This window comes from Capricornis sumatraensis, chromosome 2 (genome assembly GCF_032405125.1).
Source record: "Capricornis sumatraensis isolate serow.1 chromosome 2, serow.2, whole genome shotgun sequence".
In the NCBI taxonomy this organism is placed as follows: Eukaryota; Metazoa; Chordata; class Mammalia; order Artiodactyla; family Bovidae; genus Capricornis; species Capricornis sumatraensis.
Window position 1 is genome coordinate 198,676,983 of NC_091070.1, and position 144,179 is coordinate 198,821,161.

Here is a 144,179-nt window from a genome sequence, read left to right on the forward strand (position 1 = left end):
CAGGTCTCATCACTTTATGGCAAATAGATGGGGAAACAGTGGAAACTGTGACAGGCTTAATTTTCTTGGACTCCAAAATCACTGCAGTTCGTGACTGCAGCCATGAAATTAAAAGACACTTGCTCCTTGGAAGAAAAGCTATGACCAATGTAGACAGCATATTTAAAAGCAGAGACATTACTTTACTGACAATGGTCCATCTAGTCAAAGTTATGGTTTTTCAAATAGTCATGTATGGATGTGAGAATTGGACCATAAAGAAAGCTCAGTGGCAAAGAATTGATGCTTTTGAACTGTTTTGTTGCAGAAGACTTTTGAGAGTCCTTTGGACTGCAAGGAGATCAACCAGTCAATTCTAAAGGAAATCAGTCCTGAATATTCATTGGAAGGACAGATGCTGAAGCTGAAACTCCAATACTTTGGCCACCTGATGAGATGAACTGACTCATTTGAAAAGATCCTGATTATGGGAAAGATTGGAGACAGAAAGAGAAGGGGATGACAGAGGATGAGATGGTTGTATGGCATCACCAACTCAATGGACATGAGTTTGAGAAAGCTCCAGGAGTTGGTAATGGACAGGAAAGCCTGGTGTGCTGCAGTCCATTGGGTCAAAAAGAGTTGGACGTGACTGAGAGTTTGAACTGACTAAAGGATTGTGAAATGATTACCACAATCAAGCTAATTAACATACCTATTACTTCATGTATTTACAATTGTGTTGACAACACTTAAGATCAACTCTCTTGGAAAATGTCAAATATACAATACAATATCATTAAGTTCTCTCAAGACTCAGTGGTAAAGAATCTGCCAACAATGCAGGAGACAATGGGTTTGATCCCTGGGGCAAGAGGATCTCCTGGAGAAAGAAATAGCAACCCACTCCGGTATTCTTACCTGGGAAATTCCATGGACAGAGGAGCCTGGCAGGCTGCAGTGCAGTCCGTGGGGTTGAAAAGAGTCAGAGATAACTTAGCGGCTAAACAGCAACAACAATCATTAACTGTACTCAGCATTCTGTGCATTAGGGCTCTAGGATTTTTTTATCCTGCATTTCTGAACCTCTGTACCCTTTAACTGACATCGCTCCACTTTCCCCGCACTGCTGGCCCCTAGCAACAACCATTCTACTCTCTGCTTTTATGAGTTTGACTTTTTTTTTGATTCCACATAAATGTGAGATAATACAGTTTTTATCTTTTTGTATCTGATTTATTTCATTTAGAGTAATGTCCCCCAGGTTACCCATGTTGTAAATTTTAGGATTTTGCTGGTAGTATTGTTTGTGTAAATTGCTAGAATTTGAAAAGCTATGACCCCATGGACTAGTAGCCTACCAGGCTCCTCCCTCCGTGGGATTCTTCAGGCAAGGGTACTGGAGTAGATTGCCATTTCCTTCTCCAGGGGATCTTCCTGACCCAGGGATCGAACTCAGTCTCCTGCATTCCAGGCAGATGCTTTAACCGCTGAGCCACCGGGGAAGCCCCATTCAAAGTGAACATATGTATACCATATGAGCCAGTAATTTATTTCTAGGTCCTTGAACAGCAAAGAGATCAGTCAATCCTAAAGGCAATCAACCCTAAATATTCATTGGAAGGACTGATGCTGAAGCTAAAGCTCCAATACTTTGGCCACCTGATGCGAAGGGCCAACTCATTGGAAAAGAACCTGATGCTGGGCAAGATTGAGTGCAAGAGGAGAAGGGGATAAGAGAGGATGAGATGGTTGATGGCATCACTAATTCACTGGACATGAGTTTGAGCAAACTCAGGGAGATGTTGAATGACAGGGAAGCCTGACATGCTGCAATCCTTGGGGTCACAAAGAGTCGGACATGGCTTAGTGATTGAATAACAACAGGTATTAGCGATCTTTTCTACCGAAAGACACATACAAGAATAAGAATATATAGGTATATCAGATGTATCATATATTGGGATATATGATAATGTGTTCCTGCATGTTCAGTTGTGTCTGACTCTTTGCGACCCCATGGACCATGGAGTTTTCCAGGCAAGAATAATGGATTGGGTTGCCATTTCCTACTCCAGGGGATCTTCCCAAGCCAGGGATAGAATCCATGTTTCATGCACTGGCAGGCAGATTCTTTACCGCAGCGCCACCCAGGAAGCCCATGATAATGTATACATATATTTACATATGTATGTTATGTAAGATATGTATATATGTATGTAGGTGTATATGTATATATTCAATTTCATGGACAGAAAATCTTGGCGAGCTACAGTCCACAGGGGCGCAAAGAATCAGACACCACTGAGGAACTAAGCATAGTCAGATACCTATATTAGATTATATCATCTTAACTTTTCTTTGTCATTCTTGATCTTGATGTTCTTTTACTTGGGAGTGGGGGGCTGGTTTGTTAGAGGTGTTTTCTCAACGTTATTGTCCTACCCCAAGTGTTAGTCACTCAGTTGTGTCTGATTCTTTGTGATCCCATGTTCTGTCTATGGGATTCTCCAGGCAAGAATACTGGAGTGGGTTGCCATTTCCTTCTCCAGGGGAATCTTCCTGACCCAGGCATTGAACCCAGGTCTCCTGGATTACAGGCAGATTCTTTACCATCTGAGCTACCACAGAAGCCAGCAGTAGGCTTTCCTTGTGAGCCTGTGTATCAGAAGTCTGTGCTCCTGTCCTTCCCTTCATAGGAAGCTACTAATGCGTGCCACTCCGTGCTTGCTACCCTTGTGTAGGGCTTTGGGGGTGTGTTCTCTGCTGTCCTAGTTTAGCTCTAATTTAGGCAGGTCTCACGTGCCTGGGTCTTGGATAGGAGGCTTTCTCAGTCATCCTGGTTTCCTCCATTGGGAGTTGTCTCAATAGTCTAATCACAGCAAAGTTTCTTGCCCCTCCTTCAAGGCTAGAGAAATTTTTCTGTTTTATTTTGATGTAACAACAGGTCTGCACCTATGCCCTGCAGGTGATAGAGTTTGCTGTCCTTCTGCCAACATCTTTTTTTCTTTTTAGCAAAAGAGACACAGGTGTATAGAACAGGATTTTGGACTCTGTGGGAGAGGGAAAGGGTGGGATGATTTGGGAGAATGGCACTGAAACATGTATAATATCATATATGAAATGGATCACCAGTCTGGGTTCGATGCATGATACTGGATGCTTGGGGCTGGTGCACTGGGACCACCCAGAGGGATGGTACGGGGAGGGAGGAGGGAGGGCAGTTCAGGATGGGAACACGTGTATACCTGTGGCGGATTCATGTTGATGTATGGCAAAACCAATACAATATTGTAAAGCAACAAAATTAAAATAAATTTTTTAAAAGAATTTTTTATGTAGATCATCTTAAAATTCTTTATTGAATTTGTTACAATATTGCTTCTGCTTTATGTTTGATTTTTTGGCCATGAGGCATGAGATCTTAGCTCCTCAACCAAGGATCGAACCCATACCCCCCTCAATGGAAGGATAAGTCTTAACCACTGGACTTCTAGGGAAATCCCTCTGGTTGCACTTAATGCTATTGTTCCAGTGAAGGTGATCTGGGTGTAGCCTCTTCCTTTCCCAGAGTAGGCGGCTGCCCTCTCCTGTTTGCATCATAGGACGGCTTTCTCTAGTCTCTAAACCTGCCTCCAGGAACATTCTCAGGAACACCCAGGCAGGTGCAAACTTTTTTCATGTTTGCCTCTCCTAGGGATTTGTACTCTCATAAAAGCCCTCACTTGGCGTTTATCTATTTACTACCATTTTAGTCAAGTTTAGGTGAGTCTGAGTGAACTTCAGGGGTTGGTGATGGACAGGGAGGCCTGGCATGCTGCGATTCATGCGGTCGCAAAGAGTCAGAGACGACTAAGCGACTGAACTGAACTGAACTGAACTAGTCAAATTTTCACACCAGTTTCTACAGTGGTTCATCTTTTTTCCATGCTCTGCTCAGCCAAGTCAGTGCTTGTGTCTCTTCCATTCATGGAAATTTCAGGTTCACTCTAAATTCCATTGAGGTTTTCCCTGCAAATTCAGCAGAAATCAAGAAAATTTTATGATTTTGCTGATTATCCAGCCTTTCTTTGTTGTTAGGATTCCAGCTTTGTGACTAACAAGTAGAAGTCAGAAATCCTTCATGTTGTATTTGTCTGTGAGAAAATTTTAAATTTTGATGAGATTTTGCTCCTTGTTTTCTTCTTTTATGACGATTACCTGTGTGACCAATGGAAGAAAAAATTTAAGATCATATAAACCGTCCTCCTTGGTTTAGAGCAGAGTTTTCCCATCAACTACCTTGAAACTTGAACTCTATAAACAGAGTCAAAACAAGCGTTCTTATTATGTTATACAATAGATGGAAAAAGAGTGAAATCTCTTCCCAGTTACAAGTAATCCCACCCTCAGCAAAGAGAATAAAAATAGTCACTCAACATCAGAGCTAACAGGACTTGGGATTCACGTCCAATACCTTTGACTGAGAAAACTCCATTATCCTACCTCTCAGAAAGGTCTTTTTGTCACAGCCCTCCAAAATTTTAAAGCCAAGTCAGAAATCTCCTTTAGCTGTAGAGGCATAGTTTTCAACCTGGGTAGCATACTGTAATCATCTGGGGAACTTAAAAATGCCAATGACATCTAAAAAACCAAACTTAGAAACAGAGAGAATGGTGGTTACTAGGGGCTGGGGGTTGAGGGAATTGGGGAGAGGTTGTTTAATGGTACAAACTTGCCATCAGTAGATAAGTAAGTTCTGAAGATCAAATGTATTTCATTGCAATTATAGGCAACATTACTGTGTCATAAACTTCAAAGCTTATAAGAGATTATCTGAATTGTTCTCACCACAAAAAAAGAAACGATAAAATTATTTGACATGTTAAAGGTGTTAGCTAATGCTATGGTGATAATCACATTTCACCATATCAAATCAATACATCATATACCTTAAACTTAAATGTTAATTATATGTTGGTTTTTAGAAAAGTAGTTTACTATCATGAGGAAGGCAGAGTTAAAGAAAATAAAAATGATTAAAACTGAATAGTCTATAAATTAGTTTTCCTTGGTTATGAAAAAAGTGTATATCCGTAATTAAAGTACTATCAACCCATGAAAAGGAATATCTGCTACAATATGGATGAACTTGAAAGTGTTTTGCTGAGTGAAAAAGCAGCCAGTCGCAAAAGGACCCATATCATGTAATTCCACTTATGTGAATTGACCGGAATAATAAAATCCATAGAGACAGATAGTAGATCAGTGATTGCCAAGGGATTAAGGGAGGGGAAATTGGGAGGCACAGAGGTCCTTTTTGTTGTGATGAAAATATTCTGGAATTTGATGATGATAATGGTTATACAACATTGTGAATAAACTGAAAATCATTGAATTGTATACTTCTATATGGGGTAAATTTTATGTTATGTGAATTAATTTTCAATTAAAATAAACAAAATCATAGTTAATTGAATAATTAAACCAATGGGATTCCCCACCACAAAGTAGGTCTAAAATATTCCCCAGATGATTCAAATGTGTAGGCTGGCTGGATGGGTGGAATCTGATAAAGAGGGCTATTGATAGTGTGGGGTGGATGCTTGGGTGAGGTAGGGAAAGAGTTAGAGGGCAGAAGAATTTCACAAGGAAAATAATCTTGTTAATGCTAACACATGTTTTTATTGGGGTTAATTTCACTCCAGGAATTATATCACCTGAACAACAGAAAACTTTGGAATTCTGTCTCCAGATATTTCACTGCGTATTTGTTATAATCACAGATGATGGAGTTTCACATTGTTTGTGCTTCACAATCTCTCTTCAGATTCTCTTCACATGTCTTAGCACCCGTTCTGCTCAGCTCTGTGTTGGAAGCTAGCTTAGATACAATCACAAGCCCAGGGCTTCACCAAAAGGATCTGGAGAAGAGAACACCAGATCCGGGCACATGAGAGAGTGGTCAGATTTAACAGTTTGCCTTGGCTAGAACCCCATCCTATAGCACGGTCGCCAGGAGAGGGGGCCAAGGAGGGGTCCTGGGTGAGTGTGTATAGCTTTCCTTGGGTTTTTTCTCAGGTCTCTCTTTCCTATTCAAGTATCTAGTCCTATGAGGCTCTCAGACTGATTTCTGAGAGGTCCCAACAGAGGTTATAATCACCTAGGTAGATACTTCTGCTTTGCATACAGAGGATAACCATAGAGGAAGGGACCAGGAAAAAGAAGGCTAATGGTCTTCTGCTCACCCCATGTGTAAAGATGAAATGGCAGATTTCCACCGTGGACCCCATACTCTTCTTGGAGTATATCAAGCTATATAGGCCAGGGATCTGGTTTTCAAGCATCTTTTAATATTTTAGAATTATTTGCATCTACATGTCAGTCCTACATTACTTCATTAACCTTCTAAGTTTTCTAAATGGATGATACCACTCTAATGGCAGGAAGCAAAGAGGAACTAAAGAGCCTCTTGATGAAGGTGAAAAAGGAGAGTGAATATGCCGACTTTAAATATTAAAGAAACCAAAATCCAGCCCCATTACTTCATGGCAAATAGAATGGGAAACTGTGGAAGCAGTGACAGATTTCCTCTTCTTGGGCTCTAAAAACACTGCAGCTGGTGACTGCAGCCGTGAAATCAGACGATTCCCTCTTGGCAGGAAAGCGATGGCAAATCTAAACAGAGTGTTGACAAGCAGAGACATCACCCTGCTGACAAAAGTCCATACAGTTGAGGCCATGGTTTTCCCAGTGGTCATGTATGGTTGCGAGAGCCAGTCCATAAAGAAGGCAGAGCACCAAAGAATGATGCCTTTAAACTGTGGTGCTGGAGAAGACTTCCGAGAGTCCTTTGGACAGCAAAGAGATCAAACTAGTCAATCCTAAAGGAAATCAGTCCTGAAATATTCATTGCAAGGACTGATGCTGAAGCAGAAGCGGCAGCAATTTGGTCACCTGATGTGAACAGCCATCTCACTGGAAAAGTCCCTGATGCTGGAAAGATTGAGGGCAGAAGGAGAAGAGGGCATCAGAGGATGAGACGGCTGGATTGCATCATCAATGCAATGGACATGGACCTGGGAAATTCTGGGAAATGGTAAGAGACAGGGAGGTCTGGCGTGCTGCAGTCCTTGGGGTCACAAAGAGTCAGACACAACTGGGCGACTGAACAACAACAAAAGTTGCTCTTAAAGAACTGACAGCAACATGCTTAAAAGAAAGAGGTCAGTCGCCTTATTTGGAATGCATCAAGGAGGAAGGGCTCTGAGGGTCGGACAACAATGCAGAGTGTGGACAGGGACAGCGAAAGGGAACAGCAGGGCAGCCTTCGGCCTTGGGGCCTGCAGGAAAGCAGAAGGCCTTGAGGAGGCTTCCCGAGGACTCTACAGTGAGAAGGCCAGTAGCTCCTATCACTGCAGCTCTCAAAGACGAGAACAAAGACAAATCATGAGCTCTAGACCCAAAAAAAAACAAGTGCTTCTTGAACATAACCTTAAGACTCCAAAAGTGGAGTGAAAGTCTCTCAGCCGTGTCCAGCTCTTTGCGACCCTGTGGAGTACACAGTCCGTGGAATTCTCCAGGCCAAAACACTGGAGTGGGTAGCCTATCCTTTCTCCAGTGGATCTTCCTGACCCAGGAGTCAAACCGGGGTCTCCTGAATTGCAGGCAGATTCCTTACCAACTGAGCTAAAAGGGACATTAAAATCCATCTATCCCAAATCAAACTCACTCATCCCAATCACCATATTTTGCCCTTTTGTGTTAAAAATGTTCTTTCCCTCAGCTACACCTCAAATAATATTCTCTCCATTCATCTGGTCAGTGGAATGCTGAAATCTGGGAGACATCCTGAAAGTCTTCAATTTTCCCAGTTTCGATCAATTCACCCCATCAATTCTACATGCTAAATAGATCTCAAATGTTCCCAATTATGCATTGTCTCCTCAGATACTACTTTCAGGTCTCATTGCCCTCTTCCTGACTTCATGTTCACATCATTTATATTTTTATATTAATATATATACATAAGTCTATGTGTTTGTGCATAAATATAGTCGCATAGACTTACTCATATGTGCATATATCATCACTCACACATACACGTGTACAGATATGCATCATTAGGATATGCATGCATATGTAAGTGTATTTATATGTCTATAAGCATATATTCCCAAATATGTGTAATAAAGAATAAATATATCCATATTTTTGTGCACAAATGTATGTGTTAAGTCATTTTTTGGTCATGTCTGACTTTTTGTGACCCCATGGACTGTAGCCCACCAGGCTCCTCTGTCCATAGGATTCTCCAGGCAAGAATAGTGGAGTGGGTAGCCATTTCCTTCTTCAGGGGATCTTTCCAGCCCAGGGATTGAACCTATGTCTCCCACATTTCAGGCAGAGTCTTTACCATCTGAGTCACTAGGGAAGCACACATGTATATGTTTATGTATATAGCTATGCATTATAATACCTAAGTCAGAGAAGGCAATGGCACCCCACTCCAGTACTCTTGCCTGGAGAGTCCCATGGACAGAGGAGCCTGGTGGGCTGCAGTCCATGGGGTCGCAAAGAGTCAGACACGACTGAGTGACTTCACTTTCACTTTTTATTTTCATGCATTGGAGAAGGAAATGGCAACCCACTCCAGTGTTCTTGCCTGGAGAATCCCAGGGATGGGGGAGCCTAGTGGGCTGCCGTCTATGGGGTCGCACAGAGTCGGACACGACTGAAGCGACTTAGCAGTAGCAGCAGCATAATACCTAAATATGTGTGTTTCCTATATTCTGAGATTTAATTATATATATATGTGTGTGTGTGTATACAGTTAAGTATGTATTACAGATATTTCTTAAAATGACAAACTTTATAATTTTACCTTTGTTTCTCTCTACAGTTCATTTCCCATCGTTTTCACATCATATCTCCCATTATGGCCACAGCAAACTACTTCAAGTTTTCTGAATTTACCATTTCTGCTGCTCCCTCAGCCTGGAAAACCTGCTCTGCTCCTTTTTTCCACGTGTCCAACTGTCCGTTTTGTTTCAAGAATCTTCTCTGAACCTTTGTTAGCTCGTTGAAGCTTCCTCGATGCCTAATCGGAATTTAGTGTCTCTTACTCTTCCACAGCTCCTTTCCTTTCCCCTCTGGGTGCAGGTACAGCATTCAGAATAAATGTCTTTATCATGGCCATTTTACTCAGCACGAGTTACTGGGAATGTCTAAATCAGAGCAGGTGTTGCCTCCTTTCAGAGCGAGGCAGGTCATGTTAGTACTTGCAATGCTAGCACAGCGATGCCACATGCAGTCACGGACTGTGAACAAAGACTTCTTCCCACAGAGGCAGGCAGCCAGGCTCCTTGGAATCTCCCCTGGAAAGGATCTTGAGGGTCAGGCTGACAGCATCAGGTGCTGGGAGTGGGCGGGCACAGCGAGAGGGGACTTCGGTCGGCGGTTCGCCGGGTGCCCATCAGCCTCCACACTAGGGGAAACCCAGGTGACCCAGCAGGAGCTTTTTCTAAGAACAACAAAGGGCTGACTCAGGGTCTCCAGGCTCAAGTAAGTGGAAAATTCAGGGACAAGGTCCTCTCTTTACAGAGGGTTATCACTTCTTCCATCTCTTCTTCTTCCTTGTGCTTTTTGGGAAGTCTCCGGTCCCTGCATTTCTAGAGTCTTGACAGACCCATGTTTGAAGACTATGAGATTTGGGAGTTCTAAGGCATGAGGTGAACTGAGAAGTCTCAGTCACCTCTAGGGAATATCTTTTTTCAGTTTTTAAAAGTCATCATAAATATTCCACAGTGAGGTATTTTTGTTTGTCTCTATTTTCCCTTAGTTGTGTGTGTGTGTGTGTGTGTGTGTGTGTGCACGCGCGCACGTGCGCACGCGCGACAACAAATGCTGGGCTCAACTGCTAGAGTCTGTTTTGATCAGGACCAAAAATATTATTCTTATGCATGTCATTTCTTAGTCATACAGTAGTAGTGTGAGCAATCCCTATTGCATAGTAGTCTCTGCAACTAGGATTCCTCTTCTCTAATGTTACTAGTTAGGATGAAGAAAAATAAAGATAAACAGAAATACCTCAGTGTGGAATATCTATGGTGACTTTAGAAAAATTATATCTGCAGAATTATTGGCTTACAAAATGTAACATGAATGACCTTCATAAAAATATTTTCACTCAGTCACCCTAAACAGGTAAGGAACATATATCAGAAACAATTGATTTAGCTTAAAAAAAATTTAGCAGAACAGGGGTGGATTTAACTGCTTCTATATTATAGGAAATTTTCCTATGATTCCCCCTGACTTAAAGATCTCTTTTTCTGTGATCTGATTCACTTTCCTGGCAGGTTAAATATGATTTGTGTTAGATTTTATAGTCTTCTGTTGGCCTATTTGTTTTTTGTTTGAACATTTAAAAATATTTTTATGTTAGTAAACTATTACATAACATAAAATTTACCATTTTAGTCATTTTTAAGTGCACATTCAGTGTGCATTTAAAGAATTGATTATCTTGGCAAGGTATCTCCAATCTGGCAGATGGAGCAACAAGCTCTCCCAGTTGACCATTCAAATGTATTAAAGCCTGAGACAGTACTTTAGTGCACGTGGCTGAAGTGGTTTTACCTGCTAGACACTTAATCTGTTACTCTAATATTCCATTTTTCCTTCTCACTAGCCCTACTGTTTGTGGGGTTTAGGGAAGGTGGAATCTCTATTCAGTGTTATGGACTTTTGCCTAGTCTTGCACATCATGACATTTGAAAAATGATCCCTGATCACTGTTTGTTCAGTTTGTTCACTATTTTCATAATGCCCTAATGGTGACAGCCTGGCTTGCACGGGGACAGAGGAAAGCTTGGGTTAGGCCAAATACAGTAGCTGCACATACCAGGGCAAACCTAGAACCCTCATCTGGAGGGTGGGAGCCAATATAATCAATTTAAGTCTGCTGGAAAACCCCAGACTCCTTTGGCAGTTGCATTGGATATTATTTAGAACATACAGGATATAAAATTACTACATTAACAATGTCTCTGTATTTCAAGGGAAATCCACCATTTTTGGCAATGTGCCATCCCACCTGACCACTGCTTCTGTGCACCCAATCTGCTATATCTGCTGAAAGATCAGTTGCCAGGTCACATACCCAAGCTGGGGCATCAGCTGCTTATTGTCAAGGGGGGTCAGCATATTATAGGCAGGGACATGGAAGATAGTGAGGACCACCTCAGGCTCTGGAAAGTAAATCCAAATATCTTTCTACCAATCCTGACCCCACAAGGGCTTATTCATGACCATCAACTCCTTGGCTTCTCGTTGTCCCAGCCAAGGGGTTCATCCCTTCAGAGCAGTCCAGCTGTCAGTGCAAAGGGTGAACAGCCCAGGGTCATCATGAGTGATCACCAACCAAACTGCTCTGAATTCAGCCTACTGGCTTCTGTGGCTCATTTCTATTTCCAGGCACATAGCATGGCATTTCACATTGTTATAGCACTTAACAAACCTTTTTCTTTTTTAGGGCATAAAAGATGACTATCACATTTGTGTGCTGAGTCAAAAGCCAAGTCATTATAGAACTGGCAAAAAGCTTTCATGATAGGCTAAGAAACACCATTTCATTCTTCCCTTGCTTTTCCAGGCCATATAGGTCCACAAATCTGTCTCTAATTGTGAGTCCTCCAGGAGCAGAAAATTCAGAGGGATTGTGCCAACTAAAGGGAAGAAAGTCAGATTCCCTTCTAAAATGGGCCACTTGGTTCATTCCTCCTGCTGCTGCTGCTGCTAAGTCCCTTCAGTCATGTCCGACTCTGTGCGACCCCATAGACGGCAGCCCACCAGGCTCCCCCGTCCCTGGGATTCTCCAGGCAAGAGCACTGGAGGGGGTTGCCATTTCCTTCTCCAATGCATGAAAGTGAAAAGTGAAAGTGAAGTCACTCAGTCGTGTCCGACTCTTTGCGACCCCATGGACTGCAGCCCACCAGGCTCCTCCGTCCATGGGATTTTCCAAGCAAGAGTACTGGAGTGGGGTGCCATCGCCTTCTCCGGTTCATCCCTCCAGATAGGCTAAATCTCTTGTCTCTAGAGTTTCCCTTGTAACTAAATGTAACTGACTGTGTCTATGTTTAGAACACTGGGACCTTCAAGATTAGGACCTATTCCCTAAACAGGCAGCACTTTCCCTGCTTTCTTGGTGGCTCAGACAGTAAAGAATCCACTTGCATTTCAGGAGACCTGGGTTCGATCCCTGGGTCAGGAAGATCCTCCGGAGAAGGGAATGGCTACCCACTCCAGTATTCTTTCCTGGAAAATCCCATGGACAGAGGAGGCTGGTGGGCTACAGTCCATGGGGTCACAAAGAGTCAGTCATGACTGAGGGGCTAACACACTTTCCCTGGGGAAGTAGTTCACCAAATGGGGTTTACACACCAGAAGACAAACGGCATCTAACCTGAGTGGAAGCGATCTTTTAATGGGAAAGGAGCCAGTGGCTAGACTTGGTGATTACAATGGCCATTCTTAAGAGCAAGGTTGCCAGATTTAGTAAATCAAAATTACAGGATGCAAAATGTTGTACTTGAAAGTATGTATACTAAAAAGCTGTCACGGTTTTATTTGATATTAAAATATAACTGGAAGTCTTACATTTTATCTGGCAACACTATTTGGCAGTCCATTACTGCAGAAAAAAAGATGTGGAGATATGTGATTTCTGCAAATTCTTGCTTCTGTTAACACTGTCTCTAAACTGGCCTCATTTTTTATCACAGGCTAATGGAAAAGACAGGACAGTCTTTCTCTAGATACTTTGTTGCCATGCTCCTCCTGCAAATGATAACACCAAGTTCAGGTATGAAGCTTTCTCCTACTCTTCTGAGCCACACCAATATCAAGTAGGTCAGGGAAAACAAGAACCAAACAAAAGGGACCATTGTTTTTAGATTTAACATGTAGTTATGCTATGATGATGTGTACTATAAGATCCAGTTTATGGTTAGAAAAACTAAATATTTCTAATCAGCGAGTCTTCTTTTTCATGTACCCAGATTTTTGTTAGGTTCCATGGAGAAGAGGCAAATAAAGACCTAATACTTGCCCTTGAGAACCAATATTCATATTTAGGAGACAGATTTAAATACTATTTATACCACGAGGAAGTGGTTTAAGTCACAGATCCATACTGGAATCCATGTGAATTATTAGTAAAATAAGGATGGGATAGGCTGGTGGAAAGTGGACAGGTGATGAAAATTCACATTTGTAAAGGGATCTATGCAAAGCAGAAATAATAGTATATTTAGATGTAGGTAACAGAAACCTGTCTATTCTTTGGCAGAATGCCAAAGAATTGATGCCTTTGAACTGTGGTGCTGAGAAGACTCCTGAAAGTTCCCTGGACATCAAGGAGATCAAACCAGCCAATCATAAGGGAAATCAGCCCTGAATATTCACTGGAAGGACTGATTCTGAAGCTGAAGCTCCAGAATTTTGGTCATCTGATATGAATAGATGACTCATTGAAAGTCTCTGATGCTGGAAAAGATTGAGGGTAGAAGGAGAAGAGAGTGTCAGAGGATGAGATGGCTGGGCGGCATCACCAATGCCATGAGCATGAACTTGGGCAAACTCCGGGAGATGGTGAGGGACAGGGAGGCCTGGCCCGCTGCAGTCAGTGGAATCACAAAGAGCTGGACACAACTGGGGGACTGAACAACAACAACAACAATAGAAAGCCTGAGACATCAAATGGAGTATAAGATTTAAGCATTTCTAGCAAAAAGCTAAGTGATGCACATTTAGGTGGGATCCAGCCTTTGGCTAATAAAATAGTGCTGCTACCAATGCCTTTATACGTATGTTTTTGAGCATACCTAATAGACCTGCTGGTCAAAGGTTATGTGTTTTTTTATTATGGTATTGAATATGTCATTCTGATATCGTTCCGTTCAGTTCAGTTACTCAGTCATGGCTGACTCTTTGTGACCCCATGAATCGCAGCACGCCAGGCCTCCCTGTCCATCACCAACTCCCGGGGTTCACTCAAACTCACGTCCACTGAGTTGGTGATGCCATCCAGCCATCTCATCCTCTGACGTCCCGTTCTCCTCCTGTCCCCAATCCCTCCCAGCATCAGAGTCTTTTCCAATGAGTCAACTCTTTGCATGAGGTGGCCAAAGTATTGGAGTTTCAGCTTCAGCATCAGTCCTTCCAATGAACACCCAGGACTGATCTCCTTTAGGATGGACTGGTTGAATCTCCTTGCAGTCCAAGGGATTCGCAAGAGTCTTCTCCAACACCACAGTTCAAAAGCATCAATTCTTCGGCACTCAGCTTTCTTCACAGTCCAATTTTCACATCCATACATGACCACTGGAAAAACCATAGCCTTGACTAGACGGACCTGAGTCGGCAAAGTAATGTCTCTGCTTTTGAATATGCTATCTAGGTTGGTCATAACTTTTCTTCCAAGGAGTAAGCGTCTTTTAATTTCATGGCTGCAATCACCATCTGCAGTGATTTTGGAGTCCAAAAAAATAAAGTCTAACACTGTTTCCACTGTTTTCCCATCTATTTCCCATGAAGTGATGAGACCAGATGCCATGATCTTCGTTTTCTGAGTGTTGAACTTTAAGCCAACTTTTTCACTCTCCTCTTTCACTTTCATCAAGAGGCTTTTGAGTTCCTCTTCACTTTCTGCCATAAGGGTGGTGTCATCTGCATATCTGAGGTTATTGATATTACTCCTGGCAATCTTGATTCCAGCTTGTGCTTCATCCAGCCCAGTGTTTCTCATGATGTACTCTGCATATAAGTTAAAAAAGCAGGGTGACAATATACAGCCTTGAGGTACTCCTTTTCCTATATGGAACCAGTCTGCTGTTCCATGTCCAGTTCTAACTGTTGCTTCCTGACCTGCATATAAGTTTCTCAAGAGGCAGGTCAGGTGATCTGGTATTCCTATCTCTTTCAGAATTTTCCACAGTTTATATTGATCCACACAGTCAAAGGCTTTGGCATAGTCAATAAAGCAGAAATAGATGTTTTTCTGGAACTCTCTTGCTTTTTCTTAAATTTAATTTTATTTTTTAAAATTTTTTAAAATATAAATTTATTTATTTTAATTGGAGGTTAGTTACTTTACAATATTGTATTGGTTTTGATCCAGCGGATGTTGGCAATTTGATCTCTGGTTCTTCTACCTTTTCTAAAACCAGCTTGAACATCTGGAAGTTCATGGTTCACATATTGCTGAAGCCTGGCTTACATATTGCTGAAGCCTGGCTTGGAGAATTTTGAGCATTACTTTACTAGTGTGTGAGATGAGTGCAATTGTGTGGTAGTTTGGGTATTTTTTGGCATTGCCTTTCTTTGGGATTGGAATGAAAACTGACCTTTTCCAGTCCTGTGGCCACAGCAGAGTTTTCCAAATTTGCTGGCATATTGAGTGCGGCACTTTCACAGCATCATCTTTCAGGATTTGAAACAGCTCAACTGGAATGCCATCACCTCCACTAGCTTTGTTCATAGTGATGCTTTCTAAGGCCTACTTGACTTCACATTCCAGGATGTCTGGCTCTAGGTGAGTGATCACATCATCATGATTATCCGGGTTGTGAAGCTCTTTTTTGTACAGTTCTTCTGTGTATTCTTGCCACCTCTTCTTAATATCTTCTGCTTCTGTCAGGTCCATACCATTTCTGTCCTTTATCGAGCCCATCTTTGCATGAAATATTCCCTTGGTATCTCTAATTTTCTTAAAGAGATCTCTAGTCTTTCCTATTCTGTTGTTTTCCTCTATTTCTTTGCATTGATCTCTGAGGAAGGCTGTCTTATCTCTCCTTGCTATTCTTTGGAATTCTGCATTCAGATGCTTATATCTTTCCTTTTCTCCTTTACTTTTCACTTCTCTTCTTTTCACAGCTATTTGTAAGGCCTCCTCAGACAGCCATTTTGCTTTTTTGCATTTCTTTTCCATAGGGATGGTCTTGATCCCTGTCGCCTGAACAATGTCACAAACCTCCGTCCATAGCTCATCAGGCACTCTGTCTATCAGATCTAGTCCTTTAAATCTATTTCTCACTTCCACTGTATAATCATCAGGAATTTGATTTAGGTCATACCTGAATGGTCTAGTGGTTTCCCCCACTTTCTTCACTTTAAGTCTGAATTTGGCAATGAGTTCATGATCTGAGTCACAGTCAGCTCCCAGCCTTGTTTTCGCTGACTGTATAGAGCTTCTCCATCTTTGGCTGCAAAGAATATAATCAATCTGATTTTGGTGTTGACAAAGAGAGTGTCTGTTATGACCAGTGCGTTCTCTTTAGAACCCCATGGACAGTATGAAAAGGCGAAATGGTAGGACACTGAAATCGTTACTAGTCTACATTTCCACCAACAGGTAATATCGCTATTTCAGATATTGCAGATACCAAAGCTTTTTATCTTTTCCAAACTTACAGATGCAAAATAAATTCTCATAGTGATTGTATTTTACCTTTTTGTTAATGAGTGAGACTTAATATCTTTCAGACAAAAATCGTATTTTTTCTTCTGTGAACTGCCTGCATAGGTCTTTATTCCACATCTTCTTTGTACTCTTAGTTTTCCCTCATTGCTGTTTAAAAACTCTTAAATATTGAGAATTTTTTATCTGTTGTACCTATCCCACTTATTTCTTACCAGTTTATAATTGTCTATTGACTTATTAATTATATTTCGAATATGCAGAGAGGTTTTTGCTTTGGACTTTTATTTTATTTTGTAAATTATGATGTTTCTGAAGTCTCCCTTCATCTTGTCCTTTTTATCCTCACTGACTTATTAAATTTTACTACTTTTTTTTCTAAAGCAGTTTTATCTTTACAGAAAAATTGTGTAGGAACCACACAGAGGGATTTTCCTTGTGGTCCATCGGTAGGACTCCATGCTCCCAATGAAGGAGACCCAGGTTTGATCCCTGATCAGGGAACTAGAACCCATATGTTGCAACTAAGAGCGTGCATGCTGCAACTAAGACCTGGCACAGTCAAATGAATAAATGTTTGTTAAAAAGAAATTACATAGCATTTCTATAAAACCCCATTCTCCCTTCCTCTCCCCGCCCTTCCAAAGTTTCCCGTACTACGAACATCTTCTATAGTGCAGTATCAATTCATTTACTACAATTGACCCACCAATATTGATTATTAATATTATTAAATCAAATTCACATTAGGGTTTGTACTTCGTGTTATAAAATTCTCTGGGTGTTAACAAATTATTATATAAATGAATGCAACTGGCCTCTGCATACTGGCCCTACATTGCTTATTTCTTTAAGGCTGAGACCGTCTCACTCAAAAGCTTGCCATTGTCAAACTCAAATTTTTACATATGCAGTTGTTTAAAATATATTAAAAATGAGCATACTTTTAACTATGTAATGCCTTTCTGCTTTGTATGTCCCTTGGAATTGCACCCAACATCTGCTAGCCATAGGTAAGATAAGCCCTGTAGCTAGAGAGACCCCAAGCCACTATTGTCCTGCAGAGCCCTTGACTCTTCACCGTGCTGTGGGGTGACATTGCTAGACACGTAAAACTTCTCCCTGACTTTTCTCTCCCCTGTGAGTTCCCTTGCCCTTCGCCCCTTTTGCACGGTGTTCCCTGTGCCTCTAAATGGTCTCTCATACTGTGGGGACTGTCACCTATGCAAGTCTGTCAAACTGCTTCTCAAATACCGGTGCTACTGCCACCTTGTGGTCATATCTTTTTCGCTGCTCAACCCTTAATTCCTCAAATGTACTATGTTAATATATGCATAATGCCATGTGTCTACCATTGCAGTATCATACAGAACCATTTTACCCCATATTATAAATATCCTATGCTCCTTGTGTTCATCACTCCCTCCTGCTGAAGTCCTAGTAACCACTGCTGTTTCCACTGTTCCCCTAGTTGTGCCTTTTACCAGAATGTCGTGTACTTGGGATCATACAATACATACATAGCCTTTCATAAAGACCCCCTTACTTAGCAATATGCATTTAAGTTTTCTCCATGTGTCTTCATGATTTGATGGCTCAGTTCTTTTACCACTGAATAATATTACATTGTCTGGATGTACCAGAGTTTGTTTATTCATTCACTTATTGAAAGTTATATTGTTTGCTTCTAATTTGATGGCAGTTATGAATAAAAATTCTAGGAACATTGAAGTGAAAGTTCTTGTGTGGATGTAGTTTTGTGTGGAGGCAGCCCCATTTGGATTGCATACCTAGAAGGCTGATAGCTAGAACATATGGTGATTACATATTGAGCTTTGTAAGGAATTGCCAAACTCTTCTGTTAAGTGGCTATAATATTTGCATTCCTACGAACAATGAATGAGAGTTTCTTTTACTCCACATCTTTGTCGGCATTTGATATTGTCAGTGTTTGAATTTCAGCCATTTTAATAGGTTTTTGGTAGTATCTGATTGCTTTAATTTATAGTTACTAATGATACATGATATTAAGCTTCTTTTCATATGTTTCTTTCAGTTCAGTTCAGTTCAGTTCAGTTGCTCAGTCATGTCCGACTCTTTGCAACTCCACTGCAGCATGCCAGGCCTCCTTGTCCATCACCAGCTCTCGGAGTTTACCAAACTCATGTCCATTGAGTCGGTGATGCCGTCCAACCATCTCATCCTCTGTCGTCCCCTTCTCCTCCTGCCTTCGATCTTTCCCAGTATCAGGGTCTTTTCAAATGAGTCAGTTCTTCACATCAGGTGGCCAAAGTGTTGGAGTTTCAGCTTCAGCATCAGTCCTTCCAATGATTATTCAGGACTGATTTCCTTTAGGATGGACTGGTTGGATCTCCTTGCCATCCAAGGGACTCTCAGGAGTCTTCTCCAACACCACAGTTCAAAAGCATCAATTCTTTGGCCCTCAGCTCTCTTTATAGTCCAACTCTCACATCCATACATGACTACTGGAAAAACCATAGCTTTGACTAGACAGACCTTTGTTGGCAAAGTAATGTCTCTGCTTTTTAATATACTGTCTAGGTTGGTCGTAACTTTTCTTCAAAGGACTAAGCATCTTTTAATTACATGGCTGCAGTCATCATCTGCAGTCATTTTGGAGTCCAAAGAAATAAAGCCTGTCACTGTTTCCACTGTTTCCCTATCTATTTGCCATGAAGTGATGGGACCAGATGCCATGATCTTCGTTTTCTGAATGTTGAGTTTTAAGCCAACTTTTTCACTCTCCTCTTTCACTTTCATCAAGAGGCTCTTTAGTTTTTCTTCACTTTCTGCCATAAGGGTGGTGTCATCTGCATATCTGAAGGTGAAGGTGAAGTCGCTCAGTCGTGTCCGACTCTTTGCGACCCCATGGACTGTAACCTACTAGACTTCTTCATCCGTGGGATTCTCCATTCTCCAGGAGTGGATTGCCATTTCCTTCTCCAGGGGATCTTCCCGACCCAGGGATCGAACCCAGGTCTCCCGCATTGGAGGCAGACGCTTTAACTTCTGAGCCACCAAGGTTATTGATATTTCTCCCAGCAATCTTGACTCCAACTTGTGCTTCATCCAGCCCAGCATTTCTCATGATATACTCTGCGTATAAGTTAAATAAGCAGGGTGACAATATACAGCCTTGATGTACTCCTTTGCTTATTTGGAAACAGTCTGTTTTTCCATGTCTGGTTCTAACTGTTGCTTCCTGACCTGTATACAGATTTCTCAAAAGGCAGGTCAGATGGTCTAGTATTCCTATCTCTTTCAGAATTTTCCACAGTTTGTGGTGATCCACACAGTCAAAGGCTTTGGCATAGTCAATAAAGCAGAAATAGATGTTTTTCTGGAACTCTCTTGCTTTTTCAATGATCCAATGGATACTGGCAATTTGATCTCTAGTTTTTCTGCCTTTTCTAAATCCAGCTTGAAGGTCTGAAAGTTCATAGTTCATGTACTGTTGAAGCCTGGCTTGGAGAATTTTGAGCATTACTTTGGTAATGTGTGAGATGAGTGCAGTTGTGTGGTAGTCTGAGCATTCTTTGGCATTGCCTTTCTTTGGGATTGGAATGAAAACTGACGTTTTCCAGTCCTGTGGCCACTGCTGAGTTTTCCAAATTTGCTGACATATTGAGTGCAGCACTTTCACAGCATCATCTTTCAGGATTTGAAATAACTCCTTGGAAGAGAAGTTATGACCAACCTAGACAGCATATTAAAAAGCAGAGACATTATTTGTCAGCAAAGGTCTGTCTAGTCAAGGCTATTGTTTTTCCAGTAGTTATATTGGATGTGAGAGTTGGACTATAAAGAAAGCTGAGCACAGAAGAATTGATGATTTTGAACTGTGGTGTTGGAGAAGACTCTCGAGAGTCCCTTGGACTACAAGGAGATCCAACCAGTCCATCCTAAAGGAGATCAGTCCTGGGTGTTCATTGGAAGGACTGATACTGAAGCTGAAACTCCAACACTTTGGCCACCTGATGTGAAGAGCTGACTCATTTGAAAAGACCTTCATGCTGGGAAAGATTGAGGGCAGGAAGAGAAAGGGATTACAGAGGATGAGATGGTTGGATGGTATCACCGACTCAATGGACATGAGTTTGGGTAAACTCTGGGAGTTGGTGATGGACAGGGAGGCCTGGTGTGCTGCAGCTCATGGGGTCACAAAGAGTCGGACACAACTAAGCGACTGAACTGAATGGAACTGAATTGGAACTCCATAACCTCCACTAGCTTTGTTCGTAGTGATGCTTCCTAAGGCCAACTTGACTTCACATTCCAGATGTCTAGCTCTAGGTGAATGATCGTACCATCATGATTATCTGGATTGTGAAGATCTTTTTTGTACAGTTCTTCTGTGTATTCTTGTCACCTCTTCTTAATATCTTCTGTTTCTGTTAGGTCCATACCATTTCTGTCCTTTATTGAACCCATCTTTGCATGAAATGTTCCCTTGGTATCTCTAATTTTCTTGAAGAGATCTCTAGTCTTTCCCATTCTGTTGTTTTCCTCTGTTTCCTTGCATTGATCATGAGGAAGGCTTTCTTATCTCTCCTTGCTATTCTTTGGAACTCTGCATTCAAATGGGTATATCTTTCCTTTCCTCCTTTGCTTTTTGCTTCTCCTTTTTTTCACAGCTATTTGTAAGGCCTCCTCAGACAGCCATTTTGCTTTTTTGCATTTCTTTTTCTTGGGGTTGGATTTGATCTCTGTTTCCTGTACAATGTCATGAACCTCTGTCCATAGTTCATCAGGCACTCTATCTATCAGATCTAGTCCCTTGAATCTATTTCTCACTTACACTGTATAATTGTAAGGGATGTGATTTAGGTCATACCTGAATGGTCTGGTGGTTTCCCTACTTTCTTCAATTTAAGTCTGAATTTGGCAATGAGGAGTTCATGATCTGAGCCACAGTCAGCTCCTGGTCTTGTTTTTGATGACTGCATAAAACTTCTCCTTTGGCTGCAAAGAATATGATCAATCTGATTTCAGTATCGACCAGCTGGTGATGTCCGTGTGTAGGGTCTTCACTTGTGTTGTTAGAAATGGGTGTTTGCTATGACCTGTGCATTCTCTTGGTAAAACTCTGTTAGCCTTTGCCCTACTTCATTCTGTACTCCAAGGCCAAATTTGCCTGTTACTCCAGGTGTTTCTTGACTTCCTGCTTTTGCATTCCAGTCCTCTGTAATGAAAAGGATATCTTTTTTGGGTGTTAGTTCTAGAAGGTCTTGTAGGTTTTCAAAGAACCGTTCAACTTCAGCTTCTTCAGCATTACTGGTTGAGGCAGACTTGGATTACTGTGATACTGAATGGTTTTCCTTGGAAATGAACAGAGATCATTCTGTTGTTTTTGAGATTACATCCAAGTACTGCATTTCAGACTCTACTGTTGACTATGATGGCTACTCCATTTCTTGTAAGGAATTCTTGTCCACGGTAGTAGATATAATGGTCATCTGAGTTAAATTCACCCATTCTAGTCCACTTTAGTTCACTGATTCCTAAAATGTCAATGTTCATTCTTGCTATCTCCTGTTTGACCACGTCTAATTTGCCTTGATTCATGGACCTGACATTCCAGGTTCCTATACAATATTGCTCTTTACAGCATTGGACTTTGCTTCTATCACCAGTCACATCCACAACTGAGTGTTGTTTTTGCTTTGGCTCCATCTCTTCATTCTTTCTGGAGTTCTTTCTCCACTCTTCTCCAGTAGCATATTGGGCACCTACCAACCTAAAGATAGGGAGTTTATCTTTCAGTGTCCTATCTTTTTGCCTTTTCATAGTGTTTATGGGGTTCTCAAGGCAAGAATAATGAAGTGTTTTGCCATTCCCTTCTCCAGTGGACCACATTTTGTCAGAACTCTCCACAATGACCTGTCCGTCTTGGGTGGCCCTACACGGCATGGCTCATAGTTTCACTGAGTTAGACAAGGCTGTGGTCCATGTGATCAGATTGGTTAGTTTTCTGTGACTGTGGTTTTCAGTCTGTTTGCCCTCTGACAGAGAAGAATAAGAGGCTTATGGAAGCTTCCTGATGGGATAGCACTAACATATGTTCCCGCAATCCCACTCCTGGATACATATCCAGAGAAACCATTATTCAAAAAAATACATTCACCCAATGTTCATTGCAGCACTATTTACAATAGTCAAGACATGGAAACAAACTAAATAGCCATTGACAATGAATGGATAAAGAAGATATGGTACATAAATACAAGGGACTATTACTCAGCCATAAAAGTTGAAATAATGCCATTTGCACCAACATAAAAGTACCTGGAGATTGTTGTACTGAGTGAAGTAAGTCAGGCATAAAGACAAATATCAAATGATGTTGCTTATTGTGGACTCTAAAAAATGGTAAAACTTATTTTTTAATCTAAAACTTATTTACAAAACAGTCACAGATGTAGAAAACAAGCTTATGGTTACCAGGGAGGAGAGGATGTGGGGGATAAACTGGAAGATTAGGATTGACATATACACACTGCTGCTGCTGCTGCTGCTGCTAAGTCGCTTCAGTCATGTCCGACTCTGTGTGACCCCATAGACAGCAGCCCACCAGGCTCCTCCATCCCTGGGATTCTCCAGGCAAGAATACTGGAGTGGGTTGCCATTTCCTTCTCCAGTGCATGAAAGTGAAAAGTGAAAGTGAAGTTGCTCAGTTGTGCCCAACTCTTAGCGACCCCATGGACTGCAGCCTACCAGGCTCCTCCGTCCACAGGATTTTCCAGGCAAGAGTACTGGAGTGGGGTGCCATTGCCTTCTCCATATACACACTACTATATATGAAATAGGGGCTTCTCTGCTGGTTCAGGTGGTAAAGAATCCACCTGCAATTCAGGAGACTCAGGTTTGATTTCTGGGTCAGAAAGATCCCCTGCAGAAGGAAATGGCAACCCATTCCAGTATGCTTGCTTCAGAAATCCCATGGACAGAGGCTACAGTCCATGGAGTCACAAGTGTCTGACATGACTAGTGACTAAACCACCACCACATGTATGAAATAGATCAATAGTAAGGACCTGCTGTACAGCACAGGGAACTCTTCTCAACACTGTACCATTATTAAGTACCCAGCCTGGTGGACTTTTAGCTGGTCTCTGCTTTTCTATTTCCATGAAATTTATGTCTTGATCCTATTCAAAGGGAAAATTTGGGAGTATCTAGAAAGATACTAAAACAGTAAGGCGGTCCTATAGGTGGTATTTAGAGAGAATGTTAGAAGCCCACTGACACCTAGAAAACTAGGAACTCAGCAGGTACAAACATGAATGAAGTACATGGCATGTCCTGGCTCATACTCTCACCTTTTGGTTGCTATCTCCCCTCCCAGAGCAGTTCACAGCGAATGGCATAGAGGGGCCAGTCTTGGCTCCACTGGGTGGAAAAGTTGAGCTCAGCTGCCAGCTGTCCCCACCACAGAGTGCAGAGCACATGGAGATACGCTGGTTCCGGAACCACTACAAAAAACCTGTTCACCTGTACAAGGATGGTAAAGACTTGTATGGAGAAACCATCTCTAATTACGTGGAGCGGACAGAGCTCCTCACAGACGCCATTGGAGAGGGTAAGGTGACCCTCAGAATCTTTAGTGTGAATGCTGATGATGACGGGACATACCACTGTTTCTTCAAAGATGGTGATTTCTATGAGGAGGCCATCACAGAGGTAAAGGTCACAGGTAAGGATGGATCCCTCTGAGACGTCTATGCATCCATGATTCTCAGTCCACCTGAGGCTGAGTATTAAGAATATCCTCAATATGTCTGACCATTTCATAGTCAGGGTTTAGTTAGCAAGTCCAGATTCATATATTTAGTCATTAAATGGGGGAAAGTGGAGGATTAAGATTGCAAATTCTGTCTCTGCACACATTACCTTTATCAGCAAGAACTGTCAGTTTTTCCATGTTCATATGCACTGTTAGATCTGTAAAGTATCAACAGAATCCTTTCAGGATTTATTACTATTTTTTTTCAATTATTTTTTGGCAACACTTTAGTAAAACCTGACTCTAGAAGTGACTTAAATCTTTACAATTGTCTTTTTAATAATCATTCTTATTCCCATTTCTCCTTGACTCAATTTACTGACTACTTAGTTCTAAATCAAACAAAGGAAAAGGAAAGACAAAGAGGAAAGATATACCCATCTGAATGCAGAGTTCCAAAGAATAACAAGGAGAGATAAGAAAGCCTCCCTCAGCGATCAATGCAAAGAAATAGAGGAAAACAACAGAATGGGAAAGACTAGAGATCTCTGCAAGGAAATTAGAGATACCAAGGGAACATTTCATGCAAAGATGGGCTCAGTAATGGACAGAAATAGTATGGACCTAACAGAAGCAGAAGATGTTAAGAAGAGGTGGCAAGAATACACAGAAGAACTGTATGAAAAAGATCTTCATGACCCAGATAATCACAATGGTGTGATCACTCACCTAGAGCTAGACATCTTGGAATGTGAAGTCAAGTGGACCTTAGAAAGCATCATATGAACAAAGCTAGTGGAGGTGATGAAATTCCAGTTGAGCTACTTCAAATCCTAAAACATGATGCTATAAAAGTGCTACACACTCAATATGTCAGCAAATTTGGAAAACTCAGCAGTGGCCACAGGACTGGAAGAGGTCAGTTTTCATTCCAATCCCAAAGGAAGGCAATGCCAAAGAATGTTCAAACTACCACACAATTGCACTTATCTCACATGCTAATAAAGTAATGCTCAAAATCCTGCAATTCAGCAATATGTGAACCATGAACTTCCAGATGTTCAAGCTGGATTTAGAAAAGGCAGAAAAACCAGAGATCAAGTTGCCAATATCCACTGGATCATCGATCCAAGAGAGTTCAGAAAAGCATCTATTTCTGCTTTATTGACTACACCAAAGCCTTTGACTGTGTGGATCAATATAAACTGTGGAAAATTCTGAAAGAGATGGGAATACCAGACCACCTGACCTGCCTCTTGAGAAATCTATATGCAGGTCAGGAAGCAACAGTTAGAACTGGACATGAAACAACAGACTGGTTCCAGATAGGAAAAGGAGCGCGTCGAGGCTGTATATTGTCACCCTGCTTATTTAACTTATATGCAGAGTACATCATGAGAAACACTGGCCTGGACGAAGCACAAACTGGAATCAAGATTTCTCGGAGATATATCAATAACCTCAGATACGCAGATGACACCATCGTTATGGCAGACAGTGAAGACAAACTAAAGAGCCTCTTGATGAAAGTAAAAGAGGAGAGTGAAAAAGTTGGCTTAAAGCTCAACATTCAGAAAACGAAGATCATGGCATCTGGTTCCATCACTTCATGGGAAATAGATGGGGAAACAGTGGAAACAGTGGCTGACTTTATTTTGGGGGGCTCCAAAATCACTGAAGATGGTGACTGCAGCCATGAAATTAAAAGACGCTTACTCCTTGGAAGGAAAGTTATGACCAGCCTAGACAGCATATTAAAAAGCAGAGATATTATTTTGTCAACAAAGGTCCATCTAGTCAAGGCTATGGTTTTTCCAGTGGTCCTGTATGGATGTGAGAGTTGGACCATAAAGAAAGCTGAGTGCTGAAGAATGGATGCTTTTGAACTGTGGTGTTGGAGAAGACTCTTGAGAGTCCCTTGGACTGCAAAGAGATCCAATCAGTCCATCCTAAAGAAAATCAGTCCTGAGTATTCATTGGAAGGACTAATACTGAAGCTGAAACTCCAACACTTTGGCCACCTTATGTGAAAAACTGACTCATTTGAAAAGACCCTGATGCTGGGAAAGATTGAAGGCAGGAGGAGAAGGGGACAACAGAGTATGAGATGGTTGGACGGCATCGCTGACTCAATGGAGATGAGTTTCAGTGGACTCTGGGAGTTGGTGATTGACAGGGAGGCCTGGTGTGCTATGATCCATGGGGTCACAAAGAGTTGGACAGGACTGAGCAACTGAATTGAACTGAACTGAACTGAACTAGTTCTAAATCTAGTTCAAAAAGCCTTAATAACAATCTTCCATGTCCTCCAAAATTGCCTCAGTCTTCAAGTTTTCTGAATAGCACAGAAATGGTGGGAAAATGGAAGACTCAAAGTTAATTGAAGGGGTTCCCAAATATGAGGGCATAAGTGTAGGGTCCAAGGCCCATTCACACATAACATTTTCATTGGCTATTGTGACACTCATCTGTATGGCCTAGAACTAACCTATCCAATGTGATAGCCACTAGCCACATGTGGCTACTTCAACATTTATTTAATAAAATTAAAAGTAAAAATTAAATAAAATTGAAAATTTAGTTCTTTAATCTCATTGATTGATTACATTTTAGGTGCTAAAGTCTCATGTAGCAAACACTACAAATTGGATCACAGATATATGGAATATTTCCATCACTGCAGAAATTTTCACAGACATTAATTTAAAGTAACTTTAATATAAAGTAAAATGGAGTAATTTTTTAAATCTCTGCTCATTCTTTATTTACAGTTTAGGCAAGTCTTACATCCCCAGCAACATACTGAAATTTTTCAAAAACTTGTTTATTTTCTCTAAACCAATACATAGTAATTTTTTTTATAATATTGGGTTAGCCAAAAAGTTTGTTCTGGTTGGCCAAAGGAACTTTCTGGCCAACCCAATAGTAATATGTTACCTATTTTATGCAAAGAGCACATAAATTAAAGTTTCAATTAAAGCTGCAAATTAGACTTTATGCTATTTACTATTTAATAATAAATTACAGTAACCTCATGCGAAGAGTTGACTCATTGGAAAAAAACCCTAATGCTGGGAAGGATTGGGGGCAGGAGGAAAAGGGGATGACAAAAGATGAGATGGCTGGATGGCACCACCGACTCGATGGACATGAATTTGAGTGAATTCCGCGAGATGGTGATGGACAGGGAGGCCTGGCGTGCTGCGATTCATGGGGTCACAAAGAGTCGGACATGACTGAGCGACTGAACTGATGAGACTAATGATGAAAATATAAGAAAAATGTTAACTATAAATTCTATGAGGACTGAGATCTTAATTGTTTCTGTTCATCCATGACCTAACTCAGTCTCCTAGGTTTAGAAAATAATCAATAAATATTTTTGACTGACTAAAAGAATAGATCACACAAATGCACTGTCCTGATTTTTCAGGACTGGGGTGTTAAGTTTGTGTAGCATAACACTTCAGTCTGGCTTAGCCTGTTTCCCTTTTGATTAGCTCGCAGAAACAATCAGAACCTTTCAGTGCTTAGCTGTCAGTATATATACAGGCATTAGATTTATAGTGGAAAGGGGCTTTTCCTACTCTCTTATTTCTCCAACCCATCACCTGAATCTTGTTTTTCCTTTTCTTTCCAACAGCTACAAGCCTAGAAACGCAGATTCTGGTGCATCCTCCTAATGCCAAAGGTCTTTTAGTGGAGTGTAATTCAGGAGGTTGGTTTCCACAGCCTCAAATGGAATGGAGAGACAGCAGAGAAGAGATCATCCCACCTTCCTCAAAACCCCATTCACAGGATACAGACACATTATTCAACATGAAGATGACCCTTCTAATACAGAGCACCCATGGGAATGTCACCTGCTACCTTCGAAACCCTGTAACTGGTCAAGAGGAGAAGACAAGCTTTGTCCTATCAAGTGAGATCTGTGTGTTTGTTCTCCAGATGGTGGCCATTGTCATCAAATTTATAAACTAAAGAGAAAAATAAATATACTCTCTTCACTTGGTTTTTAGGGTACTGTATTCTCTTGGCTTTGTTCACCGACTTGCTTGTTTTCTTCCTTATTCTCTTCTGCTACATCATCTGTTTCACTCTGACTTCTTGATAATACAAGTTTCCCAAGGCATAGTCTTTGAGTCTTTTTTTTTTTCCTCTACTGTGGACTTCCCTGATAGCTCAGTTGGTAAAGAATCCGCCTGCAATGCAGGAGCTGCTGCTGCTGCTGCTAAGTCGCTTCAGTCGTATCCGACTCTTAGTGACCCCATGGACTGCAGCCCACCAGGCTCCGCCGTCCCTGGGATTCTCCAGGCCGGAATACTGGAGTGGGTTGCCATTTCCTTCTCCAATGCATGAAAATGAAAAGTGAAAGTGAAGTCGCTCAGTCGTATCCGACTCTTAGCGACCCCATGGATTGCAGCCCACCAGGCTCCTCCATCCATGGGATTGTCCAGGCAAGAGTACTGGAGTGCGGTGCCATTGCCTTCTCCCACAATACAAGAGACACCAGTTCAACTCCTGGGTCGGGAAGATCTGCTGGAGAAGGGATAGGCTACCCACTCCAATATTCTTGGGCTTCCTTTGTGGCTCAGCGGGTAAATAATCCACCTGTAACACAGGAGATCTGGGCCCAATCCCTGGGTTGGGAAGATCCCCTGGAGAAAGGAAAGGCTACCCACTCCAGTATTCTGGCCTGGAGAATTCCATGGACTATATAGACCATGGGGTCACAAAGAGTCAGACATGACTGAGCGACTTTCACTTTTCTCTAGTGTGACTTAATTCCATCTCATAGTTTAACATGAAATCATAATAACTCCTCAAATGATATCTTTTATCCAGACCTCTCTCCCAAACCCTAGCTTCATCTTTAAACCTAACATCTCAATACTGACATCTAGTAAATATTGCGAATGAAACAGATCTATAATTAAACTCTTAATTACCTGTTAACTTGTGTGATTTATTGCCTTTCCAGTCACATTTCATATTTTTAGTTTCTTAGAAAAAATCCCTGAAGTCATCCTTGACTCCCATTTTTCTCTTATATTCGATATCACATGTGTCAAGAGATAATACTAGTTTTACTTATAAAATATACCCAGAGTCTCACCACTTCTTACCACTTTGCTGCTGTCCAAGTCAAAGACACTATTGTCCGTGGTCTGAATACTGGCAATAGCATCTATAAAGTTCTCCCTACTTCTTCTCCTGTCCACAATAGTGTAGTCTCATCACATGGATATCAGGACCCATTTAAAACGTGAAACATATGTCACCCTTTGTTTAAAACCCTGCGATGATCCCCCATTTTATTCTGAGTAGAATGACCCACAGGGGCCTGCACTACCTGTGCTCCTGATCCCTGCCTGGCCTACCCTTCATGTCCTCTCGTGTCTCCTCTAGTCTAATTACACAGGCCTCCTTGCTGTTCCCCAACTAAGCCAGAACTGCTCCTGCTTTGGGGTCTCTGCTCCAGTTGTTCCCTCTTGCCAGAATGCTATAATTCCAATAAATTACCTATCTCCTTCAAGTCTATACTCGTCGCACCTTTGAAATAAAGACCACTTTGACAAACCAATTTTTCAAAAAAACACAACTTGTACCCCTCTCTTTACCTGGGATTTCCTATCACCTTACCCTCTTTTCATTTTTCTTTTTTATATAGTAGTATCACCTTTTAACCTACTATATAGATTATTTATTATGTTTTTTTTGTCACTTATCTATCTCCTTTTCTAAAACAGAGGTAGAGATCTTGGTTGTATTTGATATACCCCAGCCTCTTCAAATATTTCATGGCACATAGTTGATAAGCAAAAAATAATAGATACTTGAAAGATTGAAATAAAACAAAATGAGTGCCTTGGAAACTTCTAAGTAACTGTATATGTATTAGTATTTGTATATGTCTGTGAAACTAATATTGGAGCCACATACTGAGAGGGATAATCTCAATTCAAGAGAATTGAGATTGAATAATTGAATAATCCTAATTCAAGATTATTATAATAGGAATAAGTTCCCAACAGGTTTAGCAATTTACTACTTTTAGAATACTTTTGTGTTTATTTCTCTGGGGTGAAAAATATCAGATTTCCAGTGAAATGACAGGTATCTATGTACAGTATGTGCAAATCAGCAAACAAAAGCAGATGTTTGTTCATGTGAATAGGAGAGAAGGAAAGTTTACATAATCTCTAAATGTATTCAAGAAGAATAATGCCAGACCCAGGAACGCATTGGAGAACTCAGGACTACATATATACTGATTGCTTAAACAAAAGGACTAAAGAACTGAGTTGGCCTGAGGCTTAGTGGGAAGAAACCAGCCCTACTTCAAGGGGAACATGAGATAGAATGGATGGGAAGGATTGGAATGAGCAGTCTTCACTCCCCTTTGCTCCAGTCTCAAACTAAATCAAGTTTGGCTTAGCCCCACTTCAGACTCTTGGTCGCTTTTCACTCACCCAATTATAACTGGCTCCCCAAACTAGCTTAGGTGTAATATCTCAGCATTGTGGGGTCTTGAATGGTTTGGATGAATCTATTGCAGATAAACTGTTTCTATGGAATACAGTTTGGAAGTTGATTCTGGGCTTAACTCTGGCTCTATTGCTGACCTTTACCCTGGTATCCAGTGTTGCTCTACATCGTAGGTAGATTGCAAAGTAAGTGGGTTTGAAGGGTGGGAGGTGTAAGGGCGAAGGGGGAGCTAAAGCTGCATGATCCTGTGTGCCTCAGAAAGTTCTGAATTCTTAGGTCATTGCTAGATGCCCTGCACCATTCCTTGACCTTCTGACAATGCTCTGTGTCTGAAAGCCTGGGCTTTCTTGTACCTCAATCAAATTCAAATTATTATTTTTTTCCTATGGTGATAGCTTTCCCAACAAACTGGGAGAATTTTTAAACATTTAGCATTTAACACGTAACACAGTTTACACATATCTCTCACTTGACTGTTTAAATAGTACAATGACTTTGTCAGGGCAGGAAATAAAGTCCTGACTGCACAGGGCAGAAACAGCTGCATAGAGGTCACTTAAATAGTACAGAGCATCAGAAAAGTAGAGCATTCAGGGAGAGTTAATCTGGGTAGCTTACCTTTCCCAAGGGGAAAGTTTTCATCCATCTCAACCAAGCTGCTTCGGGGGAAATGGACTTGGGGGATTTAGGGGGAAATTTTAAGACACACAAAAAAATAGCTGTTCGTGACTCGAAGGTGTACTCAGTTTTAAAACCTTCAAATTCAACATATCCATTATCATAGGTAAAATAGATGACCAGTGCAAGTTTGATGCATGAAGCTGGGTACCCAAAGCCAGTGCTCTGGGACAACCCAGAGGGATAGGGTGGGACGGGAGGTGGGCAGGGGGTTCAGGATGGGAGGGACACATGTATACCTGTGGCCCATTCATGCTGATGTATGGCAAAAACCATCACACTATTGTAATTAACATCCAATTAAAACAAATAAATTAATAAACCTTCAAATTCACAGATCCTTTCTGGTATAGCTCTATCTTTCAAGATTATATTCTTCTGAGGTCTCTTTCTAGCTGAAAACTCGGACTTCCACAAAGCCTCTCTCTTTAGTAACTCAATGTTCTGCATGTTCTCTAGGAGCACAGATAAGAAGAGCCAGAAACAATTTACAATCTCCACTACGTTTGAGAGCCTGTACTGGATAATGTCTTCCTATTACCCGACACACAGGTGAGCAGAACTCTTCCCAGGTCCCTTGGTGTATGATTCTGTGTCCTATAGAGGTACTTCTCTTTATGGATAGGTGCCACATTTTTGATGTTGATGGGGAGACAAAAATGAGAGCCATCTATGCCACCATGGTGCTCATGAATCTTGGTATCCCAGATTTTAAACATTAAGTTAGACTGTGCATGTATGTCTGCTAAGCTGCTTCAGTCATGTCCAGTGCTTTGTGACCCTATGGACTGTCTTCACCAGTCTTATCTATCCATGGGATTCTCCAGGCAAGAACACTGGAGTGGGTTGCCTTGCCCTCCTCCAGGGGACCTTCCCAACCCAGGGATCAAACCTGCATCTCCTGCAGTGGCAGGCAGGTTCTTTACCCAGGGAGCCATTTGGGAAACCCTGGACTATGCATAATACCCCACAATGGAGGAATGGGCATCACTTGTGTTGTTGAGCTCCTATGTAATAGAATATTTTCATGGGAAGACTAGGGAGCCGAATGACACCACAGTGATGTGTGCCGAATAAGATTTTAAGCAGTATGTTGTCTACCAACCCTTTCATGAGATTCTTACTTTCAGAGCTCTTATGATCTCTTAGGCAGTTCAGAAGTCTCCAGACCTGTCCTACTCTGGCCTATTTTGAATCTAGATATTATAAGGACTAGTGCGTAGCTCTGTCTCACTCTCCCTAATGCGGCACACTGATTGATGGGCTAGAGGAAGAAAAAGAAAAATGAGTTACTTTCCTCTGGGTCTGTTTAGCCTCAGCCCCAAACCACTCCCATTCTAGAAGCAGCTCTGCTTTTGTCCCAGTGACCAACAGCTTTAGACCTGAGCCTTTAGATACTTGGGATCTGTTAGTCCTAAACCTTAGCCCTATATTTCCTCTCCCCACCTCCCCCCGCCACCCGCCCCTGAGCGACTGAACTCTGAACTCCCCACCCTTAGTCCTGTTCTAAATACATACAAAGGGATGGCATTAAACTATAAGTCTTGTTTTTCTGGTGCATTTCCCCCAATCTGAAGTATCTCCACACCAATAACTCATGGTGATCACCTTCTATTTTTTTTTTTTTTTTCAGGTTGCTCCTGCAATGCAGTATCTCCTTGGTTAGTGGGCATACTAATAGTCTTGACTTCATTCAGTATGATTGTCTCCCTCATTTTCTATTTGCATTACAAAAAAAAGAGGTATGTGGGACCAAAAAGATGAAAACTTTGTGAAAATATCTCCAAGTGCTCAGTATCTGGTAAAACATTTAGCCAAAGAAGAGTAACAATGCTGTTTATCTGAAAGCTTGGGTTTCTTCTTGTACCTCAAATATTTGTTTGAATTCCATGAACAATAAATTTTTGGACCTCATATCACTGGATTTGGATTCCAGCCTTCAGAATTTTGTGAGTTTAATGGTACAAACTGCTGATACCTCTTCTCCCTAGCAAAAGAAAATATTTTCTTCAGTAAAATAGCTATATTCTGCCAAAAATCCAGCCAATTCTCCCTGTACTTTTAGCTTAGCTTAGACGAGATAATAATTCAGTATATCTTAAACGCTGGGCGCTATAGATTACTTTAAGAGACTGATACAAAGAGAAAAGTCTTCTTCTCAAAATGATTTATATGTCCACAGATATTTTGCTTAAGTTTATGACCTGTTCTCAGGCTTCCCTGGTGGCTCAGGCGGTAAAGAATCTCCCTGCAATGCAGGAAACATGGGTTTGATCCCTGGGTCAGGAAAATCCCCTGGAGAAAGGAATGGCTACCCACTCCAGTATTCTTCCCTGGTGAATTCCATGGACAAAGGAGCCTGGCAGGCTACGGTCCACTGGGTCGCCAAGAGCCAGATTAACACTACTACTACTCATGGTCTGTATGGACAACTGAAACTGATTCTTCCCTTTGACTCTCTTTGAAGGTGAAGTGGAAAGGGCAATTGTAAAAGTCTGGGGATAGCTAAACCCAGCATATTTTAAAATGGGTCCTCAGCTCTATCTTTGAGGTCCCCAGGCGCAAAGTGGGGCTAAACTATTCAGAGGATTTTATTTATTAATTTTCTCCTATGCAATAAAGACCAAATAGTTTTAAATAATACTAGACTGGAAATTGCTTTTATATTTCACTTTAAGAAAAGCCATACCTGAATCTTGCTTTGCATGTTAGCAAACTAAATACTCTCTCTATTTGTGCTAGAGGAAAGGAGCAAGATACTATGGTAAGAGCTGCTGCTGCTGCTAAGTCGCATCAGTCATGTTCGACTCCGTGCAACGCCATAGATGGCAGCCCACCAGGCTCCCCTGTCCCTGGGATTCTCCTGGCAAGAACACTGGAGTGGGTTGTCATTTCCTTCTCCAATGCATGAAAGTGAAAAGTGAAAGGGAAGTCACTCAGTCATGTCTGACTCCTCGCAACCCCATGGACTGCAGCCCACCAGGCTCCTCTGCCCATGGGATTTTCCAGGCAAGTGTACTGGAGTGGGGTGCGGAGCTAGTACATATTAAACATCTATTATGTGCTGTATGAATTTTATAATATTAATACATTTACTCTTCAGTGAACTAGATTTTATATGTTATAAAATCTGGAATACAAAGAAGTTGAATAGCTATTCACACAGCTAAGTAATGGCAATGCCCGGACCCCAACCAGGCACTTAGGCCTCTGTTTCAATAACTGTAGTGTACTGTTCCTCTATGGAAAGACTAAAAATAAAATTAAAAAGAAAGAGATATTTAGTCAGCAGTCTTGTGAAAAGGAATTGATCATTACAGGGAAATATTGCCTGGGTACTTGATTTATGAGGCTTCCATTGGATATAACAGAAAACCCCAAGAATAGGTTGCAGGTCACTGTCGTTGTCGAAGCAGACTTGGAATCCTTAACAGTGAATCTGGGAATTAAAATTTTATTTTTGCTTACTCTAACTTGAAGACCTAAAACTAAGTCATTGATCACAGAGGCCTCCACCCACAGTGCTCACAACTCCTGGTAATTAGGCAAGGAACACCCATCCACTAGTCTCTTTTCTAATTGTTACTGAACTTTCTTCTCCTTACTTAAAATGGACTTTCCTCCATGGATATTGCTTCCTCTATAACTATCTCATTCAGCAGCCTCATTCCTTATTTAGGCAACTTTCTGTTAGTTGTGACTTTCTGGGCTGATTTTCCTTCTTGATGTTTATCAATTCAGAAAGCACTTGTCAATTCATTTAACAAATATGAATTTCCAGGAAATTCCACAAACATTGTATATTTTAATTCTTAACATCTTTATGTAGTGTTTATTATTATCTTCACTTTGGAGCTGCAGATACAGAAGAATGCAAAATTTGATCAATTTACATCAGTTGACCCAGCTAATAATAAAGTTATTACTGGGGTTCGAATCATGTGTCCCTTATTCTGACTATTTTACAATAAATCAGATTGCCTTGAGTCTCCAACAGACATATTCTGCTCTTCCTGCTTTCTGTGGAGGTCATGCACAGAGAAACCTGCAAGACATGTATACTATTTATTTCCGAGAATCACTGCCAGACTAGAGTCAGGCTTTCTTGGCTATACTACGAACTGTGTGAACTTGAGGAACTTATTTAAAGTCTCTGAACTGTAGTTTCTTCATCCTTAAAATATCAATGATAATGCTTGTTTCATAAGGTTATTTTAGGTGAAATTAGTCAATATATTGAAGTCATTTAGTCTGGGTTCACACATAGTGCAAACCACACTAATGTTTGATACTGTTATTACTATCATTATTATTAGCATTATCTATGGATTCTGTCACAATTCCCTGTCTGGTGTCTCAGCTGGTGGGAAGATTGGGTTACATGTGTTTGCATCATCCTTCTTCCCTTTTCTCCTAAGCTCATGGCATGTCTTTCTTCACTGGCACCTCGCCATGACCTTAACTTTCCTTCTAAGTACGGACATCCCTAGCCATGTAGAAGGGAAAGAAAACTAAGAAGTCAGCATAGATTTACACACACACACACACACACACACACACACACACACACACACAAACACACACAATCTTCCGGCACTCTTAGCATCCTAGAGCTATTTTATTTCCGAGCTTTTCCTTCAATTGTATTTTAAATTTTGTTCTACCCCTTAGGAGAAGAGCTTTGAAGTTCTCCTTAATGTTAATCTGAGAAAAATAGAGGTGTGTGACCAAGAGGGAGACATGTAGACTCTTCACTCTTTGATCATTTTGCACAAGCTCCCAGAGCAATTTTTCTATTTAAAAAAAATTTCAAGCTATCACTCTTATAAAAGGGGCCTCCGATCTAGTCAAGGGCTGAGAATTTATATCAAATTATAGGGTAAAGTACATATTTATTAGGGAAACAGTTTACCCTCCATTTGTGCAGTCTACGACCATATGGAATATATGGTGAGGGCAACAATTTTGGTGACTTTTGAGTTTTCTCTTCTCCAAGAAGAATATTGTCAGTTATTTCAACCGTTATTTAAGAACATGGATTTAAGACTCCTGACCCCTGTTTCCCCATCCTTACTGTCTTGGTTGTCCTTCTCTACAAGATAGTATGAATCAGTGAACAGTCACGTCAGTGAAGCAAACTAGAGTTAGTATAGGAGAGTTATTTTGAATAGGCATAGCTGACCAGTAATGAAACAGATACCCTAACTGTTGGTAATGGTGCTCCCATCACAAGACATATTAATCAGTATTATGAGGTGGGGATATTCTCCACTTTTAGAATCACCCAGAAAACATACTTTGCAGAAGATGTCTGCTATAGATAAGAGGGTAACTTTTGAGAGTTATAATATCTTTTTCATCTCAGAGATTCTGCTCATTCCAGATGATTCTATTTCACCATATTTCTCAAGAGGTCTAGAGTTCTTGAGGGCCTGCAGCATCTCATGAAGTAGACAAAGGTATCATGTGTCTATCCATCCTTCAGACTCTGGCCAACCAGAGCAAGTGTCGTGATGCTTGGGTGGAAGAAACAATATCTGCCTCTTCACAGCCTTCTTCCACACTTCGCCCAAATGTGCTTGTCTCCAGGATCGTCTACGCAACCCAGCCTGCCTTTCCTTCACCCTCATACAAGGTGAAGTTTGGAGAAGTATGGAGCAATAGGAATGTGAAAAGTGAACCTATTCTTAGTCTGTAATCCAGTCCTCCTTTCCCTGCTGTGACTCTTCTAATGCTTGCATCTCTCTGCAGTCCCCGTTTCAGATCCACATTTCGAGTTGGATGGCATGTGGCTGGAGGATATGACTGTGATCCTGTGTGTTCTGATGGTCTTCATCACTGTGATCAGTTCCTCTGCTTACTTTAGACTCAGAGGTAAATGGAATGGGAACGGTGGTAACTCAGAAGGCAGCATTCTTCTAACTGATCTCCAGATACAGTCTCTGATTGTAGCTTCTTGAGTCTCCTGGGGTTTCTACAAAAGTGACCTTTCCAGTCCTTGCGCATTAATAGCTGGTGGGGGGGGGGGTGCTGGAAACAAAGACCTGTGCATTTTCTTTTGATCTGTTAGCGTATGAAGCTCTCAGTGAATTTGATGTAAGAATAATACTTTAGAGATTTTCTTGCCAGAATTTATACTTTTCTAACATGATATGTTTGGTACATCTAGTGAAACTACACGTGCAATGAAGCTGCCCAAGCAAGATAATAATAATCTCAGGATAACTCTAAATTCAACTAAATAGAATTTGGAATAAAGAAAAAAGAGGTGAGAGGAGTACCCTGTTTAATAAACAAGTGGCGGGGAGGGGGGCAGAAAGAAGGTAATTTTGAGACAAGGTTATACTCACGCTAGAAAAGGATGGTTGCTTAATGAAAAGAACACAGTTTTTGAATCCAATAAGCTTGGGTTTTATCCTGGCTTAACCATGCTGAGTGACCTTGGGTAAATGGCTTTTCTCTTCTGATCTAATTTTATTTCCTCCACAAAATGGGGAAGATAAGTCATGCCTTATGAGATTATTCAGCTGGGGGATTTTGATGTAAAGATCTAACATTGTATACTCAAATAAATATCACACGCATACACGTGGGCATATACCTGCTCATGCACACACATCAGAGAGGCAACCAGAAGGGAGGAAGACCAGAAGCGGTCAGATTCTACCCCAGTGAAGTCTGTCTTCTCCTCTCTGCTTCCGCATTTCTTGAAACATCCACCTCTACTACCTCTCACCGTCTCTGCCTGGTCCTCAAATTCCTGCTGAAGTATCAGCTGATATCACTGAAAAGAAATGAACACAATATAGTCTCTTCACAAAAAAAGGGAAGAAAGAAGGAAGAGAGGAAAGAAAGAAGGAAGGAATGTCAGAGGGAAGGAGGAAGACTTATGTCCTGTATGCTCTCTGATTGTAGCCATCCTGAGGGGTTTCTACAAGGGCAATGCTAGTGCCTCAGATTCCAATGACAGTCTCAGTTCTGACTTCACACTTGTGATAATTCTAGTAGAACCGGAAGGTCCAAGTGTTTCATCCAGAAACATTCAATGCTGTGCATTTTCTTCTATTTTGATCTCAAAGACAGAATTAAAAATTTAATATTATAGTTGATGATTGAACATTATAGAAACTTGTAGCCATCTACAAAGGCTGAACCAGGAACATTTCTGAAGCTATGTTCACACCAGAGTATATATTTTTGAAATTCCCTAACACCCAACATTGAAAGTCCTGGCTGTATGTGCAAAATATAATCTGCTTATGAAATCAATGGAAGGAAATATAAAACTAGTCATGAGAGAAGAAACATTTTAATACTTGATTCTTGTGTTCCACCAGTAACCTACAATCCTAAAATGTTCCATTAAAAAATGTATGCAGGGTTATGAAAATATATACTCTTAATTACTAGTAGGCTCTTTCCCCCTAAATACAGCGCAAATCTATGATGAGTTATTATGGACAATACATACAAGCTTTTTACTTAAGCTTAAAAAGGCCTAGAACCACAAAGAATGGGTACTTTGCTCTCTCATCTTTGCCTCCATTGACTCTTGGGTCTCTCTGGACTACCTGTCGAGAGCTGCTAGGTACTGAGGTGGCCAATTAGGATGACAAGAGAAACTAAAGGCAACAGTCATGCATTTATCCCCTTATTGTGGGTGTGTAAGAGGCCAAAAAGGAAAATAGTGCTGGCTCCTTATAGTTCCAGCACTGGACAAGGGTCAGGTGACCTGCAGCACAGGTTGGGGAAATAGTGTCTCACTATAAAGAGCACTAGGGCTTCCCTTGTAGCTCTGGAGGTAAAGAAACCGCCTGCAATGCAGGAGACCCCAGTTTAATTCTTGGGTCAGAAAGATGCCCTGGAGAAGGGGTAGGCTACCCATCCAGTATTCTTGGGCTTCCCTTGTTGCTCAGTCAGTAAAGAACACACCTGCAATGCAGAAGGCCTGGGTTGGAAATAGTGTCTCACTATAAAAAACACTGCACAAAAGACTCCTGCTATTTTAAACTCAGGGGGAGAATGGATGGGAAGGAGAAACAGAGAACTAGAATGGATCAATCCTGAGTCAAAGTGGAGAAGAATAATTTAATCAAGATGCCCTCCCCCAGTAAAAGGTCTCAGCAGAGGGTACTAAAAATAAAAAAAAGCATTTTAGCTGAGGACCCTAGTAAGAAAGCCTCCAAATAGAGGTACCTGGGCTAGGAATGCAGGTATGCATACAAACATGGCTGCTGGGAGTGAAGGACCTAGTCCTGGACTGCACCTCCCTCCAGAAACTGCAAGGTGCTGCCTGTGCACCAAGTCTGGTGTGAGGAGCCTGCTAGGCAAATCCTTTGTCATTTCCTATGGTCTGACATAAGGAATCACATGTAGTAACCTGGACTGGAGTCAGACCCTTCATTACCTCTCCAGTGTTGAGAAACATTCCACCTTTTGAGATTAAACAATTGCAAGGACAAATATGTGCTTCCCACACATTTATGCTTCGCAGGCCTAGTTTCTACCACTGAGGAAAACAACTCAATCACTATCCTTGCATCCTATGAGGGACAGATTAGTGATAGCGGAGAGCAGGAAGGAGCCTGTAGCCAATATTCATCCACTCAAAAGCCAGGCTTACCTGCTGACTGAGTGGGATTAAAAGAAGAGTTAGAATCAAGGAGAGGTTTTATTGTCTTTCACACTGAAGACCAGAGCTATTAAAAAATGAATCCTGTTTTCAAACACGTGGTATCATAAGGCCATTTCTCAGCACTGCTCTTCTTTGTCCCATGGAGACCAATGAAGGAGTTGCTTTAGCCACTCAAAGATTTTGTCAGTTACCTTTTTTGCTTTCCCAGATGTTTATGAATGAATCAAGAAAATGTATTTATTGATTTGAAAGAAAGATTGTGCAATGTAGTTGACTGAAAAGACCCAATTCATTCTACTTATCACCATTTACAGTCTATTAATACTAATATATCTCACATTGCTAATATTATAGAATCTATAGCAGCAACTTCACAATAGGCCAAAATTGGAAAAGATCAAACTTGACCATAAATTGAAATGCTCTACATTAGCTACCAGATTTTTAAATTTTTAAAAATTGGGAATTCTAGTGGTTAGGACTCCATACTTCCACTGCAGGGTGGCTGAAGTTCTATCCCTGCTCTGAGGAACTAAGATCCTGCATCCCATGGGGTGTGGCCAAAAAATAGAAAAGAAAATCAGCCATTTCTCATAATCAAGTCAATTTTGTTTTACAAAGAAAAAATAATTGCCCCAAATACTTTTCCAGCAATTTTTCTTAATGTTTTCTCCAGTTCTACCAAGTTTGTATTAGGGTTTAGGATGAATCTCATTGCTTTTTCAGTAACAACTTTCTCTGCACCCTTTCACTGAATGAGTTAGCTCTTCTCTTATTTGAAATGTTAATTATTCCAATTCTGTCTCTTATGTTTCACAACTTTTCAAGTTCCAGAAGGTTAAAGGGATACATAAAATATATTTAGAATAATTTAAAAAGCAAGTCCACAGATTCACTGTAGTTTCTGATGTGCCTTGTGATATTAAGCATCGGATAACATTGTGCAATGATAGCCTTTTCCAAGCAAATGCCCACAACATAGAGTGATTTACTGTTGTTTGAGTTATGAGAGTGAAGCAGAAAAGAGAAAAAGAGAAAAAAGACAGGAAGAGATAATGTATGTGTGTGAATATATATTATTGATTATAGTTTCACCAGGGCATCCATTTACCTCAGTTGCAAAGAGATACTGTGCAAATTAAATCAGACTCCTTTCTAGAATACCTTTATTCCTTACACACATCCTCCCAGCAGAGATTTTCCTCTTGTTGATTTAAGCCAGAGAAGTCAAGTTAATGACTTCTAAATAAAAGTTGTTTCCTCATGGCTTTTCCAAAGATGACTTTGGCATCTTGGAAGAGATCAATATGTTCTCAAACGAGTTTTTATTTCAACTAGTTGCCTTTAGTAAAATGTGAATTTACAATAGCTTGAGTACATTTTATTTCCTCAACAGGTTTCCTACAAAATTAAGGGATTAAGCAAGCACCGAACATTTCATCTGGGACAATGGATAGACTACGGAGGATCAGTAGGCTAAGATCTCCAAGAAAAGTAGCTATGCCCTCACAATTTAATTTTTCCTACAATTTTATATAAAGTCAAATAATTGCCAGGTGGAGAGCAAATAAAATATACACTCAAATTTGCATTTCATTTGTAGCTCTTGTACAAACTATGATAAAGTTAAAATGGATAGAAAAGTAATCAGAAGACAGAAAATAACAAATTAGGGTAATGACTGAAATAAAGTCAATAATCTACATGGGAAAATGAAAGTAACTCTGAAAGTAGAAATAAATCTATACTTATCAGAATTAAATGTCATATCTATCAGCAATTAAACATATCTGGGATATCAATCAGGGAAATGCATCAGAAGGCTCTTAGCGTGAGAGTCCATAATAAAAATTAAATAAACAGATAACACATCTTCTATACATTGAGCTAAAAGAATGATTTTGTACATTAAATTAAATGTAAGAGGGATAAAGTTTTCAAGTAAAGCCAGAATACTTACTCTGATAAGGGACACAAGGAAAATTTTAGTATATAAATTTATTTCAGGATCGGCTTTCATCATGACTGAAGTAACAAAGGCCATGGGGTAGAAACAAGTTCAAGTTGTAATCTAGAAGAAACTTGGAACAAATTTCCATTCAGTGGGTAACCCACATGGTAGTCACTTCAGTCATGTCCAGCACTTTGTGACCCTATGGACTGCAGCCCACCAGGGTCCTCTGTCCATGGGACTCTCCAGGCAAAGTAGTGGAGTAGGAACCTGTGTCTAACCTCTCCTGCATTGGTAGGTGGGTTCTTTACCACCAGTGCTACCTGGGGAGCTCATCAGTGTAATAACCTTTCTGAAAAACTAGAAACCTTCAAGTAAAGACACTGCCTTACAGAAATGCAGGCACTGACTGTGGTTTTATGACAGGATATAATGCTTTCCTGGTGGCTCAGTGGTAAGGAATTCACCTGCCAAAGCAGGAGACTCAGATTTGATCCCTGGGTCAGGAAGATCCCCTGAAGAAGGAAATGGCAACCCACTTCAGTTTTCTTACCTGGGAAATCCCATGGATAGAGGAACCTGGCGGGCTATGGTCCATGTGGTTGCACAGGGTGGGACATGACTGAGCAACTAAACAACAAAAAAAATAGACATATGATCTTGTTTAATTTGATTTAAGAACCAAGAGATTTGGTTGCTGTAAATTTCTCCTTAAACAGGAAGAATAATTCTCCAAGGCCTCTATGGAATCATCTTTATTTAACTTACATTTTTAAAGGATAGTGTCATCTGGAACAAAATCCTGGTTGAAACTTATTTCCTTCCAACGTGTCAAGGAGATTATTCCATTATTTTCTGCCTTTTGTATTACCTGTTGAAAAGTCAACTATTTGTCTTATTGTTGCTTCTTTGAAGATAATATGTCTTTTCTTCTCAGGTTGCTTTAAACAGATTTGCTTCAATTTGGTTTTCATAACTTGACTACAGTGTGTTTGATATGGTTTAATTTATATTGATACTGCTTGAGGTTAATGTACCTCCATTAATACATGGGTTTAAAAATAACATTCCAAAAAAATGATAATGTTTCGGTCATTGTTTCTTCAAATACGTCTTCTGCTTTTGGGGTGTCTAGTTATATGCCTGTTAGATCCTTCCCTGTGTCTCCCATCTCCCTATGCTCTTTTCTTTATTTTATATTCTTTTCTCTCTCTGTTCCCCAGTTTGGATATTTACAATTAAATAGTCTCCCAATTCACTAATCCCATGTTATTTCAGCTGAATAAGCTGCTAAACTCCTTTTAATGAGTTTTTATTTCAGAAGTTATATTTCTCCTTCTGGGAAGCCCAGGTATTTTTCGACTATAGATTCCACTTCTGTGGTAATGCTATCTATTAAATATCTTTTCCTCGACATGCCAGGACAAATCAATTAAAGTTATTTTAAACTTATCAGCTAATTTCACCGTCTCAGTCAGCTTTGGTCTATTAGGTCTGTTTCCACTGTCCATTTCTCCAATTGGTTTATGTTCAGATGATTCTGTCCTTTCTCATATGTAAAAATAAATATTGATTTAAGGACATTGTGATGGTATCATTAAATGTGTGTCAACTTGACTATACTTTTCAGAAAGTCCTTTCTTTTGTGTTTCCTGTTAGGGTAGGCCATAAGGAAAATTCTTGGGGGATGGAGAGTGAAAAGGAAGAAGCAGCCATTTTGCAGCTTGTATTATATATGTTGCTGCTGATCTGCTGATTCCTTTCATTGGCATGATGCAGAAGCTAGATCTGAAACCGCTCTCAGTTCAGTTCAGTTCAGTCACTCAGTTGTGTCTGACTCTTTGCAACCCCATGAATCGCAGCACGCCAGGCCTCCCTGTCCATCACCATCTCCTGGAGTTCACTCAGACTCACGTCCATCGAGTCCGTGATGCCATCCAGCCATCTCATCCTCTGTTGTCCCCTTCTCCTCCTGCCCTCAATCCCTCCCAGCATCAGAGTCTTTTCCAATGAGTCAACTCTTCGCATGAGGTGACCAAAGTACTGGAGTTTCAGCTTTAGCATTAGTCCTTCCAAAGAACACCCAGGACTGATCTCCTTTAGAATAGACTGGTGGGATCTCCTTGCAGTCCAAGGGACTCTCAAGAGTCTTCTCCAACACCACAGTTCAAAAGCATCAATTCTTCAGTGCTCAGGTTTCTTCATAGTCCAACTCTCACATCCATACATGACCACTGGAAAAACAACAGCCTTGACTAGACGGACCTTTGTTGGCAAAGTAATGTCTCTACTTTTCAATATGCTATCTAGGTTGGTCATAATTTTTCTTCCTAGGAGTAAGCATCTTTTAATTTCATGGCTGCAGTCACCATCTGCAGTGATTTTGGAGCCCCCCAAAATAAAGTCTGACACTGTTTCCACTATTTCCCCATCTATTTCCTTTCCCATGAATCCTCCTTTAATTTCTCTGAGTCCTAAATCAAATGTGTATGTCAACTCTGATGAAGGGCTCTAGCTTCTGCAATTTATTTTCTTCAACAAGTTGTTGTTGTTCAGTTGCTAAGTCATGTCTGACTCTTTGTGACCCCACAGACTACAGGACACCAGACTCCCTTGTTGTTCACTATCTTTTGGAGTTTGCTCAAATTCATGTCCATTGAGTCAATGATGCTATCTAACCATCTCAACCTCTGCCACCCCCTTCTCCTTTGGCCTTCAATCCTTCCTAGCATCAGGGTCATTTCAAAGGAGTCAGCTCTGTATCACCTGGCCAAAATAGTCTGTCTATGGGATTCTCCAAGCAAGAATACTGGGAGTAGGTTGCCCTTTCCTCCTCCAGGGGATCTTCCTAACTCAGAGATCAACCCATGTCTCCTGAATCTCCTGCATCGGCAGACAGATTCTTTAACACTGAGCCACCTGGGGGGCCCTCTTCAACAAGATCAGAAATAATAATACACATTTCTGCTTCACTGACTATGCTAAAGGCTTTTACTATGTGTATCACAACAAACTGTAAAAAATTCTTAAGAGATGGAAATATCAGACCACCTTACCTGCCTCCTAAGAAACATGTTTGCTGGTCAAGAAGCAACAGTTAGAACCAGATATGGAACAATGGACTCGTTTAAAATTGGGAAAGGAGAACAGCAAGGCTGTATTTTGTCATCCTGCTTATCTAACTTCTATGCAGAGTACATCATGTGAAACGCCAGGCTGGGTGAATCACAAACTGGAATCAAGATGTCAAGAGAAATATCAATAATCTCAGACATGCAGATGACACCACCCTTATGGAAGAAAGTGAAGAAAAACTAAATAGTCTCTTGATGAAGATGAAAGAAGAGAGTGAAAAAGCTGGCTTAAAATACAACATTCGAGGAGAACAAGATGGCAGAGGCGTAGGTGGATGTGGAGCGCATCTCTCCAAGTGCATGAAGAAGACCAGCTGAGAGCAGACAGGAGTACCTGACCAGCAGAAAAGAATACATAGAGCCACGCAAAACTTGGTAGAACAGAGGAACTAGAGGGGAAAACAGGAGTGTCAGTAGGACTGCACCTGCCCTCGGCGGGTGGAGGAACTGAAGCAGGGGTCTTTCTGATCCCCACGCTGGGGCAAGTGTCTGAGTCAGAGGAGATGTATTTAAGGCTGAGAGTGAAACAGCTGGTCTGTGGCAGCCTAAATGGAATAAGAATCAGACAGTCCTTGCCACAGCCATATATACCCTGGACAGTGATGCAGGTTCCCTAGAAGGCCCAGCAGCTGGGAGCTGTTTAGTGATTGTGGAGCAATCCCAGGTCAAGGGCTGCTGTTGACTGCAAAGAGATGGATCTAGGGATGTGAGGGAGGAGACTGTGGTGGGAAATGCTTGTGGAGGAAAGCCAGGCAGCCATGGAAGCAAGGCGATACTGCTGAGTCACGTGCAGGGGGTGGAGCCATCACCACAGCCCCTCTCTCCTCACATGCCAGCATCGGCTGCTGAACTGTAGAGAAGCTGGCACATCAAACGCCTGACGCACTGAACTACAGAGTAAGACCTCACCCAGCATGCCCCTTTTAAGTGCCTGACATGCTGATCTACAGAGAAAGACCCCAGCCGGGGGCCCCTCTGTGTGCCTGATGCACCAAACAACAGAGAAGGGCCCTAGGCAAGGGAGCCCTCTAAGTGCCTGAATGGGTGGAGCTACAGAGAAAGACTGGCCAAAGAGGCCTTCTGATCACCAGCTATAAGAGGCTCAGAAAAAGACTCTGATAGGGCCATAACACCTGTGGCAGAGGCAGTCAGTGTCCCTGCACATTTGGCACTTCCAAGGTCCCTGCAAGCCAAGCAGCTGCACCACCTTTATGCTCAAACCTCACTGGGGCAGAGCTGCCACAGGAAAAAAAAGTCTTCAGTTGTGTCCAGCACTTTGCGATCCTGTGGACTGTGGCCCGCCAAGCTTCTCTGTCAAGCAGGGTTCTCCAGGCAAGATACTGGAATGTATTGGCCAATACTAGTTGCCATACACTTCTCAGTTTAGTTTAGTTCAGTCGCTCAGTCATGTCCAACTCTTTGCGACCCCATGATACCGCAGCACGCGAGGCCTCCCTGTCCATCACCAACTCCCAGAGTTTACCCAAACTCATATCCATCGAGTTGGTGATGCCATCCAGCCATCTCATCCTCTGTTGCCCCTTCTCCACCTGCCCTCAATCTTTCCCAGCATCAGGGTCTTTTCAAATGAGTCAGCTCTTTGCATCAGGTGGCCAAAATATTGGAGTCTCAGCTTCAGCATCAGTTCTTCCAGTTAATACCCAGGACTGATCTCCTTTAGGATGGACTGGTTGGATCTTCCTGCAGTCCAAGGGACTCTCAAGAGTCTTCTCCAACACCACAGTTCAAAAGTATCAATTCTTCTGTGCTCAGCTTTCTTTATAGTCCAACTCTCACATCAGTACATGACTACTTGAAAAACATAGCCTTGACTAGACAGACCTTTGTTGGCAAAGTAATGTCTCTGCTTTTTAATATGCTGTCTAGGTTGGTCATAAATTTCCTTCCAAGGAGCAACCGTCTTTTAATTTCATGGCTGCAGTCACCATCCACAGTGATTTTGGAGCCCAGAAAAATAAGGTCAGCCATTGTTTCCATTGTTTCCCCATCTGTTTGCCATGAAGTGATAGCATTAGAGAAATGCAAATCAAAACTACAATGAGATATCACTTCACACCTGTCAGAATGGGCATCATCAAAAAGTCTACAAACAAGTGATGGAGAGGGTGTGGAGAAAAGTCCCACCCTTGTACTGTTGGTGGGAATGTAAATTGATACAACCACTATGGAAGATGGTATGGAGATTCCTTTAAAAACTAAGAATAAAACCACCATGTGACCCAGCAATCCCACTCCTAGGCATATACCCTGAGGAAACCAAAATTGAAAAAGACACATGTATCCCATTGTTCATTGCAGCACTATTGACAATAGCTAGAACATGGAAGCAACCTAGATGTCCATCAACAGATAAATGGATAAAGAAGTTGTGGTACATAGACACAATGGAATATTACTCAGCCATAGAAAGGAATGCATCTGAATCAGTTCTAATGAGGTGGATGAACCTAGAGCCTATTATACAGAGTGAAGTAAGTCAGAAAGAGAAAGATAAATATAGTATTCTAATGCATATATACAAAATCTAGAAAAATGGTTCTGAAGAATTTATTTAGAGGGCAGTAATGGAGAAACAGACATAGAGAACAGACTTATGGACATGGGGAGAGGGGAGGAGAGGGTGAGATGTATGGAGAGAGTAACATGGAAACTTACCATATGTAAAATAGCCAACAGGAATTTGCTGTATGGCTCAGAAAATGCAAACAGGGGCTCTGAATCAACCCAGAGGGGTGGGATGGGGAGGGAGACAGGAGGGAGGTTCAAAAGGAAGGGTGTATATGTATACCTATGGCTGATTCATGTTGAGGTTTGACAGAAAACAACAAAAATTTTGTAATGCAATTATCCTTCAATTAAAAAATAAATAAATTTTTAAAATCTCAAGATTCAAAACACTAAGATTGTGGTATCCAGTCCCATCACTTCATGACAAATAGATGGGGAAAATATGGAAAGTGAGAGACTTTATTTTCTTGAGTTCCAAAATCACTGTGGACAGTGACTGCAGCCATGAAATTAAAAGACACTTGCTCCTAGGAAGAAAAGCTATGACCAACCTAGACAGCATATTAAAAGTCAGAGACATCACTTTGCCAACAAAGGTCCATATAGTCAAAGCTATGGTTTTTCCAGTAGTTATATACTGATGTGAGAGTTGGACCATAAAGAAGGTTGAGCACCAAAGAATGGATGCTTTTGAACTGTGGTGCTGGAGCAGACTCCTGAGAGTCCCTTGAACAGCAAGGAGATCAAACCAGTCAATCCCAAAGGAAATCAACCCTGAATATTCATTGGAAGGACTGATGCTGAAGCTGAAGCTCCAATACTTTGAGCATCTGATGCAAAGAGCCTTCTTGTTGCAAAATACCCTGATACTGGGAAAGACTAAGTGCAACAGGAGAAGGGGGCGACAAAAGATGAGATGGTTTGATGGTGTCATCAATTCAGTGGGCATGAGTTTGAGCAAACTCAGGGAGATGGTGAAGGACAGGGAAGACTGGTGCACTACAGTCCATGGGCTCTCAAAGAACCAGACAAGCCCGAGGGACTGAATAACAGCCACAAATGAGGGTCTGGTCCATGCATGTGGGTTCCATCCTGTCCGTATCTTTGCTACTGAACTCCATTCTACCACCTCTTCCAATACTAGTAGGTGAATTAAGGCTATTCTTTGCAAGGTGACCATTGAGATGGGAAGCAGGTGATAAGAACAGGTTAAGTTAGAATGCCACAAAGCTCACTATTCTTAGTGAAATTCAGCTATTTTTTCTAATTGTTCCCCTGACTGCAAATTTGTGGTTACTTTCTAGAATTCTAAAAAAGTTGATTTCTGGCATTTTTTTTTCCTAGTGTACTTACTGTCTCATAAAGGAAAATCATCAACCTGCTCAGGCAACCATAACAAAATACCATAAACTGGGTGGCTGAAACAACAGATGTGCATTTTCTCCTAGTCCTGGGGACTTGCAGTCCAAGATCAGGGCGCCAGTCTCATGTCTGGTGAGGCTTCTCTCCCTGACTTGTAGGTGACCACCTCCTTGCTGTGTGCTCACGTGACCTCTTTGTGTACAAGTGGAGAGAGAGCGCACACTAGTTCTCATGTTCCTTCTTACACAGAAACTAATCCTACTGGGTCATGGCCCTATCTTTATGACCTCATTTAATCTTAATTACTTCTGTAAAGGTCCTATCTCCGAGTAAATTAGGCTAGGGTGTGAACCCATGAATTTTGGGTGTGAGGGTGGACCACAAACAGTCTGTATCAGAGGAGGATTTTTGAAGTTTCTTACTTCACCATCCTCACTGACATGCTCAAGCACTTTATAAACACATGTTTTACTCATCTTTTTAAACAGTTCACAAAGAAGAGTTTAGGAACATCTTGTTTCATCATGGCTTGAGGCAGAACTATCTACTCCTTCTTGTTATAGTTTTACATACGACCTGTCCCTTTTCTTCATAAAAAATTTTAACAGTAGTATATGTCTATTTTACTAGAGGAAAAAATCAAGGTTTTTTTTTTTTGGTAATCTGAACATTTTTTAATTTATGCTTTTATGTTATTTGATTCTATGTTTTACTTTCTGAAATTTATTTTCTAGCTTTTTGGTTTATATCTAACTTCTTGATTTGGTAAAGGTTTACTTTCAAATGAAACATGGTCCCTGTCATGGGTGTAGAGAATCCAAGCTCTTCATTTCAGGCTGCACTAGAAGTGTAGTACCAGTTAAGCCACAGGATACTCAGATCTTCCAAAATTTTTACCAGTGGTATAAACAACACCTCAAAAATACAGGGACTTTTAACTCTTTGATCTTGAGGTACTTTTAAAACTCTGTATCTCAGCCCATCACCTAAATAAGCTAATGCAAGATACAAGGAGCATTCTCTCCAGCTTTTGTTGTTTTCAGTTGCCAAGTTGTGTCTGACTCCTTGCGAACTCACGGACTGCAGCACACTAAGCCTCCTTGTCCCTCACCATCTCCCGGAGTTTGCCCAAGTCCATATCCAACTACTTAATAATAATACTTGATATTTCCAATACTCTGTTTTTGAAGGTTAATATATACTAGAGATCTCTTCAAGAAAATTAGAGATACCAAGGGAACATTTCATGCAAAGATGGGCTCGATAAAGGACAGAAATGGTATAGACCTAGCAGAAGCAGAAGATATTAAGAAGAGGTGGCAAGAATACACAGAAGAACTGTACAAAAAAGATCTTCACAACCCGGATAATCACGATGGTGTGATCACTCACCTAGAGCCAGACATCCTGGAATGTGAAGTCAAGTGGGCCTTAGGAAGCATCACTACGAACAAAGCTAGTGGAGGTGATGGAATTCCAGTTGAGCTATTTCAAATCCTGAAAGATGATGCTGTGAAAGTGCTGCACTCAATATGCCAGCAAATTTGGAAAACTCAGCAGTGGCCACAGGACTGGAAAAAGTCAGTTTTCATTCCAATCCCAAAGAAAGGCAATGCCAAAGAATGCTCAAACTACTGCACAACAGCACTCATCTCACATGCTAGCAAAGTAATGCTCGAAATTCTCCAAGCCAGGCTTCAGCAATACGTGAACCATTAACTTCCTGATGTTCAAGCTGGTTTTAGAAAAGGCAGAGGAACCAGAGATCAAATTGCCAAAATCCGCTGGATCTTGGAAAAAGCAAGAGAGTTCCAGAAAAACATCTATTTCTGCTTTATTGACTATGCCAAAGCCTTTGACTGTGTGGATCACAGTAAACTGTGGAAAATTCTGAGAGAGATGGGAATACCAGACCACCTGACTTGCCTCCTGAGAAAACTATATGCAGGTCAGGGAGCAACACTTAGAACTGGACGTGGAACAACAGACTGGTTCCAAATAGGAAAAGGAGTACGTCAAAGCTGTATATTGTCACCCTGCTTATTTAACTTCTATGCAGAGTACATCATGAGAAATGCTGGACTGGAAGAAACATAAGCTGGATTCAAGATTGCCAGGAGAAATATCAATAACTTCAGATATGCAGGTGACACCACCCTTATGGCAGAAAGTGAAGAGGAACTCAAAAGCCTCTTGATGAAAGTGAAAGAGGAGAGCGAAAAAGTTGGCTTAAAGCTCAACATTCAGGAAACGAAGATCATGGCATCCGGTCCCATCATTTCATGGCAAATAGATGGGGAAACAGTGGAAACAGTGTTTATTTTTTGGGGGCTCCAAAATCACTGCAGATGGTGATGCAGCCATGAAATTAAAAGACGCTTACTCCTTGGAAGAAAAGTTATGACCAACCTAGATAGCATATTGAAAAGCAGAGACATTACTTTGCCAACTAAGTTCCATCTAGTCAAGGCTATGATTTTTCCAGTAGTCATGTATGGATGTGAGAGTTGGACTGTGAAGAAGGCTGGGCACTTAAGAATTGATGCTTTGGAACTGTGGTGTTGGAGAAGACTCTTGAGAGTCCTTTGGACTGCAAGGAGATCCAACCAGTCCATCCTGAAGGAGATCAACCCTGGGATTTCTTTGGAAGGAATGATGCTAAAGCTGAAATTCCAGTACTTTGGCCACCTCATGCGAAGAGTTGACTTGTTGGAAAAGACTCTGATGCTGGGAGGGATTGGGGGCAGGAGGAAAAGGGGACCACCAAGGATGAGATGGCTGGATGGCATCACTGACTGGATGGACGCGAGTCTGAGTGAACTCTGGGAGTTGGTGATGTACAGGGAGGCCTGGCGTGCTGCGGTTCATGGAATCGCAAAGAGTCGGACACGACTGAGTGACTGAACTGACTGAACTGATATATAATGTTAAAATAGGCATTTTCTTTTGATTAGCTTGAGTTAGAAACTATTTCAAAATGTAATAACTCTAATGACATCAACTGTATTATCATATTTCTCATTGGAATAATTGATGCATTATATTATGCTAATAAATTTCTTAATAGTAAAGGATCCTTTTGATCCTCTTCTTGGTTGAGTTAGAGTTAGTTTTCCTGTAATGTGTAATTTCACTTACAAGAATTATGTGTATGATTCTTGCATAAATTCAAAGGATATATGAGGTTTTTGTGTTCTTTTACAGTGTGCCTATCAATATTCACTAACTTTGTCAAATAATCAGGAAAATTTTCTCCTTTTTTCCTACTTCCCTTCAAAAATAAAAAGTGCACCAATGAAAATATGTTGTGAAAGATTTGGAAAAATGGTTATTTAAAAATAGTTCATCTCTAACCCACTCTGTTTTTAAATAAACTTGAGTTATCAAGAGATATATTTGTTTTAGTCTGTGACTCAGAATATACTGTCACTGATATTTAATGCCTACCCTACCCCAAACTCCAGGAATAGGATTTTGGCAACAATCTGCATCCCTTACTTTTCTAAAAATTATCCGTGATACAGTGTGATTGATATTATTTTCAGTATTTTTGTCCATAAAACAGTCCCTATCATCAGAATAAAGGTTTGTAATAATACATCATTTATCATTTTCTTCTATTTTGTCTTCTTCATGTAATTTACTCCATTTTTAAACACAAGTAGGGCTATCATCTGCAGATTTTTCATATAGATGGTATCAATTCCTATACTTTCCCCGTTCCAAAATTTCTAATATACTTGCCGTCCTCAGAGTTCCCAATGTGATTTTCCAATTCCTCATTAGTGAGAAGTACTTCTAAAAGGCATATTTTAAAGGAGAAGTGAACAGTATTGATGAAACAAGAGGATGTGTTGGGCAGGAAAAGAGTCTGAAAAGAATAAAGAAGTTAATAACCATGCCCAGAAGTGTTTTTTGAGAGATCATAAAAATGGAGATACTGATACTCAACATGGAAATACAGGAGGTGGGAAAACAGAATTAAGAGCACTGAAGGGAAAGGTGTATCAATTCTGAGTACTGATTTTGATACGTTTTATGACCAACCTAGATAACATGTTCAAAAGCAGAGACATTACTTTGCCAACTAAGGTCCGTCTAGTCAAGGCTATGGTTTTTCCTGTGGTCATGTATGGATGTGAGAGTTGGACTGTGAAGAAGGCTGAGCACTGAAGAATTGATGCTTTTGAACTGTGGTGTTGGAGAAGACTTTTGAGAGTCCCTTGGACTGCAAGGAGATCCAACCAGTCCATTCTAAAGGAGATCAGCCCTGGGTGTTCTTTGGAAGGAATGATGCTTAAGATGAAACTCCAGTACTCTGACCCCTTCATGCGAAGAGTTGACTCACTGGAAAAGACTCTGATGCTGGGAGGGATTAGGGGCAGGAGGAAAAGGGGACGACAGAGGATGAGATGGCTGGATGGCATCACGGACTCGATGGACGTGAGTCTGAGTGAATTCCGGGAGTTGGTGATGGATAGGGAGGCCTGGCGTGCTGCGGTTCACGGGGTTGCAGAGAGTCGGACACGACTGAGCGACTGGACTGACTGACTGGCTGAAGGTGAAGACAGCCAGCTGGCAAGTGTATCGGGATCTGGTCTCAGGTCATGACTAGTGAGACAATGAAATTATCAACTTAACAGAAATGTATGAAAGCATAAAATTAGATGATACAAGAAAATGAAACTATGGGGTAGTAAAGGTAAGAGAGCTCTCTGTAATATAAATATTTTGGAGAACCATCAAAACAGAGGCTTATGGGGATAAATATCTGACAGATACGGGTTAGTGAAGACATTACCGCTTTTGTCAGAAACTTTGCTAGCTAAATCTCATGTTGCTTCTTTGCTAACTGCTAAAGAGTGAAAAAATCCGCTCCTTGTGACTAGTTGTGCTGGCCATAATACTTGAAAGTTCAGTTCACTAAATTTTATACTAGTGCTTTATCTAACCTGAGGCTACTACTAAAATGTAACGGGGCATTATGGTAGAATGTCATATTTCAAGGATGACAAATAAAATACTGACACTTCAATACAAATTAGTTGGAGAAGGAAATGGCAACCCACTCCAGTATTCTTGCCTGGAAAATCCCATGGACAAAGGAGCCTGGTGGGCTGCAGTCCATGGGGTCACAAAGAGTCAGGACTGAGTGACTGAGTACGTGTGCGTGCACGCACATGCGTGCGCACACACACACACACACCTGGACATTAGCTGATCTCACACACACACACACACACACACACACACACACACACACACACATCTGGACATTAGCTGATCTGACCTCCAGGAGACTAAGAGCCTGAGGTTGAAACTTGCAAGGCAACCCCCTCAGTGAACTCTGAACTTGACTAGCTAGCTCCTCTCTGTAGGCAGAGTGTGGTGAAATAGACATTGTAAGAGAGAACTGTGCTGTGATTCTTGTCTGAGGTTGTACTCCAAATCCTCTTTCATAAGAAAGACCCGATTTTGATGAACTTCTTAAACGTGGTCATGTTGAGTTCATTGATGGTAGTGTCCTCTTTGTTGTGATCAGTAGACTGACTTGAGAATCGTATCCTCACTGTGTAATAAGACTGGACACCATTGTTTGCCATCTTTTCCTCTTGTCATCATGCGTGTAGGGGTTGGAGGAGAGGGAATCCATTCCAGATTCATGAATAAATGATTTTTAAAATTCTGCCCTGAATAAACTGCAGCTGATAGTGAAAAAAAAAAAAAACAAATTAGTTTATCAAAACCCAGTAATGACCAATGAGGAATAGAAGCCCAAGACAATGTGACTTTAATGAGCTCGTTTACTTTCTTGTCACACATCTTGATTGTGAAAAACAACATTGCATTTCAATCAAGTGAAGTTCTTTTCTCCAAGAAGCAACAGTGATGTTTACTTAAAAGTTGGAAATATTTATAGATCTGATCAAGGAAGAGGCAGTAAAAAACATTCTCCTAGGTCATTTTAAGTATTTTCCTTAGCTTACATATAGTGTTTGTGACTCTAAAATTTAGGTATAACAACTTAAAATAGTATAATAATATGAATATTTTAAAATTAATATATGAATTGCAATACAGGCCGTGATGGTTTCAGGCTTAGAGAAAAAGAAGTGAATAATCTGTATACCTGTACAACCCTAGGAAAAAATGTCCTTTTCAATTTACTCTTCAGACCTAACTATATTGAACAAAATATTCCTATTACAAAAATTCAGTCCTGCAGGAAAGTGAAGGATTTCCAGATACAACATATTCTCAGAAAGATGCTGAACTCAGACTCTATGACTCATTTAGTTCTGTCGTCAGAGAAGTATATTAACATGTTCCTAATTCTCATCCACCATGCTGATCTCACAGAGGAACGTTTCAAATCACCGGGGACCTAAGAGAGAAGCAAGACTGCTTAAAAACAAGTCATTCTTAAAACAGTCCTATTCGTTAGCATCACTAATTGTCTTCTCCTTTTGCTTTATTTCTCTTAATTTCTGAGCCCAAAACATTAATAACCTTAAAAGTCCAATTCAAACTCCACCTCTAGAAATCTTTCTTTGAGGTGTTAGGTCCCCATCAAACTTTTCCTTCTGTTAATCTAGCATTTTGGATTACAGTATAACAGTTCACTCTCTTAAAGTCTCATGTAGACACTTATGCATTGCCTTGGATTGATTTTTGTGCTGTGAAAGACAAGTATATCATGTCTAAATGTGTTCCTTTTCCCAGTACATTTCACTAAGTGACATTTGTAGTTATCACATAAATATAAACTAAGACCCAGTGAGATAGCACCAACCAAAATGGCTAGTTTAAAATGCTGTGTATTAAGCCTGGAGATCACAACAGTCAATCCTAAAGGAAATCAACCCTGAATATTCATTGGAATGACTGATGCTGAAGCTGAAGCTCCAATACTTCAGCCACTTGATGTGAAGTCGACTCATTGGGAAAGACCTTGATGCTGGGAAAGATTGAAGGCAGGAGAAGAAGGGGAGAACAGAGGATGAGAAGGTTGGATGGCATCACCAACTCAGTGGATGTGGGTTTGAGCAAGTTCCAAAGGTTGGTGGAGGACAGGGAAGCCTGACGTGCTGCAGTCCATGGGGTTGCAAAGAGTCAGATACGACTGAGCAACTGAACAACAATAGTAATCCTCTATATCTATATGATTTATATTTTATTTATAATTACAAGTATTAACATCAGTATGCATGCATGTGCACGCTAAGTTACTACTGTCATGTCTGGATCTTTATAACCCTATGTACTGTAGCCTGCCAGGCTCCTCCAGCCATGGAATTTTCCAGGCAAGAAAGCTGGAGTGGGTTGCCATGCTCTCCTCCAAGGGATCTTCCTGACCCAGGGATCAAACTCACATCTCTCAAGTCTCCTGCATCAGCAGGGGATTCTTTCACTTGTGCTACCTAGGAAGCCCTAATATCAGTATACAGCTATTATGTTCCAGGTTTTTTTAATCCCTTTACGCTGAAACTGCTTTCATCATTACGTTTTAAGCATATATACTAGTCATTATTCTCCAGAGAAACAGAACCTATAACAGGACATATGTAATAGGAATTGGATCACATGGTTGCAGATACCAGTAGAAGTACCACCGTCTTCCAACTGCAAGCTGGAGAACCAGGAAAGCTCGTGGTATAATTCAGCCCAAATTCAAGACCTGAGAACCAGGGGAACTGAAGGTGTAACTCCCAATCTAAGGCCTAAGAATCGAGGGTCATTGGTGTTAAGTTCTGGAGTCTGAAGGCCTGAGAACCAGGATCTCTGATGTCCGAGGTCAGGAAATGTGGATCTCAGCTTAAGAAGAGGCAGAATTTGCCCTTCCTCCACCTCTTTGATTTATTCAGACCTTCAACACATTGGATGATGTCTTTCCATCTTGGAGAGACCTAACTGCTTTATTCAGTCTACTGATTAAGATCCTAAACTCTTTGGACAACACACTCACAGACATACCCAGAAGTGTTTTGTCACTTATCTGGGGGTCCCTTAGCCCAGTCAAGTTGACACATAAAATTAACCATCAAAGCATATGTCCTGAAGACCAACCATCTTCTATTTTGTAACTTCATCCAATTTGAGTCTCAGTTTGCAAGTCAAAGATTTTAGTCCTTTTATATTTCTGACGATGGTATGTTTGGATTATTTAAGGGAAACATTTAGATTTTATGATACATTTAGCTGTTTCTCAGCATACCACTTTTCCTGTATATGAGATAGTCTCCTAGCTTGAGATCTTAATTATGGTACAATTGCACTTGCCTTAGGTAATTTGTCACATAAATTTGCAAGGAAGATACACAGGTGATATATTTTAGGACTTCTTAGACTATATATAGAAATTATAATTTGCTCTCATACATTGGCAATTATTTGGGTTTGCACAAAAGTATAGGCTCTTGGTCCAAAATGCTTTTTCCTCAAGGTTTTATACTGCTGGTTCTACCGTCTTCAAGTACCCTACGTTTTGTATGAGAAGTTGAATGTCCGTCATTGTAGAAAAGTTGTTACAGAAGCAGTGAGTAACACTGAAGGTGTATGAGTTCAGGTCTAATTAGTTAGATGTGGGCGGAGTGGACACCAGAGGCCATGTCGGTACTCCATGACATCCACAAAACAGTGGAGGTCGAGGGCAAGGCCTACACTTTCCAGATAAAACAAAATTGGAGAAAGAAGAACCCCTTTGATTGTAACGTTCTATACAGTTAAGTTCTAGTGCATAAAGCAATATTAGCAATCATTTTTAAATTACAGGGGTCATTCAAGAAGGCTTGAAAGATAGAGAGATACACAGAGACAAACAAAGAGAATGTTTTAAATATCATGCAAGCCACAAAATTTGAGAACTGCCTACAATAAACTTGGAATATACAATTCTGAAAAGAGAATAGAGTCTCTCCCAAGACAGATATAGTTCTAATTCCATGATGGAATATTTGGAATATATTTTTCAGGGAAAACATTAAGTGGTATTATTTGGAAGTAGAACATTAACTCAAATATCATAGCTATCACCCATTTCTTTGGCAATTGCAGTCCGGGTAAAGGAAGCCTGATACTTCTGAAACTGCTTGACTGACTTAGGAACAAGTCAGGACAAGACACACTCTGACACCTCTCAGAAAAGGAAATTCCTGATTCGCAAGCTTAGGGTACTGACGGGTATTTTGGACATCAGCAAATTAGGACCAATTTGGAATCTCTCTGATCCTCTTTTGACAGAAGGGAAAACCCTTGAACAGTAGCAAGAAAGGGACAAAAGGAGCTGATGTTAGAGTGAGCACAGCCCTCTTCTGGCTCTCACGCTCTTCCTTTGCTCTGTCTTTGGGCGGCATGCTATTCCTTTGGAGACATTGTTTAGTGCGTGGATGCTGTGCTGCCTCTTCTCCATGTGGACCTTCATTTTCATCTCTGGCAGGAAGCAGAGCCTTCATATAAGTCTCCACTGGGACAAACCTGCCTTTTTTTTTTTTTTTTTTTTGTCATTTCTAAAAGTTTTATTTTGTTCTTCTTCTAATATACCTGGTCAATTAGAGAGTCACTTTTTAAAATATCATCAAATTTATAATCCCCTGCTTTATTTCTTTTTAAAATTAATTTATTTTTTATTGAAGCATAATTGCTTTACAGAATTTTACTGTTTTCTGTGAAACCTCAACATGAATCAGGCATAGGTCCCCTCCCTTTTCAAACTCCCTCCATACTGAAGAATTTATTTACAGGGCAACAACGGAGAAACAGAGGTAAGAGAATACACTTATGGACATGGGGAGAGGGGAGGAGAGGGTGAGATGTATGGAAAGAATCACATGTAAACTTACATTACTATAGGTAAAATAGATAGCCAACGGGAATTTGCTGTTTGGCTCAGAAAACTCAGACAAACACACTTTTGTCCTGTCTTTCTTTCCCTTGTTCTGACTTTTTTTGCCTGACTACTGTGCCCTGTTGGACTGGCCTTCCTACACAATTGTAGTGGGAAAGTCAACAGGGTAGATCATTGTCGGGTTTATGGGTCGTAAACATTTGGTGCCACTTTAGCTCATGGTATGAAGCTCAACTCAAATTTAAATGGCAGTAGGCTCAGTCTCCACTTATTGAAGTTTAACTCTTTTGAAGAAAGTTCTCAGTACTATGGGGTGGTAACTTTCCTAGCCATGTCTCTGTTTATTACTTGCCTTGGGAATACTGTCTGTGTAATCAGTGGATAGTAAATAACAAGAATAGAGGATTTAGATTCTGTAACCTTGCCTAAATATCTCTCCTTCTTTTCTATCTCCTGTATCTATTATTGGAAGGAATTACTATAAAAGGGACTAATGTTTAGGTATCTATGGCCCACACAAAGAGAAAAGCCTCTAGAATTAAAATGTCAAACTTTAAGCAAAATGATAAAAAGTTTCAGTAAGTAGGATTTTTGGAACATTTTATTCATGAACTTGAAAGTGCAGAATAGGAAGATTAATGTGATCTCCATTCTTCTTCACCATGTAACCCCCAAATCCTTAAAGAAACTACACTTGTTTATTAGTCCCCGAGAAGTATAATGACTGAGTAATTAATTAGGGTTTGGAACTATGGCATTCAGAAGGGTATGAAATGACTCTGCCTTTGTTGCTCTGGGCCTTATGCTATTGAATCTGCTCTTCCTTTTTGCTAACATGTGACTCTTACATGGAGATTGCTCATGATCTGGATTATATGCCACTCCTCCCTGTACATGTGCCTTCATCACCATGTTATAAGCTTCAGGTGAAGGAAGAGCTCCATGGAGATGTCAAAGAGGGCCTTCCCTGTGAAAAGAAAATCTTCAATAATTAATCAGTCAACAGCTAGGTGTGGCTGGGCTGAGGTCTCTCTCTGGTGACAGTAATTCTTGACTTAATATAAACGGTAAAACCCCTATTCTCACACTTCTGTGTTCTTTTATTAGGGAAGGGGAATTTTAGAATTTAATGGAATGAGCATTTAACAAGGCATGAGGTTAAACCCTAAAATGCCCTTGTTCTGCTTGCTAATGTAGAAGAAAACATATGAATAACCCAAGCTACCTTTTTTTTTAAATTGTGCTCATTTAACAATGTAAGAGAAGTTTCAAGAGTGCAGGTTTAACACTCAAGCGATTCAGCTCGAGGTATAGGAGATAACATTCTCAGAGCTCCTCCCATTGCTGCCTCACTTACCTTCCAGGGTCTGCAGTAGACAAGAAATGAATACAGGGAAAACTATCATCAGTACAGTCAGGATCACACATATATCATGTATCCAGGTACTATACAATGGGAATAGGGCATCTGACTCTGAGATTGGAAAAGAGGGAGGATTAAAATGAAGGTGTTTCTTAAACAAAATGAAATAGAATTGGAAAAGATGCACAAATAAGGGAAACGTGTAGAGCTCACTTGATAAGAAGATGGAGCGTTGATAAAAAATCTGCCTTCTAGCCCTCATGTACATGTATTTTCTGAGCCCAGTTTGTGACAGCACCTCCAGGCTTTATGACAAGATAAGACTTGCTAGTTTGGATGAACCAGGGTGCGCATGCACTTTGAACTGAGTCTTGAATGCAAACTGTGAAGTTCCATCTCTACTCACTCATCCACAGATAACTGAAGACAGACTCTTATTTGCTTTTATACTCTTAGTTAAGAGATATAGAAGCAAAATGTTCCAGAAATGTCATAGATATAATACAGTGGGCCTCTGTGCAGGTGGCTAAAACAAAATTATTTGTAACTGCAGCTCAGTGGTGGAAGGCAAAATTTGAATATGCACTGGATATGATTACAATATCTAAGGAGCTCAATCTATTCAAATAACAAATGGACAAACAGTGATAAAAGGGAGTCATGATCACTCAATTCCAATCTTTAAAGTATGTCATAGCGATAAAACCCTGGAAGAACCAACAAAAAGTTAGAGATAGTAGTCTTCATTTCATTAATTCCAAATGTTGTCACTAAAATGTACACTCCAGGAGGTCAGGGTCTTCTAATTTTTTGTTTATTGCTGAATCTCCTGTTCTTAGAAATATGTCTGGCCCTTATAAATATTTGTTGAATGAATTAGAACTACAAAGACAATATTAAGCATAAATCCAAAACAGATTCAAAATAATTTTAGATATTTCAATTATAAGACAGAATCTTATAAACACTATGCATATTATATTTCAAAACTTGAAATAAACAAGAAATATTAGAAATGTAAGAAATATATGCAGTACAGATAATGAGACATGGTACCTATGGAAAGCAGTAAATAGATGGAATTGAAACATAACATCTAAAATAGAGAATTCAAAGGTGGGTTTCAAAACAGAGTAGTCATATTTCAGGAGGTAATTAATAAACTAAATAATAAATGGGAAGATACGAACATGAAGAGAAAACAGAAAACAAAAAAGAAAAGGAAAGAGACACGTACCATGGAGTAGCAAGTTCTGATTGATAGTCATCTACAGCTGTAAAAAAAGAAGAGTTAAAGAATGGAAAACAGGGAAGAATTTGAAACAATCGTAGTTGACAAGTTTTGAGACCTCATAAAAAACACTAATCTAAAAAATCAGGGAGCCTTGCAAATATCTATTATGAAAATTTTTTAAAATCCCACAGTACAAGTGTGCACACACACACACAGAGGCAAATAAAATTTCTTTAATCAGCCAGAAGATAAAGTTCACATTCAAGAGTCACAGTCAAACTGACAGCAGATTTCTCAATAGAACAGAAGCCAAAATACTGACATAATATATTCAATGCACTGGAAGAAAATAACTTCCAACCTAAAATTCTGTAACTATTGAAATAAAGTTGAGGTAAAGATTGCCAGTCAGAATGTTAGTATTTGTAAAGTCTGAGATGCAAGAGAGAATAAATGTTTTTTAAAAACTGTAAATATATAGATACTTAAATAAACAATGGTATATAAAGCAATGGTTATAATAACCTCTTCTGAGGGTTAACTATACACAGCATTAAAATTAACTACACACAGAATTAAAATTCCCAACAACAACAGTATGTAACTCAACAAGGCTAAATGCTGTTGAATTATTCTAAAGTCATTTTATCTTCTAATGGCGTTTAAAGTATTAATTCACTTTGGACTTGGTAAGTTAAGTGTACATGTTAACAATTTCTAAGGGAATCACTTAGATAATAGAAACGTGTATAAATTATATGACAATTATAAGTGAAAACAGATAAATTGTTTGAAATTATAAAAATAAAATGTAATTACTAAAAATATACAACAAAAGTGAATGCAGAGGGAGGTGGGAGGGGGTTTCATGTTTGGGAACACATGTAAGAATTAAAGTTTTTAAAATTTAATAAAAAAAAAAAAGTGAATGCAAGAATGGAAACATACATAAAAGAAGGCCACAAAATATTAACAAGCACAAAATATTATTAGGGATTTGAAACATCAATCAGCAAAAGGGATAAATGATCCATTTAAATGACAATTATCATCAACATCAATTTAAAAATTAAAATTTAATTATATGATTTTTTGCAAGAAGAATATAAAAGCATAAACACACAGACAAATTTAAATAAAGATTTTTATAAGATTGAGGGTTAAAAAAAGATATACAATGCAAACAAAAGATTACCAGTGCAGCTACACTACATTTAACAAAGTAGATACTAAGGCAAGAAAGCATTATTACCTACACTGTAATGATTAATATTCTCTTTCATCAGCAACAGTTATCAGTTTTAAATGTATGTGTACCTAATATGGCTTCAAATTAAAGAAGTGTAAAGAAAAATTGACAAGTTAAATCATTTATATTCAATGCAATTATTCATATTTTGGATTTAAGTTTTTATCATTTTTTAAATTTACTTTTTATATTTTCCCGATTTCTTATTTCTCTGTTTCCCCTTTACTGAATTTTTGAGGTACGTTGAACTTTTTATTATTGTATTTTAATTTATCTTTTGTGTTTTGAAATTCTATCATTTTACACAGTTTTGGTTGTTTTTTTTTGTTTGTTTCGATGATTGCACTAAAATATACATTAAAATATACATATTCAACTTTCTACAACCTAATTGGAATCACAATTTTACCACTGCAATTAGGTCCCTTTAATTGTCACTACTTTATGTTGTAGCCATCTTATATATTACATCTATATCTAGATACATAAAAATCCAGTGGGACAATATTGATTTTTGTTTTCTACCATCAAACATTTTTGAAGGTTGTTTTTGGATGTTTGTTTGTTTTTCACTTACTTCCATTGCTATGGTCTGAATTTTTGTGTCTCTCTCAAAATTTATATGTCAAAATCCTAACACCAAATGTGATGGTATTAGGAAGTATAGCCTTTGGGAGGTCATGAGGTTGGAACCTTCATGAATAGGATTAGTGTTATTATAGAGGAGACCACACTAAGTTCCTCGGGTCCCTTCGGCCATGTTAGGATATAGTGAGAAGGTACCAGCTATGAAACAGGAAGAAGGCCCTCACTAGAATATGATCATCCTGGCACTTGAATCTGGGACATTTCGGCTTCCAGAACTGTAAGAAATTAATTTCTATTGTTTATAAGCTACCAGATCCATGGCATTTTGTTATAGTAGCCTCAATGGAGTAAGATCAAGCCATCTGTTAATACACCTCCAGTGACGGTACCTTTGTCCAGAGTCAATTCGTAGGACAACGTGGAGAGAAATAGCCAATGGTTTTTCAAGAACTCAAGAGAAGAAGGACATTCTAATAGGTTTATCCAACTATTTACCATTTCTCTTGTGCTCTGCTTAGTTGCTCAGTCGTGGCCGACTCTTTGTGACCCCATGGACTGTAGCCCACCAGGCTCTGCTGTCCATGGGGATTCTCCAGGCAAGAACACTGGAGTGGGTTGCCATGCTCTCCTCCATGGGATTTTCCCAACCCAGGGTCTCCTGCATTGTAGGTGGATTCTTTACCAGCTGAGCTACACAGGAAGCCACCACTTCTCTTTTTCTTCCTTAATTCCTAATGTTCATATTTCCTTCTGGTATTATTTCCCTTCTGTTTGAAAATTTTCTTTTAGCAATGCTTCTCAATAGCTAACCTGAAACTAATGGTGTGTAGGTACATGATAGAGAGGTGATAGATAAATATGTAGATGTTAGAAGGTTCGATAAATAGGTAGATACATAGATAGGTATTGTAGCATGGATATTTAGTCTGACATTGGTTTAGGGTACTCAGACCTCCCACACTGTTAGAATTTCATCTTGTACAGTCTTACATAGTTTTACTACTTTATAATTAACTTCAGAGGGTTGGCCTTTGTGTTCATATTTGTAAGGATTTGAGACTTGGGTTTGTAAATGGAGGTGCAATTGGTTTATATATACCTGGACATGCAAATAGTTTATATATAACTGGAGATACAAATGACTTATAACTGGAGATGAAAATGTGCTTTATTTGTGGGCAATTAAGAAATATGTAATAGATTGGAAAAAGCCCCAGCAAAGAATAAAGGGATTCTTTTGTTTACTTAGACAGTCATTGTTCTATGTAAATATTTCCCAGTGATTGCAAACTAATGAAAATATTGCTAAATTCTCAGATATTAGCATCATAAGGCATATAGCATAGTATAATTACACTTCTAAATGACACCTAAATATATAGTAAAGAGGGTTAAGAGATAGCTTTCAATAGTCTTGAAACTGAGTAGATAATAAACATTACATTTTAACTTTTTTATTAATTTTTCAAAGATGATCTCCAATCCAAAACTGCTTATGAATCATGACTTGGAGTCAAACTATAGGTAATATCAATAATCGGGTTTTACAACAGAAAGATATATAATAAACATATAACTGAATCACTTTACTGTACAGCAAAAAGTAACATTGTAAATCACCTATAGTTCAATAAAGTAAATTTTTAAAAAAGTTGGGTTTTGTCCAAGTGCCCCTCCACAGATGATTGGTTTAAGAAGATGTCACACACACACACACACACACACACACACACACACACACAGGAAAATTACTCAACCATAAAAAAGAATTAAATATTGCCACTTGCAGCAATATGGATAGACCTACAGGATATCATATAAAGTGAAATCAGACAAAGACAAATACTATGTGATATATGTGGGACCTAAAAAAATACAAATTAATCTATATATAAAACAGAAACAAAGACATAGAGAAGAAACGTGGTTACCAAAGGGTAAAGAGGAGGCAGGAGAGGGATAATTTAGGTGTATGGGATTAACAGATACAAACTACTCTACATAAAATAAATAAACAACACAGATTTAGTCTACAGCACAGGCAGTTATTAGTATACTCAATATCTTATAATAACCTACAATGAAAAATAATTTTGAAATGTATATATATCAGCTCAGTTCAGTTTAGTCACTCAGTTGTGTCCGACTCTTTGTGACCCCATGAACCGCAGCACACCAGGCCTCCCTGTCCATCATCAACTCCCAGAGTTCACTCAAACTCACGTCCATCGAGTTGGTGATGCCATCCAGCCATCTCATCCTCTGTCGTCCCCTTCTCCTCCTGCCCTCAATCCCTCCCAGCATCAGAGTCTTTTCCAATGAGTCAACGCTTCGCATGAGGTGACCAAAGTACTGGAGTGTCAGCTTCAGCATCATTCCTTCCAAAGAACACCCAGGGCTGATCTCCTTTAGGATGGACTGGTTGGATCTCCTTGCAGCCCAAGGGACTCTCAAGAGTCTTCTCCAGCACCACAGTTCAAAAGCATCAATTCTTCGGTGCTCAGCTTTCTTCACAGTCCAAGTCTCACATCTATACATGACCACTGGGAAAACCATAGCTTTGACTAGACGGACCTTTGTTGGCAAAATAATGTCTCTGCTTTTGAATATGCTATCTAGGTTGGTCATAACTTTCCTTCCAAGCATCTTTTAATTTCATGGCTGCAATCACCATCTGCAGTGATTTTGGAGCCCAAAAAAATAAAGTCTGACACTGTTTCCACTGTTTTCCCATCTATTTGCCATGAAGTGATGGGACTAGATGCCATGATCTTCATTTTCTGAATGTTGAGCTTTAAGCCAATTTTTTCACTCTTCTCTTTCACTTTCATCAAGAGGCTTTTTAGTTCCTCTTCACTTTCTGCCATAAGGGTGGTGTCAACTGCATATTACAACCCTGATGCTGGGAAAGATTGAGGGCAGGAGGAGAAGGGAACGACAGATGATGAGATGGTTGGATGACATCACCAATTCAATGGACATGGGTTTGGGTGGACTCCGGGAGTTGGTGATGGACAGGGAGGCCTGGCGTGCTGCAGTTCATGGGGTCACAAAGAGTTGGACATGACTGAGCGACTGAATCGAACTGAACTGAAGCTAATTACTTAGCTATATACCTGAAGCTAACACAATATTGTATCAATGACACTTCAAAGGAATAATAATTAGGTTTTGTAAATAAATGCTTAGATTTGATAAATTTGCAGGAAATGGCTATAAGGCCTGAAGGAATATATATTTTCCCTTAGAGCACAAGCAAATATGACCCTAAGTGGAGGAGAAATATGGCTATCAGTACAGCCTAAAACTCTGGGCCTGAAACAGTTCAGGGAGCAGAATCTAAAGCCTTTGGCATGTCACTTAAACCCCACCTCCTTATCCTGTTGCTGCTACAAAGATCACCCAGCTTTATTTAAATACTACTAATCACAAGGGTACCAGGCAAGAGAGATCCCACTTTCATAGTCTCATTTACCTCCAATCTTGAATTTCAAGTAGACAGGTGAGATGCCAGCATGTATGATGAAAGGGATACAGTATGAAAAGAGAACAAACCATCTATTCTGTGACACTGAAAAACAAAAAGTCAAAGAGAAAGAGAGTTAGGAAGATAGGTCTTTGGGGATACATTGGAATAACAACAAACATTTTGGTTACAGAAAGCTTTGGAAAGATCTCATTGCTATATCTATTCACGTGTGTTTAACCTATGTCAGAGCTCAGGCATAAAAATTAGGACTTGGGCTGAAGTTTGGGCTTACAGACATTTACATTGAAGATAGAGAAGGGTTAGGAATAAGTACCTCCCTCTGCCCAGTGCAGCACATGATCAGCCTTGGAATAAGATCTAGAAAGAGTAGGGGCCTGGTCACTATAACCTTGTAAATGCTTAAGGGTCTAAAGTTTATAGAACCAACAAAGTGGTAGTTTGCGGAAATTCTGAATTAGCTAACAGGACAAAAAAAAGTACCTTGGAAGCCAAGAATTTAACAGATATAAGAGCCTTAAGGTAAAATGAAACCTCTCCCCTACAGCATCTCTGTCATTTAGCTATTTAATCTTTGCTTGAATATTCATATACTAAGAAGCTTACTACAATGTAAGAAAGATCATTTCAAGACTAGACATCTTTTCTTATTAAACCATGAGTTCCTACACCAAGCAAGATGAAAAAGATTCATTTATTGATTCTTAACATTTCTAGAGGCAAATGACAAGATTGTTGGGTAATCCTGAAATATACGATGCAAGGAACAAATAACTATGAATGCTTGGTTTAGAACAGAGAAGGCCCAGAAAGTATTTGCTTTTATTTTTGTCTTAGTTCTTTGTTTTGTTTTTTTAAACCACAAATACCAGAAATTATCCACAAGGAAGTTCCAAAAGGAAGAGTTTTCTCATGTCATCCTAGAGGTAAACTCTACAAGGGCAAAGACTTTTTGGCTTTTTCTTGTACTTAATTGTCTATATCTAGAACAGTACCTAGTATCTAGGAGAGGTTTAATATAAATATGCTGAATAAATAAGTCAATTTTTTAATAAGCCAGTGCCCTCCCCATCATTGTAAACTAAGCAAAGCATAGTCTTGATAAGGCACAACATCAACATGAAGAAGAGCATGCTGGCTGGTGTTTGATGTTTGAAACATCTGGGTTCCAATTTTCCCTCTATATTTATAGGTTGTTTGAGCTCTGAGAGAGATGGGAATAACAGACCACCTGACCTGCCTCCTGAGAAATTGGTATGCAGGTCAGGAAGCAACAGTTAGAACTGGACATGGAACAACAGACTGGTTCCAAATAGGAAAAGGAGTACGTCAAGGCTGTATATTGTCACCCTGCTTATTTAACTTATCTGCAGAGTACATCATGAGAAACACTGGACTGGAAGAAGCACAAGCTGGAATCAAGATTGCCAGGAGAAATATCAATAACCTCAGATATGCACATGACACCACCCTTATGGCAGAAAGTGAAGAGGAACTCAAAAGCCTCTTGATGAAAGTAAAAGAGGAGAGTGAAAAAGTTGGCTTAAAGCTCAACATTCAGAAAATGAAGATCATGGCATCTGGTCCCATCACTTCATGGCAAATAGATGGGGAAACAGTGGAAATAGTGTCAGACTTTATTTTTCTGGGCTCCAAAATCACTGCAGATGGTGATTGCAGCCATGAAATTAAAAGACGCTTACTCCTTGGAAGAAAAGTTATGACCAACCTAGATAGGATATTCAAAAGCAGAGACATTACTTTGCCGACTAAGGTCCGTCTAGTCAAGGCTATGGTTTTTCCAGTAGTCATGTATGGATGTGACAGTTGGACTGTGAAGAAAGCTGAGCACCGAAGAATTGATGCTTTTGAACTGTGGTGTTGGAGAAGACTCTTGAGAGTCCCTTGGGCTGCAAGGAGATCCAACCAATCCATTCTGAAGGAGATCAGCCCTGGGATTTCTTTGGAAGGAATGATGCTAAAGCTGAAACTCCAGTACTTTGGTCACCTCATGCGAAGAGTTGACTCACTGGAAAAGACTCTGATACTGGGAGGGATTGGGGGCAGGAGGAGAAGGTGATGACCAAGTATGAGATGGCTGGATGGCATCACAGACTCGATGGACGTGAATTCTGAGTGAACTCTGGGAGTTGGTGAGGGACAGGGAGGCCTGGCGTGCTGTGATTCATGGGGTCGCAGAGAGTCAGACACGACTGAGCGACTGAATTCACTGAACTGAACTTGACCAAGTCACTTAAAGTCTCTGCTCCTTAATTTCTTCATCCAAAGAATAATGATAATAAATAGAGCCTACCTTATAGGAATGTTTGGGTAAGTTAATAAGTGGTTTACTGACTGTTTGTGTCATCGGGTGACATATGATAAATACTCATTCAAGGTTATAGAGGGATTTATGAGTTGGGTAGAAGGCTGGACAAGTTGAACCCTATGTCTTTTTTAGCTTTGTATTTCCTGGATCATAGGTAAGTCTCATTTTCATGACAGCTCTCAAAAGGAACCTGTCTTGTGAATTGTATTTCTGTCATTTTTTTCATATATCAGATAATCTCCCAAAGTCTCCTGATCCATCTCTTCCTCCTTTCAGAAAACCCTAGAATGTATGACAGCTTCTTTCTCTCAGAAAGTCTAAAGTATTTGATGTCATAAGCAGTCACTTCTGTTACTTATCTTGCATGGTCTGAAGTTCCTAAGGTCAAAGTCATTCTCCAACATATCTGAGGCCCAAGTGATGGGAAACAGTATCTCTGAAAGGACCAGGAGATCTTGGTAGTGATAGGCACTATAGCTGGAGAATCACAGGAGGAGAGAAGATGGCAGCCTCACCTGACATAACTCAAGACATAACTCAAGACATTGAGACCTTCTTTGACAGAGGAGTGGGGTACATTGAGGGGTGGGTTTATAGTTTTGTATGAGCCTTCCCTAGGCATTTGATATCAGGTAAATAATGGGGTGACTTCAGAGCTTTTCACCTTTCCCAAGCAAAATACATTTTATTCTGAAACACGAAAGAGCAAGTAAAATGATCAGATATATCGGGAGGTATAAGTTCTCACATAACATCCCCGCACACTTTGATTTGAACAGGATATCTGAAAGAGAGAGAACGACGTGATAAGCAGGGCAGTGGTATCACAAGGCTCCACCGGGCATAGACTACTGCTGCTAAGGAAGCAGGACCCACTCTCAAGGCCCCCATTACACTCTGCACTATGTACCAGGCTCAGATGAAGGCTACTGTCCAATGAAGCAGTCTGGGGGATAGACTAAAATTAGGGAATTTGGGGGCCAAGGATGGGACAGGCTTGGATTGGATGGAGGAATAACTTCTTACTTTTTTCCTTTTAATTCTAGGGGACAAATCCATGAAATGAAAATTACGGACAGGGAGCTGGGCACCACAATACGTGTAGCATTTGGGGTTGCCAGTGGCCATGGAACTGGATCAGGACGTGCCTCAATGAAATTTTAGAAAGTTTTAAAATATACAAAATCTCTGAAATCTTAGAAATAAAACTGAGTTACCTAACATTTAGTGTTTAAATTCTCTCCAGTTTAGGACTTACATGATAAAACTTCCCCTAGGAAAGAAAACCCAATATTCTTCTCAAAATATTTTGTAAAGCTACGAATTTCTCAGTGGAAATAAATCAAGGAAGTCCTCAAACTCCCCAAAGTGCAGAAAAGTGTAATGCCAGGATTTGCCCCATCATTACTATCTATTGCCAGCGACCTGTAGTTGTGGTTTAATTGCTAAGTTGTGTCTGACTCTTTTGCAACCCCATGGACAGAAGCCCCAATTCTAACTATTAGAGTGGCATATGGTCACCAAGTGAAAGATTATACATTATCAGTCTGTTTGGCAGCTAGCTGTGGCAATTAAGTCAATGGGATAGAACTGGAGTGATATATGCAACTTCCAAATGTGAAAGAAAATTGTTTTTTTTCTGTTTCTTCCCTTTCTACATCCCCAAGACTTGGGATAAAGCTGTAATGATGAAAATCAGACCTAATCATGCAAGGAGGACTAGAACCCTTGAGGCTGCAGAGCAGTAAGGTAGAAAGAACCCAGGTATCTGAGTATCTCAAGAAGTACAGAGAGCCTCCTAAACTATTTGACTGTTTCTGTTGTGTTTGAACTACTGCTGGGGATAGTCATCTTTAGTTGAACTGTAGTTCTAACTAAATGGGCCTTTTCTCTCCTTCTGTCATTTCCATCCACCTTGACTTCTTTGGGGACTGTACCTAGTCACGGGCTGAAGCACAAAGGACACAATTTATTGTGTTTACCTTTGACTTCCCTGATCACACTTATCCTTTGTCAGAAAAAAGAAAATAGCCTTGCTTAGATCATAGGTACTCACCATGTGAACTGGGCCCCAGTCTTAGATTCGTCACTTACTGGTTGCTGGATATTTACTGACTGTTTTGTATATCTATTCATAAGGTGGTAATAAAGACCACTTGTGACATCCGTAATTGTTAAGTTAATCTTAGTTCTGCATTTTGCTTTGTGTCTTGCAAAGCCATTTCATTTGCAATGTTTCATTTCAAATTCAAAATGCCATCTATCTATGCTATCATTTCCAAACCGTATTAAGAAAAATGAGTGGTCTTAAAGGATAAGTGGATCTAGAAATCTAGAAAGAGTGAATATAGCATTCAAATAACAAAGTTCACAAAGCTAGAAAATAGTGGACCTAGCATTTGAATGACATATAATTTTTGAAGCCTTAACATGCTAAACAGAGTAAGGGCTCTTTATCTAATTAATGTAATTATTTCCATTTAAAAAAATATCCCCTTTAACATCCTGTGTTTTCCCTGCTCCCGGGAACTTAATACGGTTTAAATATTAATGTCTAGAGCAGTTTGTAGTTTATAAATCAATTTCACATTTATTTATTTCAGTCAGTTTTATCTTTCATCTGTCACATAGATGAAAACAGTTTCTTCTTGATAGAGCCAAGCCACAAGCACTCACCTGATAGGATAACACCTGCCTTTTTCTCTTGACCAGTGACTGGATTACAAATGTAGCAAGTGACAGGACTGTGGGTGCTGTTTTTGAGAAGAACACTCATCTTCAGGTGCAATAATCCAGCTCCATCCACTGAGGAGGACCTTGATGAGTGTGGAATTACATTTCCCCTGCTGTCTCTCCACCCTATCTATGGTGATGGGAACCATCCTCCTCAGTTACACTCCAGCATGAGCCTTTTTGTGTCAGGAACCTGAACATTAATCTGTATATCCAAGCCTAGAGCTTTAGGAGAAGACAGAAATGCCATTATAATTATTGTTGTGGACTCAAAAGCTGAAACATAAATGTTTCCTCTGATTCTCTGCAGTCTGCTATATGCATAAGTTTAATACAGGTGGGAAAATTAAGGCAAGGGTAATACTCCAATCCAGGAGTATATCAATATCAATAACCTCAGATATGCACATGACACCACCCTTATGGCAGAAAGTGAAGAAGAACTAAAGAGCCTCTTGATGAAAGTGAAAGTGGAGAGTGAAAAAGTTGGCTTAAAGCTCAACATTCAGAAAACGAAGATCATGGCATCTGGTCCCATCACTTCATGGGAAATAGATGGGGAAACAGTGGAAATAGTGTCAGACTTTAGTTTTCTGGGCTCCAAAATCACTGCAGATGGTGACTGCAGCCATGAAATTAAAAGACACTTACTCCTTGGGAGGGAAGTTATGACCAACCTAGACAGCATATTGAAAAGCAGAGACATTACTTTGTCAACAAAGGTCCATCTAGTCAAGGATATGGTTTTTCCAGTGGTCGTGTGTGGATGTGAGAGTTGAACTATAAAGAAAGCTGAGTGCTGGAGAATTGATGCTTTTGAACTGTGATGTTGGAGAAGACTCTTGAGAGTCCCTTGGACTGCAGGGAGATCCAACCAGTCCATCCTAAAGGAGATCAGTCTTGGGTGTTCATTGGAAGGACTGATGCTGAAGCTGAAACTCCAATACTTTGGCCACCTGATGTGAAGAGATGACTCATTTGAAAAGACCCTGATGCTGGGAAAGATTGAGGGCAGGAGGAGAAGGGGACGACAGAGGATGAGATGGTTGGATGACATCACTGACTCAATGGACATGGGTTTGGGTAGACTCCAGGAGCTGGTGATGGACAGGGAGGCCTGGTGTGCTGTGGTTCATGGAGTCGCAAAGAGTCAGACATGACTGAGCAACTGAACTGAACTGAACTGAATACTCCAATCCAAATCCAGGATAGCAGGACACTAAAGGTATGAACCATACAAGAAAAGATTATCATTATGTTTATAATTCATAAATTAGACTTTACAGTGTTTAATAATTTCTGTTCATCAATAGACAACAGGTAGAAGGTGAGAAAGCAAGCTACAGACTAGGAGATGTCCATGATACATTTGAGAAAGAATCTGAGTCCAAAATATATTTTTTAAATACTATAAATCAATAAGACTATAAAGACTTTAAATACTATAAGACTTTAAATACTATAAAGCAAACCCAGTTGTTAAAATTCACAAAGATTTGAAGCATTTGATTATATATATATACATACATATATATGTATGTATATATATCTTCAGATGGTCAACACATACATGCAAAGATGTTCAACATCACCAGCTATCAGAGAAAGGCAAAGTAAGGTCTCAATGAGATACCACTTTACCCCCAACAGAATGTTTACATGTTTACAATGCACGGGACTGGGACCAGTGTTACCAAGGGACAGGGTGATGGCAGAGGTCTTCTACACGGTTGGCTCCAGGGAGGAAAATGGGGCCAATCTCTGTGGAAAATTATTAGTATCTACTAACATTAAGCATACACTTATGACCCAGCAATTTCACTCTTGCTTAACAATGTAAGAGAAATGAGTACTAATGTCCACCTAAAAGGATTTTCAAGAATATTCATGGCAGTGTTATTCATTAATAGCCCCAAACTGAAAGTGACCCAAGTGTTCAGTCATAACAGAATACTACAAAGAAATGCAGAAGAACAAACTTTTCCTAGTCACAACATAAATGAATCATGATGAGCAGGTAATGGTAATCATAAATATTAAACCTATGTTTTCACTTATATCAAGTTCTAGAAGAGGCAAACACATCTATGGTGATAGAAGTTAAAGGACTGTTTCCCTCAGTAGGAAGAGAATGGTATTGACTACAAACGAGTAAGATGGAACCACCTGGGTAATATCTTCATCTGAAGGGCAAATTCATGGGTATCCCAATATGTAAAAATTCACTGAGCTGTACTTTAAGATTTGTGCCCTCTACTGTATGTAAAGCATACCTCAATACAAAAAGAAAAATAATTTTTAAAAATCCAAAGCTAACACCAAATTCCACTAGGTATCCCCATCTCTATAGTGGTTATTTTGAAATTTGCATTCACTCTTTGAGCATAGAAATGGAATCAATTTATTTGGGGAGTAGATAAGTATACAAATAATAAATACAACTTAAAAAACATCAATGGTGTCTTTAGAGTAGTAATGATGATGCAGTATCTTGAACCAATCTTTCTGCTGAAGACAACCCAAAGGTGAATGAAATAACAGAAACTCATCCCCTAAGATTTTCTCGAATGTCTAACAAGACAGAGAAATTACAGGACTTGGAGAGGTAAAGGGCTTCCCTGGTAGCTCAGCTGGTGAAGAAGCCTCCTGCAATGCTGCAGACTCTGGTTTGATTCCTGGGTAGGAAAGATCCCCTGGAGAAGGGATAGGCTATCCATTCCAGTATTCTTGGGCTTTCCTGGTTGCTCAATGGTAAATAACCCACCTGCAATGCAGGAGACCAGGGTTCAATCTCTGGGTTGGGAAGATCCCCTGGAGGAGGGCATGGCAACCCACTCCAGTATTCTTGCCTGGAGAATCCCATGGACAGAGAGCCTGGCGGGCCACAGTCCATGGAGAAGTAATGGACTGGAATGCAGGGAGGGTGTAGCCATTTCTGCCTCTGGTCACAGCTTGTCAGGAAGGTAACTCATGACCGTGGGGTTTTTTTGTTTGTTTGTTTTTTAAGAGAACTGTTGGGAGTAAAAGAGAAAGGATTGGAAACTAGAGGCCCAGGAGAGTGAAGATCCTGGTACATCAACCCCACTCCATACCCATATAGATACCAGACAGTTACTGGCCTTTCCCCTGGAGAACTTTTCTGATCACCTAGAGGCAATTTGAAAATAATGAGCAGCTTGGAGTTCCCTAAAAGTAGAAGATACCCTTCATTAAAGGAGTTTGGCACCTACCAACACAGAAATTTCAACATAAAAAGTGATGCTATGGATTAGGATCCTGTAGAGTTCATACTGATGCGGGAGAATAAACTGCACAAGGTGCAGAAAGAAATATCAGTTCTCTCCAAATTTCTCTATCAGTTTAATGAAGTCTAATTAAAAGCCCTTTTCATCATATAGGACTGGAATGCAAAAGTAGGAAGTCAAGAGATACCTGGAGTAACAGGCAAATTTGGCCTTGGAGTACAGAATGAAGCAGGGCAAAGGCTAACAGAGTTTTGATGAGAGAATGCACTGCTCATAGCAAACGCCTTCTTCCAACAACACAAGAGAAAACTCTACTTCACCAGATGGTCAATACCAAAATCAGATGGATTATATTCTTTACAGCCAAAGATGGAGAAGCTCTACACAGTCAGCAAAAACAAGACCAGGAGCTGACTGTGGCTCAGATCATGAACACCTCATTGCCAAATTCAGACTTAAATTGAAGAAAGTGGGGAAAACCACTAGACCATTCATGTATGACCTAAATCAAATCCCTTACAATTATACAGTGGAAGTGACAAATAGATTCAAGGGATTAAATCTGATGGAAAGAGTGACTGAAAACTATGGATGGAGGTTTATAACACTGTTCAGGAGGCAGTGATCAAAACCATACCCCAGAAGGAGAAATGCAAAAAGGCAAAATGATTTTCTGAGGAGGGCTTACAAATAGCTGAGAAAAAAAAGAGAAGCTAAAGGCAAAGGAGAAAAGGAAAGATATATCCATGTGAATACAAAGTTCCAAATGATAGGAAGGAGAGAAAAGAAAGCCTTCCTAAATGATCAGTGCAAAGAAATAGAGGAAAACAATAGAAAGGGAAAGACTAGAGATCTCTTCAAGAAAATTGGAGATACCAAGGGAACATTTCATGCAAAGATGGGTTCGATAAAGGACGGAAATGGTATTGACCTAGCAGAAGCAGAAGATATTAACAAGAAGTGGCAAGAATACACAGAAGAACTATACAAAAAAAGATCTTCATGACCCAGATAATCACAATGGTCTGATCACTCACCTAGAGCCAGACATCCTGGAATGTAAAGTCAAGTGGCCCTTAGCATCACTATGAACAAAGTTAGTGGAGGTGATGGAATTCCAGTTGAGCTCTTTCAAATTCTAAAAGTTGATGCTGTGCAAGTGCTGCATTCAATATGCCAGCAAATTTGGAAAACTCAGCAGTGGCCACAGGACTGGAAAAGGTCAGTTTTCATTCCAATCCTAAAGAAGGACAATGCCAAAGAACGCTCAAACTACTGCACAGTTGCATTCATTTCACACGCTAGCAAAGTAATGCTCAAGATTCTCCAAGCCAAAAAAAAAAAAAAAGATTCTCCAAGCCAGGCTTCAATAGTATGTGAACTGTGAACTTCCAGACATCCGAATTGGATTTAGAAAAGGCAGAGGAACCTGAGATCAAATTGCCACATACACTGGACCATAGAAAAAGCAAGAGAATTCCAGAAAAACATCTACTTCTGCTTTATTGATTGAGTAATACTACTGCTTTATTGAGTCAAGGCCAAAGCCTTTGACTGTGTAAATCACAACAAACTGGAAAATTCTTAAAGAGATGAGAATACCAGACCTCCTTACCCGACTCCTGAAAAATATGGATGCAAGTCAAGAAGCAACAGTTAGAACCAGACATGGAACAACAGACTGGTTCCAAATCAGGAAAGGAGTATGTTGAGGCTATATATTTTCAACCTGCTTATTTAACTTATATACAGAGTACATCATGTGAAATACCAGGCTGGATGAAGCACAAGGTGGAATCAAGATTGCCGAGTGAAATATCAATAACCTCAGATATGCAGATGACATCACCCTTATGGCAGAAAGCAAAGAAGAACTGAAGAGCCTCTTGATGAAAGTGAAAGAGGAGAGTGAAAAAGCTGGCTTAAAACTCAACATTCAGAAAACTAAGATTATGCCATCTGGTCCCATCACTTCATGGCAAATAGATGGGGAAATAATGGAAACAGTCACAGACTTTATTTTCTTGGGCTCCAAAATCACTGCAGATGGTGACTACAGCCATTAAATTAAAAGACACTTGCTCCTTGGAAGAAAAGCTATGACCAAACTAGACAGCATGTTGAAAAGCAGAGGCATTACTTTGCTGACAAAGGTCTGTCTAGTCAAAGCTATGGTTTTTCCAGTGGTCAAATATGGCTGTGAGAGTTGGACCATAAAGAAAGCTGAGTGCCAAAGAACTGATGCTTTTGAACTGTGGTGTTGGAGAAGACTCTTCAGAGTCCCTTGGACTGCAAGGAGATCCAACCAGTCCATCCTAAAGGAAATCAGTCCTGAATATTCTTTGGAAGGACTGATTCTGAAGCTGAAACTCCAATACTTTGTCCACTTAATGGGAAGAACTGACTCCTTGGAAAAGACCCTGATGCTGGGAAAGATTGAAAGCAGGAGGAAAAGGGGATGTCAGAGGATGAGATGGTTGGATGGCATCACTGACTTGATGGACATGAATTTGAGTAAGCTCTGAGATTTGGTGATGGACAGGGAAGCCTGGTATGCTGCAGTCCATGGGGTCACAAAGAGTTGGACACAACTGAGTGAACTGAACTGAACTGAACTGAATTAAAAGCCCCAAAAATACGAGTGAGTGTGTGTCCACGTGTTTGTGTGAATATATGTGTGATCTGACAAACTGATGCTAAAATTTTAAACTCAGACACACACTTGGACATGTGTGAAATTACATATGTAGTAATTTATTTAAATAATTAAATAGAGTATTGCTTGCTTATCAAAAGGTTGAAAGCAACCTATATGTCCTTTAACAGGATATGGGTAAGATGATTCTGAATCGTCCACACAATGGAAAACTTTGCAACTATGAAAGGACTAGGGAAAAAAAATCAATACACTGATACGACTTCAGTTTACACTATTAGGTTAAAAAAACAAGTGGCAAAACAAAGATATACTGTATTAGCGTTTAGAAAGAAGTTATGGATATATAAATATTTATATAAGGATAAATACTTGTATGTCTATATGTTTGCAAGGACATATGCGTATGTATGTATATGTACATTATGTGAATATATAAATAAGCAAACTATCTCCGTAAGTGGTTCAGTGTTATCAAGGAAACATGGAGATTGCTTTTTTGTGTCCTTACCTGCTACCCTCAGATCCATGATGGCCTTTCACCATCTTTAAAGAAACAGTGGTACTGCCCCCCATCGAGAACACTGATATTACGGATCCTGAGGGTGACTTTGTCTTCTCCTAGGGTGTCCTTCAGGGGTACTGTGCGATTCACATTGTTGTAAGTGCTTTTTCCAGAGACCTCTTCCCCGTCCTTGTACAGGTAAACCGGCTGCCCATCTGCATGTGCTCTGCACTCTGGTGGGGACAGCTGGCAGCTGAGCTCAGCACAGCCTTCCTCCAGGGCCACCTGGTGGCTCCTGGAGCTGTTCACAGTAAACTGCTCTGTGGACAAAGTCAGAGATCAAGGACTTATTCTGAAGGCCACAGGACAAAGCTTTACCTAGGTCCCTCTGCTCTGGACACATTGGCCTAATTCCTAGTTCTTGATGCCAAGTACTTTCTGATTTTAGAACTTCGCTCTCAAAGATCCCTTCACTCTGACAGCAATGCTCTTCTTTCATACTCTCCCACCCGGGCTTCCCTCTTACTTCTCAAGTCCCAGCTTCAATGTCGACTTCTTAGGGAAAAAGTTTATCACCGCCCACTTACCATTTCCCCTAGTCGTATCTTCATAGCACTTACTATTACTGATATTTTAAATTCTTATCTTTATTTTCCCTTATAACCAACTAATATGTAAGCCGTACAACAACAGAGTCTCTATCTTTTAAAAAATGCTCTGTATTATCCCCCGTGCATAAAACATTGCCTGAACATGGGAGGTACTCCATAAATATTTAATAAAGGAATGTGAATAGCTTACACCATTGAGAGGAGGGATGTGGACCGCTATGGCTGAATAACAGCCTTTACTTATCAAATACACCAGCTGCTTTTTTCAGTATTAGTTTTTGGTGCATTAAAGGTGGCCATAAATTTGCTGATGCTCCATCCATGAACAGAAAGTGCCTATGTCCCCTTCTTTTAAAACTGTCCTCTGATATTGTTTTGCTCAATAGAACATGGCAGAAGACTACCTGGGTCTGTCTTAGAAATGAGCAGGTCTCATTTCCTTTTTTTTTTTTTTTATTCTTTCTGGAAGCCATCAGTAGCCATATACAAGCTCTAATAACCCTGAGCCCATCATAACAGAAAGGCCATGTGTTAACATGCCAGTTGAGAATGCCAAGGGATCCCAGCCTTCCAGCCTACTCTGCCAAAATGCTAGACATATGAATGAAGCCACCTTGAGCTCTTTGAAGCACTCTGTCCACAAGCTGAATTTACAAAGAGACCTCAGTCTATCACATGGAACAGAGGATTCACCCAGCTGACCACTGGCTTGAATTCCTGACCAACAAGATATGAGATATAATAAAATGGTTACTTTACATCACTAATCTTGGAGATAATTTGCTATGAAGCTATCACACAGCTCTTCCCATAATCTTACTTCTCCCTCTTTTCAAGTATACCAAATTCACTCATTTCTCTGCCACCAATGTTTATCCTTTTCACTATAAAGTATCTGAATTATCAGACTTAAGGTCTATTCAAAGAAAATTTGTGAACAGCTCCAGTTCATACCAACTTCTTTATCTGAGGCCTTACTAAACTTACAATTCATATTACCACATAAATGACCATGGTTTGTTCTTACACATAAGGGATCTATTTATTATGATTTGCCAGTGAGAATTTGAGACTCCCAAAGGTAGATGTTGGACAGGTATCTGTCTCTCCTTGGCACATCACTTTTTAAACATATGGCTAGTTTTATTTTGTTTTGTTTTTCTTTTGGCCACAGCACGTGGCATGTGGGACGGTAGTTTCCTGACCAGGGATCAAACTTGCAGCCCCTGCAGCGGAAGTGTAGACTCTTAACCACTGCACAGCCGGGGAGGGAAGCCTCCCTTGCTGGCACATCATAGCAGCACTGTGGTATGGAGTCGGGGCTCAGGAAGACACAGGAATTAAAATAATGTCTTATAAGTTGTTTTAACGCTCATTTTCATCCTCAAGACTAGAACAGAAAAGGTAGAATCTGAGAACAGCAGTGGAAAAGCTTCCTCATTTCCTTCAATGTCCTTTATCACATCATTTTCCCTTCCAGACGTAACATGCCATGAAAAACAAGTAGACAGCCCTACCTGAGGAGAGCACTACAATCGTAAGAGAATGGCTACAGAGTATCCAGTCACACAGGAAAATGCAGGCTCCATCACACCTGGAAAATGAAATAGCAATTGTGGGTAACATGGGAAAACAATAAGCAGAGACAGGTTTGAAATCCTGCCTTTTGAGGGAATTCGCTCTGATGCGCCACTGAATAACTCAGCAAACCACAGGTGTGAGACCCGCTGAGATCAGGCCTCTCCCTCTTTCTCTCCTGTGCCTTTCCCGTGGCTCATGCCTTCATTAGATGACTACTATGGAGGGCAGCTGTGGCAGACAAGAGCATAAACAGCGTGCAGAACTCAGCTACGCACAGCCCCGATTCCCTTGGCCTCAGCGGCATCTTGGCTTAAGCCTCTCACTCGGAGCCCTGTCTGCTGCCTCTGATGTTGCCTCACTTCCTAATGGAAACACTTGTGTGCCTTCTACTATGGGCAACAGGCTAGTTTTGGCAAAACATTCATAATTCCTCTATTACAAGCAGGGTCTGCCTGGATCTACCACCTTCTGGCTCCATTCCCTACTTCCACATGCAAAGGAAACGCCACATCAGAGAGGTGGGACCTGGACTCCCCACTAGCTGCCCAGAGAGCCTGCAGAAAAAATCTCTGCTATAAAAGTGTGCTAACTGCCTGGCAGAAAATCCTGGATCAATCAGATATAAGAAATAAGTAAGATTGCTTTTTCTTCTTCCAATATTACACTCAGACATGTGGCAACCTGCTCCATGATAACACTAGGACTGTAAACTGAAGAAAGAATTGCTGTTCTGTGAATGGTGCTGAGACAACGCACAGGAAAGCAGAGCTCTGGAATCTCCATTCACACCACACACGGATCAAAGACATGAACGTGAAAACCAAAGCTGCGCAAATATTAGACCACTTTGTAACAACAGACTCTTCATGTAATTGGGATATGAACAAATTCCTCAGACCAAATAAAATGATGGCAAATGTTAAATTTAACTTCATTAAATTTAAGTGTGTTTATATCAAAAGATATAAAGAAAGCAAAATGACAAGTCCTGATAAAAAAAACATTTACAACAACTAGGGCTCAAAAGGCTCAGTATCTAAAATATATTAATTAATCCTTGCCATTCAAAAAAAAAAACCCTGGTGGTGCAGAGGTTAAAGCGTCTGCCTGCAATGTGGGAGACCTGGGTTTGATCCCTGGGTCGGGAAGATCCCCTGGAGAAGGAAATGGCAACCCACTCCAGTATTCTTGCCTGGAGAATCCCATGGATGGAGGAGCTTGGTGGGCTACAGTCCACGGGTCGCAGAGTCGGACACGACTGAGCGACTTCACTTTCACTTTCACTTTGCCATTCAAGTTGCCGGTTGTCTTTTAAAAAAAGACAAATCATTCCTTACTTAGAGAGACTATCCAATGTTCACTGAGTAACTTGGACAACTCAAAGATTATATTTTTCCGATTCCTTGCAGCCAGGTGAGCTATAGGACTGATTTCTGGTCAATGTAATGTAAACAGAACTATAAAGAACTTACTTTAATCCCTAAATTCAGAAGAGAAACCTTCCCTTCCTCTTTACAGCCAGACTGAAGCCCATCCTATGGCTATACCTAAGATAGAACGTGGACCTTGAAGTGCAAGCCACAGGCCGAAGATGGAAACATACAGATGGCTAACAAACACATGAAAAGATGCTCAACATCACTCATTACCAGAGAAATGCAAATCAAGACCACAATGAGGTACCCCTTCACACCAGTCAGAATGGCTGCGATCCAAGAGTCTACAGGCAATAAATGCTGGAGAGGGTGTGGAGAAAAGGGAACCCTCTTACACTGTTGGTGGGAATGCAAACTAGTACAGCCACTATGGAGAACAGTGTGGAGATTCCTTAAGAAACTGGAAATAGAACTGCCCTATGACCCAGCAATCTCACTATTGGGCATACACACCAGAGGAAACCAGAATTGAAAGAGACGTGTGTACCCCAATGTTCATTGCAGCACTGTTTATAATAGCCAGGACATGGAAACAACCTAGATGTCCATCAGCAGATGAATGGATAAGAAAGCTGTGGTACATATACACAATGGAATATTACTTAGCCATTAAAAAGGATACATTTGAATCAGTTCTAATGAGGTGGATGAAACTGGAGCTGATTATACAGACTGAAGTAAGCCAGAAAGAAAAACACCACTGCAGTATACTAACACATATATATGGAATTTAGAAAGATGATAACGATAACCCTGCATGCTAGACAGCAAAAGAGACACAGATGTATAGAACAGACTTTTGGACTCTGTGGGAGAGGGTGAGGGTGGGATGATTTGGGAGAATGGCATTGAAACATGTATAATATCATGTAAGAAATGAAATCCAGTTTAGGTTCTATGCAGGATACAGGATGCTTGGGGCTGGTGCACTGGGATGACCCAGAGAGATGGTATGGGGATGGAGCTGGGAGGGGAGTTCAGGATTGGGAACACCTGTATACTCGTAGCGGATTCATGTTGCTGTATGGCAAAACCCATATAGTATTGTAAAGTAAAATTTAAAAAATTTTTTAAAAAAGAAAGTAAAATAGAAGCTTGGTCCTTAACTTTATGAAGCTGTCTCTTGGAAGCTACCTTTGGTCTTCTCTTACCTTGTTTAATGATGAAACATGTCTTTTTACTTAAATGGATTGAGTTACATGGTTGTTAAGTTTACTGTTTTTCTTTATAATGCAAATATACTATAAATAATATTTATACAAGTTAAATATTTATCTTTAAAGTTTTCTTAAAATGAAAGACCAAAGGCAAGCATTTCAAGACTGGTAAGCTAGCTTACCAAAACTGCTTAAAGACCTACATTCCTTCCAGATACTTTGAATGTATCTCACCCACTCTTAAACACACATACAGGCTAAGAATCACTGAAATTATATCTTATGTGTATGGGAGATTTATATTTATGATTTATAAAAAGTCATGTAGCATATTAATATATATACACACAAATATGTATTCATAAAGTGAATCACCTCATTACAATTTTGTTTTAATTTTCAGAGGCTTAGTTACTTAAGGTACAATTTTGGCTTCTACTCTATCTAGAAATGGAACAATTAGTTTAGTCTATTTTAGAGATACCTTGAACAGAGTCAATGTTTTTTATTATTATCATCAATCCAAAGGAATGAGTGGCACATACTTGTTGGTACTCAGTATACGTAGAGTTATTTCTAAGCTCATTTCTAATGGCAGTTGAAATAAGTCCACTCTTTAAAATAATAGAGACCTACTGGACATATAATTTTTCTTAACTTCTAAAGCAAATTACTCTGAAGGAAAGAAGTGAAAAAGGAGCAAAAACAAAAACCAAATAAACATCAAAGCAAAACCCAGACAGAATAAAAAGGACCTAAAGTCAAAAAGACTGGATAGCTTTATATGCAGCTTACATAGTCAAGCAAAGGAGTAATGAAAGAAAGAAACCGAATAGAAGCATCTCAAATTTTCTCATTTACTTGTTCCCCAAAATAAAAGACAGATCTAAGAAAGGCTCCAGGCTCTTCAGAAAGGACCTCATCCAAATGCCTGTAGGTCTATACCTGGATGCGCGGGTCCCTGCTGTCACAAAAACCACAAGCAGACATGCCCTAGTCACATGGCAACCCGCAGGACTTTCTGTAAGAACCCCAATGGATACCTATGCACAACAGCTTATTTTTCCAGCCTAAAATATATGTTCCCCTCACAAAAGAAATGTGAAGGTTGCAGCCTCACCCAGTGTGTAGGACTGCTTGTTCAAACTCATTTTTACCATTAGGACGCAACAACAATTCTCAAGCAAGCACAGGTTTCAACTTGACTCGCATCCCCTTGAAAGTAAAGCATGAAACAATGTTTATTATGTAACATGTCATTTGGATCAATTTAAACTATCTATGCTCCAAAATCACTGCAGATGGTGATTGCAGCCATGAAATTAAAAGACACTTACTCCTTGGAAGGAAAGTGATGACCAACCTAGATAGCATATTCAAAACCAGAGACATTACTTTGCCAACAAAGGTCCATCTAGTCAAGGCTATGGTTTTTCCGGTGGTCATGTATAGATGTGAGAGTTGGACTCTGAACAAAGCTGAGCGCCAAAGAATTGATGCTTTTGAACTGTGGTGTTGGAGAAGAGAGTCCCTTGGACTGCAAGGAGATCCAACCAGTCCATTCTAAAGAAGATCAGTCCTGGTGTTCTTTGGAAGGAATGATGCTAAAGCTGAAAGTCTAGTACTTTGGCCAACTCTTCATGTGAAGAGTTGACTCATTGGAAAAGACTCTGATGCTGGGAGGGATTGGGGGCAGGAGGAGAAGGGGATGACAGAGGATGAGATGGCTGGATGGCATCACTGACTCGATGGACGTGAGTCTGAGTGAATTCTGGGAGTTGGTGATGGACAGGGAGGCCTGGCGTGCTGCGATTCATGGGGTTGCAAAGAGTCGGACACGATTGAGCGACTGAACTGAACTGAATAACAAAGATAATCACAAAACAGTAAAGAGAAATGTTTCTAAACTCACTGTACTGGACATTTACATATATAATAAAACCATAGTAAAAGGGCACAGAGTGGTATTGGTGCAAAAAGACAAATGCAAATGGAACAGACTAGAGAGATGAGAAAAGTAAACGTAGTATTTGACGTGAGTGGTGTATGCAGGTCTTTCTCCATTTGTCCCCTCAGATCCATTCTCTTCTTCTCTCCTTTATTCTCTGGCTTGCAGAGCTGCTCTCTACCAAGCCAGTCACCTGGGGGCCCTTCCCTCCTGGCCTATGAGAGTCATGGGAGACTGAAGGATGAGAAGAGAAAGAGGCCAAAGCGTCTCTTTCCTTGCTCCCTTCCTGTTTTGTTGCCACACATCAGGGGGCTCATCCCCCTACCACTACCGCTCCTGCCCATAGCCCAGACCACACAGGCTCTGACAACACTCTTTCATCACTTGTCGTTAGTGTATGAGGAGTGACAAGTTCCAACAGTAGCCAGATCTTGAGGATCTTGTTGACTCACTTAATTCCAATCACTCTTAAATAAACATGTTCTTCATTTGATGATATTCAGAATGTCATTTGAATCTGCCTTGTAGTTCTGACTAAAAACAGGTGGAATCACATATCAGTTGAAAAAAGAGGGGTTCCAGAGGAAAATTTGTTCCCTCTATGGGAAAAAAAAGCACACAAATAAAAACTCAGGATAATGTCTTTGAGATATTGGGGTGCAAAGTATTTCTTAATAGAACCCTAAAGTACAAACTGTATGGGAAAAATTAATTTGACAACCTTAAATATCTATGCTAAATTAAGGACAGTATAGACGAAGTTAGCAGATGTCTGACATGACAGTATGATATTTTCAAAGCCTAATGATATCAAGGGATCAATACCTAGATAGGAATGCCTGCAAATCACAGGGGAACAAGACAAAATCTGACAAATAATTTGTTACACTGTGTAAATAAGAAATCCACAAAGGGTAGAACTGACTATCTAAACTTGTATCAAGAAATTAAAATCTTGCTAGTAATCAGATAAAGGCATAAAAATGCAAAAGGAGATACAATTTGTTACCCATTAGATAAGCAAAATTAAAAAGTTGGATAACACTGAGTACTGATAAGGATTAGGACACTGGGCATGTGGGAGTGAAAATAAGCCCATCTATTCTGGAATCTCTTTAAGTGTTAGTTGCTTACTCATGTCCAGCTTTTTGAGACCCCATGGATTGTAGCCGTCCCAGCTCCTCTGCCCATGGAATTCTCCAGGCAAGAATACTGGAGTGGGTAGCCATTCCCTTCTCCAAGGGAATACCCTTCTGACCCAGGGATCGAACCCAGGTCTCCTGCATTACAGGTGGATTCTTTACAGTCTGACCACCAGGAAAGCCACTGGAATCTCTTAACAGCATTAAATTAAGGATTTAAGTATTTATGACATATTGAGTATGCCAAAGCCTTTGTTTGGATCACGATAAACTGAAAAATTCTGAAAGAGATGGGAATATGAGACCACCTGACCTGCCTGTTGAGAAACCTATATGCAAGTCAGGAAGCAACAGTTAGAACTGGACATGGAACAACAGACTGGTTCCAAATAGGAAAAGAAGTAAGTAAGTCAAGGCTGTATATCATCACCCTGCTTATTTAACTTCTTTTTCTTTTCTTTTCTTATTTTTTTGCTCTTTATTTTTTATTTTTTTACTTTGCAATACTGTATTGGTTTTGCCATATATTGACATGAATCCACCACGGGTGTACATGAGTTCCCAACCCTGAAACCCCCTCCCACCACCCTCCCCATATCATCTAACTTCTATGAAGAGTACATCATGAGAAACGCTGGACTGGAAGAAACACAAGCTGGAATCAAGATTGCCAGGAGAAATATCACTAACTTCAGATATGCAGATGACACCACCCTTATGGCAGAAAGTGAAGAGGAACTAAACAGCCTCTTGATGAAAGTGAAAGAGGAGAGTGAAAAAGTTGGCTTAAAGCTCAACATTCAGAAAACGAAGATCAGGGCATCTGGTCCCATCACTTCATGGGAAATAGATGGGGAAATAGTGGAAACAGTGTCAGACTTTATTTTTCTGGGCTCCAAAATCACTGCAGATGGTGACTGAAGCCATGAAATTAAAAGACGCTTACTCTTTGGAAGGAAAGTTGTGACTAACCTAGATAGCATATGGAAAAGCAGAGACATTACTTTGCCAACAAAGGTCCATCTAGTCAAGTCTATGGTTTTTCCAGTGGTCATGTATGGATGTGATAGTTGGACTGTGAAGAAGGCTGAGCGCCGAAGAATTGATGCTTTTGAACTGTGGTGCTGGAGAAGACTCTTGAGAGTCCTTTGGACTGCAAGGATATGCAACCAGTCCATTCTAAAGGAGATCAGTCTTGGGTGTTCTTTGGAAGAAATGATGCTAAAGCTGAAACTCCAGTATGCTGGCCACATGATGCAAAGAGTTGACTCATTGGAAAAGACTCTGATGCTGGGAGGGATTGGGGGCAGAAGGAGAAGGGGACGACAGAGGATGAGATGGCTGGATGGCATCACTGACTTGATGGGCATGAGTTTGATTGAACTCTGGGAGTTGGTGATGGACAGGGAGGCCTGGCATGCTGCAGTTCATGGGGTCACAAAGAGTCGGACATGACTGAGCGACTGAACTGAACTGAAGGACATATTTTGGGCTTCCCTAATAGCTCAGCTGGTAAAGAATTCACCTGCAATGCAGGAGATCCCAGTTCAATTTCTGGGTCAGGAAGATCCTCTGGAGAAGGGATAGGCTACCCACTCCAGTATTCTTGGGCTTCCCTGGTGGCCCAGCTGGTAAAGAATCGGCTTGCAATGTGGGAGACCTGGGTTCAATTCCTGGGTTGGGAAGATCCCCTGGAGAAGGGAAAGGCTACCCACTCCAATATTCTGGCCTAGAGAATAATAATTTCTTAACAGCCCTTAATGTGGGAAAGATTGAAGGTGGGAAGAGAAGGGGATGACAGAGGATTAGATGGTTGGATGGCATCACTGACTCAATGGATATGAATTTGGGTAAACTCCAGGAGATGGTGATGGATGGGGAGACATGGTGTGCTGCAGTCCATGGGGTCACAAAGAGTTGGACATGACTGAGTGACTGAACTGAACTGAAGGACATATTTAGATATACACCTCTAAGAAATTCTTTTGAAATTGTCAAGGTGACATGCAAGAGAATGTTTCTGACATAAGAAGAAGGCTAGAAGCAGTCTCTGTAATAATCATTTCAACAATGGGGAAGAAAAAGCTATTTGACAACTCTGAAAGCAGGAGAAACACAAAGGAAAACACTCCAAGGCATATAATGACTAAATTACTTAAAAGCAAAAGTAACCAGAGAAATGAGACATGTTATATACAGGAGCCAAAAGATGGGAATCACCACTGACTTCTTAACAGAAGTGAAACAAGATGTAAGCATACAGAAATGAGTAACAGGCTGCAAGAGAAAAAAAAAGTCAGCCTTAACCTCTGTATCAAGTGAAAATGTAAGTCAGAAATCTTCAGAAAAAGCAGAAAGAATTATTTGCTTGCATTTCTAGGCTACCAGAAGTATAAAGTGAAGCTTTCAGGAGGAAGGAATATTATTCCGTATGTAAATTCCAATCTATCAGAGGAGAAAAGTTCTAGAAATAGTAAATGGGTAAATGTAAAGACATTTTCTTCTTTGTTAATTGTCTTTCTTAAAATACTATTGGCTGATTACTGAAAAATAAAAATATAATACAGTTTATAACATGCAGAAGTAAAAAAGAATAACAGTATGAAAATGGAGTGAGAAGAGAACAGAAGTGTACTCTTGGGTGTTTCTTATGTTATACATTAACTGATATGATATTATTTTAAGGTGCACTTTGATATGTTAAAGATGTATATTTCAAAGCAAAGGCAGTCATTAAAAATCCATAATTAATAAGAAAGTAGTAGAATGCTAAGTGATACTCATCTAGCATAAAACAAGGTGTAAAAGGAAAATAAAAGAGACTTCAAACTAGATTAAAGTGAGGTATCATATCATTATATTATTATAATTTTAAATTAAATATAAATACACAAAAAGTTTTAAAGTAAATGCTTGAAAAAATATATACTTTGTGAACAGCTAACATATTAATATCTTACTATATTAACATCAGAGAGCATAGACTTCAGAACAAACAATATTAACAGAGATAAAGAGGAACAGTACAAAGTGATGAAAATGCAATTTATCAAGAAAACATAGAAATCATAAATATGTATACTTCTAGCTAAAGACATTCAAAAGACATGAAGCAAAAGCTGACCAAACTAAAAAGAGAAATAATCAAATCCACAACTATAGTTGCACATTTTAACCCTTCTCTTTCAGTATTTGATAGAAAAAGTAAACAGAAATAAGGACTTTTAAATCCCATAAAAAAATTAACACTATATTTACAAAAGATTATACACAAGTCAGTATAAACACTAAATTTTCCTGCATGGAAATTTAATTTGTACGTGGAAATAGTACACCAAAGACTGGGGACAGAGCATAAGAAGTGAGAGAGCTCTTCCCTAAGGTACACAGGACATTCCTCAAGTACAAAATAGTAGCTGCTGATGATTGAACAAAACATCAGAGAAATTCTTTCAAGAAACTCCTTCCAAAGTTTATACAGAGACCAAGCTTAATATCAAAAGCCTAGCAGGTTTTTGAGGAGTAAATTGACATAGTGCATACAAAATGATATGGGAAAGTTCAGATATTGAATAGACAAACAATTTTTAAAAGAACAAAGTAGAGGCATCATTTAAATTCAAGATGTATTATATTATTTAAATTCAAGATATATTATAAAAACCATTATAGATATGTAATGGTCAGAGGGATTGATACATATGTTAGTAACTGATTTTTGACAAGGGTTCAAAGAACAAAAAATCTGGATACATTTTTAGACTGTATTCTATTTCACGGATCCATTTGTGTGTGTTTACAGCAAACACTGTTTTAATTAGTGTCATTTTATATTGAGCTTTGAAATCCAATTGCCCAACTCAGTTCTTTTTTGTGAATCATCATGTAAATATCTACAGATTTGGAGAAAAGGCACCCCATCTTCTACAAATAACTATTCTGCTTTAGGGAACCAGCTTCTGGGCTGTTCGTGCACTCTAATAGACACTAGTAGCCTGATAAGGAGACAGTGGATGAGCGTAAAAATCTACACTAGCTCATGAACACCAGCTGGTCAGAGTTGTGGAATAAACCAAGTTGTAAGATTAGTGATGACTGAGAAGTTACATGTGTGAATTCACCTCTTACAATGAGCACAAAGTATGAGCACATTTGCAAGTTATTTGCATGTCATCCAAAGTTGCCTATTGTAGGGGAAGCCCTCAATTAGCCACGTGAGTAAGGTGCCCATCCTGTGAACATCCGTCAGTCTCTTTTATGAGCAACCCTGGTACTTGTTTAATGGGCTCAGGTATTTGCAGTGGGATGTGGGGTAATGCATGAGCTCAACAAGACGGATTTTCCCTCCCCATGGCTTCTGCCTATTGGAACCATTGATCTCCCAACTGTCAATACCCAGGATTAAACATTAAGCCCCATATCTTCAACTAATGTCCTGCATGACAAATCATTCTCCACTAATTGATTGTATTGGACCTCTGCCACCCTAAAGAAAAGGAAACTTTGTTTTTCACTGGGTGGGATAATTATCCCTACGTGTGTTTGCCTTCCTTGGCTACAGTGGTTCTGCCAGCATCACCAAGAACAGATGCAACAATGCCTTATTGTCACTGTGGTGTTCCTTACAAAGTATTAATATAGTTTCTAATTGAGAGACTTATTTCACCATGAAAGAAGTGGAGTGATGAGCTCCTACATCTGGGATCCATGGAACTTACCATATTCTCCTTCACATAGAAGCATCTCATCTTATAGATCACTGATGGCCTATTGAAGACTCTTGTTATGGTGCTAGCTGGAAAGCACTATGCACAAAGCTGCAACACTGCTTCATAAATTGCCATTCTTTTCCTGATCAATGACTTGCAAGTGGTGTTTTTTTATTCCATTTCCAAAATATATAGGTTTAAGACTAGAGAGACAAAGATAGAACAGAGTTCTTTTACTACCACACCCAATAACCCACATTCCTACTCTTGCTTTCATTTCCCACAATTCTGAAGTATGTTAGGTTAAAGACCTTCTCAAGGAAGGAATAACATCATGAAAGTAAGCAGTGTTTGCCTGGTGACGTGTAAGTGGAGATTGCCACTTAACTGATCTGGGCTCTCTATGCCACTGAAAGTGAAAGTCCCTCAGTCATGTCCAACTCTTTGTGACCCCCATGGACTATACAGTCCATGGAATCCTCCAGGCTACAATACTGGAGTGGGTTGCCTTTCCCTTCTCCAGGGGATCTTCCCAACAGGGATCGAACCCAGGTCTCCACTACTGCAAGCAGATTCTTCATCAGCTGAGCCGCCAATCAATAGGCAAATAAAAAGATATTGAAATCAGAGTATAAGGGACTTCCTTGGTGGTCCATTGGCTAAGACTCCACACTCCCAATGCAGGGGTCTCGAGTTCAATTTCTGGTCAGGGAACTAGATCCCACGTGCCACAACTAAGAGTTTACATGCCACAACTAAAGATCCTGCATACTGCAAGGAAAATCAGACATCCTCATGCCACAACTAAGACCAGACACAGACAAATAAATAAATAAATAAGAGTATTAAAGGGAAACAGATACCATCAAGGCAGAGAGAATCCAGGAGATTCTCTTGAATACATCTAATTACTTCCAGATCAGTTCAGTTCAGTTCAGTCCCTCAGTCGTGTCCGACTCTTTGTGACCCCATGAATTGCAGCATGCCAGGCCTCCCTGTCCATCACCAACTCCCAGAGTTCACATGAGACTCACGTCCATCGAGTCAATGATGCCATCCAGCCATCTCATCCTCTGTCGTCCCCTTCTCCTTCTGCCCCCAATCCCTCCCAGCATCAGGGTCTTTTCCAATGAGTCAACTCTTCGCATGAGGTGGCCAAAGTACTGGAGTTTCAGCTTTAGCATCATTTCTTCCAAAGAAATCCCAGGGCTGATCTCCTTCAGAATGGACTGGTTGGATCTCCTTGCAGTCCAAGAGACTCTCAAGAGTCTTCTCCAACATCACAGTTCAAAAGCATCAATTCTTCGGTGCTCAGCCTTCTTCACAGTCCAACTCTCACATCCATACATGACCACAGGAAAAACTATAGCCTTGACTAGACGAACCTTAGTCGGCAAAGTAATGTCTCTGCTTTCGAATATGCTATCTAGGTTGGTCATAACTTTTCTTCCAAGGAGTAAGCGTCTTTTAATTTCATGGCTGCAATCACCATCTGCAGTGATTTTGGAGCCCAAAAAAATAAAGTCGGACACTGCTTCCACTGTTTCCCCATCTATTTCTCATGAAGTGATGGGACTGGATGCCATGATCTTCATTTTCTGAATGTTGAGCTTTAAGCCAACTTTTTCACTCTCCACTTTCACTTTCATCAAGAGGCTGTTTAGTTCCTCTTCACTTTCTGCCATAAGGGTGGTGTCATGTGCATATCTGAGGTTATTGATATTTCTCCTGGCAATCTTGATTCCAGCTTGTGTTTCTTCCAGTCCAGCGTTTCTCATGATGTACTCTGCATAGAAGTTAAATAAGCAGGGTGACAATATACAGCCTTGACGTACTCCTTTTCCTATTTGGAACCAGTCTGTTGTTCCATGTCCAGTTCTAACTGTTGCTTCCTGACCTGCATACAGATTTCTCAAGAGGCAGGGGCGGCGGCCCGGAGGAACCACACCACATCCAAGGAGTGGTGGCTGCGTGGGCACCGGAAGGCCTAGAGGAGCCATCCCAGGTTGAAGGTCATGAAGGGCAGTGGTGAGGAGATACCCTTCGTCCAAGGTAAGGAGCAGTGGCTGCGCTTTGCTGGAGCAGCCGTGAAGAGATACCCCACACCCAAGTTAAGAGAAACCCAAGTAAGATGGTAGGTGTTGCAAGAGGGCATCAGAGGGCAGACACTCTGAAACCACGCTCACAGAAAACTAGTCAATCTAATCACACTAGGACCGCAGCCTTGTCTAACTCAATGAAACTAAGCCATGCCTGAGGGGCAACCCAAGACAGGCGGGTCATGGTGGAGAGGTCTGACAGAATGTGGTCCACTGGTGAAGGGAATGGCAAATCACTTCAGTATTCTTCCCTTGAGAACCCCATGAATAGTATGTAAATGCAAAATGATAGGATACTGAAAGAGGAACTCCCCAGGTCACTAGGTGCCCAACACGCTACTGGAGATCAGTGGAGAAATAACTCCAGAAAGAATGAAGGGATGGAGCCAAAGCAAAAACAATACCCAGCTGTGGATGTGACTGGTGATAGAAGCAAGGTCCAATGTTATAAAGAGCAATATTGCATAGGAACCTGGAATGTCAGGTCCATGAATCAAGGCAAATTGGAAGTGGTCAAACAAGAGATGGCAAAAGTTAACGTCGACATTCTAGGAATCAGCGAACTAAAATGGACTGGAATGGGTGAATTTAACTCAGATGACCATTATATCTACAGCTGCGGGCAGGAATCCCTCAGAAGAAATGGAGTAGTCATCATGGTCAACAACAGAGTCCGAAATGCAGTACTTGGATGCAATCTCAAAAACAACAGAATGATCTCTGTTCGTTTCCAAGGCAAACCATTCAATATCACGGTAATCCAAGTCTATGCCCCAACCAGTAATGCTGAAGAAGCTGAAGTTGAACGGTTCTATGAAGACCTACAAGACCTTTAAGAACTAACACCCAAAAAAGATGTCCTTTTCATTATAGGGTACTGGAATGCAAAAGTAGGAAGTCAAGAAACACCTGGAGTAACAGGAAAATTTGGCCTTGGAATGTGGAATGAAGCAGGGCAAAGACTAATAGAGTTTTGCCAAGAAAATGCACTGGTCATAGCAAACACCCTCTTCCAACAACACAAGAGAATTCTCTACACATGGACATCACCAGATGGTCAACACCGAAATCAGATTGATTATATTCTTTGCAGCCAAAGATGGAGAAGCTCTATACAGTCAGCAAAAACAAGACCAGGAGCTGACTGTGGCTCAGATCATGAACTCCTTATTACCAAATTCAGACTTAAATTGAAGAAAGTAGGGAAAACTGCTAGACCATTCAGGTATGACCTAAATCAAATCCCTTATGATTATACAGTGGAAGTGAGAAATAGATTTAAGGGCCTAGATCTCATAGATAGAGTGCCTGATGAACTATGGACGGAGGTTCTTGACATACAGGAGACAGGGATCAAGACCATCCCCATGGAAAAGAAATGCAAAAAAGCAAAATGGCTGTTTGGGGAGGCCTTACAAATAGCTGTGAAAAGAAGAGAAGCGAAAAACAAAGGAGAAAAGGAAAGATATAAGCATCTGAATGCAGAGTTCCAAAGAATAGCAAGGAGAGATAAGAAAGCCTTCTTCAGTGATCAGTGCAAAGAAATAGAGGAAAAGAGCAGAACGGGAAAGACTAGAGATCTCTTCAAGAAAATCAGAGATACCAAGGGAACATTTCATGCAAAGATGGGCACGATAAAGGACAGAAATGGTATGGACCTAACAGAAGCAGAAGATATTAAGAAGAGGTGGCAAGAATACACAGAAGAACTGTACAAAAAAGATCTTCACGACTCGGATAATCACGATGGTGTGATCACTCATCTAGAGCCAGACATCCTGGAATGTGAAGTCAAGTGAGCCTTAGAAAGCATCACTATGAACAAAGCTAGTGGGGGTGATGGAATTCCAGTTAAGCTATTTCAAATCCTGAAAGATGATGCTGTGAAAGAACTGCACTCAATATGCCAGCAAGTTTGGAAAACTCAGCAGCAGCCACAAGACTGGAAAAGGTCAGTTTTCATTCCAATCCCAAAGAAAGGCAATGCCAAAGAAAGCTCAAACTACCGCACAATAGCACTCATCTCACATGCTAGCAAAGTAATGCTCAACATTCTCCAAGCCAGGCTTCAGCAATACGTGAACCGTGAACTCCCTGATGTTCAAGCTTGTTTTCGAAAAGGCAGAGGAACCAGAGATCAATTTGCCAACATCCGCCGGATCATAGAAAAAGCAAGAGAGTTCCAGAAAAACATCTATTTCTGCTTTATTGACTATGCCAAAGCCTTTGACTGTGTGGATCACAATAAACTGTGGAGAATTCTGAAAGAGATGGGAATACCAGACCACCTAACCTGCCTCTTGAGAAATCTGTAGGCAGGTCAGGAAGCAACAGTTAGAACTGGACATGGAACAACAGACTGGTTCCAAATAGGAAAAGGAGTACGTCAAGGTTGTATATTGTCACCCTGCTTATTTAACTTCTATGCAGAGTGCATCATGAGAAACGCTGGACTGGATGAAACATAAGCTGGAATCAAGATTGCCAGGAGAAATATCAATAACCTCAGATATGCACATGACACCACCCTTATGGCAGAAAGTGAAGAGGAACACAAAAGCCTCTTGATGAAAGTGAAAGTGGAGAGTGAAAAAGTTGGCTTAAAGCTCAACATTCAGAAAATGAAGATCATGGCATCCGGTCCCATCACTTCATGGGAAATAGATGGGGAAACAGCGGAAACAGTGTCAGACTTTAGTTTCTTGGGCTCCAAAATCACTGCAGATGGTGATTGCAGCCATGAAATTAAAAGACGCTTACTCCTTGGAAGAAAAGTGATGACCAACCTAGATAGTATATTCAAAAGCAGAGACATTACTTTGCCAACTAAAGTCCGTCTAGTCAAGGCTATGGTTTTTCCTGTGGTCATGTATGGATGTGAGAGTTGGACTGTGAAGAAGGCTGAGCACCGAAGAATTGATGCTTTTGAACTGTGATGTTGGAGAAGACTCTTGAGAGTCCCTTGGACTGCAAGGAGATCCAACCAGTCCATTCTGAAGGAGATCAGCCCTGGGATTTCTTTGGAAGAAATGATGCTAAAGCTGAAACTCCAATACTTTGGCCACCTGATGTGAAGAGCTGACTCATTGGAAAAGACCCTGATGCTGGGAGGGATTGGGGGCAGAAGGAGAAGGGGACGACAGAGGATGAGATGGCTGGATGGCATCACTGACTCGATGGACGTGAGTCTGAGTGAACTCCGAGAGTTGGTGATGAACAGGGAGGCCTGGCGTGGTGCAATTCACGAGGTTGAAATGAGTCAGACACGACTGAGCAACTGAACTGAACTATGGACATCTAATAATAATGTTTGAGATACAAAATTTTAAATATATTTGTGTAGGATATAAAACTAACATAAATTGAAATTTATTATATTTAAATTATTTATTACAAAATTCAAAATGCTCCTATTATTTTTCTGCATTAATAAAATGTTCTCAGAGAAATTTTAATATGCCTCACTATGATTTTTTTTGTTTTTCCTTTATATTTCTTCTTATTTTTGCTTTATATTATGTTTGTTTCTTTGTTGTTAGGTGTATCATCATTTATGATGTCTATTTTTTGTGAATTGTATCTTTTATTCTTAAAAATATTCATTTTTGTTTCATTTTTTTTAAAAAGTTACAGAATGGAACCTAGATTGGAAGAGGATTAGACTACCCACCTGCCTATGACTTAATCCATCCAAAATTTTGACAAATCCTTCCTCTTTCTATGTTCCCAGAAACACCACCTTGGTAATTGCTGCTGCTGCGCAGTGAGAACAGAGTGAGGCAGGACTGCACTAACAACCAGCTTACTCTCGGTGACTGATTCAAATGAGCATCCTCTAGTCAAGCCAAGGCAAGTCGACAGTAGCATAGGTATATCCAAGCGTCAGCCAAACTCCTAAATTTAGGAAATCCCCTCTCCGGTATCACATTACAGAACCTGACTTGGTCTCTTTTGTTTGTCTGCTATAACTCTCCTGCTTCTGGAACTGGAAATTTGTATCATCAGTTATCACTGTCTTCTGAAATCCTAAAGAAAGTAAAATAGCCCTTATTTTGGGTAAAGAGAAGGAATTCATCAGCGAAGGAATTTGACTCTGACCTGTTGTCAGCTACGGTCAAGAGGTTAGGAGACATTAGGTATATCGAAAGTTAGAGTCCAGAGCCGGGATGTGACTTCTCATCACTTCTAATCACTGTTTGCCCAGCAGGGGCTCCAGTGGTTCATGCTTAAAGAATCTCAGAGCATAACAAGATCACAACCAAACAGACATTTTTCCCCTTTTGGAGTTTTCCCTTTTGTGTCTTGCTTGTGTCTGTCAGGGACCTTCCAGTCTCTCAACGGTGACCTTTTAGAGATTTCTAACTCATAAAGCCCATTGGACTCTAGACAGCAGATCCAATAGCCCCTTCCAGGTTATTATGACAAAGCAGAGAGGCAGTTCAGGGCTAGGTCTTAATGAGATAAAAGAACAGTTATAATAGGAAAATATGTGAGAAAACCTATGGGTGTAAAGGTACTGTCAGAAATTATTACTTTATACAGATTTCAGACAGGTGGAGTAGTTTCTGATGACGACAACTGAGGTCTAAGGCTGGTAATTCCAGCTCCTTAGCACCAACAAAATTGCTGGCTTAATGTAAGAACCAAATGAGCGTGTGAGTGCTCCCTGCCCAACAATCCTCCCCCACCCATATCATCACAGGATCAACCACCTGAAAGGAGATTAGTGCTTGAAGAACGAATGCACTGTCTAGAATTCTACTCTACTCTGAGTTTAAGAAAGAGATTTAATCCCTGTGATAATTGACTTTTGAGAAATTATCTCCATGCAAATTGAGAAAAATGTGAGCTAATGCTGCCATCAACCGATCATAACACCTTATTCCCTTCTGATGGGCTAAGGAAAGTCACTGGGCAAGAGGCCAGTCGTGTTTGGGGAAATTTCCTTCTCGTGGAAATCACAGGAATGGTTTTCTTAAATAGACATTTTCTTGTGCTGAAATATATAAAAGGAGCTTGTGATAAGTGGATGGGGAGCTTTAAAGAATGTGCTCCCCTCTTAAACTAACAAAATAGAAGATATTGCTGGGGAGTAAGTGGACAAAGAGGAATTCCAGTCAAAGATTTTGCAGTAAAGGTGAAAGAACTTTGAAACTGGGAGTAATGGAAGTCTTCCTAGGGCTATTGAAACCCCATAAGGCTGTACAAGGACCTGTACTGAACAGAAGCATAATAATTGCGAATAGCACCTATCAAGTGCCTACTATGAGTCTCACAATGTTCAGCGTTTTAGACACACTATTCTTCAAGAGAGATGTGGCTGTCTCAAAGCCTAGGCTGGAGCCTGACATTGTTATCTTGAATGAATGAGTAGAAGTAGTGTGAAGGTTGGCCAATGTCAAAAGTAAGAAACTTAAAAGTAGTACTACTTGGTTTTAATAATATCAATAAAAAAGAAAAGTGGATTTTTACCTGAAAGGAAAAGAGTGTGACTTCTGAGAAAGCTTGCAGAATGCTGACTCTGCCTCTTGGCTCTGTGGTCCACTGCGGGAGAATTAAAGTGGTAGCAATTAGTGACACTCACATGGTGGAAAGTGATTTCCACAGGGCTGAGTCAAATTTTCTTCCAGGGAGTGGATTAGTCAAGGTTTCCCAGAGAAACAAAACCGATCAGATGTGTATTCATATATAGAGAGATTTAGTTTACTTATGTAACTGTGTAGGCTGGCAAGTCTGAGATCTAGGGCACACCAGGAGTATGGACCCTCAGGGAACTTGGTCTTTTAAAGCTTTCAGCTGGTTAGATGAAGCCTAGCTATATCACTGAGGGGAATCTGCTTTACTCAAAGTTTACTGATTTAAATGTCAATTGGACCAAAAAATATCTTACAGCAACATCTAGACTGGTGTTTCACCAAACACTGGGAACAGTGACCTACCCAAGTAGCCATATAAAGTTAGCCATCAAGGGAAGTAGTACCTCCTTGTGGCCAGGTCACTGACCCTTGCCTTGACCCAAGCCCAACTTTGTTCCAGTGAGCCCTTCATGTAGCATCACAATGAAGCGTACTCTGAGCCCTGAGGGTATTGTTGACAATCAATTTAGATGCGGAGGTTCATCTAGCAAACAAAAGAGAACAGAACCCAGCAACGACAACCTCCCTGCCCAATCTGTTCTTTGGGACTATTCCAGCCGATTCTCGGAGCTGCTGGATCCTGAACCCTGCCAGCCTGCTGAAATATAGTAGCTATCTGCTCAACATCCTCATCTGAACTGGATCCTACCCTTTTCTCTTACTGACTTCCAGGATCCCTACTGAGGGACCTTCAAATTCTGATGCCCTTGTGGTCCATGTTGTAAAACCCACACACACCTGGAGAAGGTGAGCAGTGTAATAGATTCAATCACACTGGCCTACTGGCCTAGGTTATAATCTTGACATCTATTTGCTGGGTGCTGCATGACTTGCAGCAAGGCTTTATTTAAAAAGTAATATTAATTCTGTTCTCAAAGTTATTGTATTAAATGGAACTAAGTCTTCTGTTAATGTAACCAAACTACCACACTGCTGAACAAATGTCACTGCTGATTAGTTAAGTATGAATGTGAAGGAATATGAGTATGACTTTGACATCCCACCTGCATTTATCTGAGACAAAGAAACTTAAGGACTATAGTCCTGCTCACCACTCAGCCAGAAAAGCTTGATTATCATAGCTTTTATACCAAACACAATAACTCTGAATAAACATGGAAGCATTGGACCAGTTATTTATTAAGTTAATTTTTATTGGAGTATAGTTGCTTTACAATGTTGTGTTAGTTTCTACTGTATAGCTTGTGAATCAACACATATATCTCTTCTTTTTTGGATTCCCTTCCCATTTAGGTCACCACAGAGCATTGAGTAGAGTTCCCTATGCTATACAGTAGGTTCTCATTAGTTATTTCTTTTATACATAGTATCAATAGTATATATTCATCAATCCCAGTCTCCCAATTCATCCCACCCCCCTTTCCCCCTTGGTATCCGTACGTTTGTTCCCTGTGTCTGTGTCTCTATTTACTTTTTAAAGATTTCTTTAAATGGTAAGTTCTTCCTTTTGCAATTACATCTTATATAATAATAATTATGTGTCTAAATAGTCGAATCTAGGGCATGTAAGAGAAATAGATTTTGTATTTTTGTTACTTCTTTTTGCCTGCACCATCACACTGCTGAGTTCTGGTTCCCCTGAGAGCTAGAAAAGGAAACACTTCTGAATATTCAAGAAGGAAAAGGGAGGGAAGCATGAGAGACACATTACTGCTAACCCACTGCTCCAACACATTTCCTTCCATAGTAGAATCTGATGATGAGGAAGACAATGGATAAAGTGTAAGGGCAGGAATTACAGTTTTCACAAGCTCTCTGCGACATAACATATGTGGAATGGTGTGTCATCGTAAGTAAGCCTTGCTCTAGCTGAAATATGTAAGATGGGATGGTAGGTGGGGGGTTTAAAGGAACATAGCAGAAATTCCCTTGCCAGATAGAAGGTTGGACTGAAAGGAGGATAAAAGCAGAGCCTACAAGAGAATCCAGGTCGTTCCTGGATGAGACTATAGTGACTGAATGGTAAAAAGAAAGTAATGATTGGTGATAGCATCTGTTTCCCCTGGCACTGCCATTTTTATATGTTGCTTGATTATTTCAGTTCACATCCCTGCCCTAGATCTGCCTGGAACCCCATCTTCTCTGGACTGGACTACTAACTGGTCCAGGAAATAGACTGCCTCAACCAATCATAGACTAGGTTTGATTTGCTAACACGCATTTAGAATATGTTGATCTATGTTGATCTACATAAAATTGTCATTCTTCTAGGTTAAAATGGTTTAATATCAGCAACTTCATGTTGTTCATATTGTATAACTTAGGTCATTATTAGCCTGTCACTCCTGTTTTATACTGATTTTATCAAGTTTGATATAAATATTATATTGGAGTGTTCACAAGTCTTAATTTTTTAATGTATTTATATAATGTTTGCATTTGTTGTTATCGTTCAGTCTCTAAGTTCTGTCTAACTCTTTGTAACCCCATGGACTGCAGCACACCAGCCTTCCCAGTCCTTCACTATCTCTTGGAGTTTGCTCAAACTCACATCCATTGAGTTATTGATGCCATCCCATCATCTCATCCTCTGTCGCCCCCTTCTCTTTCTGCCTGCAGTCTTACCCAGCATCAAGGTCTTTTCCAATGAGTCAGCTCTTTGCATCAGGTGGCCAAAGGATTACAGCTTCAGTTTCAGCATCAGTCCTTCCAATGAATATTCAGGACTGATTTCCTTTAGGATTGACTGGTTTGATTTCCTTGTTGTCCAAGGGACTCTCAAGAGTCTTCACCAGCACCACTTCTTCTTTAAATATTTTGTAGAATATAAAAAGTTTGATCCCTGGGTCTGGTAGAGCCCCTGGAGAAAGAAATGGCAACCCACTCTAGTATTCTTGCCTAGAGAACCCTTAGGGCAGCAGAACCTGGCAGGCTATAGTCCATGGGTTTGCAAAGAGTCAGACAAGACTGAGCACACACACATTAAAATCGCTCGCTTTTGAAATTTACTTTATGGGTCAGTGGAAAGGTTTATGATTCCTGGCATTCATCATTCACAGTTTTTGCATCATTTTGTGCTGATTTGATCAAATTTCTGTGTGTAGAAATTTGTTGACTTTATCTAAACTTTTAATTTTATTGATATGGTCCCTGGTCCCTGGAATGTTGTGCATGGTGACATCCACGCAGCCCATGGAATTCAAGGTGGTGCTGCTGAGCCTTGGCTCCCCGCAGTGGTGGCACTGCACCCTCTGCCCTTGCCCCGTTCAGGCCTCCCGCCTCTGAATGCCAAGCCACTGCTGCTACAGCTGCTGCTTCAGACACAGACCCCATCCCAACTAGCTGTGTATCGAGTTCCTCAACCAGGGACTGAACCTGTTACCCCTGCCATGGAAGTGCAGTTTCTTAACCGCTGAACCTAGAGTTTGTCATACAGAGTGAAGTAAGTTAGAAGGAGAAAAACAAATATAGTGTATTAACACATATATGTGGAATCTAGAAAAATGGTACTGATGAACCTATTTGCAGGGCAGAAGTAGAGACACAGACCTAGAGAATGAACTTTATGGATATAGCAGAGGATGGATAGGGTGGGACAAATTGAGAGAGTGACACTGACATATATACTCTACATATATACACTGCTATGTGTAAAATAGCTAGCTAGTGAGAAGCTGCTGTATAGCCAGGGAGCTTAACTTGGTGCTCTGTGATGACCTGAGAGGGATGGGATAGGGGTGGGGTGGGAGGGAGGCTCAAGAGGGAGGGGGTATATGTATACATAAGGCTGATTCATGTTGTTATATAGCAATTATACTCCAACTAAAAAATAAATAAAGAATATAGTTGTTATCGAAGATGGAGACATAGAAGTTGTTTACAAAGAAGCTTATACTTTGGAAAGTCAGCCTCACTCCTCAGCACTCACAGTACTCACAGCTCTCCAGCTTTCTCATGGATGAAGAAGGATGAGCCCGCCTTTACCCTCTGACAAACTGAAATAATATGAGAATAATAAAAGATGATGAAGACGAAATTCAGGAGTATGAGCAAATCCTCAATGCCAAAATTAGCAGAACAATATGAATCTTTTGTGAAATTCACACAAGATCAGATTATACAACATGTGAAACAAAGCCAACAAGCTACGTGTCCTGAACCTTTGTTGCATATCTGGGTACCAGGTTTGGCCTCATGAGATACTTGCTGCACACTTTTTACAACTGCATTGATATCACATTTCAGCTCCAACTTTGCATCCTGAGAACACTTAAACATTTCTGCAGGTCCATTTTATACAACTAGAAAGACCTTTAAATTTTCTGGTTGCCACAAGCATATTTTTCTTTTCTGCTCATCCAATATACAGCTGTGCCCTACTGTGAGAGATTTTATAAACAAAAATACCTGGAGCAGCAGTTTAGCAAAAATATGCCCTCACTGGCACTCAACAAATGGGTTCCACAAGCACAATTCTGGAAGTGTACAAAAGTGTGTCTATATATGTCTATGTATTTAAAGTTGTATGTGTGCTCAATCATGCACAACTTTTTGTGATTCCCTGGACAGTAGCCCACCAAGCTCCTCTGTCCATGAAATTTTCCCAGCAAGAATACTGAAGTGGGTTGCCATTTCCTACTCCAGGGGAATCTTCCCAACCCAGGGATCGAACCCACTTCTCTTGCATCTTCCCCATGGGCACACAGGTTCTTTACCACTGTGCCACCAGGGAAGCCCAGGTATTTTAAATTATTATTTGTATTGTGCAAATATTTTTGATTTGAGGGATTCTGGTTGTGAATTTTATGCACAACAGTTATGGTTAAAAATATTTTCTGGGTCTACAGAAGATCATTAATATTTTGTGATGATATAAGTTGTAACAGTGAATTGCTTTGTGTGTAGGTATTATTAAATACTGGGACTATTTCCAGGCACAGAATATGAATCATAAGTTAGGATGAACATTAGATGTGATTATGATGACATAGCAAAGATCTGTGGTCCTAGGTATACAAATGCATGGTGAGGAATTAGAACAAACCCGAGACAGGACATTTGACACCTTACTCTTCCTAGTCGTGTTAGAACATGATTTTTTGACTCCAAGCCTTGAAACACCCACGTGGAGTCTATGCTCACCTCATGCACACAGGAGCTCCCTGGACACTGAACCTCTCAGAAGAAAGTCTCCTCTGTGGCAGGAGCATCAGGGTTTGCTTGGGAGCACAACAAAGGTGGGCACAGGGCTGGGCCAGGTCTGGGACCCGCTGCTCCTCGGAAGGTTGACTCTTTGCAGCCTCATGGACTGTAACCTACCAGGCTCCTCTATCCATGGGATTTCCCAGGCAAGAATACTGGAGTAGGTTGCCATTTCCTTCTCCAGGGGATCTCCCTGACCCAGGGATTGAACCTTCGTCTCCTTGCAGTTGTAGCCTCAGTGCCTCTACCAATTCTTGTAACACGAGAGGTGCTTGGATATTTATTGAGTAAAGGCATGACCCTGAGACGCTGAGCAGGGTGAGGAGGAGGAGAGATGAGTTGACTCAAGCACAAAATTCAACCAGCCCAGGCTAAGCTTTGTTCCCACAACTTCTCATCCGAACTCAAAACTACTTGCTTCTCTCCATGGCTAGAGAATTAAAGATGACAGGGTGTCTTTAACAGCTCTTGCCTCACCTCCTGTTCCTGTATTCCTAATTTGTTTTTGTTACATCTTTTGGTATATTTCTCTGCTTTTCATGGTCTTTCCAAACGCGATATTCATGACTGTGATCTTGACTCAGCCTCAGGATCTTACTTTCATCCTGTCTCCTGATCTATGTTTCAAGAGTAGAATGAGTAACAGTAAAGGGGAATAAACATGGAACTGAAGAAGACGGATTCTGCTTGTCACTTGAGACAAAACAGTTATTTTATTCCAGGGAAGGACTGTGCTGGTATCTTATCCCCTCTCAGCCTCATAGTCCAAGGCATGACACTCTGCAAGGATCCAGAGAGGTGGTGGAGTCACCAGAAAGACTGTCTCAAAAGCATCTGTGTCATCTGATCAAATATGTGTCATACAGGACGCCAGGCTGTTCGGTCTCAAATGACAGGGGAGCCTGGTGTGTTTCAGTCCATGGTTTCACAAAGAGTGGAACACAACTTAGCAACTGAACAACAACAAACCAGGCTGAGAGGAGGTATACATGGATGAAGGAAGAATAAACAAGATTTTAAAAAACATGTTTTTCCCCCCTCTGGCATTTTATTAACCATCAGTGGACATCCTGACCTAGAGAAACATGCTGTTGCTGCTAAGTTGCTTCAGTCGTGTCCGATTCTGTGCGACCTCATAGATGGCAGCCCACTAGGCTCTACCGTCCCTGGGATTCTCCAGGCAAGAACACTGGAGTGGGTTTTGGATGCAAATTTGGACAGACATTGGCCGGAGCCGCTGGCTGAGTTCCTTTGAAAGCCAAGCTGCAAAGGCTAAAAAATACATGAGTGCCATCTAGAGGTACAATTCATAGAGCAGGCTTTTAAAAGTCTGCTCTTAGAAAAGGAGTATTAGAGATTTGCTCCCAGAGACCCCCTAATCTTGTCAGTCTGATGGATGTCATTCAGTAAGTTTTTTCACATCTTAGGTCAAAATCTGCCTTCATTTTCCCTGACCACTGTAGACCACAGCAACCTCCCTTTCTCTGACTTTTTCTAAGATATTTTCTTTATCGTCGATTCAGTTCCAAGTCAGAGTACTTTCAATCTTCAACAACTATTTTTTAACATATTCTTTGAGCCAGACTGCTCAACAAAGAGTCTGCCTGCTGACTCACGACCAGGCAGCCCCGGGGCTTGAGGGGACACTGTGCAACCTACAGTCCCCTTGGTTGGAGCACATTGTACAACGTCTCTGAAAAGTGTCCCCTGCCCTTGTCAGGACAGGATCCTCTGAAAACCATGTCCCACCATCTCCAGAACAGGTGAACCTTTGCAGGCAGGTCATGATGCAGTGCAGATCATGGGTTTGAAACTCAGCAGGATATCATACTGAATCCCAGCTCTGCTACTTACCCAAAGTGCAAACTACCTAATCTTGAGCAAATTACCAAGATTTGATTTTCTACTTTGTTAAATGGAATGATAATAGTTACCTTGTGGTCTTATGGTAAGGATTAGAGAGAGTATTTATTATTTATATAGGACCTAGCACAATTCCTCAAACAAAGAAGGCGGTAAGAACTTATTAGCTTTTTCTATCACTCTAATAATAATAAAAATTCAAGCTTTGAGATTAACTCACCTACCTTGCAAAATTGTTGAAAGGATTAAATTATGTACACATGTATGATAGACTGCCAAGTGACACAGAACTTAAGATTTTTTTCATCAAGAGAAATTGCCAGTGATTTCTGTCTGACAAACATTGTTTTTATCACCTTGAAGTAGATCTTTGGTTTTCCTTTGAACACTTTAGATACACCTCTTAGTTATCACAAACAAAAGGCCACCAAGTACACACTGAGATGTGGGATGGGATAGGACAGAACACTTTCAAGTTCACGAAGATTGTTCTTTGCAAGACCTCCCAAGATCTGACCACTTAAAAGAAGGAGATAAGCTTGCCTAGAGTTGAGGAATCTCCAGGAAGATTACAATCTCCTTGACAGACTGACTATACTTGGAAGCATCACTCAACCCTCTGTGCTATGTGACATTCTTGAAAGTTCTTGATATTCTTGGACCTCAAGGGAGGTAGATATTCTAGGTGGGTAGGCTTGAACAATTAATTAAGAAGTAAAACGTCTTGTAAATCTTATCGACGCCTCAGACTGGGGAAGGGGGTCATTTAAACATTGTATCTGGATGATGGCAGTGCTCGGTCAGTGGGGGTTCTATAAAACTGATGGGATTGTTTCAGGTGGTTTCTTGCTAATCCAAGCTAGAGCTCATTTCATGTAGCAGCAGGCTTATCCGGGTCCCCTTAGCATCCTCTCTGTGATACCCACTCTGTGTGGTTCAGCCAGAGCATTCTCAGGATGGAGGGAGAGACTGCAGGGCAGAGAGGCAGGCCAGGCTGCCAAACACAGACACAGTCAGAATTCTAAAATGTTCTTCACACTCTCCTTCCCTTCAGTGCATGAGGTTCTCTAGCAGGGAGGCATGTCTCAAAATAACACTTACCCTTTGGATATTTCTAATATGAACTAGCTGGAAGTGGTGAATCTGAAGAGTAGCTGCCCAAGTTGCAGACCGTTTTCCCTTTCCCCACCACTGTTTCGTTCCTGGCACAGGATACAGGGGGAACAAACAGGGGAGGGAATGCAGTAATAGTTCTTACGGATGTGACAAAGTCCAGAGGCCTCCAATGTCTCTGGAGTGTGTTGTGCTTTCTCTCCCGGTGGACTTCCTGTGTTTGCTACAGGAATAATGCACTTTTAAGCACTTGAAACAACACAATGGTAACCTTAACAAAATGGCAATTTGAAGGTAAACTGCCATCCCTAATTTGCATCTCAACAGTGCAGCCTTCTTTTAATGCACACTTAATTACATTAGAGGCAGGGGGGATAAATCATATTCTCATGGCCCATTGATGGGATTACCCCACGGACACAAACATCCAGAACTATCTTGAGGTTTATTGGTGACAAATACCAGCCCATTGTCCTAATGGTGAAATAACATCATCTACTACTACAGGATACAAATTAAATTTAGTAAAATACCTTAAAAGCAATCTCAGAATTACAGGCAATGGGAGTTTGAGGGGTTCAGAAAAATAACCCACGCCTTTCTCAGCCGTGGCAACATACTGTAATCAGCTGGGGAAATTTAAAAAAAGAGCAATTCACAGGCCCCACCTCAGACCTATTAAGTCAGAATCTCTAGGGAGAGAGCCCGGTTATCAGGATATTTTCAAACTTCCCAGGTGATTAATAAGTACAGCCTAGAATGAACAGCACCAACATAAATCAACTCGGTGATTTCCCAGGCCAACGCTCCGAGGCCCCCCGGTGGAGGGTAACTGATTTGTGTCGGGCTCCCAGGGGTGGCTGGAGAGCAGAGTCTGGAGCCTCGAGCTCTGCCCAGCTGGCACTCTTCCCTCATTGGTTCTCTCTTTACCCCCGTGTCTGCCTTATCAGTAAACAGAGGATATGAAAGCCATCAAGCCGCTAAAGCTGCCCTGAGGGGGAACCCTGAGGGAACTCCAGCATGTGTGTGTATGTGTGTGCGTGTGTGTGTATGTGTTCAGTCATGGCTGACTCTTGGCAACCCTTGGTCCACCAAGCTCCTCTTTCCATGGGATTTTTCAGGCAAGAATACTGGAGTGGGTTGCCATTGCTTCATCCAAGGTATCTTCTTCCTCCAAGGGATCTTCCTGACCCAGGGATCAAACCCAGGTCTTCTGTGTCTCCCGCAGGTGAATTCTTTAACCTGCTGAACCTTCAGGGAAGCCCTGGTGGAGACCAAAGGACTGCGTGCAGCTAAGTCCTCAGCTACAGCAGCCCTGCCCCTCCCCACCACTGGTGAACTCAGAGGGAACTCAGGGTGGAAAAGGACAGGATGCTGGCCCTAGGTAGCTAAGGTGTGTATCAAAGGAATGATTTCAATAAGCCCAGAGTCTTGCACCTTCCCATACACAGAAAAGCACTAAACTCCTTAACTTGAGATATCTGGTTTTCTTTAAGTAACAGTAATCATTTGACATTCAGACTACCTGGCCTTTGTTGCAAAAACTCCCGTATATCCTGGCTCCTTCCTTGGCCTGCTAGGCTTGAAGTCCTTGGAATGTCTGCTGAATGAAACATAGTTTTCAACATTTGGGTTGTGCTTTTTTTTTCCACCCCCTGATCTCCCCAATGGCCCACCTCGGCCTCCAAGTCTTATTTCATTCAATGACTCTTCAGATCTGCCTAGCACACCTACTGTGTGCCAGAGAACTCCACTGCTGGAATATGCTCTCAACCAAACCTTTCTCAGGTGGCTCAGGGGTAAAGAACCTGCCTGCCAATGTAGGAGACACGGGTTTTATCCCTAGGTCAAGAAGATCCACTGGAGAAGGAAATGGCAACCCATTCCAGCATTCAGCATCCTTGCCTGGGAAATCCCATGGTCAGAGGAACCTGGCGGGCTACCATCCGTGGGTTGCAAGAGTTGGACACAGCTGAGTGACTGAGCGTGCACATACACGTCTACTCAGAAACTGTTCATCTTGTGCCCTTCGTGCCCAGCCCAGAGAGAACACATCTGAAAGAATGGATGAGGTTTACCTCTGGGCCACAGGCAGCTGTACTCCTGATCTCAAGTTAACTCCAGGGCAAGTAAACAACAATTACAGCAAACCATTTTCACTGCAGTGACTTTTTCAGTGTTCCTGACAGGCATTGCTCCTCCAAGCCATCTTCTGACTAATCCAACCACAAGAGGGAGCCAAGTGCCCCATTCTTTTTTTGTGGAGACCCACAATTTGGAGGAATCAAGGGGAGGCAAGCAGATTACAAACTCAGTTGCTAAAGAATCCGCCTGCAATTCAGGAGACCCTGATTTGATTCCTGGGTCGGGAAGATCCCCTGGAGAAGGGAACGGCTACCCACTACAGTATTCCAGCCTAGAGAATTCCCTGGACCGTATAGTCCATGAGGTCACAAAGAGTTGGACACGACTGGGAGACTTTCACTTCACTTCGATTCACTTCACTTCACTTCAAGCAGATTACAGGAGGCCGGGTTGCGGGGAGGGCTCAAGAAATGACCTCTGGCAGCACTTCAGGTGAGAGGTGCTGTGCTACCCACCCCGAGGGAGGCAGGACGCTACCCAGAGCTGAGCAGGCTTTCCAGCCAGGCCTACCTGGAGCCTTCCTGGTTGAGAGTCCACCTCAGATCATCATCTGTGAAACACAGAAGCTTGTACAAGGAGGCGGTGTGGCCAAGGCGTGAGTGTGCCTGAAATCTGGTAGGTGCCCTCTCAACACTGGGTGTTACCTTCTGCTGCCCCTCCCCCTGCCCTTTCTCCCACCACCCCCATTTTCATCCTGTTTTTGTTTTTTTTTTAATCTTTTGGCTGAGCAGGACAGCATGTAGGACCTTAGTTCCCCGACCAGGGCTCAAACCTGGCCTTCTGAATTAGCAGCACACAGTCTTAACCATTAGATCGCAGGGAAGTCCCTCTCCCCTCTTTCTTTTCCTCATCTGATGTAGACAATGTTTCCCCCCCCAAAATACATTTGTTCAGATCCTAACCTCCAATGTGGTGAGCCTTTGGGAAGTGATAAGGTCATGAGGGAGGAGCTGTCTCTTATAAAAGAGACCCCAGAGAGCTCTCTCACCATGTGAAGACATAGCAAGAAGACAGCTCATCTACGAACCAGGAAGCAAGCCCTCACCGGACACCCACCAGCTGGCACCTTGATCTTGAACTTCCAGCTTCCAGAACTGGGAAATGTCAGTCATCTATATTGCTACCCTCTCCGTGGTGTCTTGTCACAACAGCCCAAATGGACTAGGAAAGCATCATATTCTCTTGCCTTTCCCTAAAGGCCAAATCATGCAGGGAAATCCTGGGGCCCAGAGTATCCACATCTCTAGGGAAGGTAGGAATTTGTCAGTTAGCTTCCCCTGTAGACTTGTACTCTAAACTGTAAACTGCAAACTTTACATTCTCCAGTTATGAGATGAACAGTGTCTCAACCGGACCTGTTTATCGCCAATCTTTCCACCAGATGATTCCTCCTCTGCCAGGTATCCTCAGCGTCATGGCTCTCCCTTCCCACCCTCCCTACCTGCCCAGCCCCAGTGAAGAGCAGTCCTTTGCCTCCAGGCTCCACTGCACATTGCCAGGTTTGGAGCTCCGTGCCTCCCCAGGCAGCCCACGGTTAGGACAGCTGTCCTTCCACTCAGCTAAAGCTTGGCTCTCTACCGCTGCTTCTGCCTCAGCCCTCAGAGGTTTGGAGTCAGAGACACAGCCCCCAGAGTCTTCTCTCCTTGAGATTTTAACCAACCAATCACCCCCATCCTGGTAAAATCTCCTCCTATGTGTGGTCTCCACATCTGAAGGTGACTGGTTCATTGTGTTTCAGCCTGCCTGTTACCTCCCGTTCACCTGGTGGTTCCATCCAGTTCTCAGAAGATTCTCACACGACTAGTGCAAAAGACTGAGCTCCCTAAGACTAGCTATTTATAGCTGGGAGCTTGGACATAGAGTCAGACCAGATCCACCAGCCACCCCTTCCCCTGCGCCCTCTCCTTCTCCTACTCCCCCCGTGACCTCTCCCAACCCACAGGTGAGTGTCTGTCTGTTAACCAATACCCACAGAGCTCAGCTCTCTTGATCTCAAAAATCTCTTTCTTTAAAGATTCTTGTTTTTAAAAAGTGTATTTCTTTGGCTGTGTTGGGTCTTAGCCGCAGCATGCAGGATCTTTGTATCGGCGTGCAGGCTCAGTGGCTGCATGGACTTAGTTGCTCCATGGCGTGTGGGATCTTAGTTCCCCGAGCAGGGATTGAACCTATGTCCTCTGCATTGGAAGGCAGATTCTTAACCACTGGGCCACCAGGGAAGTCCTCAAAAATCTCTTATGAAAAGAGTCCATCTCCAAGAGTTTTCTCCAGTAGATACTAACCAGTTTCCAAATGAAAAATCACCTGCCCACTGTCACCAGGCACGACCTCAGTTAATCTTGACCAGCAGATGGAGTGACTAATTGCTCCCAGGACTGTAGGGGGACACAGTTCTCATGTTGTGCAATAGCCCCTTCCCTCCCTTCCCCACCCTCCCAATATACACGTACACACATGCACACCCAATATACATACACACACACACACATTGCCATGCCATGCAGCTGCAGAAAACTCTCTGAAGCACAGGGACTGTCCCAGTTTCATTCCTGTATCCCCAGGAAAGTGCCTGGTGCCCAATACATTCTCCATAAATGTTTGCTGGATTGAAGAGGGTCACAGGGGAAACAGTTTAAACAGCTTCTTAAAGCATCAGTGAGAAAAACGTCTTGTCTGGATTTCCTGCTGATCAAATCCTGCGTATAAAGTTCTAAATGGAAGATTTTAAATGTAAAAACATTTCTGTGAGACCCACCTCCCATCCTTTCCTGCGAAACTTAGACTTCATCTTTGGTTTCAGTGATGTAGCCCTTTATCTCTTGGCTGCAGCCTTTTGGGGAGAGTGTAAATAATTCTGATGGAGATTTCAAGCTCTTTCTTGACCTACTTCTGTGTCCCCAAGAAACGTGGGATCCTGAGGTAACCCGTCATCAGACAGTGTCTGCCTCATAGAGTCCTTCAGTCCCAGAACTTCCTGAACAATATTGTAACCAGTTTAGCCTGATTCCAGAGCCTGTGCTTGAAACTGCTGTGCCACACAGACTCCAATGCTGTCAGCAGTGAGAAGGCCCCTGTGATGGAAGAGGCATCTGCCAGGGTCATGTGCTGCTGGGAGTGAATCACAGGAGGGGCAGTCCCTGTTGTCAGAAAAACCTCCGAGGCTGGATGACTGCATGTGCAGGAACTCGTCCATTCATTCCTAGAAAAGAGGCATCATGGAACGTGGCCAAAGCAAGTTTCTAGAGTTAGACACAGCTGGGTTTAAACCTTGGCTCTGCCACTTAAAACCTATATACCTTGGAAAAGTCACTTGAACCCTCTCACTCAACTAAGTGTAACGATAAATTACATTCCTATTTCAGAAGCTGTTGCGAAGATTAAGTGAGATAATGTGTACAATATAGTCATCTAATCCTCCTAAGTCTGACAAGAGAGGTACTGTTATCTCATTTTACAGATGAGGAAACCAAAACACTTAGGAGGGGAGGAAGAGGCCCGAGTGTGCACAGCCTGTCACTGGCAGAAAGGGACCCAGCATATAATTCTTTCTAGCCGGTCAGCCTGTATGACTTGTTGGGATGTGTGGGGTGCCCAGCCTTGCAAGCCAGGCATCACCACAGCCCAGGAAAACATCCTCTGTGCCCTCAAAAATCTGTGGCTGCGCTCTCTGTGGGCTCCTTTGCAGCGCCAAACATGGACTGGTCCCCACTCTGGTTCCCTGCCAGGTTTGGGGAGTCCAAAGCCCCACATCCTGCCAGAAACATGCACATCACTGAAGTTTGCCTCGCTCCCTGTCTGCAGTGGGCAGAGCCTGAAGCCCTCTCCTGTTTCCCAAAACTACCTCTGCAGCTCTCTGCTGCTCTGGAAATAAGGAAGAGACCTAGTGCTCAGTGCAGGTGTGATCCATCTCCCCGCCTCTGGCAGCCCTTCACCCCAGTGGGAGCTCACCAGGCCCCTCTCAAGGGGTCCTGCCCGACTCATCTTCTCTCTCTGACTCTCTCATCTCAGGACACTGGTCTCCTTCATTTCTCAGTTCTCTTGTCCCCAATTATAGAGGACAAGCACTTCTCTGAGATTAGCCATGTCAACATCATGAAAAAAGTAGATTTTTATGATTCTGACAGATGACAAGAACATAAAAATCACCATAGATTGTTATTTAAAATGATCCCCCTGCAAGAGATTTTTATTTGGAAGAGGTTGATGCCAAAGAAGCTGCAGTTTTAATCGCGGAGACTTCTGACTCCAGCCCTGAGGAGCACGCTGCTTTAATCCCCTGACTCAGGGTCTTGAAGCAGGACACCAGCCATTAAAACTCAGCCAGGACCTCCAACCAAGGTGAAACTGACAAAGCCCAGGCTTCCACGTCAGAGAAGTCGGCTTTACATCCCAGCTGCACCACTTTCCAGCCATGCAGTTTGGGTACAATGGCTTAACATCTGTGAGCCTGAATTATGCTGTCCCTAGGTCACCTCCATTGCGTCTATTTTTAGAATTATCATGAGGGTTAACTGAGGTATTATATGTTAACTGAATGGCTGTGAAATCAAATTCAGTTAGTCTCTGCTTCTCTTCCACCATGATGATATCACTCCACATCTCTGGATTAGCATTTGGATAACAGATTGAGAATGTCTGTCTCTCCCCAGTGGGCTGTGAACTCCATAAAGTGGGTTGTGATTAGACTCTCTTTCTATTTCCAAGACCTAACGCAAAGTCCAGCACACAGTAGGGTCTCCGTGAGTTGCAGGGACTATTGAAATATAGAGAGAAGACTTTCCATATGTTCTTCTACCCCTGAATCCTCAGTTCATACAAGAATAACAAAATTTACCAGTGTTTATTGAACAACTTCTTAGTACCAGGCAACAGGTTAGTGGCTTGGCAAACCTCACTTCTAATTTTACCAAATCCCCAAGGGTATCAGTTAGTAAACTTGATCTCTCCATAACCTTTTTTTTTTTTTTTAAATTTTTAGAGGTGACTGTCTTCAAAAGATAAGGCATCTTGCCTCAAGTCACACAGCTAGAAGATGTGTTAGGACTAGAACGCAAATTCTTCTAACCTCAAAGCTTATGCTCTTCTCAATGAACCAAGAGCCTCACGGCCATCATCAGGAACCAAACCCTTTGCCCACAGCTCCTTTCCCACCCTCAGGACTTGCAGAGGTCACTATGAAAGGCACAGCAGAAGTCCAGTAAATCTTGGGGCCTCCAGCAGGCCTTCATGCCCATCTGATGCATACTCATCTAAAATTCTCAGCAGACTGAAACCATAAAGATCATAGCCTTATTTAGTGTTTCTTCAAATCGAGCTCTGAGGCAGCTCCATAACTCTTGGCCAGGAATATTGTTTCAAATAACTCATGCAGACAGCTGAGTAACCAAGAGGAGAGATAGATGGGTCCTGGAATGCCCCGTTGCTGTAGATCATAACCCCCCACTCCCGCGCCCTCCCTCAAGCTGCCCGGACAGAAAGGGTCAATGATTAATTATGCTAAGATAAACAGAGTTAATTTTCTTCCTGGATAAAACTAATTACAACTGTGTTTGTTTTGGTAGGACACGGAATTACTGTCCCCGGTGAAAAATCTTCCTAATTGAAAAGAGTGTTTATTTTAAAGGGGTGGGGGTTGGGGTCACTAAACAATAGTTAGCTAGTGTTTTCCCCATTTTTCATTTGAAGAGGGACAGTGATTAGGTGTTGACCTCAAAGGAACAAGCGAAATCTCTTGCTCTGGTTCCCCCTCCCTCAGGCCTCCTCGAGAGCCAGGCAACAGCATGGAGAGGAGAATTTGGCAGTTTGGGGGGAGGTTTCCTGGAAGGCATGGCCTGCAGTTGATTCACTCTTGGCGAGTATTGTATGAAATCAGGGTAGCATCCTCTTTGGCAACCCAGGGAGAGTCGAGGAAGGAGTATTTTGAACCCCATTGCCCACCAACATTATAAACTGTGCGAGAGCAATGACTCAACTCAGATTCTTGTCGCCTCACGCTGGTCAGATTCAGTGCTAAGGCATCGCAGAAAAAGAGAAGAGAGAAACAGAGCCTTTGCTCTCAAGGAGGCAGTGACCCAGTAAGGGGCCTGGGAATTCTTGTAAGGCCCTGAAGGAGCAGAGAAGTGAGGCCTGGAGGAGAGGTGGGGGTAGGGAAGGGGATGAGCCTTCATACAAAGGGACCGGCGTGAGCAGAGAGATGTGTGTCTGGCGAGTTTAGAGAGCTCTAAGCAATTGGATGTGGCTGAGATAATGGGGACAAGACTGCGGATGAAGCTGAAAGAGATTTGGAGGTTGGTAGTTGATACGTGGACTATGGCAAGCAGTATTGCGTTGCTAGGGCCGCAGTAACAAAGTACCACCACCTGGGTGGGTAAGACAACAGAAATCTGTTGTCTCACAATCCTGGAGGCTGGAAGTCCAGAATTAAGATGTTGGGAGAGCCACACTCCCTCCACAGTACCTAGGAGAGTTTCTCTTCTTGACTTGTCCAGTTTTTGGTAGCAGCCCCAGGACCTCACAACACCAGTTTCCGCCTTCATCTTCACATGGCCTTCTTCCATCTATGTCTGTGTCCAAATTCCTCCTTATTAAAAAGACACCAGTCATATTGGATTAAGGGCTCACCCTCCTTCTATATGACTGCATCTTAACACATTTGACTTAATCACATTTTAACCAGGCGTCTCTGGTGGCACAGATGGCAAAGAATCTGCCTGCAATGCAGGAGAGGCAGATTCAGTTCCTGGTTCAGGAAGATCCCCTGGAGAAGGAAATGGCTACCCACTCCAGTATTCTTGCTTGGGAAATCCCATGGACAGAGGAGCATGCACGTATTTTAACTACCCCATTCCCCAAGAAGGTTGCATTCTGCAGTACTTGGGGCTTAGGATCTCCACAGCTTTTGGTGGAGAAACAACTCAACTAATAACATGGGTTACAGAGGCCACTTTCGGGAGGAGGATGCTCACCCCGCAGGCAGAGGGGAGACACTGAAAGGCTGTCAATGATGGAATGGTTTTGTTTTCTTGTTTGTTTTTGAGAAGAATTCTCTGTGTCCAGTGTGGAGGACTGATGAGTGGGCATGAGCAGTTAGGTAAGGGTTGTCATAATAGCCCAGATGAGAAAAGAAGGGCTGGAGAGAAAAGAATCTGTGAGAAGGCTTGTTATAGCTCCAAGATTCTGTGATTCGAAGAACATCATGATTACCAGGATGCCAGAGGAGAGAGGGAGGTGTCAGAAATGACTTCCAGGTTTTCCGGAGCTCAAGGAGGAAAAGCCGGATGGGAGGGAAACAAGTTGTTTGGGACAAGTGCAGTTGAGCTATCAGGTCAGAGGTGCTGGGGAGGCAGGTGGATACAAGGGTCAGGAACTCACAGAGCCTCTTCTCTCTGCAGATACAGACTCAGAAGCACGGAGAGGTATATGATCAGTGACTCAGGCAAACAGACGAAACTGCATAAAACCACACGGAGTGAGAAAAGATTTGAAGGCAGAAACCTGAGGGACCTGGCAGACAAGGGGTTAAAAGAGAAGGGGAGTCAGAGAGTAGGTTGCGGGAGCACCATCACAGAGGTGGGGGGAGCACGGCCCAGCAGCCTCCCAACCGCAAGCCAGAGTACCTACCCTCCCACCATCACCAGCACTGAACACAGCAGTGTTGACATAGAGCCCCTACACCTTTTGCCTGACGCTTAGTGTCCTTGAGGGGTGTGTGTGTGTGTGTGTGTGTGTGTGTGTATCTGTGTCTGTGTTGTGTGTGCTTATGTATGTGTGTGTGGGGACTTTCTCCCTTCAAACTCTGCCAAATCCTTGAGGACAGAGGACATGGACCATGTCCTTCTCTGCTTCTCTTGGATCCCTCACAGCTTCTCTGAACAGAATTTAACACAAAACAAGTGCTTATTGCTAAATATGTGATTGCATGCATGTGTGTGCTCAGGCATGTCCAACTCTTTGCGACCCCATGGACTGCAGCCCATCAAGTTCCTCTGTCTGTGGAATTTTCCAAGCAAGAATGCTGGAGTGGGTAGCCATTTCCTTCTCCAGAATATGTGATTAACTGTAAATAAGTAAACCACCATCAAACACTTACTTAGTATGTATTATAGATGAAATTCTCCAACACCGACCTAATACATGACACTAACACGAGTGCTCCGTAAAGGCTAATGGAAGGAAAGTGGGAAGAGGAGTGAGGGGAGATGACCAGCTAGCAGTCAGGAATCTGTGAAATAATAATGGTCAGAGGTGCCATGGAAGGGCTGCAGGGCCATGTGCCTGTGATATGGAGGGAAGGACAGGGGTACAGAGTGAGCTCACCTAGATTCGAACTCCACTCTCACAGTCATTCAGCTTTCTGGGCTGTTTCTATAAACTTAGAGGTTTAGGATGTATATTTTTCCAAGGTCCTAGGCCTCTAGGAAATCAGTATTGAAAGTCAGAGAGGGTTCTGAGGCAAGATAAGCCCTAACTCTTTGCTACAATTACACACAGCAGTGCCTACATTTTCTCGTGCAGTCATTATCCCTGTCTCACAGAGGAGGAAGCTGACACCCAGAGAAGTCTGGATTTGCCCAAGGACTGTGAGAAGACGGGGCAGGAGCAGACTGGGGTACAGAGTGGGAGGCAAGGAGAGCTGCCTGGATCCTGGAGGAGGGGCAGTGATGCATTGCAATTAAGAACATGGTCTGTGGAACCAGACCACTGAGGGGTGAATCCCAGTTCAGGCCAAAACATGTTCTATAGAGTTTTGAATTACTGGGGAGTTGGGGTTGTTCCAATAGCAGCTAAAGACACTCCAGCAGGGAAGTGTGCAGCATGGCCACCTAGAGCAGGGCTCTGACCGCAGGCAAGCCCTCCTGGCCTCAGCCTCCTGAGCCTTACTTTGTGCTGCATCAGCGAGCCGTCAGGTCCCTGTCAACCCTGTCATGCTGCAAAACCCCTCACCCGCTGAGGCCCAGGAGCCCAGGGTGGTGATCTGTGTTGCCCTTTGTGCTTGCTTGTGGCTGCTGTTCTCTGGAACAGTCTAAAACATGGCTTCCAGATGCGGGTCTCTGCAACCAGCTGAACCATCATTCCCTGTGGAGCCTTTAAAAAATGCACATGCCTGGGCCCCACACCAAACCCACAGCACCCGTATCCTGGGCTTGGGCCTAGGCATCTGTGTTGTTACAGATCTCGTAGGGGATTCTGGTGTCACCAGCAAAGCTGGTTGTATAGCGGCCGCACCCGCTTTTCAGATGCAGCACCTGCCACCTAGCACACATGGAAGGTGCTATAGGGACCCACGTGGCTAACTCAGGCCCTTGCAGAGGGAATGAAACAAGACTCCAGAGCTTCTCACCTGGGTAACCAGACAGAGATGGGCTTAACTACTCACTCTGACACCCTCCAGCAGTGTAACCAGAAGTATATTCCAGGAAGCTGAGCAGAAATCCACTGTCAGATGTGGGTTCTTTCCAGGAAGAGCAACAATTCTCCCCCTTCTTGCTCTTGTGAGTGGGGAGAGTGGTTTTGCTAAGTAAAGATATGTTTCTTGGGGTGATGATGGACATGAGAGAGGAGACGTGAAAATACAGAGAAAAAAGTTAGTGTCTATGTTTGGGTTCATTCAGACATTTTCCTTCAGTAGGGGAAAGGAAGTTACCTAGTAATAGAGGACAGATAACAATAATGGTTAACCCTTGGATAGAGGAGGACATGGGCCAGATATTGATCAAGAGCCTTGTCTATACTGACTCCTCCAAAGGTATAGCGTTGTCTATACCTTGTTCTTCACAACAGCGCTATGGGCTAGATACTATTACTGCTATGGTCCCCCCAATTCGTATGTTGAAACCCTAACCCCAAAAAGTGATGATATGAGTATGTGGGACCTTTGGGAAGTGACCCAGTCTTAAGGACAGAGCCCTGGTGAATGGAGTTAGTGCTCATATGAAAGAATCCAGAGAGGTCCCCAGTACCTTCTGCCAGGTGAGGCTACCAAAAGGAGTCTGGATCTGGAAGAGGGCCCTCACTCCACCACGCTGACACCCTGACCTGAGACTTCCAGCCTGCAAAACTGTGAGAGCTAAGTTTCTGTTGTCCGTAAGCTTCCATTGTATGGTATTTTGCTACGGCCGCCCAAAAGGACTGACAATTACTCTCCTCATGTGACACGTCAGGAAGACAAAGCACAAAGAGGCTAAGTGACTTGTTCAAGGCCACCCACCTATTTGACGTCTCTCACTCAGATGGGAGCCCTGATCCAACCTTTCATCTCCTTAAAATGAATGTTTTCCCATAATAGCCCCTTCCCTCATCCGCCTCCATCTCTGTAGTTGAGCTGACCGGGTGGGTCTCACTAGGAAATGGTTGACAGAACATAGCCTGGGGAAGTGGAACAAACTCTGAAGATGGGCAAAATGTTTAGGAGAGTAGCCTGAGTAAGAGCAATGCAGCTGAGTAGAATGGGTTTTCCTTAGACTAGAATGATGCACATGAAATTGTTCCCATCAGTATTTCAGCTCTGAAATTTCTACACTCTATATCTAGGCAAACCAGCGGTGTCTCAGTTTACCGCACCTGCAAAATGGAGGAAATAAAAGGATAACTATCTTGTAGGTTATGGAGCACAAATATGGTAAGCACATCACTCAGTATAGGGCCTGTCTCAATATTTGGGAGCTATCAGTTCTGCTCCTTTGTTCTTTGTGATTGTTGTTATCCTTGCATAATCCAGCAGTGACTGTAATAGTGCCTTAATCATAACAAGAATTTAGAAATTTATTCAAGAAATGATACCAGAGCAGCCTATAACCTGATATACTATGCAGTATGGTTTAAAATATGCTTTAACAGAGCTAGGTAAACAAATGTATATCTGACATCTGAGCTCATAGCCACCTTAACTTCATTTTTGTCTAAACAAATCACTGTTATACTTAATGGGGAGCCAACCAGCTTGAACTTAAGAAAGAATAATTGGTTTTGACAGGAAAATCTATCAGATTTCTTTCAACAGAAAAGAGATGTTAGATAGGAAACGTCTTTATATCTTGCATTAAAGAAACAGGAGAATGACTTTGCAGGTTTTAGGGGTCCTCTGTGGCTCCTTTGCCTGTGTGTGAAAGGGTTTTTGTTGGTGGTTCAGGTAGTAAAGAATCTGCTTGCAATGCAGGAGATCCTGGGTTTGATCCCTGGATTGGGAATATTCCCTGGAGAAGGGAATGGCAACCTACTCCAGTATTCTTGCCTAGAGAATTCCATGGGCAGAGGAGCCTGGTGGGCTACAGTCCATGGGGTCACAAAGAGTCGGATATGACTCTGCCTGTGTGTACTGAACTGTAACTTCCCCCAGTTTTAAAGGAAAACTGGAAAAGGAAATGGCAACCCATTCCAGTGTTCTTGCCTGGAGAATCCCAGGGACGGGGGAGCCTGGTGGGCTGCCGACTACGGGGTCACACAGACTCAGACACGACTGAAGCGACTTAGTAGCAGTAGTAATAGTATTGTTAACAGATCAGATGTAGCCAGTTTACTGAGAAGCCTCAGTTCACTGGAGGTATAATTAAAGATCAATTTATTTTCTCCATTCCCTGCAGTTAACTAGCTCTGTCCAGTCTCTGTCTCACTGCCCAAGGAACCTCCAAGCAGACTCCAACCATCACTTTCCTATCAATGTCAGTTAGTCAAGTCCAGTCCAGTTTACAACCTCAATGTCATATCCAAGTCTTTTCCCTCTTCAGAGTTTTCCAGACTTGTAACTCAAGTTCCAAGAGTGGGAAGGGGGCTTGATCTTGTCTTCTTGTCTCCTTGCCTTTTACGCCTTCTTCTTCCTTTTCTCAGTCTAGTGCCTCCCACGTGAAGGGAAGAAGGGAGGATAAAAGGAATAGAGGAGGTCACTTTAAATACGTGGCTTCTTATCTCTGGTGGAAAGAGGTCCCTGCTCTCACACTGGCTTGACCTGTTTCTCTCTACTGTTGGTGGCTTCTGGCAATGTGTTAGTCTCCTATTAAATAGTATGGGGCGTGGAGTTGTGTTTTTAGAGGGAGATGTTCATTTTTATGCCACACCTTCCACCACCGAGAACCCCAAGCTGGGGGTAACCGTGTCTCCCTTTGTCCTAGAAACAGTCTTTGCCCCCAACTTTTCTCCATCTGGATGCCATCTTCCTTGGTCCACAGCCAGCAGAGCTGTCGCCTTCTCCTCTGATTTCTATTCTCTCATTGTGGTGGAGCCAGTTAAATTATTGGAATTGGATTTACCCTCCTGCCTTAAACAAACAAAACATAAAATATTTTTAAAAACACACAATTTTCAAGATATTCAACAAAGGATAGTGACCCTTGAGAGATAAGAAACAAAGGAGGTAAGTCAATGATTGCCCCAGCTTGATGCCTTCAGAGTTTCTAGGCTGTGGTGCAGAGAACGAAACTCTGAATGGAAGAGATGATGCTGAGAGTTGGATCACCAAGTGGGAATTCACAGGACAGGGTAACAGAGGAAGCTCCGTTGGCACTTTGCACCCCAAAGATCTGCAAAGGACCACCGCTCTGATATTCAGGAGGGTACTGATCAATAAATTCAGGTGAAGAAACATAGCGGCCAGGGAAAAAATAATCTGAAAAGATTAGAAAACAAAGTCCAACATTCACCCAGGGCTGGGAATACTGCATCGTCCCCTAGCCGGACTGAAAGGAATCATAACTCCTGAGCATTGGATTGAGTATTCAAGAAGGTTTTGCTCAGTAGTAGGGAACAATTCACCCTAGATTGCTGCAGGTATACCAAATGGATCATAAAAGTAAGACCCAAGATGAGCAAATTATTCCCAAGTAGTATCCCAGAACAAACTCAAGAAGATTTATAAGAACAAAAGTGATCCACCATCCAGCAAGGTAAAAGTCACTATTTCTGGCATCTAATTGAGGACTGCCAGGCATACAATGCAGCAGGGAGACACAGTCCCTAATAAGGAGACTAATCAATCTATCAAAATAGTCCAAGAACTGAGACAGATGTTAAAATTAGCAATCAAATATTTCAAAATAATTGTTTTAACTGTATTCTATGTATTCAAAAAGTTGAGACATGAAAGCTATCAAAAAGACTCAAATAGAACTTCTAGATATGAAAAATGCATTTTTGATGAAAAATACTGTGGCATTTAGGATATATTAAACAAACATGGCAGAGACATTACCTTGCCAAAAAGGTCCACCTAGTCAAGGCTATGGTTTTTCCAGTAGTCATGTATGGATGTGAGAGTTGGACTGTGAAGAAAGCTGAGCAGCGAAGAATTGATGCTTTTGAACTGTTGTGTTGGAGAAGACTCTTGAGAGTCCCTTGGACTGCAACGAGAGCCAACCAGTCTATCCTAAAGGAGATCAGTCCTGGGTGTTCATTGGAAGGAATGATGTGGAAGCTGAAACTCCAATAATTTGGCCACCTGATGCGAAGAGCTGACTCATTTGAAAGGACCCTGATGCTGGGAAAGATTGAGGGCAGGAGGAGAAGGGGACGACAGAGGATGAGATGGTTGGATGGCATCACCGACTCAGTGGACATGGGTTTGGGTGGACTCCAGGAGTTGGTGATGGACAGGGAGGCCTGGCGTGCTGCAGTTCATGGGGTCGCAGAGAGTTGGACATGACTGAGGGACTGAACTGAACTGAAACATGGCAGAGAAGATTAGTTAACTTGAAGGCATAGCAGTTTTAAAAAAGAACAAATCAGCATAAAGCAAGAAGAAATAAAATAATATAATAAAGTTCAGTGTGGAAATCAGTAAAATAAAAAACACTAAAACAATTTTAAAAGTCAGGGAAACCAAAAGCTGTTTCTTTAAGTTCAATAAGGTTGATTAATCTCTTAGCTAGCTTGATAAAGAAAAAAAAACACATTATAAAATCAGGAATGATAGAGGTAATACCACCACAGATTCCACAGATATTTTTTTAAATAAAAGAATATTTTCAATAACTTTATACCTATAAATTTGACAGTTCAGCTGAAATGGACCAGTTCCCTAAAAGATGCAAACTACCAAAGCTTAGTCAAGAAAGAATAGATAACCTTAATAGCTCTGTATCTATTTAAGAAATAGAACTTGTAGTTTAAAAACTCTCCCACAAAGAAAACTCTAGACCACATGGAACCACTAGCGAATTCTACCAAACATTAGGGAAGAAGCAATACCAATTCTCCATAAACTCTTCCAGAAAACGGAAAAGGAAGGTATGCCTCCCACCTCATTATTTGATGCCAGCGTTGCTGTGACAATGAAACCAGAAAATGCTACCACCAGAAAAGAAAACTGTAAGCTCATATTTTTCAAAAACACAGCCGAAAAAGCCTAAACAAAATTTTAGCAAACCAAACCCAACAACATATAAAAAGGATAATATATTATGGTCAAGTGGAATTTTTCCAAGGAATGTAGGGTGGATTTAACATTCAGAAATCATTGCAAATACTGGGGATCTGTTGCACAGCAATGTGAATGTAATTAACACTTTAATATGGTTAAGACAGTAAATGTTATGTCATGTGTTTTTTATTATAATTAAACATTTTTTAAATTGATGCCATTTATCATATTAACAAACCAAAACAGGAAAAATACATGATCGTCTTAATAGATGCTGAAAAAGCATTTAACAAAACCCAACATGCTTATAAAATCCAATCAATCTGGATACAGACTCAACAAACTAGGTACAAAAGGGAACTTCCTCAGTTCAAAACAAATTATCTACACACACAAAAATAGATACCTAACATTCTACTTAATGGTAAAAAGTTTAAAATATCCGAAACCAAAAAAAGAGACCATCACTTTTTTCAATATTGTATAGCATAATAATTAAATAAAAAGAATAAAAGGAATCCAAATTGAATGGAATAAGTAAAATTATTCTCATTCCTAGGCAAAATGAGTATCTATATAGAAAATCTAGTGGAATGTGCAGAAAGTCAACTATAACTAATAAGTAAGTTTAACAAAATTGCAGGATGCAAGATCAATATAAAGAATCAACTATATTTCTATGCACTACAAAAAAACTATCAGAAATAAAGATTTTAAAACATTTACAAAGTATTTAAAGTACTAAATAATTCAGGATAAATATGACAAATATTATGAAAAAAGTACACTTAAAACTCCAAAACATTACTGAAAGTAAAGATGACCTAAATAAATGAAGATATATCTTGTTCATGAGTCAGAAGACTAACCATAGTTAAAAATGTCAATTATTTCCAAATTGATCTATAGACTCATGAAATCCCAAATAAAACCCCGAAACCTTTTTGCAGATATTGACATGTTGATTCTAAAATACGCATGGAAATGCAGAGGACCTAGAAGAACTAAAACAACTTTGAAAAAGAATAGTGCTAGTGGGATAATTATATGTGATTTCAAGACTTACTCAAAAGTTACAGTAATCAAAAGCGTGGCATTGGAATCCAAATAGACGTCCAGGTCAATGGACTAGAACTAGGAGTCCAGAAACAGATTTACACATATATAAATAACTGAGTTTTGACAAAGCTGTAAAGGTAATTTGGTAGAGAAAGAACAACTGTTGTTAGGACAACTGGATAAGCATAAGCAAATAAATACATATATATATGTTGAGTGTTCAGTCCATAACTCACACTATATACAAAAATTTAACTCAAAATGCATCATAGACTTAAATGAGGGTCATAAAGCTACAATATTTTTAGGAGAAAGTCTTTGTAGACTTAGGATAAACAAAGTTTTTTAGATTCAACATCAAAGTACAACCCATAAAAGAAATTTTTGAAAAGTTGTCGTTCAGTCACTAAGTTGTGTCCGACTCTTGGTAGCCCCACGGACTGTAAAACACCAGGCTTCCCTGTCCTTCACTACCTCCCAGAATTTGTTCAAATTCATGTCCACTGAATCCATTTGTTAAGCTAGACCTTTTCAAAATTTAAAACTTCTACACCTCAAAAGGCATGAAAAGACCAGATACAGGCTAAGTGAAAATATGTGCAGAGTATATATTTGATAAAAGTTTTGTATCCAAAATCTGTCAAGAACTCTAACAACTCAGTAAAAAGAAAATAACACAATTTTTAAAAAAACAGACAAAATATTTGAAAAGACATTTTCCCAAAGGTATGAAAATGATCACGTGAAAAGGTGATCATTAGGAACTTTAAAACCGCAATATGATAGTGCTACATATGTATGAAAATGGCTATAATTTATAACTGATCATGCTGGGTGTTGGCAAGGACACAGAAGGACTGGAATTCTTATACACTGCTGATGGGAATGAAAAATGGTAGGACCACTTCAGACAGGAGTTCGGCAGTTTCTTAGAATGTACAGCTATCGTATGATCTAACCATTCCACTGAAGATATAGGGAAGCATGTCTGTACAAAGACTGGTACATGAATGGACATAGCAGCTTTATTTGCAACAGCCCCAAACTGGAAACTACTCAAAGTTCCATAGACTGGAATGGATAAGTAAATTGTTGTATATATATGGAATGCTGCTCAGCAGCAAAAGAGAATGAGCCAGTGATACACACAGCAACATGGGTGAATCTCAAAATATTTACACTGTGTGAAAGAAGCCAGATAAAAGGAGTACACACTGTATGATTCCACTTATACAAAACTCTAGCAAATGCAAGTGGATTCTGTGGTAACAGAAAGCAGTCTGATGGTTCTTTGAGGGGAGTAATTTATGGAGGGGAAAACTTTTACAAAGAAATACTTGGGATGTGGCCCCACTCACTGTCTTCTTTGTGGTGATGGTTTCATGAATACGTATAAATACACATATGTCAACACTTAAGAAATTGCACACTTTAAATATGTGCAGTAGGTCAATTGTACCTCAAAACTCTTTTTAAAAAGAAGCAAGTAAAAAAAACCCTAATTACTTTTAAAAAGAAGCAAGTATCAATCTCTAGTTTATGCATACCGTCAAATTCCAGTGGACAGAAGTCAAGCTCTTCCTAGAACCCTCTCTCTTGTTCTGCTGTGCTCTCATGACAGGTCTGGGAGGTGCCTGCAGATTCAGCACCTCAGCAAGCATCTCACCAAGGAGTGAACTCCCAGTTCCCTCTTCCTACAGACACTCCCAATCTCTAAGGGTCTTTCTCTTGGAAACTCCTCCATCACTTAGATTAAACTAGAAGAGAGAGGAGGAGGGAATATCCTCTCCATGAAAGTTGCACTTCCCATGATGATTATGACAAATTTCCCTTTCTCTCCTAACCTATCTTCCTGTGCAGGCTTGGGGGTGGAGTGCTGCAAAGCTGCTGTGAAGATTGGATTTGGCTGGGATGTTTACCTGGGAAGGGTGTATCTAATCCCAATTGTTAACAGCTGCAGGGCAATCTCTTGCACAGATAAAAACAGGTCCAGAGGAGAAGCTGGATGGAGGGAGCCTTACTGTTTGTCCCAGGCTGCAGGAGAAGGAGGGGGCTTCTAAATGACGAGTGGGTAGGGGCAGCCGTGGGCCCAGAAAACTTCAGGCTGCATATTGAGCTAAGTCAACAAGTCTTTAATGACGGCTCTCTTGGGGGGATTAAGACTCAGGTCAGCCAGATCCTGAAGCCAGCAATTTTGTGTCTTCCCCACATTCTTCCTCCCCCAGTCCTCACTCCTTTCAGCGCTTGGCATCGCTGAGCAAGTAGAAGAGACAACTCTTTTATGTCTAATGTTTTTCCACTATGTGTTCTTTTTGGCACACAGTTGTTTAGCCTTGATTTAAAACAATTTAAATATCAAATCATGTACAGGTATACCTTGTGGGTATTGAGGTTTTGGTTCCAGACCACAGCAATAAAGAGAGTCACACGAATTCTTTGGTTTCCTAGTCCAAATAAAAGTTTTATCTACATTATATTGTGGTCCATTAAGTCAGCAATAGCATTATGCTTGAAAAAACAATATATATTTTTTTTTAGTTAAAAATACTTAATTGTTTTAAAATATTAACCATTATTTGAGCCTTCAACTAGTCTTAGTAGTAACATCAGAAATCACTGATCACTGATCACTGTAACAAACACAATAATGAAAAAGCTTGAAATATTGCAAGAATTATCAATACATGATGCAAAGGCATGAAATGAGCAAATGTTATGGGGAAATAGTACTGATAAACTTGCTCGATGCAAGGTTGCCACAAACCTTCAAATTGTAATAAAGGCAACATCTGTGAAGCTCAATAAAGTGCAATAGTACAAGGTATGCCTATATATGTCATGTCAATCCAGGTAGATTTTAATGATGCCTGCTGTTCTAGATGAGAAAGGATGAGGAGAAAAATCCTGATAGGGATTCCATAGAAAACTCTAGGCAGTTTTCTCTCTGAGCTGTGTCTAGAGTCTGTCTTTTACTCTCCATGCCCACAGGCTGACCTTTCACTTCTCACCTGAACAGAAATCCTCTGCCTTTTCTTTGAGGCTCTTGAAGAGACCATGCAAGGATGCCTGAGACACTGGCTCCCAGGCAGGCTGGGGTTAATGTAAAACTTAGCATGTAGCTTTGCCAGGAAGCATGTCTCTGGGCTCCCAGCTTTGCCCAAATGGACCACATCAATCACTACTGAGACTTCCTTCTGAGGAAGTGAGGATAAGGGCCTGGTTATTTATGACAACCTCCTGAGGACTTTCCTCTGCCAACTGGGTTCCCCAGGAAGGGAGATGGCCATTAAACTCCCTACCTCTGCTATGCCCTTGTTTATAAACAAGATCCCGTTCTTCAAGAGGAGACCAATGCCAAGAAAAAGAGGCCAAGAGAGGCACATAAATGGGGCAGACAAACTTACATTGAATCTGAGAGTTATTAGGAAAGTCACCTTGCCAACTGCCCACCAAGGGACCTAAGGTCCAGCTCAGGAGTGCCCAAGGCTGCACAGATAGAGAGGCAGGCCTGAAACTATGGTCAAGTGTTTCCCTTATTCAGCCAAGAGTCTTTTTTTTATTTTGGCTGCGCTGGGTCTTCATTGCCTCGCATGGACTTTTCTCTAGTTGTGGCAAGCAGGGGCTACTCTTCGCTGCAGTGCGTGAGTTTCTTGCCTCAGTGGCTTCTCGCGTTGCAGAGCAGGGGCTCTATAGAGTGCACGGGCTTCAGCAGTTGTGGCTCATGGGCTTAGCTGTTCCGCAGCCTGTGGAATCTTCCCGGACCAGTGATTGAACCCACGTCCTCTGCATTGGCAAGTGGACTCTTCACCATTGCGCCACGAGGGAAGTCCCAACTGAGGGTCATTTTTTGCTGTCATTTTCATTTTCAAAACAAAGTTCTCAGGATTTCTTAGAATCCTGCTTTTAGAAACCTTGGCTACTGAAATTTCTTCTTGCAAAGGTCTTCCTTCTCCTAGAGCTGAGTGTTGTAATGAGGATGGAATTTAATTTTCTGGAATGCGGTCTCTCAGAATTTTCTTCTGAGCAGACAAAGGAAGGATCACTTCTCAAAATGTAGGCAAAGACAGAGCAGGAGAAACCCTCATAGCAACCCAAGGGAGGTAAATTTTATTACCTCCATTTTGTAGATTCGCAGAGCACCAAAGAGTTAAAGCAGTTTGCCTTAGCAAACTGAAATCGTGGTTGGTCCATCTGAATGACTTAAGAATTAAAAGAGCCAGACTTCAATGGTGGCCCAGTGGTTAAGAATCCCCCTGCCAATACAGGAGACACGGGTTTGATTCTTGGTCCAGGAAGATTCCACGTGGTGTGGGGCAACGAATTCCATGTACCACAACTACTGACCCACACTCTAGAGCTCACATGCTGCAACTACTGAAGCCCACGCATGCTAGAACCCTGCTCTGCAACAAGAGAAGCCACGGCAATGAGAAGCCCACACACCTCCATGGAAGAGTAGCTACTCCTTGCCGCAGCTAGAGATAGTCTGCACACAGCAGCAAAGACCCAGTGCAGCCAAAAAACAAAATTTTTAATAAATAAAAATTTAAGCAGTAAAAGAACATATATTAATAGATAGAGACCAAAACAGTACCTTTATTGGCCAGAGCTGGAGACAGACATGTCTCAAGACAGATCTTAGAGGGATGCTCAGCAGATCTGCTCCCCTTCTTCCTGGCCATCAGCCTTCTACACATTCCAGTCTTGTTCCCTGTTGGGCGTGGCCATGTGACCTAGTTCTAGCCAGTGGACCGTGGGCAGAACTGCTGTGCACCACTTGCAGGCAAGACTCATAAGCTCCGTGTAATTCTCTATTCCCCCGCTCAGCTCAGTCGGTAAAGAATCTGCCTGCAGTGCAGGAGACCTGGGTTCGATTCCTGAGTTGGGAAGATCCCCTGGAGAAGGAAATGGCAATCCACTCCAGTACTCTTGCCTGGAAAATCCCATGGTCAGAGGAGCCTGGTGGGCTACAGTCCATGGGGTCGCAAAGAGTCGGACATGACTTAGCGACTAAACCCCCCACCACACTCTTCTTTATCTGCTGGTAGATTGTCCCAACAGGATTTTTTTTTTCAACCTCAGCACTATTGACATTTGTAGCCAGACAATTCTTTGCCGTGGAGCCTTCCCATGCATTATAGGATATTCAGAAGCATGTCTGACCTCTACCCATGAGATACCAATAGCTTGCCAATGTGGCAACCAAAACGTCTCCAGACACTTTCAAAGGTCCTCTGAAGGGCAGAATCAGCCCCTGTTGAGAACTGCTGCTCTACAAGATGCCAAAGACACACAGTGGAAGAAACTTGGATCCTGAATGACTGCATGGAGCAGAGCGCCCATCTCACATTTGTCAGTAACATGAGCAAGAAACTTTTACTGCATAAAGCCACTTCAATTTAGGAGCTGTTGATTCAAAAGTAGCTTCCTCTGACTAATATATTACTGCTAAAGGCTCCCCATAAATAGACAGACTTATCCACCCAGACGGCATACTCAGACCAGGAACCACCCCTGCCTACACGGCTTGGGCCCAAGAGGTACAACAGTAAGTCACTTCCTACGGGAAGACAGCACACAAGGTAAAGAAAATGCCAGAGCTGAGTTCTACACGCTTAGAATTTCTGCCCAAAGTCACCATAAAGTCACTTCTCATCCATAAAAGCAGAAAAATCTGAAATGTGCTTGGAAGAAAAACTTTCTTCTCGAAAAATCCCTACTCATGAAACCAAGAGGCTCTGCACAGGCAAACTCCAGAGCCCACTTGTCTTTTTCTAACCCTAGAAGAGCTGCTCAGTACAAAAGATAGCCTGTACTCTGCTCAGCACAAAGTATGGCCTGAGTTCTAATTTTCCCTCTAAATGCTTTATCTTACTTTGTTATTGAAGTCAAGGCTCAGGCTTTGGCCAAAGTCAGGGTTGGTCTCACCTTGTGACCGTGGTCCTGGTGTGGCCCAGCAAGCACAGGACTTTTTCTGTGACAAAAACATAGAAAGGACCAGAAAAGAGTAAAACCCACAGCCTCGATCTGAATTAACTGGTGAATCTTGTCAAGAGCTCCCATCACACAATTCATTTCCTTTCTCCATTGTCCTTTATACTTCCATTTACTGAACAGCCCAGTGATATACTGCCCGCTTCACGTAAAGCTGTCAAAGGAATGCTGTGAGTGACCTTAGTCCAGGAGAGGCAGCTCAGTGGAAGGGAAATGACTGGCTGGAAGTCAAAAAACACAGATTTGTGTCCAGATCTGATTTGTCACTAACTGATTGTTCCAAACTGGACCTCTTCTCAAGACCTCTGTTTCCTCAACATAAAGTAAGAACACTGGGTTGAGCATCTCATAATTTTACTGTTAACTGCACTGGGAAGCATTAAATTGAGATCTTGTTTATAGCTCTATTGTTAATAGTAACTATGTGCCTTTTCCTCCCCCATCTCCTGCATACCCAGCTCAAGCCTTGGATGCTGTTGTATTCAACAAAAGTTGCAATAGTCTCTCACAGGTCTTCATTCTTCCCTCCCCACACCCCAATCTATTTTACGGTGAAAGAGGCTGATTTAGATACAGTCCTAGGCCCCTTTGAGCTATGCTATCCTTGAATTCTAGCATCCTAAGGTTCTAGTACAGTAAGTCCCCCATGTATGAACAAGTTCCATTCTGAAAGTCCATTTGTAAGTCCAATAAAGTTAGCCTAGGTATCCATCTAACATAATCGGCTATATAGTGCTATACTGAAATAGGTTTATAATACTTTTCACACAAATAATACATTAAAAACAAACACAAAAAATAAAGAAAACATTTTTAATATTACAGTGCAGTGCCTTGAAAAGTACAGGAGACCACTACAAGAGCTGGCTTGCAGGACCTGGCATCAAGTGAACAGGCAAGAAGAGTTACCGAGTGGAGGATGGAGAGAAGGTGGAAGACGGTAGAGACGAAAGCGTGTCAGCAATAGGAGATGGAGGGCAAGCTGCAACTTCACTCATGCCTGACACAGATGGCACAGGTTCTGGTTCCCTGTTGCACTGAATTCTACTTATCCTCTTGAGCAAATGAACCAGTGATGTCTGACTGCGTACAGTTCTCCTGCTCTATCTCTGCCTACATTTTGAGAAGTGATCCTCCCTTTGTCTGCTCAGAAGAAAATTCTGAGACTGCATTCCAGAAAATTAAATTCCATCCTCATTACAAAACTCAGCTCTAGGAGAAGGAAGACCTTTGCAAGAAGAAATTTCAGTAGCCAAGGTTTCTAAAAGCAGGATTCTAAGAAACCTCTGTTACTTCAGTCTTGTCCAACTCTGAGACCATATGGACTGTAGCCCACCAGGCCCCTCTGTCCATGGGATTTCTCAGGCAAGAACACTGGAGTGGGTTGCCATGCCCTCCTCCGGGGGATCTTCCTGACCCAGGGATGGAACCCGTGTCTCATGTCTCCTGCATTGGCAGGCTGGTTCTTTACCAACAGTGCCACCTGGGAAGCCCAATGTTTGGGTGGTAGCGGTTTTTCTCTTGTCATAGATGGCACGGTGGCACTGGACTGCATTCTGAATGGCTGCTGTGACCTTCATGTACCATTCTACGGTTGAGTCCTTTGCCTCAAAAACGAATAGTGCCTCCTTAGATACAGAAAATCCCCTAGGCATCTCCAGAATCTTTTTGATTCTTCAGTTACTTCTTCTTCTTGTCTCTCTTTGTCCTTTCTCTGGGCCTCCAGTTCCATCAGGTCTTCATTAGTAATCTCCTTGTGGTGCACAGCACGGAGTTCAGTGAAGCCATCCTCTCACAGATCTAGCTTGAAATAAAGATACTGAACTATTGCACTCTGTACAGTACTGTAGGGTACATTACACAAAGCCACTCATGGAGGATGCACACACCTCACAACGTGCACAAGGCATGTGAAAAAACTTGCGACTGGACACACGCTCGCATCTTTGAAAGTTCACAGCTTGAAGTTCTGTACATAGGGGACTTGTGATTTATATCTTTAATATTCCAGATCATAGTCTAAATATCTGGGAGCCTAGAATTCTAAAGGGCTAGGAGTCTTAAATCCTAAAGTATTAAGAGTCTAGAATTCTAAGTATAACTTGAATTTCTCCAGGAAAAAAATTGCAAAAGTGGAATATGCTAGTATTGCAGACCCATTATGCGGCATCACCGACTCGATGGATGTGAGTTTGAGCAAGCTCCGGGAGTTGGTGATGGACAAGGAAACCTGGCGTGCTGCAGTCCATGTGGTCGCAAAGAGTCGGACATAACTGAGTGACTGAACTGAACTGAATAATTCAAATATTCATGGCTTCTGCCCCTCTAGGCATATTTCTCATAGGCAGCTCATATGGCCTCCTCATGACACATTTGGTCAGCTAGAAGGCAGTACCTTCTGGGCCTTTCACTGGGTCATTTAGCAAGTGGAAATACAAAGGACAGTGAAGGAAGGAAATGGATCGCCCTTTTTCACCCTCCTGTCAAGTCGACATACATCGGTTAGTGATACACTTTCAACCTCATCTAAACCTCAGAGATAGGTGGAGGCCTGGATGCAATACACTTATCACTAATATTGAAGTCCTCCATATTTCAGGTTTTAAAATTCCAAGTTTCTCACAATTTAAAGTCTGAAGATTCTTAGATGTTAATAGTGTAGGCAGAAATTTTTTTTTTAGATTCTGAAATACTATGATGCTAGGAGAGTGGAAGATGCTAGCGTATCTCCCAGTCCCTCTGGGAGGCTCTGGGATGGAGGCAAGGAGGCCTGAGCCAGTTTAGCGTCAGATTTTAGGAGGCAGTAATGGGCCTCAGGGGTGAATACGATCGTCTGGATAGAGTGTTATAGACACAGGGCAGAAGGAAGGACAATCAAGTGTCCAGGTAGTCACACCCTAGTGGGCTTCCCAGAACCCTGGCAAGCAATGAGAACCAATTTAACAGCTTCCAGCCAAGTGTGTTATTTATTTTATAAAAGTGAAAGTCGCTCAGTCGTCTCCAACTCTTCGTGACCCCATGGACTGTAGTCCATGGAATTCTCCAGGCCAGGATACTGGAGTGGGTGACCTTTCTCTTCTCCAAGGGATCTTCCCAAGTCAGGGATCAAACCCAGGTCTCCCACATTGCACGTGGATTCTTTACCAGCTGAGCCACAAGGAAAGCCCTATTTCTTTTATAAGTAACTGCAAATAGCAAAATAAAACCAAGAATTTACATCCATGAGCAGACCCCAGAGTTATTCAAGCTGCTTGCAGCTGTATATTGAAGGGTTCTCCTTCCATGGATGAGGGTAGACCCCCAGCCTCCTGCAGATCTGGTCTCCCAGGGTTTGGAGTTTTGGAGGTTTGACCCTTCCCAACTTGGTTGCTGAAGCTGAAGCTAATACTTTGGCTACCAGATGAGAGGAGCCAACTCACTGAAAAAGACCCTACTTCAGGGCTGGACCTGAGAAAGATTGACAGCAGGAGAAGGGGGCAACACAGGATGAGATGGTTGGATGGCATCACTAACTCAATGGACACGAGTTTGAGCAAACTCAGGAGATAGTGAAGGACAGGGGAGCCTGGCATACTTCAGTCCATGGGGTGGCCAGGAATCTGACACAACTGAGCGACTGAACAACAACTTGGCCGCAAATTCCTCTGACTCTGGAAAGTGAAAGTGAAAGTCGCTCAGTTATGTCCGACTCTTTGAGACCCCACGGACTATACAGCTGAGAGACAAGGAATTTTAAACTTGGAGTATTAAACGTTTAAACTCCATATGTCAGGTTTTGAAATTCCAAGTTTCTCACAATTTAAAGTCTGAATATTCTTGGATGTTAATAGTGTGGACCTAACAGAAGCAGAAGATATTAAGAAGAGGTGGCAAGAATACACAGAAGAAGTGTACAAAAAAATTTTCACGCCAGATAATCACGATGGTGTGATCACTTACCTAGAGCCAGACATCCTAGAATGTGAAGTCAAGTGGGCCTTAGGAAGCATCACTACGAATAAAGCTAGTGGAGGTGATGGAATTTCAGTTGAGCTGGAATTCCAGCTGAGCTGGATTCCAATTCAAATCTTAAAAGATGATGCTGTGAAAGTCCTGCACTCAGTATGCCAGCAAATTTGGAAAACTCAGCAGTGACCACAGGACTGGAAAAGGTCAGTTTTCATTCCAATCCCAAAGAAAGGCAATGCCAAAGAATGCTCAAACTACCGCACAATTGTACCCATCTCACACACTAGTAAAGTAATGCTCAAAATTCTCCAAGCCAGGCTTCAGCAATATGTGAACTGTGAACTTCCAGATGTTCAAGCTGGACTTAGAAAAGGCAGAGGAACCAGAGATCAAACTGCCAACATCTGTTGGATCATTGAAAAAGCAAGAAAGTTCCAGAAAAACATCTATTTCTGCTTTATTGACTATGCCAAAGCCTTTGACTGGGTGGATCACAAGAAACTGTGAAAAATTTTGAAAGAGATGGGAATACCAGACCACCTGACCTCCCTCTTGAGAAACCTGTATGCAGGTCAGGAAGCAACAGTTAGAACTGGACATGGTACAACAGACTGGTTCCAAATAGGAAAAGAAGTACATCAAGGCTGTATATTGTCACCTTGCTTATTTAACTTCTATGCAGAGGACATCATGAGAAACGCTGGGCTGAATGTTGCACAAGCTGGAATCAAGTTTGCCAGGAGAAATATCAATAACCTCAGATATGCAGTGACACCACCCTTATGGCAGAAAGTGAAGAACTAAAGAGCCTCTTGATGAAAGTAAAAGAGGAAAGTGAAAAAGTTGGCTTAAAGCTCAACATTCAGAAAACGAAGATCATGGCATCTGGTCCCATCACTTCATGGCAGATAGATGGGGAAACAGTGGAAACAGTGACTGGCTTTATTTTGAGGGGGGCTCCAAAATCACTGCAGATTGTGATTGCAGCCATGAAATTAAAAGATGCTCACTCCTTGGAAGGAAATTTATGACAAACCTAGACAGCATATTAAAAAGCAGAGACATTACTTTGTCAACAAAGGTCCATCTAGTCAAGGCTATGGTTTTTCCAGTAGTCATGTATGAATGTGAGAGTTGGACTATAAAGAAAGCTGAGCGCCAAAGAACTGATGCTTTTGAACTGTGGTGTTGGAGAAGACTCTTGAGCATCCCTTGGACTGCAGGGAGATCCAACCAGTCCATCCTAAAGGAGATCAGTCCTGGGTGTTCATCGGAAGAACTGATGCTGAAGCTGAGACTCCAATAATTTGGGCACCTGATGTGACGAGCTGACTCATTTGAAAAGACCCTGATGTTGGGAAAGATTGAAGGCAGGAGGAGAAGGGGATGACAGAGGATGAGATGGTTGGATGGCATCACCGACTCAATGGACATGAGTTTGGGTAGACTCCAGGAGCTGGTGATGGACAAGGAAGCCTGGCGTGCTGCGGTTCATGGGGTCGCAAAGAATCAGACACGACTGAGTGACTGAACTGAACTGAATAGTGTAGGCAGAAAAATTTCTTTTTAGATTCTGAAGTACTGTGATTCTAAGAGAATGGAAGATCTCCCAAATCTTCCCAAAGATTTGGGATCTTCCCAAACCAGAGATCAAACCCATGTCTCCCACATTGCAGGTGGATTCTTTACCAGCTGAGCCACGAGGGGAGCCCAAGAATACTGGAGTGGGTAGCCTATCCCTTCTCCAGTGGATCTTCCTGACCCAGGAATTGAACCGGAGTCTCCTGCATTGCAGGTGGATTCCCTACGAATTGAACTATCAGGGAAGGGGAGGAAAGGCCTGGAAGGCTTCAGAGTAGCAGAAGTAGTTTAGACTAGTGTCAGGAAACTGAAGCTTGACCTGAATCTCAGGTTTCCTAAGAAGCCCAGGGGGCTGGCAGAGATTCCTGGCCCAACACATCTCAGAGCCAGGAGCACCCCCTGCAGCCAGAAGCAGTGAAGTCCCAGCTTGGAAGAAGTTAACAGCAGAAAGAGACTTTTTTCTGTTCAGCAAGGCTGGGCCTGCAACAGAAATAACCCCAGTATACTGTCTGGCGCTATGGAGATGTTTTGGCAAATGCCTTTATCAACCAATCAGTTGGATTTACTAAGTACCTGGTATGTGCCAGCCACCATGGGGACAGGAGGGTCTTTTATTCTTTTTTTCTTTTTTTAACAATGGCTCATTTGAAGAACTTTTTTTTTTTTTTTTGGCCATGCCATGCATCATGTGGGATCTTAATTCCCCGACCAGGATCAAGTCTGCACCCCCTGCAGAGGAAGTGTGGTGTCTTAACCATGGGACTGCCAGGGAAGTCCCAGGTCTTTCTTGAAGGCCTCACACAGGCTAATGCCTCAAGAGAAAGCCCCAGACCATAGACTGGTCTTCACGTCTTTTATACACCAACCCCATGTTCCTTTCCAATCTCATATCTGGCGCTCTCCGTTGTAAACCCCGCTGGTTCCCCTATAGTGCACATCGCACCAGCATACCTGTCTGCACTCCCCATTCCTCCAGCTGGAATATCCTCATCCCCTTCTGATGCTCACTTCCTCAGACTCAGGACTAGCTCAAATGTCTCCTCTTCCTCCTCTGTGAATCCAGCTCTGATGCCCCACATGCTCAGGACACCCTTCTTTGAGTTCCCATCATGTTCATTTAAGTGTCATTCTCCCCAGTAGACCTCAGTTTTTCTCTTATCTATAACCTCAGTTCCTAGCACAGGGCCTGGAACAGTATTTCACTTAGGATATGTGCAGTCGTGGGGGAGTGGAAAGTGTTCAAAGCACGTCTGAATAAAGTGGAAGAATCTGCAGATTTGGTGAAGCAGAGTGACATCTAACTGGATAACAAGAGCGAGGTGAGTGAGACAAGAGAGATGGTACGAGCCTTTCAATCCCAGAGAGACACCCAGGCTTTGATGGCTGGTTCCACCCTTTACTAAACCGCATGGTCTCCTCTGTAAAATGGCGGTGGTTGTGAGGATTAAATGAGTTAATACAGATATACTACTTAGAACAGTATCTGGCGCTTCATAAGAATTCAGAAAATACTAACTTTGGTAGCAGTAGTAGCAACAGGAGAAAGAGCAGTGCTGGGGGCTGTAGCATTACTGTCTGGGGCATGAGGGAAACAGAAGGTCTTTCTGTGGGTGTGCTAAGTCGCTCAGTTGTGTCTGACTCTTTACAACCCTGTGGATTGTAGCCCACTAGACTTCTCTGTCCATGGGATCCTCCAGGCAAGAATACTGGAGTAAGTTGCCATTTCCTCCGCCAGGGGAAATTCCCAAGCCAGGGATCGAACCTGAGTCCCCTGCATTGCCAGGGGGATTTATCACTGAGCCACCTGGGAAACTGAAGGTCTTGCTGGCCAGGGTGGAATAGGGTAGACTTTAGTGGAAAATGGAGCTTCCTCACCCCTTCCAAAGTGCCCTGAGTGGACAAACCTCAAGTGCCTTCCTGAGTCACAGAGTAGGGTAGAGCTTGCGCTTGCTGACAGGTGCTCCAGCTGTCATGTGACATGGTCTGTCTGGGATGCAATTCCTTATCAATTCCAGTCCTGAGCCCCTGAGCCTTTCTCTCTCTTTCTCTTTTTCTCTCTGTCTCCCTCAATTAGTCCTTCAGTCACGCTCAACTCTTTGTGACCCCATGGACTGTAGTCTACCAGGCTCCTCTGTGCATGGAATTCTCCAGGCAAGAATACTCGAGTGGGTAGCCATTCCCTTCTACAGGGGATTTTCCTAATCCAGGGATCGAACCCAGGTATCCTGCCTAGAAGGCGGATTCTTTACCGTCTGAGCCACCAGGGAAGCCTTTCTTTCCGTGAACTCTCCTTTTCCTTACGTTTCTCTTTCGCTTGGTCTTCTACCTCTCTCTTCTGTCTGAGAACGACAACTAACAGCATCGTGAACTTCAAAGAACCCCAGATGTGAAACCACAAGGCCTGTGTTCCAGTCCTAACCGTGCCTGTAATTGCTGATGGCTCCTGGGCAAGTCCCTTCTCTTCCCTGAACCTAAAGTCCACTTCTCAACAGTGAAAACACTGAGCTGTGTGTATCCCTAAAGTCCTTTCATTCTGAACATCTGTACATCTCTGCCGCGGTGCTCTCTGTAGGAAATTTCTCTGCACCCACAAGAATCACACAGAGAACTTGGTTTAATTCATCATTCAGCTAGTGTTTATTGAGCATAGATAATATGTCAGGCTTTATATCGGGTACTGGGGATCATGGGGTGACCAAACCAAAGTCCCTGCACTTACAGAGTTCACATTTGAGAGAGTTTAGAGGAAGATCAGATGATAAACTTATTACTTTGCAATTAATCATGAACCACGTAAGAGGGGGAAAAAATTGATATGTGCTGAATGCCTCTTGTAGGCCAGGCCAAGTGCCAGACGCCTCTGTCTAGGTTACTGCAATCGATCCTCCCTATAACTTTATGAAGTAATTATGAATGTGTTAGTCACTCAGTCGTGTTCAACTCTTTGCAATCCTATGGACTGTAGCCCGCCAGGATCCTCTGTCCATGGGATTCTCCAGGCAAGAATACTGAAGTGGGTTGCTGTTCCCTTCTCCAGGGGATCTTCCTGACCCAGGGACGGAACCCAGGTTTCTTGCATTGAGGCAAATTCTTTACTATCTGGGCCACCTGAGAAGTAGTTATGGTCCTTCCTGTTTTAAAGGAAAGGGACACGAGGCCAAGACCATTCAGTCCCTCGGTCCACGTCACCCTGCTAGACTTGGTGGAGATGTGTCCGGTACACACGGGGTCCTCTCCACAGGAGAGGCTCCTGAACTCTGAGGCCAGAGCACACCTATCAGGAGAGAGGACCCCAGACCCCCTTCCTACAGAGGCACTCAGGGCAACCCCTGCAGGCTGGCTGAGGTTTCTGGCGCATTATCCTTCAGACTGCTATAGCTCCCTCCCTCCATCCCACCATCTCGGCGGGCAGAGCTGTGAGATTTGTAGCTGAATTCTACCCTCCTGGCCCATAACCCCATAAAACAGCAAGCAGCCTCTAAGATAGGGGGGGATAAGGGGGGCAAGGCTAAAAAATAAACACTGATGAAGATTAAAAATGACTGGTGGGTCTCGGGGATTTACGTCTCATAAAGTGAGATGGTCGAGGAGGCCAGACAGGGAGCAGACAGCCCTGACGCCTCTGCCTGGTGGATAATTTATCCCAGAAAGTGGAAGCCTCTATTTTTGACTCACACAGGCCAGGGTGGTTCTCGCCATCACCCCCTGCCCCCGGCTCCACCAACACATACACACACACACACAAAACCCACTGATGAGGAGAGCCAGGCTGAGTCAGAAGTTTTGTTTTCCCAGACCAAACCCACACGTTTGATACTTTTTCAACCCTTTTCACTTCTCTGGTCTCGTCACAGTATTGTCTTATACTCTCGGTGAGGCTGGCAGGATGGGGACCCTCACCCACACTAGTCAGATGATAAAACCCATGCTGGCAAAGGCTGATTCATCCAGGATCTCCCAGGGAGTCAGGACTCTGAGCCAAGCCATCGTTGGTTGATGCGACAACCCCCGTTAGGTACACAGTTTCCATCCTTCTCTTTCTCCTTCCTCCAATCCTCGCCCATTCGCAAATGAGCTGTGTTCAGCCAGCGAAGTGGCTAACCCTCTACTGAGTAACAGTATTTATTAAGAACTATTGTAAACACAGAGATGAGTAAGATTAAAACAGATGCTAATAACAAATTAACACTTTTTAAATATGTGCTGTTGGTGATGATGTTAATGGAAGTCCTCTCTGATATAATAGGGGAACTGAAAGAGCAGGGGAAAAAATTTAAAGAGGAGCTGAGAAGAGGGAGTCAATGTTGGGGTCAAGCGCAGGAGAGCCTTCCAAAGCAATTCCCTGGACGTCAGAAAGGATTTTTGTCCTGGATGGTTTCCCATCAAATGAGTTCCCAGGTTGGAACATGTTTTAAGATGAGTAAGCAGCTGACAGTCGCAGAGGATTCTGATGCTGATGCTGGAGCCCCCAGTCGCTCTGTCCACGGATGCACAGTCACACGTTATGTCTGTCACCCCTTAACTGCTGCAGAGGTAAAGCCGCGGGCTTCAGAGCAGAGTAGGAAGAACTCAGGCTTCACGTTTTGTTTGTTTGCCTGTACCACACGCGCAGCTTGTGGGATCTCAGTTTCCAGACCAGAGATTGAACACGGGCCACCATGGTGAAAGCCCAGAATCCTAACCTCTGCACCACCAGGGAACACTTAAGGAAAGAATTTGGATTTTATTTATTTTTAAAAATTATTTATTGATTCATTTATTGGCTGTGCTGAGTCTTCACTGCTGCTCACAGGCTTTCTCCAGTCGCAGCAAGCGGGGGCTACTCTGCAGTTCAAGCGTGCAGGCTTCTTGTTGCAGTGGCTTCTCTTGTCATGGAACACAGCCTCTAGGCGCTCGGGCTTCAGTAGTTGTGGCATGAAGGTTTAGCTGCCCCATGGCATGTGAAATCTTTATGGACCAAGCATCAAACCTGTGTTGGCAGGCGAATTCTGAACCATGGACTACCAGGGAAGTCCTAGAACTCAGGTTTTAGAATCCCAGTTTTCAGTTCCAACCAGTTGTGTGCTTGAGAGTTAGTTTCTTGGCCTCTCTGAACCTGTTTTATCATCCATTAACTGGAGATAGCAACACTATCTCAAAGTTTTGCCTTGGGAAAAAATGGAAAGAGGATCTTCAAACTTAACTACATTAGTTCAGACTTCATGGGAGGCCCCCAGATAATGGATAACACATCCCCAAGTGAAGTGCAAGACCACCAAGCAAGGGCTGCAAAAGGTGGTGTTGAAAACTGTCTTTGTGGTCCTTTGTTGACCACCCCGCTCTGGCACGTAAAAGAGGAGGGAGGGGCCAAGAGCAGGGCAGGCATTAGATAGGGGATTCTGGAATGAGCTGTGAGCACATCGTGCACCTTTCTGTACTCCCTCCTGAGCTCAAGCCTGACAAGAGTGGATTTTAATGGGATACTTGGAGAGCTTGATATTTTCCTTTCTTTGGAGGACACAGTGAACTGGAATCTGACCCCCACAGCTAAATCTAAAGGGCAGAGGCTGACTGGCCAGGTCTTCTAACAACGGAGTAAAGAGAGGTGACTGTACAAAGGGCAACCTGCATTCTCAGAATTTATTGGGCAGAAAACACCAGTGTTTCCTCTGAACCAGATCTGGACCAAATGAGAGGGAGATGGCATAGATCAGCTGGACCCTGACAGAGGACCATGTAGAGGAAGGAAAGACCTCATCAGAAAGAGGTTGGTGGTACCGGCAGCTACCTAGAGCCTGTGAAGGAGCGGGAAGTAGCCAGCTGGAATAGAAATGCATTTACCCACACCAAAGAGGAACCTGTATGGGGAGGGGGTGGATTTTCTCCAAAGAACCAGCAAAAACACCCCTTGAGAGAACAAGCAAGGTTAAATGTCTGCCAAGCCCAGAGAGCATTGACCCTGGGTCTTTGAGTTTGTACTAACTAGTCAGGTAAGTACTATGTTGCCCCCCTTTCCTTCTCTTTCCCTCTATCCCTGACAATGGAGAGATAAAAAATCCACGATGGTTAGCAAGATGAAGAAAGAGAAGTAATGCTTTAGGCACAAAAAGAAAGAAGAAACTGAGTCTTGTTCTCACTGCACGAAACTTACCAGCAGTAGCTCCAGGTCCAAGTGGAAAAGTGAAGTTTGAGGTTTATTACTGCTCATATTGCTAAATAGTAGTAATAGTAGTTCATTATCGAGCAGAAATAATATTTTGTGAGTTAAAATAAACAGGGAGCTCTGTATTGTCAAACAAAAAACAGAACGGTCATGTTTTCATGCAATGGGGTGGAAGAGATCTTACCTGCAGGATGACTAGTAAAGGTTGTTTCGTGATTATTCCGTGAGTGAGATTCCACGAGTCTTACTCGTTCATGTGACAGTTACATGACTTGGCATTTGTCATCCCTGACATGTAGGTCAACTTGAGTGCACCTTCTGCCGTTTCTCCTGGCCTGGGGGATCAGCAGTGGACAAGGTCTATCACCTAAGGTATCACTGAGTGGCTACTGTGTATCTGACCTATACTCCATTCCAGGGAAGAGCTAGGAGGAAAAGATCCAGTCTTAGTTTCTGGCGAACACACAGTTCACAGGACTGGGGCGCCCTTACAGTGTCCAGATAGGGAGACAAAGACCCGGAGCGGAGCTAGAGCTTCTTAAACCTGTTGTAGAACCAGACATGGAACCTGGCCCTCTTGTGGCCGTCTTCTACACATGTCCATGGCTCCATATACCTTCCTCTTAGAGTATCTAAGACACAGTGGAATCAAGCGCCTGGGTGGCTAATCTGATCTATCATTTACTGAGCTCCTACTATGTGTCAGGCTCCTTATGTATGCGAGTTCTGCCAAAATAGAAATATCACTAGCATTGGCACAGATGAGAAAAACTGAGACCCATAAGGTTAAATGACTTGCCTAGAGTTGTATGGCCATTCAAAGGTAGAGCTGGGATTTAAACAGGTCCATCTGGCTCCAAAGCTAGAGGTCGTGTCCCCCAACCATGCTGCCTCTCCCAAGGACTGCTGAAGTCAGGAAAGAGAAATTTCAGCCAGGCTGCTGTCAAGCCTGCATCCTCAGAGCCCCATATGGAGCCACCAGCTGCCCCACAGTGCCATCTTCGAGGGAAGGAACCAGTCCAGACTCACCTACATACTCATTAGCCATCCCAAAGCCAAGACAACTGCAGTAGACTAGCACTTTCCCAATTCCTTTCAAGGAATAAAAAGTGATGCAAATTTTTTAAATTCATAAAACAGTGTGAATAACTTTTTAATGAGTTGGTAAATTATATGGCCAGGGGCCTTAGTCTGTTCTCTGAAATAGGCATTAATTTTATTAACTTGTTTATTCCTTATGCAGGTTAAGTTGATTCTTTGTGAAGGTTGGGTGCATAGGTGTGTGGTAAGTTCTGATTACATTTGGCAAGAATCTTGGCTGGGGTAGACAAGCGAAGTTCCTTGTAGATTTTACTTCTGATGGTGAACTTGGCCTCCATCACTCCCTCCTGAAACCCAACTATTTGCAGGCGGAAACGAGGGATTTTAAAAAAGATAAGGAAAGAAATAAATTAGAGGGGGAAACAACTGGAGGATAAATAATCCTCTTAAAACAGTCACTGGGAGAAGCAATGGAGAGAGTCCTGGATGGGGGGTGGTGTGGTTTCCAGCTGGGCTCCCTTGCTCGGTGGCTTCTGGGCCTTAGGCAGATAGCCATCTTGTTTAGGCCTCTGTCTCCCTGTCTGTAACATGTCTGTAACAGATAATCCACATTCTGAGGTCCTACATCCCGTCTGCTAAGAGGATGGAGTGGGACATGATCTGATAAAGTGACTGGACTTTTACAAAGCACTGTCCACACAGAAAGCTATGGCATACCCCTGATGCCTGGACCAAGGTCCTTGGGTGTCAGCAGAGCCAAACCCAGTGCCAGCAAGGGAGGCTTCAGGGTGATGTGAGAAAAGGATATCCCTTAGTGAGCCCCTGGAAGGGATTTGCAGGGGATCTACAGTGTGGGGGCTTGGCGGGAGTGAGTATGCTGGGCCTGCCTAATGCATGTCAGCACATGTCTGGGCCCCTGGAGTGTGCACGTGATGGCTTGTACGTGTGGGTGTGGTGTGTGTGAATACCTGTGTTTCAGTAGTGAGCAAGGGAAGTTCATGATTTCATTCACTCCACTGGCATGGTCTGAGGATTTATCAGTCCTCTGCTCTAAGCACTGGGGATTCAGTGATGTACAAGACAGACTAGTTCCTGTGAGTGCGTGCATGTACATAGGTGAGCGCATGAGAGGATTTACGTATACTGGTGAGGATATGTCTGTGTGAAAGCATACATCCGCATCTGTGTACATGAGGGAATGTGTGCTTGTGGGAGTCTGCATGTGAGCATTTGGGAATCTGAGTGTTTGTGTTTTTATGCAAAAGAAAGGAACA

The 144,179-nt window shown here is 41.7% G+C and overlaps 1 protein-coding gene across 1 annotated transcript; it reads left to right on the forward strand.

Annotated features, from left to right (window-relative positions):
• The first annotated feature begins 12,747 nt into the window (after nucleotides 1-12,747).
• On the forward strand, nucleotides 12,748-69,901 carry LOC138070407 (putative selection and upkeep of intraepithelial T-cells protein 1 homolog). Its single transcript, XM_068961632.1, is given in 7 exon segments — nucleotides 12,748-12,823; nucleotides 23,805-24,152; nucleotides 27,826-28,104; nucleotides 30,742-30,873; nucleotides 32,983-33,088; nucleotides 37,099-37,223; nucleotides 69,834-69,901. Coding segments are annotated over 7 exon segments (1,134 nt in total).
• Nucleotides 69,902-144,179: the final 74,278 nt, after the last annotated feature.